Below are 108255 nucleotides of genomic sequence, written 5' to 3'. Positions count from 1 at the left end.
GTCTTAATCCGCCCCTGTATCCAGCAGCCTTCATGCCATCATGATACACTAGGGAAACTTACTCATAGATCCAGGCACCGTGACTCTGGTAATCTTCTTATATTTGTTATCCATAGCCTCCATCCTTCTACAATTATGCTAATAAGCCTAAAGGGCTCCCAGGAGTATTACCAGAGCCCCTCCATGTCCTGGGTTCACAGGCTGCTACACTGTTTCACCCCTGCTCCCTTAGGACTTTTCCCTCACCCCTGCCTGATGTAATCTCAGTGCAGCAGTGAAAGTTTCAGCGCAGTGGGAGGGGGAAGTGCTCCTACGCAGTGTAACATCCTGTGAAGTTACAGCATGGAGGGGCTCTGATAACACCCTCAGGGGCCCTTTGGGCTCATTAGCATAATCATAAAAGTTGATTTTAGAAGGAAGGATGATGGGGGTAACAAATATAACAAGATTACCACAGTCACGGTCCTGGGGTTATGATGATAAATTTTGATGGTAGATTTCCCATACAAAAAGTGTAGAGGTCTTAGAGGACCCTCACTCCTATTATTCCATGTTATTACTCTGTTATGTCTTTATCTCTATATGTCCCCCATGATCTATAAAGCTCTACAGAATATAAACACAACATATAAAGAATTATTATTTTTATATTACTATAATAGTCAAGGGGGGGGGGGGGTCTGGTACGGATTTTACATCAGGATCCAGCAGCCGCTATAAATATATAGATATACAGGCAGTCCCCAGGTTATGTACAAGATCGGTTCCATAGCTTTGTTCTTAAGTTGAATTGGTATGTAAGTCGAAACTGTATATTTTAGAAATGTAGTTCCAGACAAAAAAATTTGACAATTGGAGCATCAAGTATAAAGCTTCATTACAGACGCCTTACAGCTGATCATTGCAGTCTGGGACTATGGTAACATCCAGAGAGCTTCACCAGAGGTCACAGTGGGCAGAGGGGTCCGTCTTTAACTAGGAGTTATCTGTAAGTCGGGTGTCCTTAAGTAGGGGACTGCCTGTATAGTACAGGACGCTACAGTGGGCCGAGGGTTCCGTCTTTAACTAGGCGTCATCTGTAAGTCGGGTGTCCTTAAGTAGGGGACCGCCTGTATAGTACAGGACACTACTACTATAGAACGTCCTAAAAATGAAGAGCGCCTCCACATGGCCAGACCCAGGGCTACATCTATAATAATATAATAATGGTTATTTATATAGCACCGTCATATTCCGTAGCGCTTTACAACTCATGGATGGAGTAGATTTATTGCAGACTGTAAATCAGATTGATAGGGCTTTCTCTGCTGCAGTCTATTGCTGCGCTAAATAATATTGACTCTGTATTCAGGATCTACCCCCAGCAGGTAAGTACATACAGTATGTGCGTGTGTATATACATCCGTATGCGCAGCCTGTACTGTTGCATGTGGGATTATTGTGGGGCTGCGCCTTTAAGAGCCCAGTCCCTTCCTGGTTTGCTGCATACTATCACCATACAGCTTCCCCAGCAAACAAGTCCTGCTCTTACTATCTGTTACAACAGCTTCCTGACCTCTCCCCCATCTCCTTCTCTTCAAGGCCCCAACCAAGGAGACAAATATGATCCATCTCTGCTCAGAAGACAAACTTGAAGCCCCCAGGAGCCTGCAGGATGCCCTGTGAGAGCCATCTGCAGAGCCCCCTCCCAGGTAGGCGCCTGCCATCCCCATATGCATCTGTGCACTGAATTAACACCTTGATGCCAGGATTGCTACCTGCAGGGACAAGCACTGCAGCCTCCTTGTGCTCCCCTCAGGGAATCTCCAGAACAACACATCACATAGGCTTGCTGTCATAGAAAACACAGAGCCTCCCCCTCTTCCCTCCCCTCCCTCAATCCGAATTTGGAGGCAGGAATATGAAAAGTTTCACCAACACTAAGTGATTATCTGCAGGCAGTTGTCTCCAGACCTTAGCTCTGCACAGAATGGATCATCTGGAGACCCTATAGTGCTGAAGACCCCCATAGCTGGAGCCTGGAGGTGAGTGCCCCTCTCTTATTGTATTGTTACATTTGTATCTGTTTGTTTTACAATATTCCAGGATGTTTGTGTTGGGATTGTTACTATGTTGCAACCTGAGATTAGTTTTAACTGCTTCCTGCCCTTGATAATTTTCGGGCTTCTGTGGTTTGGGGGCCTTCCTTATATTCATGTAGCTTAATCTCTAGAGGTAGATAGAGACTAGCTTTCACTTCTTAAAGTGTTTCTTATATGGACACAGTCTATAGGAGAAGCGTCTCCATAAACTGAGCTTGGATGATGTAATATATGTCAGATGGGATCCACATTCTCACTTTACCAAGGAGTAGATTACTATATATCCAAAGCTTAATCCTAGAGGACCCCTTTAAATTACAGAGCACATATATCTCTATGATATAATAATACACCATATGTTCAGGATTAGTCCTAAATAGCTGATATGGGTGAATAGCCTAAAAACTGTGATAGCCAAATAGATATGGAGGGTCATAGTGATGTATTATCTATATCTATCTATCTATCTATCTATCTATCTATCTATCTATCATATTAAGTTTATCTATCTCTATATCGACAGTCTCTATACTTGTATCTATTTCTAGCTTTCTTTCTTCTATCTATCTCATATCTATATCGACATCTATCTTTCTTTCTGCCATCTCCTATCTATATAGCTCATATCAATATATTTTATATCTATCTATAAAGAAGGTTCATAGCAGTACAAGAGACTGACAAAAGTAGAAAATAGGGTGCACAATTCATACAAACGGGCTGCTGTCCTTCCCATGTATACTCCATGGGAGTAGCACTGTATCTATCTATCTATCTATCTATCTATCTATCTATCTATCTATCTCATCTATCTACTGTATGTTGCACCATTGTTTAAAGAGGTATTCCCACCTCCTTTAATATGGGTATATCCTTAATTTAGTGACTAGGGAGGTCTGACTTGATACAGCTAGAGGTGAACCTAGACTCTTTGTTGCCTGAGGCGAGCTATAGAGAAGTGCCCTCTCTGCCCCATCCAATAGTAATATATCAGGTTATTTTTTTTAGTATGTGGATTGTCCATGCAGTGTCTCACAACATCAGATATGAAGAGACATGAGCAGGTCCTGCTTTGTAGCTGATAACTGCGCCCCTTATGCCGCCCCTCATCTTGGTGCAGGTGGTGCTGCTTGAGGCAAGAGGCTCAACTCGCCTCATGGCTGGTGCACCCCTGGATACAGCAGTTGCAGCCCCATCTCTCGTGATGCTGATTTTACTGAGGAAATTCTGACATGTTATACAGTACTATTTAAGTGAATGGGATTTTACATAATGGTGATGATGCGTTTTCTTCCTGCACTGTAATTGTCATGTGATCTTCTGTTTGTCACTTTTCTGCTGCTGTTCTTTTTTTGTGTGTGCAGTTTTATAACCAGCAAGTTTAGGGCAGTAAAAAATCCAAACCTTTTATGGTTGCAGATGTATTTAGGAACTGATGTCACATCACAGGGGGGAAAAAAGAGGTTAAAAATCTCCAATCTGCTTCAGTCTGTAGCGGCCTTCAGTCGCTGTCACATTTTTGTGGCGCTATTAGTTTAACTATTGAGCTCCTGCTGCAGTGCAAATGAATACACTGAGCGGTGTCCAATCTTCTGATCTGCTGTATTCAATGAACGGAAAAAAAACAGCATGTGTGAATCCAACCCTCTTTCTTGGGGAGAGTTTTGGGTGTTGTGTTCATTTCTGTTACATTTTGATTTTGTGTTTCTTTGATGTTTTTAAGTTCTATAGAGAAGGGAATATCAAAAGTAGCAAAAAAGTTCTATGTTCCAAAAGACGAAAAGTGACGTATTATGTAGATGTGTGTAGTATGTTACTAAAAGGAAAACTACCATTTGATTTGATGCATTATGAAGCACACATACATTGAGAATGCTGTAGCTGCACTGATGCAAGATCATATCTTGGTTAATCTCTGAGCTGAGTGGTTTTGCTGATAAAACAGATATTACATTATGATAACGAAGCTCTGTTGCTTCTATGGATGGTTCAGCGCTTCTCCTGGCATGTGAGTTATTCTCTGCAGGAGAGGGTGATGTAATCACTGTGTTTGCTTCATAATGCATCAAACAAATGGTAGGTTTCCTTTAAAGGGAACCTACCACCACGATTCTACCTATAAAGGTAGAACAGGTGGTAGGTGGATGAATGTCACGTGAGGAGAGCCCTTTTTTGGGCTAATCCTCACGCCCCGGATATCTTTTAGTAAACTTTAATCTGTGGGTATGCAAATTTTTTTTAAGCAGCTACTGGGGCGTGGAGTAGCCGGACATGAGGCTACTGTAGCGGCTACTCCAAGCCCCAGTAGTCTCTTTCCTCCGCCTTCGGCGCGCAGCTCCTTGTACCTGCCCGCCCTCGTCCGAATACCCGGCGTTCTGCGCATGCCTCGGAGCTATGGCTGCGCACCCGCAGGCCTGCGTTCTGCGCATCCACAGAACGCCGGGTATTCGGACGAGGGCGCGCAGCTACGAGGAGCTGCGCACCGTAGATGACATGGTAGACAGAGGAAAGAGGCTACTGGGGCGTGGAGTATCCGCGACGGTAGCCTCATGTCCGGCTACTCCACGCCCCAGTAGCCGCTTAAAAAAATTAGCATACCGGCGGATTAAAGTTTACTAAAGGATAGCAGGGACGTGAGGATTAGCCCAAAAAAGGGCTATCCTCACGTCCCATTTATCCACCTACCACCCGATCTACATTTATAGGTAGAATCGGGGTGGTAGGTGCCCTTTTAAAGGTGTCATTAGATGATAGCATTTTCACACTTTGTATTCTGGAACTTCCACTCCTGATGAGGAATAACTATGTCTCTGGTTATTATGTGATTTGTTATCTTCAATGTTTAGCAGTTTTCCTGCCTGTAGTCTCTGAGAGCTGGTCAGGAGAGATGAGAGGACCCAATGGTCAGGTTACCCCTTGCCTGATGATTGGTGTTCCCCTGGCCAATCATAGATAAGGCTATTTGTTAGTGGCACCAATTTGTTCAGCTGTCGTTCAGGCAATATATCTGGGTCAGGAGGCCATACATGACCCCCAAACCAGACCATTGTGTCTACTCATCTCTACTCTTGAGTACAGACCTAGCTGCTGTGACTTGCTGCTTTCCTGCCTCCCTTTATAGAGCCTCATATAATCTGAAACCTCATTGATATTCTGTCTGGTTGCTAGTAAGAAGGAATTCAGCAGAGTAAAAATCAAATCAGCAATGGTGGAGGGAGGCTGATAATAGCCTAAGTAACCTGTCTCTGATCACGTATATTACACAGTTTCTTCTAGTCTGGGTTTAGTGAATAGTAAATGACCACTTACACATTTTCTGTTACTGGAATTTCCAGTTTTTCTTGAAGCCCTATAGGCAAATCAGACTAGAGACCATGGATCATTGGTAATTGACAGTCTACCAAGCGGGAGATCTACAACAAGATTACAATAGAAAATTGCTCTCAAGTAGAAAGCACATGGGACCCCTGAGCCACCTTCCCCCTATGGGAAGTATCCCGTGCCCACTGCTGCCAGGCTCGTGTGCCCATGACTGATACCGGAGTCACTTGTGAGACCATCAGTGGAAAATACTACTATGTAATAAGAGTCATAATTGATATTATCCACTAATAACAACCCATGCCTCTCATCTGGCTAATTAGTTGTTGATGAAATAGTCAGTAATATGTATCTATATGCTGGGGAAATTAGATTGCAAGCTCCAGGGGCTGCTAAAGTGTTATACCCAACATTATAGAAATCCCTAATAGTGTAATTGGTTCTGCCGACATAATAACATAACAGATGTGCTTTCTATTCTTAGGCTTCCTATTATAAATCGGCCATTTATCTGACTGGGGATCACTAAATGACCAAAGTAAAAAAAATGCTTGAAAAGTTTGGACCATAAACCGGACTAGTGGCCTCCAACAAGTGCAGCTGGTCCTGTAAAAAGGGATATTGTCAGGAAAATCATTTAGTCCAATCTGGAGGCAGCGTTTTGTAGTGTGGGAGGAGATGAGCAGATTTTACATAGTTTTCTATCCACAGGTAGTATGTTATAGAGCAGGAGGATCTGAGCAGATTATATATAGTGTCCTATCTGCAGGCAGCATGTTATAGAGCAGGAGTAGCTGAGCAGATTGCATATAGTATCCTATATGTAGGTAGTATGTCATAGAGCAGGAGGAGATGGGCAGATTATACACAATGTCCTATCTGCAGGCAGCATGTTATAGAGCAGGAGTAACTGAGCAGATTGTACATTGTGTCCTGATGGTAGCATGTTATAGAGCAGGAAGAGCTTAGTAGATTGCATATGGTATCCTATCTGTAGGTAGTACATCATAGAGTAGGAGGAGCTTAGCAGATTGCATATAGTATCCTATCTGCAGGCAGCATGTTATAGAGCAGGAAGAGCTTAGTAGATTATACACAATGTCCTATCTGCTATGTTATTCAGCAGGAGGAGCTAAGAAGATCGTAGACCATACTCCATGCTCTATAACATGATGCTTACAGATAGGACAGCATGCTTATCAGGACAGGTTTCCAGCTGGATGTCATAAGTTTCCTCCTGAGACAACTCATACTCACTCCAGGCCTGGGGGGGCTCTCATGCTCTGAGAAATCTTGTAGCACATATCAGTGCATGCCTCCAACACTGTAGCTGGATGTGAGCACATAGAGATCATATTCATTTTTGCCAAGGAATAATTGCTAAAATTATTGGGAACACAATCTCTGTCTTTTTGAGAATTTCTTAGAATGTTCTCCACATCCCGGCTGGCTGTGCACTTCCAAGAATTGTTGGCTAATGGCTCTCTGGATACACCTGCGTGGTCCGATACACTGTAGAGCTGTGGTCCGGATGGAATGGACAAATGATGGGAAGGGATCAGTTGCTGGATATGAGTAACCATTCTGCACCCCCATAAGTTACTCCCCTGACAATAGCCATTGCCAGGCACCTTAGGAGTGGTCTATCTCATACACAATGCTTGGCCAGTCCCACCATAATCCTCAAGCTTATCCAACATTATTCAAACATTCCTCTGTAGAGTCTGCAGATGCAGGTTTCCCTGTGACTAAACAGTTAATGGGATCTTCCAATCTGATTAATGATTCCATAGATAATTCCTTCCAGGTTCCCATTATAGATCAGTCATCCTCCTGCACACCCAGAAGGCCTATCTGAGGAATGCAGCACATTGCCGGCCAAGATCTGAAGACTAGAAATACAAATTTTTTTTTCCCCACATTTTGGCTGCTCGTGTCTTGTGAGGCCCATTGTCTTAAGGAGCAGAAAGACTTTGGAATCAGAATCTTCAGAGGATTATTTGGCTCTGTTGAGAGCGGAGGAAGCCATATTGTGGAATGACTTGTTTACTACTTAGACATATGAATTGGCTTGAATTCCTCCTAAGTCAGGAGGACTAAACCATCATAACAAGTCCCAGATGTTGACCTGTGTCCTGTGTTGAACTGTGGCTCCTTGGGCTCACCAGATACAATTAGTTTTGGGGTTCATCTTCCACCTGGAAATAGACACTAGTTAACTCATAGTTTCATAGTTTCATAGTTTCTACGGTTGAAAAAAGACACTTGTCCATCAAGTTCAACCAAGGAAGGGAAGGGATTTGATGAGGAAGGGATTTAGGGGAAACAATTCTATATAACATAACCATCAATGTTATTTAGGTGTAAAAAGGCATCTAGACCCTTCTTGAAGCTCTCTGCTCTCCCTGCTGTGACCAGCGCCTGAGGCAGGCTATTCCACAGATTGACCGTTCTCATAGTAAAGAAGCCCTGTCGCCTCCGGTGATTAAACCTTGGTTTCTCCAAACGGAGACAGTGCCCCCTCATCTTTTGATTTGATCTAATCTGAAACAACTTACCACCATATTTTTTGTATGGACCATTCATATATTTAAATAAATTAATCATGTCCCCTCGTAGTCGTCTCTTTTCCAGACTAAATAAATCTAGTTGTTTTAATCTTTCCTCATAACTGAGACCCTCCATACCCCTTATCATTTTTGTGGCTCTACGTTGTACCCTCTCCAGCTCCAGGGCCTCCTTTTTATGGACCGGTGCCCAGAACTGGACAGCATATTCCAGGTGTGGCCGAACCAGTGCCTTGTATAGTGGTAATATTACATCCCTATCCCGAGAGTCCAGACCACTTCTGATACATGACATGATCCTACTAGCTTTAGAGGCAGCTGATTGACATTGCATGCTGTTATTCAATTTATGATCTACTAGTACCCCCAGGTCCTTCTCAACAAGGGACTCACCCAGATTTACTCCCCCAAGGACATATTTTGCCTTTGGATTATTGGCCCCCAGGTGCATAACCTTACATTTATCCACATTAAACCTCATTTGCCAAGTGGATGACCAAACATTCAGTTTGTCCAAGTCACCCTGCAGCCTGCAACTCCACATTGGGTTGTCTTCTGGTGAACCTTTAGGGTCCAGTTTCGGGCTAGAGCCAGGTCTCTGATTCTCCTCTGGGCCAATTGGATGCTGCTTATGTATAAGAGATTGAGGGTTCACATTGTCAGGTTCTCTGGACTGTCAGTGAGATTAGGGATCCGTGTACTGGCTTTCACGACCTCCTATAAACCATCAAAACAAGTAACACATGACTTGTATCCAGTGTCAGACTAGGGTTCCTTGGACCGATCCTTCACCAACAGTTAGAGAAACAGACCCTAATAACCCCCACATTCGATTGTCTTCTGTTGGACCTCAAGGTCTGGTTTTGGGTTATAGTGTGAGGCCACTGGAGGATCCTCTGGTTCTTTGGTTGGCCGGTTGGATACATGGACACATCTGTCAGTGTCTATTTCTAATTAATCAGAATAAGTCCAAGATGTTGGACTCCTAGTGTAGGACTCCTAGTGTAGGGTTCCTTGTGACCACTGTTCATTAACACCTAGAGAAAGAGACACTAGACACCTCCACATTGGGTTTTCTGCTACAAGACCAGTTTTGGATTAGAACCAGTGTTGGATCCTCAGGTTATTTGGTTGGCCGGTTGGACACTGTATGCAAGATTCAGTTGGATGCTTCTTGTGTATAAGAGAGTGAGGGTCCCCATTGTCACACCCTGGCCCTTCTTGTACTGTAATTGATATGGGATCCTTCAATTGACTTCCAAGACATTGTTATCACAAAGTATTCATTACCTTTTCTGAAAATTAAAGGGGTTTTCCAGGGTAATGATATTGATGATGGATGGGTCACAAATGTCAGACAATATGGAACCCCCTATTGATCAGCTGATTATGATTCAGGAGTCCAGCTCCATTCCATGTGTAGTGGTGGGCTTTGGAACTCCAGCTCATTACCAAACCACTTGATGAGATCCCTACCCATCTGATAACGATGACCTATCCTATGCCTAGTTCCTGTTAATTTGCATAATTATTTTCCCATGCAGCATTGCCTGAAAAATAAGTCTCCACTAAAACAAAGAAGTTCTCTTGAAGTATTTTGATTCCTTTGACCCCATGACCCTTAAGTGTCCTCTTTCCCCTCTCTGGTGTATATGTATGTAATGCCTGTGTGATGTGTTGTGACATTTTTGGCATCCAAGGGGGGATGTTCCTGCTTTGGCAGAGGCATGTAGGGTCAGTTTTCCCAGGAATGTCACCTTTTGAGTTTTTAAAGAGGTCTTCAAAGAGTAGAGAGGCATCTGGGGGGCTCCTCAGGACGGGTGTGTCTGGAGGCGGCCAGGGGAGTCGCCACTTGTGGGCCTAGGATCTTGGCAGGGAACATGCAGGATCATAAAGTGTTGTAGTAGAAGATCACAGAGCAGCGGAGGAAGTAATCCGAGCTCAGAGAACAATGTGACAATTACCTACTTTACTTTTACTAGATGTACAGTCGGCTTTCTGTGTAGATATTTGTACTCGCAGACTTCTAAAGGGACCACAAAGGCCACTTAACCATTTCCTGCACAGGAGGAGAATACGGTCTCCTGTCCAGATCACAAGCTGCATGAGGCTGTTCCTTCCTTCCTTTGGTCACTATTTTTTATCTTGAATTGTAGCATAATTTATTTACATTACAATTTCATTAAGCACTTCCCCTGATCTATAACATGCTACTTACAGATGGGACACTGTGTACAATCTGCTCAGCTCCTCCTGCTCTATAACATTCTGCCTGCAGATAGGACACCATGTATAATCTGCTCAGCTTCTTTTGCTCTATAACATGCTGCCTGCAGATAGGACACTATGTATAATCTGCTCAGCTCCTCCTGCTCTATAACATGCTGCCTGCAGATAGGACACTATGTATAATCTGCTCAGCTCCTCCTGCTCTATAACATGCTGCCTGCAGATAGGACACTATGTATAATCTGCTCAGCTTCTCCTGCTCTATAACATGCTGCCTGCAGATAGGACACTATGTATAATCTGCTCAGCTCCTCCTGCTCTATAACATGCTGCCTGCAGATAGGACACTATGTATAATCTGCTCAGCTTCTCCTGCTCTATAACATGCTGCCTGCAGATAGGACACTATGTACAATGTACTCAGCTCCTCCTGCTCTATAACATGCTGCCTGCAGGTAGGGCACTATGTACAATCTGCTCAGCTCCTGCTCTATAACATGCTGCCTGCAGATAGGACACTATGTACAATGTGCTCAGTTCCTCCTGCTCTATACCATGCTGCCTGCAGATAGGACACTATGTACAATGTGCTCAGCTCCTCCTGCTCTATGACATGCTGCCTGCAGATAGGACACTATGTACAATGTGCTCAGTTCCTCCTGCTCTATAACATGCTGCCTGCAGATAGGACACTATGTACAATCTGCTCAGCTCCTCCTGCTCTATAACATGCTGCCTGCAGATAGGACACTATGTACAATGTGCTCAGCTCCTCCTGCTCTATAACATGCTGCCTGCAGATAGGACACTATGGGGGACATGTGTCTTTATTTTGACTCTTCTTGTTTTAATTTTTTTTGGTTGCATTTTTGCTACTTAAGAAGTTAACTGGTGGTTGTGTCTTTTGCAATTTTCCTAAATGTATCTTTCCAATGGCAATTGTTTTCTTTGTTTTGCTACTTTTTAGCAATTTATTATATGCAAAATGAAGTACAACTGACCCCATGTAAACAAAAATCCGTCTAATAAAAAAATCACATGTATGTCAATGGCAAATTCAGAAAGATACATAAGACTGCTAAAGTATCTGACTTAGGGTACATTCACACGCGGTATGCCCGCCGTGTGTTGGAGGTGAGGAGGAGGTGGCCCCTCCTCCCTCCATAGAGAATAGCGGCTCACGGCCGCACATCCGCCGGGAGATAGAGCAGGCTCTATCTTTTTGCGGTGTGCGGCCCGGATCGGTGCCACACATGTGTGGCTCCAGATCCCCGCCATGCCGCTATTGCCGTCTATGGGGACGTACATGCGACCGCATGTACGGCCCCGCAGACGGCAGTGTGAATGAGCCCTTAATAAAGAAAACAAATGATACATGAGCCCCTATGTATATGTTTTGGAGTGATGGATATTGGGTTTTCTTCTTCTGAATCACTCGTCATGGTCACTGAGCTCCATATTGAGCCGATCAGGTTGGTATTTATGAGGACTGATCTCTGTGGTTTACATTGACATTATAGTTTAGTGGTAATTTGCTGTTCACACCAGGAAGTTACAAAACAAATATAAAACCTCCTGAAGTCTCATTCCGGGAATATTTGGGTGGCCGGCATTTCCAGTGTGAATAATGTAATCTTTGGCTATAAGTGAGTGACAGTGCTGGGCTTGTCTGGGCTGTCAATGGAGTTTTTAGCATTCTGTGTTTGTCCACTGTTCTCCTCGGATTATGCAACTTATTGATGTCCCTCGATGAAAGACTCGCTGTCTTAATGTGCAGCGTCTGCTGATAACATCTGGTTTTCAGATCTGTCCTCCAGAAATCTCAAAAAGAACATTCCACACTAATTCTAACCAGACTGGGATTGTCCCTTTAAATAGATGTAGATGCCTAGTTAAAGGGATTGTCCCGTTATATATGAAGCGGATCAGTTTAAATGGGGCTTGGGGCATATAAGAACCCCTCAAAGATGCTATCCTGCTTGGAGGATAGTCCACAAAGTTTCCTGGATTTTCTGTCGTTGCCAATGGTGTACATCGTGTTCCAACAATAACGAAGCAATTGCTGTACAAAGCTGAGCTAGTTATTATTACATCCTATTACAGGTATTGAATCAACTTCTTACAAGGAGAAATGAAATCTTGAGGAGGGAACTGCAAGTACAGGGCTCTCTTATTATAGACCCAGAACACTAGCGGTCAGGTCTGTCTTCCCATTGGAAACTGTAGATTGTTGCGGGTATCTGAGCACAAATTTCTAATATAGTCTCAGCTGGTTACCACAGAGAGGTGTCAGGACACACAGGACATCGCAGTGGCTGTGTATGGAGCCGTGTAGTCGCAGACCTGTCAGGGCGCCCATGCTGATTCCTTTATGTGAGGACCAAGAACCATCTTGTCTCATATGTTGCATCGTGTGGATGGACCTGTAGGACCTGTTACTTATCTGAGGATGAGGTGGCACCATGAGAAGATGGCATTCCACAGGCAGGGTGGATACTTGGCTATAATCTGGTGGAAACCTTGGAAGGACCACCCACATACGTACTATACAGACCCATTATGGTGCCTCCTAACAGCAGTGATGTCTTTTGGCCCAAGTTGGGGATCATAAGAAAGAAATCAAGGTGAGGACTTCTAGATCGACAACATCCTACAGTTACAGATTTGAAGCCCAATTCATGGGGCTGCACCTCACAGCTTACAGGACCTTCAGGATCTTCTGCTAACATATTGGTGTTGGATACCACAGAAAGTAGTGGATTATGATATAAGTGGTTTGGGTATTAGCCCGGGCCCAAGCCTTCTAGTGCCCATGGCTGCCCAAACCACATGTCAAATGTTATACTGAAAAGAGAGTTCACGCGTAAAATACTCTACATCTGTTCTGGCTCCCGATAGACATCTACACATGAGCCATTTCAGGACTTTTGATGGTCCTCCAAGGGTCCTGAAACTGCATTTTGAAAGCAGCAAAAGGGATGCATCCTCTATTCTCCAAGAAGCTGATTCTAGTACCCGATATAGGAAGTCATTCCAGACTTGTAGGGGCGATAATACTCATACAGCCCAAGAGTCCATGGCTTAATCCACCCCTGACCACAGGACTGCAGCCTTGATGGTTCAGACTTGTCTCCTGGTCTCCTGATGGTTCATGTCCTACACATAATTAACCATGCGGTATTCCTGTAGCATGGCCCTGTTCAGAATATTTGTGGTCCAGTGAAGTGACAGTGCAGCCAGTCACTGGACTCATGAGCACAAATCTGAGAAAGGTGACTCTTTTTTCTTTTAACCCTGATGCACCCTCATCATGAGAGGGATAGGTCCTCAGGACTGTCTGTAATCTGGTGTTTCGATGTTATTGAAGGTGACAATGGAGCTCATGGCAGGAGCTGTTATCATACACTATACAGTTTGGTCCTCGTTCATCCTCATCAGTCCTGTAAATAACAATAGCACAGGAAGTTAATTAAGCTGTTACCTTGTTATTACCCCGCAGGTGTTATCCAGGTATTTGTACACAGACACCCAGCATATCACCCTGATGTGTCACGCCACCAATTATCGTGATTAACAAGTCCAGGTCCAACAATGGTGGCCTTCATTTAATTGATTAATTAACTACCCACAATTCATAGCTAACCTGGGAGAATTCAGGATGACGGATTAATGGGCGTTCCCCGCAGAGAATTTTCGAAACTCTTCTAGTTGTCCTTTTGGTAACACCGGGCAGGTTGGGACTTGGTCAGGAATTCTGTTTGTTGTAGACAGATCTGGTAGTAATCCAGCCTGGATAGTGACAGGGAGGGATTACCTACATCTGTGATGTCACCTGTCTTATAGATATTACTATAAAGAATGAATCAGAACTAAGGTAAGATTATATGGAATCATAAATGAATTTCAAAATATGTAACATTCATGAAAGATAATTAAATGTCATACAATATGGACTTGTTCCTTTTAAAAATTAGTTTGATAACTAGGTGTTATGAGTTATGGGTGTGTCCTTTTTTGAATTTTGGAAAATTCAGGCTTTCCTTCTCATTAAAGGGGGAAAGAATTGCAAAACCACACTCTAAATTGATGGACTTGTTCAGAATTGGGGTGGAACTAGGGCCGGCGCCAGCACTGGGCGTACCTGGGCAAGTGCCAAGGACCCAGAGCTGCTGGGGGGTCCACAGAAGGCTGTACATAGGGAATCCATGGGGATGAAGTTGGCTGTATTTATTGAGTTCATAGGGTGTTAAGGGGGCTTATATAAAATAACCATGAAGGGGCTCTTTGGTAAGATAAACTAGGAAATATTTTATGACTGGAGACTATTTTAGTTTCTGAATTTTGAATGCTGCCACTCGAGTTCACTGTAAAGGGGCCCACTGAGGCTCTGTCGCCCAGGGGCCTACTGAAATCTGGAGCCGACCCTGGGTGGGACATTAATGGGTTTGTATCGGTTATAAAATGTACGCTATCCTTAAGCTATGTGTGATCACGAGGGGGCCCAGATGTTGTGATCCCCAATTCTGATGATTGCAGGGCTCCCAAGTCTGTACCCGTGGGAGTTCTGGGTTTCGTTTGTCCTTTAAGCCCATGTTGGGGTCAGTGGAATAGGATAAGCTTTCGATATCAGATCAGTGGTGTTCCAACACTTATTCCAAAACCAGGTCTCAAAGGGAGAGCAATTCCATCTTCCATCTTCTTGGTGCCATTTTTGTGAACCTTAGGGTGTAGGTCATGTGATGACCCTTGAGAACCCTCTATTACTATTTTTGGGTGGAAGATATCTCTGTTGTACTTTGTGTGTAAATCCAGTGTCACGGGGATGATGATGTGAAGTATGTGGGTTATGTATTTAGAGAAGTGATGATGGGCCAGAAGAAATGTGTTTCCCAACGTGTTTTTCTGGTTGGCTCACCTGCTTTGCATAGAAGTTACACTGCATACAGTGTTTAGTGTACTCCGGGTCAGTACTCGGCCATTCATTCATCATTCACCAAAGTACTTTCTAAGAAGTGGCAGCAGACCCAATCCCTCAACTATTCCGGTGTTCTACTTCTGTTTTGCGCTGGATGGATTTTTTCCACAGTAGTCCAAGGTGGCATTCTTTCCGCAAATATAGTGCCACCCTTGACTACAGGTTATGTGCAGTATTGCAGTTCAGCTCTATTGAAGTAAGTAACAAGCAATATTAAGGTATGCCGAGATTTTTGTTTTACATAAGCCTCATGATTATCTCTGCTGCATTCATAATATCTCTTCTGCACAATAATGCATTATGATGTCATCTTATGTTTATTATACACTACAGGTGTATGATGTCATTTTATATTTCGTGTGCACAGGGTGACCTTTTTATATATGGTAACCCTCTACAATCTCTGTACTCTAGCATCACCACGTGTACTATGTCTGTACTGTGACGTCACTGTGTGCACCATGTCTGTGTTTTGATGTTGCTGTTTGTATCATATCCACACTATGATGTCGCTGTGTCATTCTGTGACATTATTCTGTATTAACTCTGTACTGTGATGTCACTGTATATTATCCCTGTACTGTGACATCACTGTGTGTATTATCCCTGTACTGTGACATCACTGTGTGGATTATCCCTGTACTGTGACATCACTGTGTGTATTATCTCTGTACTGTGACATCACTGTGTGTAATATCCCTGTACTGTGACATCACTGTGTGTATTACACCTGTACTGTGACATCACTGTGTGTATTACCCCTGTACTGGGACATCACTGTGTGTAATATCCCTGTACTGGGACATCACTGTGTGTAATATCCATGTACTGTGACATCACTGTGTGTATTATCTCTGTACTGTGATGTCACTGTATATTATCCCTGTACTGTGACATCACTGTGTGTATTATCCCTGTACTGTGACATCACTGTATGTATTATCCCTGTAGCGTGACATCACTGTGTATATTATCCCTGTACTGTGACATCACTGTGTGCATTAGTGCACCTGAAAATTTGCTTTGGGCTCGGCAGCTATCTGTTAACCCCTGCTATCAATTTACAAAAAAATGATGATGGTTAATGACATTTAAATTTTGCAGAGTATTTTGGGAAATCGGTGACTATTTCCATTACCCTTTGTCCTGAATCTCGAGCTTTGGGACCTTTAAGCCTTCCATGACTCTGCACATTTTCGTAGTGCTTTGTGTCTGCTGCGATGACAGAAGTGGCAGATCTTTTGTGAGGATGGGAAGACATCGGGATGAGTCACTCACCACTTGTCCTAATCCTGATCCCTCCGCAGTGACTTTTACCTTGTCCCCCTGATTGTTCGGCTGCTTTGACCCTACGAGTCCTCAGATGTTTCCACCACTGCTGGGCTTTTCCACGTCAGAAGATTATAAGATCCAACTGTTCTGTCCTTACTCTGACAAACCTCACCTTAAAAGCTGTGGGGCCCCCTAATATTATAAGAGATTATAATATATATAATATTATACATATATAAAAGAGCCGTCATTAAACAGCCTGAGCATCACCACCTCACAGCACTGGTCACCTTGGAAGAGAAATACCTGCGTTATGTATGTGGCGAGAACATAGTGTCAGCAGGACTTTGAAGAATAATAATAATAATGCATTTGTATTTCAGTAGCTGAAAGTGCACTGCAGGATTGTCCTCACACTGCTGTGCTCCTTGCAGTGAGCTACCATATATACCCTCTGCTTTAAATAAGCGCTGTAGCAGGACTTTGGTTGAATACTATCAATAGTCAGTCAGAGCATAGATAGTGAAGGGACTGTAGAGCAGTTTATTGCAGAGAACCTGGGGTGTCTCCACACTGCTGTGCTCTGTGCTCTTTGCAGTGAACTGTACACCCCCGCTGCTCTAAGTAAGAGCTATAGCAGGACTTTGGTTGAATACAGTCACTCAGAGAATAGTGAAAGGGCTTTGTAGCAGTTTATTGCAGAGAACTTAGAGCACAGCAGTACGAGGACACCTTTCACAGTTCTGCTGCTACTAACAACATACACAAAGGCAGTGGCGTAACTAGGAAAGGCAGGGCCCCATAGCAGATTTCTGCATGGGGCCCCCCTCCCTCTTAAAAATATTTATACATACACAGACGTTTATACAATGACACACACATAACATTCTACATTCACTTTTATGTACTCATTCACACATACATACGTATACACTCATATGCACACATTTAGGTACTCATATATACATTTATACACTAATACATACAGTTTATATGCATCAAAGTTTCATATATACTATTTATATACATACATCACATTCTTTTACATACGGTATATACCCACTGTATATACACATACATGCACTATAGAAATACCATATAGACATACTGAATCTATATACAGCATACACACACACACACATACAGTATATACAGTGTATACATATATAATGCATATACATACAGCATATACACACATACACCATATACATATACTTATTGAAATGCATGTGTCTACATACAGCATATAACCACACATACAGTATATACACAAATACATATGGTATATACAGTATACATACACACACACATACAGTATATTCTGTACAGCATATACATACATAAAGCACATACATACGCACATACAGCACATTGGGACATAGGGACATACAGCACATAGGGACATATAGCACATACAGCACATAGGGACATACAGCACATAGGGACATACAGCACATAGGGACATACAGCACATAGGGACATACAGCACATAGGGACATACAGCACATAGGCACATACAGCACATAGGCACATACAGCACATAGGGACATACAGCACATAGGCACATACAGCACATAGGGACATACAGCACATAGGCACATACAGCACATAGGGACATACAGCACATAGGGACATACAGCACATAGGGACATATAGCACATAGGCACATATAGCACATACAGCACATACATACAGCACATAGGGACATATAGCACATACAGCACATAGGCACATACAGCACATACATACAGCACATAGGCACATATAGCACATACAGCACATACATACAGCACATAGGGACATACAGCACATTGGGACATTGGGACATACAGCACATAGGCACATACGGCACATAGGGACATACAGCACATACGGGACGTACAGCACATTGGGACATAGGGACATACAGCACATAGGGACATAGGGACATACAGCACATAAGGACATACAGCACATAAGGACATACAGCACATAGGCACATATAGCACATACATACAGCACATAGGGACATACAGCACATTGGGACATTGGGACATACAGCACATAGGCACATACAGCACATAGGGACATACAGCACATAGGGACATACAGCACATAGGGACATACAGCACATAGGGACATACAGCACATAGGGACATACAGCACATAGGGACATACAGCACATAGGGACATACAGCACATAGGGACATACAGCACATAGGCACATATAGCACATACAGCACATAGGCACATACAGCACATAGGCACATACATACAGCACATAGGCACATATAGCACATACAGCACATAGGCACATATAGCACATACAGCACATACATACAGCACATACAGCACATAGGCACATACAGCACGTACACACAGCACATAGGGACATACAGCACATACACACAGCACATACAGCACATAGGAACATACAGCATACATACATCAATCTTACATATATAGGGACTTACATTCGGCGGGCGCGGACGGAGTCGGCCGGCCGGGCAACCGTGGAGGAAGTCTACCAGCCAGGCGGCAGTGTAGAGGCTGGGCCGCGGATTGACAAGGCCGGCCTGGAGGCCGCGGAAGCACCGGTACAGCCGGGCGGCCGCCACCGGATTAGGCCCTGCGGCCGCAGGTCTGGCCGGGCAGCCGTAAAGAGACTTGGGCACAGATGTACAAGGTTAGCCAGGCGGCCGCAGAAGGGGTCGGCCATGCGGCCGAAAACAGACTGGGGCAGGCTACCGCGGGGGAACTAGGCTGGTGGGCTGGAGGAGCCGTCAGGGCGGTCGCGCCGAAAGAAGTGGGCGGGCTGAGTGACCACAAGTGCAGAGGCCAAGTCCGGCGGCCTGCAGATAAGGTGGGCAGACAGGGACAGTGGGACGGCACAGGGGTCCGTATGACTGTACAAGGGCGTGTACATCACGTCTTTTCATCCCGGGCCCCTGTGCCGCCGGGCCCCGTAGCAACCGCTACGGCTGCTACGGCTATTGTTACGCCACTGCACAAAGGTAAGATTACACTGATTTCTACAGTATTTGACTCTAAAGGGGTTAAAATAATAATAGGGATCTCAAGATATCTTAGTATCATTTTTTTAAAAAAATATATTGCCAAAATACTCTGGGGCTTGGTACAGAGCTTGTCCACACCTGTTTCTGCCCCACTGGGACTCATAATCTATATATTCTATATGGTCAAATATATAAAAACTGTATACAGTAAAAAATTATTTATTTTATGCATAGCGCCCAATCACAGTACAGCTTTCATTTCATATAATATTCTTGAAAACATTTAAGCTGTGCTCTGGTTGCTATGAACAACAAGGTCAGTTTTTCTCTTAGAGAGTCTGGATTAGGAGAAGACTAGGCCTTGTCCTCCATTCAACCAATCACATTGCCCCTTTCACTTTTCCAGAGCAGGTTGAGAAATAAAAGCTATGCTCTGATTGGTTGCTAGGGGCAACAAGGTCATTTTTATTTTTATAGGCCCAAGTTACTATAAACTGATAATTATTTCTTGAGTTTTATCTAATTACTTCATTTTACTTACAAATCCACAGCTGTGAGAAGTAATAGTTGTATCAGGTGGAATCACAAATGCATAGTACGGACAAATTTTCTGAATAAGCACATAATGTCCCATGTCTTCTAAGCAGGTTTACATGGCATCATATTATGTGATGTGTGCCCCTAAGCAATGTAATTCTGTGCCGCACCAGATCCACATGGGGCGCTATAAAGCTAATTGCTGCTTGGTTGCTATGGGATACTGGGGGGCTTGTATTTCGGCACATAACCCTTGTTTCATCCTCGCTGGAGTCGTATTAGATTTGTGATGCACCTTTCCACCCACGCACCCGGCGATAAAACACTGGCCCATTAGTATTCAGCGAATCTCCCGCACCCGCCAAGCCACAAAGTGCACATTATTCTTTTATTTTCCTCAAGAAATATGCGTTCTCTGCTTTCATAAGAGATTATGGCGTCAGGGGGAAGATGAAGATGTACAGGCCCCCATGCTGTGTGCAGAGGAGATCTGGGGGTGACGCGGGGGAGGGGAGCAGTGATCACAGGATCCCTGGAGGAAATTACAACTTCGACTCATGATGTGTTTGATTAAAAGTTTGTCGAATTTAAATGGTCCCTGGGCTCCCATTTTAACCCTTCCTAGTCAATGAACCAATAGATAAGGCAGTAGTTAACCTGCCTATACCATATTAGTATTCTGAGATGATAGCACAGCAGAAAGTCTAAGCACACAGCTGTTATGTCAGCATTGCATACGCATGCAGTCTATCGCTGTTTCAGGCCAACTATAAACTGACACTGGGGGGTACAGTACAGTGCCACGCTGACACTGGGGGGTACAGTACAGTGCCACGCTGACACTGGGGGGTACAGTACAGTGCCACGCTGACACTGGGGGGTACAGGACAGTGCCACGCTGACACTGGGGGGTACAGGACAGTGCCGCGCTGACACTGGGGGGTACAGGACAGGCCACGCTGACACTGGGGGGTACAGGACAGTGCCACGCTGACACTGGGGGGTACAGGACAGTGCCACGCTGACACTGGGGGGTACAGGACAGTGCCACGCTGACACTGGGGGGTACAGGACAGTGCCACGCTGACACTGGGGGGTACAGGACAGTGCCACGCTGACACTGGGGGGTACAGGACAGTGCCACGCTGACACTGGGGGGTACAGGACAGTGCCACGCTGACACTGGGGGGTACAGGACAGTGCCACGCTGACACTGGGGGGTACAGGACAGTGCCACGCTGACACTGGGGGGTACAGGACAGTGCCACGCTGACACTGGGGGGTACAGGACAGTGCCACGCTGACACTGGGGGGTACAGGACAGTGCCACGCTGACACTGGGGGGTACAGGACAGTGCCACGCTGACACTGGGGGGTACAGGACAGTGCCACGCTGACACTGGGGGGTACAGGACAGTGCCACGCTGACACTGGGGGGTACAGGACAGTGCCACGCTGACACTGGGGGGTACAGGACAGTGCCACGCTGACACTGGGGGGTACAGGACAGTGCCACGCCGACACTGGGGGGTACAGGACAGTGCCACGCCGACACTGGGGGGTACAGGACAGTGCCACGCCGACACTGGGGGGTACAGGACAGTGCCACGCCGACACTGGGGGGTACAGGACAGTGCCACGCCGACACTGGGGGGTACAGGACAGTGCCACGCCGACACTGGGGGGTACAGGACAGTGCCACGCCGACACTGGGGGGTACAGGACAGTGCCACGCCGACACTGGGGGGTACAGGACAGTGCCACGCCGACACTGGGGGGTACAGGACAGTGCCACGCCGACACTGGGGGGTACAGGACAGTGCCACGCCGACACTGGGGGGTACAGGACAGTGCCACGCTGACACTAGGGATACAGGACAGTAGCACAATTGGGGTGCAAGTAACTAACACTTGGGGTACATAATGTCACACTGCACCTGGGGTACAGGGCATGAGACACTGACACTTGGGGGACAGGACAGGGACACGATGACACTTGGGGGTACTGGACAGGGACACGCTGACCCTTGGGGGTACAGGACAGGGACACGCTGACCCTTGGGGGTACAGGACAGGGACACGCTGACCCTTGGGGGTACAGGACAGGGACACGCTGACCCTTGGGGGTACAGGACAGGGACACGCTGACCCTTGGGGGTACAGGACAGGGACACGCTGACCCTTGGGGGTACAGGACAGGGACACGCTGACCCTTGGGGGTACAGGGACACGCTGACCCTTGGGGGACAGGACAGGGACACGCTGACACTTGGGGGACAGGACAGGGACACGCTGACACTTGGGGGACAGGACAGGGACACGCTGACACTTGGGGGACAGGACAGGGACACGCTGACACTTGGGGGACAGGACAGGGACACGCTGACACTTGGGGGACAGGACAGGGACACGCTCACACTTGGGGATAGGACAGGGACACGCTAACACTTGGGGATAGGACAGGGACACGCTCACACTTGGGGCACAGGCAATGTCTCCCTGCATCTGGGGTACAGGGCATGAGACACTCACACTTTGGGTATAGGACTCTCATCAAGTCTTCATCTTGGGTTATTTGCTTTCTGGGCAGGTTATTTGCTGCTGATGTGTGTATATCATACAGGAGTGTACAGGAATCAATTCTTCTATAATTGATTTTCCCACATGTCAGCGTTCAGTGTCAGTCTGCCGGTTGGCCCTGATCCCATGACCCTCTGTGACTTTCTAAGGACCTCCGATGGGCACAGTTGTCTCCTCCTCGGATCCTGATGGGTTAGGTGTCTCCATCCTCAGCCATTCATCCTGATGATTACAGCTTGAACTCTGTGTGATAATCTCAGTAATATCCAGTCCGTGGCTCTCGTTCTGCAATAATCAATATGTAGTAAGTGAAGCATGTCTTGGAATCTTGATGGATTATATTAGACTCTGATGCAATGGGGCATTTATAAAAGCCATAGATCAGCCAAAAGATAATTTATAGATTCACCTGAACTTTCAATTCCCTATAGAGTAATAGCAACAGCGCCACCTCTGGTGGGGTGTCAAATGCAAAGTTAAAATTCCAGTGTAGCACCAAATGATTGACACATTTCTCTATATAAAGATACCCATTTTATTATATTTTTGTGTAATTTTGCTATATTATTTATATATTTTGTTACATTTATTTTTTTTAGCTTTATTGCTAGATGACAGATTTTCACGCCAATTCCTAATATAGTGCTCCAGAAATGTCTTCCTCTCAAGCTGAAGCCAAACCCATTGTGTCTCTGGAAAATACCAAACTTGGAGGAAATTCATGTTCTGATGTGCAAGACGTTGTGTCTCTGGTGTCTGTCATATAATCCCCCGTTTTATCTCCGTCGTCCCCGCACTGTCCTTGTATAGTCATCTGGATTGACTATACTTTATGTTTGGTACCTTGGTTCATCCTCAGGATAGCCCTAATAATAGATATAGGAAACAATGAGGCTCCTTCTACCAGGCAGAAGGATTTTTTTTGTATTATCATGGTCTTGATAGCTGTTCATGAAACAGCACCCCACTAGGTAAGGAGGTGTAATGCTGCCTTAAGGGCAGTTATCAACTTTGTGTTCTCTACTATATTACTATGTAGAAAATTGGTGAGGGTAGCTACCTAGTATACACCATATGACTAATGCAGAGTTCCCATTTCTCCCAAGTATAATCCAATTCTGTTAACATGCTGTCTCCACAAGAGGGAGCTCTCTGTATACCCGGCAGAACTGAAGTATATTTTCTGCTGTATCAAATTCTATCGTTCTGATACTGTCTTCAGAGCTGTGTATACAAGTCCATGGCTTTACTAGTGTATCTAAACCTTTCACATGTGACACATCTTGTATTATTACTGATTATTCTGATGTCATTATCTGTAGACATGTTTTGGCTTGTGTTTGCTCTTCTAACATTGGGGTACTGTTATACATAGTTGCCACTTTCTCATACATAGTAGATTTGCAGCCCCCCCCCTTCTTCTATCCCGCAGGTAAAACCTCCTGTAATCTCAGATTTCCATGCTGCAGCTGATTCATCCCCTGCTTTGTATCCTCTGTACACAAGGTGTCGGTGACGTGGTGTGAATCCGAAAGGGCCAGGGATGTCTTGTGTCGTTGTAGCATCGCAATGTTTCTGCTTGTATTTTCAGAAGGTTTTACTTTTTTTTTTTTCTCATGCCGTAAAATCCAAGCCAGGAAAATGTTCTCCCGGAGGCAGCGGTCTTGTAATGACTTGTAATGAATCACACGGAGAAGTTGTGCCTCCATTCAGATATGTCATTTATTCACTCACTGGCCCGCCTTTGCCAGTCTGCCAATCAACCTGTGCCAGTTTATAAGTACCAACGCAATCCTGCACTAGTTGTGACCATAGACAGATTACATGAGGATATGATGTCCTGTAACTCCGTCGCCCCCCTACACCTCCACCAATGTTCACGAGGCACGGATCACCTAGGCATGACGTAGATCCAAAAGAAATAGCATCCAGCCAGGTCTTCACAGTGCAAAAAGCTTTTTTATTAGGCAATCAAAACATCCTGTGCTTTAAGATCAAAAAATCAACACTTTTCGAGTGCTACAGCACCCTTAATCATGATCAGTCATGACGGCACTTGAAATGTCTTGATTTTTTTTCTCTTAGACCACTGGATGTTTTGATTGCCTGATTAAAAGCCTTTTGAACTATGAACTGAATAGAGTTTCTTTTGGATCTACCAAAAATCAAATGCCTTTAAATAATTGATCATCAGTAAGTCTGACCACGTTTGTAAAAGCAGAAGTTCTGGCGGTTCTTGAATTCAGGTATAGGTTATCACAATGTCGAAAGACATCAGAAATAAGCATACGGCACTACTCTGTTACCATTACTACTCTACTCTTTACCACTATGCTATGCTGACCTTTGACCTACGGTAATATGTATACCAGCTAATGACCATTTCTTATTATGGATAATTAGATAATTTTATCCTATTCCATTTTACAAGATTATGACCTTTTGTGTTAGGGGCCGGTATAGAACCTCTGTGACACTTAGCAGGATAAAAAGTTCTGATCCATCTGCTCCTCTGATGCACAGAATGGAACCCGGACTGTTTGCTTTTCTTTCTGTTGAGCAAACATTTAAGACTTAGTCATAGAAACATTCCTGTAAAAGTATCTGCTCATTAAGAGGGAAATACACATTGTCACGAGACAATCACTAGAGTGGTAGAAGTATTCTGCTCTCAGGCCTGCGGCAGTGTGTGAGGGCGGTATTATATCATTCCTGCTTCTACATTTACTAACAGAATTGTAAAACAAGTAAAGAGAGTGATACCAACAAGTTACTCCCAGCATGCTTCAGGATATCTATTGCCTCCTATGCACAAGAATACAACTAATATAATAATATTGATCCTTATGTACATGACTATAACTATTATAGTACTGCCCCCTATGTACAAGAATATAACTATTATAATACTGCCCCCTATGTACAGGGATATAACTACTATAATACTGCCCCCTTGCTGGGAGGTTGTGTGAGAGCAGAGCTCCTGAAGTCTCCTGATGTCTGGAGCGAGCCCAGGGCGGGGCCACCCTGGGTGGGGAGATTCCCCAAGCAAGGCCCAGGCTTCCAGGCCTACACCGGGAGTGAACTCCCAAAAGCTTTCTACTAGGGATGCAAATCCCAATGTTACTAACAGAGAAGTTTGTGGACAGAATGTTGATTTATTAAAGAAGAAACAAGACAAGGAAGTGAGTACAACAGTGAAAGCAGTGAGTCCCATGTCCAGCCAGCGTGGAGGAGCTCAGGTGATGCAGAGTGTGAGATCAGCAGCAGGTGCACAGCCCCCCACTCCTGCACCCAGGCAGAGGAGAACATCATTGGAAAGACAAACCCTGCAAGAAAATCTGCAGCAGATGGATGTTGTGTCCAGCATGTCCTGTCCAGGCCGCACCAGATCTGCTGTAAAGCCACAGACCAGGCCTGCACAGTGTGCACCAGCCACAGCCACTGCCAGTACAAGCAGCAAGCCTGGGGAGCCAAGGCCAGAGACAGGAGGAGGACTACAGAGACCAGCACGGCAGCTGAAGGAGACCACCCGAGCGCCTGAGCTGCAGATGGCGGAGGAGATCCCGGCACTGGTAAGGAGGATGGGGGAGCTAAGTCACCACAAGCAGATGCTGCAGATGCAGATAGACTGTATGTACAGCCTGAGGACCGCGCACCCTGAGAGCAGCGCCCTGTACAATAGTAAGCTGCAGGCGCTAAGTAAGGAGCTGGCGGTGGTGGTCAGGGACATGGACTGTGTTCTGGAGAGGATGGGACCCCTGGCCGAGTCCTATAAGAACAGGGAGCGCTTTGCCCAGCAGAAGCAGAGCTGTAACCCTGGACCCCGGGCCCCTGCAGCACAAGCTGGACCCGTCCCCCCAGATGCACCCCAAAAAATGTCAGTGCAAGTACTGAAACCTGCAAGCTTTTCTTTCCAGAAGGGACAAACTCAAGAGCAGCCGCAGATCCCCGCAGCAGATATAAATGCTGTAGTACCACAGGTCCCAGCAGAGACTGTGCAGCAGCAGGACAGTGGACTTCCATCCATGCATCATGGTGATGCGGTGACCCAGGAGAACTTTACTGTTGTGGCAGAGACTGGGGACACTGGTGGACATCTTGATGTGTCTGAGGGGTCGGGGGATGGAGGGGACTCAGAGTCTATCTGGGAGGTGCAGCCACCGGAGGATAATGTACAGGTGGATGGGGGGCAGGGGGTACAGGATAATGTGTGTGATTTTCCCCCACTAACATCGAGCCCCCCAGAAGAGTCAGGTCCCTCTAGAGCTGACCCTCCCCCCAATACCCAGAGTGAGACCCGTCAGGAACCTCCCAAAAACGCCTGGAGCCGCGGTGCTCCCTCCTTCACCTCCGGCGCGCACTACTCCGGGCAGGCATTTAAGAGGAGGAACGTGGTGCGCTTTAAGAACAGAGGTGCAAAGGAAGATCTCCCGGATAGGAGGTTTGTGGTGCGGGATCTCCTGTGCCGCCAGATGGGGTTCATGCCTGATGATATCCTGGCGGTCATCAACCTTCCAGACAGACAGGGCTATGATGTCAGCTTTAAGCTCATGTCCAGTCTGGATAGGTTTTGGGATAAATTACCCCGGTTTGGGGACAAGGACGGCTGGAATAAGTTTACATTTGTCCCCATATCCAGACCAGGTACTGTGGTAGTTAATATAATATTCTGGAATGAGTCTGTTCCCCCTCAGGATGTTCTAGTGTGGCTCAGGCGCCATTGTGATCTGCTGTCTGACCTCACTAAGAACAGGGACACTGACGGTATCTGGACTGGAGGGTGGAAGGTGCTGGTAAAACTGCGCCAATATAACAATATCACCCTACACCTCCCCAACTCCTTCTTTATAGGGAGAGAGAAAGGTGTCTGTTTCTACCCAGGGCAACCACGGAAGTGCTTTAGGTGCGGTAGGATTGGTCACGTGGCCAAAATATGTACTGTGGTAAAATGTAACCTGTGTGGGGAGGTCGGCCATCTCAGTGCCACCTGTGAGAAGGTCAAGTGTAATCTATGCGGTGAGATGGGCCACCCACACAAGGATTGCCCAGAAGCCTGGCACAACATCGCCAGGGACTTCTCAGATGATGAGATGGTACAGGAGGCAGACGCCTTAGAGGAGGAGGCCCTGGTGTCGGGCCAAATTCTGACTAGGCGGGAGGTACAACAGGGCTCAGGTGAGACAGTTCCGGCACCGCAGCAGTCAGACAGCGCTCAGGGGAGTGTGGAGGTTGTAACCCAGGAGAAGCCTCAGGCAGCCACCTCTGTAACATCTACTGAATATGAGGAGGTGAAAAAGAATAAAAGGAAGAAAAAAGACAAATCCTCCCGTAAGCCTGAGGAGTACAGTGCAGAGCCTAAGACCAGGAGAAAGTCCATTGGTGATAACGGGGTCATGGTCCTTTCCAACCGGTTTGATGCTCTGTCAGAGTCAGATGGGGATTATGAGCGAGAGCTGGAAAGAATTGATAATGAGTGTGAGGTGGACATAGGGGACCCCCCAACTAAAAAGAAGCCCCCTCCTGAAGATACCGCTGTAGAGTCAGACATGGAGATAGGTGGAAGACAGGGGGACACTGACTCTGACACATGATGATGGGGGTCACTGCTCTGCTTTTTCTCGTTGTGATGGCTGGGTTCTCTCTAAAAGTTGCTTCTAGCAACGTCAACAGCATTAAAGTAAGAAGGACCAGACACGCCGTGTATGACCACCTGAGATATCTTGACGCGGATGTCATCTTCCTGCAGGAGACCCGTCTGACCACCTTGGGGCATCTCCGTGAGGCTGAGCGTGAGTGGCGGTCTGGTCCTTCTTACTGGTCACTGGCTGTGGAGCCGTACGCCGGGGTCGCTATACTGTTTAACACCACAGACGTGACGGTGCACAGGCTGACGGAGGTCGCTATGGGGAGGTGCCTGGTGCTAGAGGTGACCATCCATGGTAGGCGGCTCCGGCTGATTAACATCTATGGCCCACAGACAGTGACAGAGAGAATCCAGCTGTTCAATGAGGTACGGCAGTATCTATTTACCTCTATCCCTGTGATAATGGCGGGCGACTTTAATGTTACCATGACATCAGGTGACAGGTCCTCGGGCAGAGCAGTGGTCAGAGACTCCAAAGTCCTAAAGAGCATTATATCACAGGCCAATCTGTGTGATGTGTTCACCCTGGATGGTAGGACACCTAAATACACCTACTCCTGTGCTGACAGACATAGCAGGATCGATATGGCGTTTGTCAGTCCCTCAGAGAATCTAAGTGGGATGAGCGAGAGAGTCGTCCCATATTCTGACCATCTGGCCTTATTGTTTTCCATGGGAGCCACTAACCGCTCGGATATTGGTCGGGGGTTATGGAGGCTCAATTCCAGCGTCCTGGATGATGTCTATGTCCAGAATTGTATCCACTCCCTTTTTCAGGACCAGCTCCAGAGACAGGACTTTTATGACAACATATCTGACTGGTGGGAGAACGTCAAGGAGGAGATCAGGTCCCTCTTAAGGAGACTGTCAGTGAAGAAGGGTAAGAGCAAGTACAGCCAGTATCTCAAGCTGCGGAGAGAATTGGAGTCACTGTATTCGGCGGGAGGGGGGGACAAACAAAAAATTGACCGACTGAAGTCTGAAATAAAGCAGTATCAGTACAGCCGCTACACGTCCCTGGTAATAGAAAGAGATTACGGAAAACTGGGAGTTCCCGATCCCTATGAAAATTGCCGGGAACGTGTGGCCAAGAAATCGATCACAGGTCTCACTGACTCCCAGGGAAATTTGCAGGAATCTCGGGAGGGTATCCTGGGGGTGGTGAGATCCTACTATGCTGAGTTATTTCAGAAGAAGGTTTTGGATAAAGAGAAAATGGCTCAATTCTTGGAGGCAACTCCAGGCCCTGACACTAGAGATTTGGACTTTTCTCCTTTGACAGCAGGAATAACAGAGGAGGAGGTTAAAGAGGCCATCAATAAATTACATCTGAAGAAGGCACCAGGTCCTGATGGAATAACATGTGAATTCTATAAGAAGTTCAGAGACCTCTTAGCCCCGATCCTTGTGGATGTATTTACCAATTGTCTAGAGAATAACCTGATGCCTCCATCCATGAGAGTGTCCTCCCTTATTCTGCTGTCTAAAGGTAAGGAGCCTAGTGACATCAAGAACTGGAGGCCGATCGCCCTCTTGAATGTCGACAGGAAGATTCTGGCAAAAATTCTATTCTCTAGGTTAGTCTGTTTGTCCCCGGCACTGTTGGCAGGCTCTCAGTACAGCACAGTAAAAGGGCGGAACATCTCTGGAGCAGTCATCTCGATAAGGGAGATGTTTGAGAGATGTAAAGCTCTGAGGTGTGGGAGATATGTTGTAGGTCTGGACCAGGCTAAAGCCTTTGACAGGGTTGATCACGATTATCTATGGGCCACTTTGTCAAAGTACGGTATTCCGGGACAATTTATAGATTGGCTGAGAACTTTATATAGAGAGGCGAAGAGCTTTCCTCTGATCAATGGTTGGCAGGGGGACACTTTTGAAGTAGAGGCCGGGGTACGACAGGGCTGCCCCCTGAGTCCACTGCTGTATGTGTTTGCCATAGACTTGTTTCTGCGATCACTGCAGCGGTGTGATTTTCAGGGGGTGCCTGTTCCCCATTGCTTGCCTTTGAAGGTAGTCGCCTACGCGGATGATGTGACTGTGGTGATATCTGAACCTCGTGAGGTGGAGATGTTGTCTGCAGCCATCAGAAGTTACTCAGAGGCCTCCGGGTCTCTGGTCAACCTTGAGAAGAGTCAAGCTTTCTGGACATTGGATACTGCTCCTGGCTTTGATCTGCCACAGTTCGCCAAGGCCTCCACCCATATTAAGATCCTTGGGATTAAATTTGGGAGGGAAGATAATGCCAAACTAAATTGGGAAGAGAAGTTGGATACCGGAAATACAAAGGTTCAGCGATGGAAGAACTGGAGGCTGACCTATAGAGAAAGGGTTACTCTGATGAAGACTTACCTGGTCCCTGTCTTCCTCTACGTCTCTGTCGTCTTTCCTTTGCCAGAATCTTTCTCCGCTCGGCTCTTTAGCCTGTTCTTCCAGCTTTTATGGGGGAATAGGTTGAACCCAGTAAAAAGAGGGATCACCTACCTGCAGAGGAGAGAGGGTGGACTGGATATGTTAAATCCAAGGGTATTTTTTGACTCCATGTTTCTGAAAGTTAATTTTGGTTGCCTGGACTCAAACAATGGTCTCCTGTGGGTAAGTAGTGTCAGGGACTGGATATTGCCTTTTGCAGAGTCTTGGGTGCGAGGCGGCAGTCTCAAGAGGGGCCGATGGACTCCTGGCTTCCTCCCCCAGTATCTGGAGTATGGTCTCAGGTGTTTGAAAAAGTGGAGAATAGATAAGACATATCTGGAGAATAAGACCAGGAAGGACCTCTATATGAGTGTCTGTAGATCATTCTATACATTACAGCCAGCTCTGAGGGACTGCACAACGGCCACCCTGCAGGAGAGTCTGAGGTTCCTTAATGGACCGAGGCTTCCAGCCAAATTCTTTGATATCGCCTGGTTGTCTCTGCATGGGAAGCTTTTCGTCAAAGGAAATTTAAAATTCCTGAGTCTTTCTGACCGTTTGTGCCCCCTAGGATGTCAACAAGAGGAGACTATGGAGCACTTTACTACCGAGTGCCAGGGAGGGAGGCAGATATGGCAGGAGGTGTCCCGCAGGCTCAGAATACCACGTCTACAGTCTCTCAGATACCCAGATATCATCTATGGGGTAACACCACATATAATGGACATTGACCGGGGGACCATGTACCTCATTATCACCACCATAAAGTATTATCACTGGCACAACAGGACCCGAGTCTCCATCCACAACGAGTCCTTCCAGCACATGACCGCAGTCACACTCATCATGTCTGAGCTCAGTTGGATCCGATCCATAGAGATTGGGAAAAGTGATGGGAATAGAAAGTTATGGAGGAATTTATGTCTATACTGATGCATCATGTAATTCTGTTTATTTCTGACTTTTTTCCCTTAAACCAGTGATGGACATTTAAGTTATTACAAATGTAATTTTGATATATGATTTCTTGTAAATTCTGATAAGAATGTATAATGTATTTTGTTTGTTTTTACTAATAAAAATAGCCCCCTATGTACAGCGATATAACTACTATAATACTGCCCCCTATGTACAGCGATATAACTACTATAATACTGCCCCCTATGTACAAGAATATAACTACTATAATACTGCCCCCTATGTACAAGAATATAACTACTATAATACTGCCCCCTATGTACTAGAATATAACTACTATAATACTGCCCCCTATGTACAGCGATATAACTACTATAATACTGCCCCCTATGTACAAGAATATAACTACTATAATACTTCCCCCTATGTACAAGAATATAACTACTATAATACTGCCCCCTATGTACAAGAATATAACTACTATAATACTGCCCCCTATGTACAAGAATATAACTACTATAATACTGCCCCCCATGTACAAGAATATAACTACTATAATACTGCCCCCTATGTACAGCGATATAACTACTATAATACTGCCCCCTATGTACAAGAATATAACTACTATAATACTTCCCCCTATGTACAAGAATATAACTACTATAATACTGCCCCCTATGTACAAGAATATAACTACTATAATACTGCCCCCTATGTACAAGAATATAACTACTATAATACTGCCCCCATGTACAAGAATATAACTACTATAATACTGCCCCCTATGTACAAGAATATAACTACTATAATACTACCCCCTTTGTACAAGAATATAACTACTATAATACTGCCCCCTATGTACAAGAATATAACTACTATAATACTGCCCCCTATGTACAAGAATATAACTACTATAATACTGCCCCCTATGCACAGGAATATAACTACTATAATACTGCCCCCTATGTTCAAGAATATAACTACTATAATACTGCCCCCTATGTACAAGAATATAACTACTATAATACTGCCCCCTATGTACAAGAATATAACTACTATAATACTACCAGATATATGAGAACATTTCCCCAGCCCTTCTGGCACCTTCATATCTCTGTATCGCACACATAACATAGTGGAATGTACAGTATTAGGAAGGAAATGGTGGCAGTAGATGGAAGTACAATAGTGAGAAGTCATCAGTCATTATGGAAGTAAATTTCCACTATCGGTCTCAGATCTTGCAGTGCCTGGTGCAGTTTCCTTCTGGATATTTTCACACTGATGTCAGTCTGGCTGAGCTGCACTTAAGGATTTACTGCACATTCCCTTATTCCACCTGCGGAGCTCTTCTATCTGTTACGTGTCCTCCCCACGTTCTGTGTCTCTTCATAGGATTTAATTCTTCTATGTCAGGCTCTGGGTTTTCTAGCAGATTTTCTGTTTGATTCATACATAGGTGGCGCTGTTTCTTTAAACAATGTGAAAAAAATACATTTATGTACATTATATAACACTTATTATGCAGGTTTCACTGTTTACCAGTGTGTGGGGTGTGTAGGAACGAACACTTAGCCTGACGGGATGATGAAATGTATTCCTCTCGTATAACATGGCTGTTGTCTTTTTTATATCTCCTCCAAGATGGATAGAGATCTGTTCTGTTCACACTTGTGACCCAGTGCCCCTGCAGCCATGCCCCAGCCATCACACTAGTGACCCAGTGCCCCTGGCAGCCATGCCCCAGCCATCACATTAGAGACCCAGTGCCCCTGCAGCCATACCCCAGCCATCACACTAGTGACCCAGTGCCCCTGCAGCCATGCCCCAGCCATCACACTAGTGACCCAGTGCCCCTGCAGCCATGCCTGTCCCAGCCATCACACTAGTGACCCAGTGCCCCTGCAGCCATGCCTGCCCCAGCCATGACACTAGTGACCCAGTGCTCCTGCAGCCATGCCCCAGCCATCACATTAGAGACCCAGTGCCCCTGCAGCCATACCCCAGCCATCACACTAGTGACCCAGTGCCCCTGCAGCCATGCCCCAGCCATCACACTAGTGACCCAGTGCCCCTGCAGCCATGCCTGTCCCAGCCATCACACTAGTGACCCAGTGCCCCTGCAGCCATGCCTGCCCCAGCCATGACACTAGTGACCCAGTGCTCCTGCAGCCATGCCTGCCCAAGCCATCACACTAGTGACCCAGTGCTCCTGCAGCCATGCCCCAGCCATCACCCTAGAGACCCAGTGCCCCTGCTGCCATGCCCCAGCCATCACACTAGTGACCCAGTGCCCCTGGCAGCCATATCCTAGCCATCACACTAGTGACCCAGTGCCACCAGCAGCCATGCTCCAGCCATCACACTAGTGACCCAGTGCCCCTGCAGCCATACCCCAGCCATCACACTAGTGACCCAGTGCCCCTGCAGCCATGCCCCAGCCATCACACTAGTGACCCAGTGCCCCTGCAGCCATGCCTGTCCCAGCCATCACACTAGTGACCCAGTGCCCCTGCAGCCATGCCTGCCCCAGCCATGACACTAGTGACCCAGTGCTCCTGCAGCCATGCCTGCCCAAGCCATCACACTAGTGACCCAGTGCTCCTGCAGCCATGCCCCAGCCATCACCCTAGAGACCCAGTGCCCCTGCTGCCATGCCCCAGCCATCACACTAGTGACCCAGTGCCCCTGCAGCCATGCCTGCCCCAGCCATCAGACTAGTGACCCAGTTCCCCTTGCAGCCATGCCCCAGCCATCACCCTAGAGACCCAGTGCCCCTGCTGCCATGCCCCAGCCATCACACTAGTGACCCAGTGCCCCTGCTGCCATGCCCCAGCCATCACACTAGTGACCCAGTGCCCCTGGCAGCCATACCCCAGCCATCACACTAGTGACCCAGTGCCCCTGGCAGCCATGCCCCAGCCTTCACACTAGTGACCCAGTGCCCCTGGCAGCCATGCCCCAGCCATCACACTAGTGACCCAGTGCCCCTGCAGCCATGCCCCAGGCATCAGACTAGTGACCCAGTGCCCTTGCTGCCATGCCCCAGCCATCACGCTAGTGACCCAGTGCCCCTGCAGCCATACCCCAGCCATCACGCTAGTGACCCAGTGCCCCTGCAGCCATACCCCAGCCATCACGCTAGTGACCCAGTGCCCCCAGTTTTTAGCAACTTCTCGGATGGATTTTTTTCCGAATTTCTTGCAATCTTTCATAGTTTATACGGTTGAAAAAAAAAACGATGGTTTGTTTCACTTGCATCCAGAGCTCCTTTGACCGCATGTTTTCTACACAGCAAAGTCTTCTAAATGCAAGGATCACACCTCAAATCAACTCCAGGTCTTTTATCTACTTAATTGAAAATGACCTAATGAACAAATCGCCCACACCTGCCCATGGAGCACCCCAAGAATTAACTCTTCAATTGCTTTTTGTCCCTTTGAAAACAGGGTGGCTCCATTTTTTTAGGTGCAGAAACTCCTAAACCCTTCATCCCATGGTAATGTTGATGAAAGTTGAAAGTCTTTATGTCCATGTCCATTATATAACCAGAACTTGAATAAACGGGTAAAAAAAAAAGTTTTGTGTCCAAATATTTATGGACCTAATTGTATCTTTGTGATTTCAGAAAAATGTTTGTCTGTTTTTCTATAACGTGTTATGGATTCCTCTGCCGTGTGTCACACCCCAGAATAATTTGTAGGGATGATGCCAGCCATCATATAGCGTGCCCACACCCCGCAGTAGCCTGGCACCTGTGATACCAGTCTCACCTTGGCGGCTGATGGCTCTGTGTTTGGTTATAGATTATTAGGGAGCGGTCTCTTATTGACCTGTTTTCTGCTGTAGGTGGATAAACGGGTTATACTGCCGAGTGTTTGGGGTTGGAAGAATATCTAATGTGTCTATTAGATAGACGGAGACAACACTTGCTCACAGATCAAACTCCTCCCACACTTAAAGGGGAAGTCTTCTTCTAGTCTACTTAGAAGGAACCTTCCCCCATTCGGAGGTGCCTATGATCAGCCTATAACACATGGTGTTGAACATGTTAGATTGGTCTTATTTGCTCAGGGGCATGACCTTAAGGGCAGGGGTGTGGTCATGCAAATTAGAACTTTTAATTTCCATTCTGTGCAGTTTTATGTTACAGTATATGGTATAGGGATTGATATTACAGAATAGGTTGCTAGATTACATGTATGAGCAGTAAGCGCTCCGCTACCACGGAGGCTATTGTAATAATTGATTTTTGTATATGAGCCAAGGCCCCAGGATGTGCTGCGGATAGGCTTGTGTTTGTCACGGATACTGTAATTATTCTTTGTAATCAGAGACTCGTGGTGAGACTTTCATGTCTGTAATGTTCTGTGGCTGAATCATTCACACATGGAGCACTGATGGGAGGCCGCACATTATACTGTATCCCTATAGCTCCTTATACACAATCCAGTGTCTATAAGGGCTACTATATACAGAATAGGAGTAGTAGTACTGTGCTGTGTGTGTGTATGTGTGTAATATATATATATATATATAATATATATATATATATATATATATATATATATATATATATATGATGGGAGTAGTAGTCCTATGCCCATAGGATAGTGGGAGTAGTACTGTGCTCTATCCATATCTACACGATAGGTGTAGTAGAACTGTACTGTGCCAATATATACAGGATAGGAGTAGTAGTACTGTGCTGCACCCATTTATACAGGACAGGAGTAGTAGTACTTTGCTGTGTACATATATACAGGATAGGAGTAGTAGTACTGTGTTGACCCCCATATATACAGGATAGGAGTAGTAGTACTGTGCTTTGCCCAAATATACAGGATAGGGGTAGTAGTATGGTGCTGTGTCTATATATACAGAACAGGAGTAGTAGTACTTTGTTGTGCCCATATATACAGGACAGGAGTAGTAGTACTGTGCTGTGCCTATAGATACAGGACAGGAGTAGTAGTACTGTGCTCTGCCCATATATACAGGACAGGAGTAGTAGTACTGTGCTCTGCCCATATATACAGGAGTAGTAGTACTGTGCTGTGCCAATATATACAGGATAGGAGTAGTAGTACTGTGCTGTGCCCATATATACAGGACAGAAGTAGTAGTACTGTGCTCTGCCCATATATACAGGAGTAGTAGTACTGTGCTGTGCCCATATATACAGGATAGGAGTAGTAGTACTGTGCTGTACCCATATATACAGGATAGGAGTAGTAGTACTGTGCTGTGCCCATATATACAGGATAGGAGTAGTAGTACTGTGCTGTACCCATATATACAGGATAGGAGTAGTAGTGCTGTGCTGTGCCCCTGTATACAGGATAGGAGTAGTAGTACTGTGCTGTGCCCATATATACAGGATAGGAGTAGTAGTACTTTGCTGTGTACATATATACAGGATAGGAGTAGTAGTACTGTGCTGTGCCCATATATACAGGATAGTAGTGCTGTACATGCAGGGTAGGAGAATACATGAACACATACAGAATGTTATTATATTCACACTCTTGATTAATATCCGGAGACTGAAAACTTGTAAAACCCATAAAATTGTAATGGATCACACAGCTGATGTTTGTTACAATGTATCCAGTCTAAATAAAATGCATGGGCACATAGAATGTTACCTTGTATCAGTGCAGGAAAAAGGTAACGGCCTGATGTGGATACAATTGTAACAAACAGATGTGAAGTTCACTTAATAATTAAGTACTAGATTATTCCCACTCCCTTACAGCAAGCAGATTTATTGAAAACAGTGAGGAATAGGAACACAAAGAAGGACACTACATCTGTACATGTATAAGGAGTCACTCTCTTTGTAAGCTTCTTCTCAGAGGTGACATTTTTGGGTTGCCTCCAGCTCCCTTGGTTGTGCACAGAAGGAGTCAAGTGTCCATGGACCGGAGACGAGATGCTCTCTTCACAGCCTCAGACTTGTGATAGCCGGGCCCAGATAAGAGGGAGAGGGCACCGGCGTGCGTCACAGGGAGGGAAGGAGGGCACTGACAGGATCTCTGCTCCCGAATCATCTCCCCTACCCTAGTACAGCAGGTTATTCGCTGTGCGCTGTCTGATGACTGATAGCTCTTTGGCTCAGAGGACGTCATATCTCTTTTATTATTCTGAAAAGTTCAACGTATTCTGCGTTGTATATAAGCTGTGACATCATCTATTGTCAGTAGTGATGTAATGATGGGTCAGTGTTATCTATATACAGGTCATTGTTCAGGAAGGGGGAGGAGATAAGCTGTGACATCATCTATTGTCAGTAGTGATGTAATGATGGGTCAGTGTTATCTATATAGAGGACATTGTACAGGGAGGGGGAGGAGATAAGCTGTGACATCATCTATTGTCAGTAGTGATGTAATGATGGGTCAGTGTTATTTATATACAGGTCATTGTTCAGGAAGGGGGAGGAGATAAGCTGTGACATCATCTATTGTCAGTAGTGATGTAATGATGGGTCAGTGATATCTATATATAGGTCATTGTACAGGGAGGGGGAGGAGATAAGCTGTGACATCATCTATTGTCAGTAGTGATGTAATGATGTGTCAGTGTTATCTATATATAGGTCATTGTACAGGGAGGGGAGGAGGTAAGCCGTGACATCACCTATTGTCAGTAGTGATGTAATGGTGGGTCAGTGTTATCTATATACAGGTCATTGTACAGGGAGGAGGAGGAGATAAGCTGTGACATCATCTATTGTCAGTAGTGATGTAATGTTGGGTCAGTGTTATCTATATAGAGGTCATTGTACAGGGAGGGGGGAGGAGATAAGCTGTGACATCATCTATTGTCAGTAGTGATGTAATGGTGGGTCAGTGTTATCTATATACAGGTCATTGTACAGGGAGGAGGAGGAGATAAGCTGTGACATCATCTATTGTCAGTAGTTATGTAATGATGGGTCAGTGTTATCTATATAGAGGTCATTGTACAGGGAGGGGGGAGGAGATAAGCTGTGACATCATCTATTGTCAGTAGTGATGTAATGGTGGGTCAGTGTTATCTATATACAGGTCATTGTACAGGGAGGGGAGGAGGTAAGCTGTGACATCATCTATTGTCAGTAGTGATGTAATGATGGGTCAGTGTTATCTATATAGAGGTCATTGTACAGGGGGAGGAGATAAGCTGTGACATCATCTATTCTCAGTAGTGATGTAATGATGGATCTGTCCTCTTTTCTCTCCACAGATCATCTCCATCTATGAATGTGAAGTTTGTCTTTCCTGAGTCACTAATGTCCATTGTTCCGCTCATCCCTACAGAAGGTAACACAATGTCACATGTTTCTTCAAAGCAGCGATCATCCTGCCCCTAAATAATACCGCCACGTATAGAATCCATCACTGCCCTCGCCTGTCCCTGTATATAACCTCCACTCCCAGAGTCTATTATCACCTTATAATTATCCAGTGTTATCATCTCCTCTGTCTCTATTTACTATACAGGATAGGAGGAGGAGGTCATCACAAATTTGCTGTAAACTTTCGCTCCCACACCCAGCGCTCGCCCTCTGCTCTCAAATTTATCAAATTTCCTTTCCAGATCTTCCTAACCCCACACCGGACGCCCAGGGATTTACCGGAGCGCGGGATCATGTCCTATCATTTTAAGTACTCTTGAAGATGTAAGTGACTGCCGCGTCCTTATTACATTATTATTATTATTATTATTTTTGACTTGTTATGTGATACATGTACAGTAATACGGTATTTTTTTAAATCTGTGGGACCGCCTATATTATGCTAAATATTAGGTGCTTTATGGCTGTATTATATCTGCATTGTAATGAAAATTTGAATGTATAATGGATAATGTATATAACGGTATAACGTTGGCAACTTATGTGCACTATATGGTGGTATATGTGCACTATATGGTGGTATTTGTGCACTATATAGTGGTATTTGTGCACTATATAGTGGTATATGTGCACTGTACAGGTATATTATATATACTATTATATATACAGTACATGGTAATGAAGTGATATGTGCTATACTTTGTGTATTTTACCTTAGTATTTGAATATCAGACATTGATAGTTGAGGTCTATATGGCGGTATTACTTATATACAATAAATCACATACTTCAACCCTACAGAAAAGTCTAGTAGTATGATAATAATAGAATTTTACTTTCATCCATTCCCAGCACCCCCGGGTCTGGTAGTGGAGCGTATGCGCTCAGTACTATGCACCACATTAGCGTTTTCCATTGTGACTCATTCCCTTTAAAGCTGTGAGACGTCTCCTACATGAAGCGCACAGCGCTGGGGGATCAGACCGGGTCCTGTATACTCAGGTTTTGTAAGAACTTTTCACTAGAAGATGAAACATTTCATTAAATCTTCTCATTTCTGTATATTAAAGGGATGAGGCGGATAATTACTGAGAATTTTCAGGTTTTTGTGTTCAGCTCCTCGGCAGGTTCTGTACCTGACTGTAATATCTGTAAATACACAGGAATAAAAGAGAAAATCATCTCATTGTTCATCCTTTATATCCCTGGTGCCGGAATAGGCTACAGACATTTGTAGGTCATGTCAATCTTATCTCCGGAAAGAACACAGGTTTCACATTGGATAAACTGCTAAGAAGAGCGAGAATAAAGGAAACCGACTACTGCCCTGGGCTCATAGTAACAACATAATACTGCCCACATGTGTACATGACTATAACTACTACAATATAAATCTATATCTAGTATATCTAGTATAATACTGCCCCCTATGTACAAGAATATAACTACTATAATACTGCCCCCTATGTACAAGAATATAACTACTATAATACTGCCCCCTATGTACAAGAATATAACTACTATAATACTGCCCCCTATGTACAGGAATATAACTACTATAATACTGCCCCCTATGTACAAGAATATAACTACTATAATACTGCCCCCTATGTACAAGAATATAACTACTATAATACTGCCCTCTATGTACAGGAATATAACTACTATAATACTGCCCCTACGTACAGGAATATAATTACTATAATACTGCCCCCTGTGTACAAGAATATAACTACTATAATACTGCCCCCTATGTACAAGAATATAACTACTATAATACTGCCCCCTATGTACAAGAATATAACTACTATAATACTGCCTCCTATGTACAAGAATATAACTATAATACTGCCCCCTATGTACAAGAATATAACTACTATAATACTACCCCCTATGTACAAGAATATAACTACTATAATACTACCCCCTATGTACAAGAATATAACTACTATAATACTGCCCCCTATGTACAAGAATATAACTACTATAATACTGCCCCCTATGTACAGGAATATAACTACTATAATACTGCCCCCTATGTACAAGAATATAACTACTATAATACTGCCCCCTATGTACAAGAATATAACTACTATAATACTGTCCCCTATGTACAAGAATATAACTACTATAATACTGCCCCCTATGTACAAGAATATAACTACTATAATACTGCCCCCTATGTACAAGAATATAACTACTATAATACTGCCCCCTATGTACAAGAATATAACTACTATAATACTGCCCCCTATGTACAAGAATATAACTACTATAATACTGCCCCCTATGTACAAGAATATTACTACTATAATAATGCCCCCTATGTACAAGAATATTACTACTATAATACTGCCCCCTATGCACAAGAATATAACTACTATAATACTGCCCCCTATGTACAAGAATATAACTACTATAATACTGCCCTTTATGTACAGGAATATAACTACTATAATACTGCCCCCTATGTACAAGAATATAACTACTATAATACTGTCTCCTATGTACAAGAATAGAACTACTATAATACTGCCCCCTATGTACAAGACTATAACTACTATAATACTACCCCCTGTGTACAAGAATATAACTACTATAATACTGCCCCCTATGTACAAGACTATAACTACTATAATACTGCCCCCTATGTACCAGAATATAACTACTATAATACTGCCCTCTATGTACAAGAATATAACTACTATAATACTGCCCCCTATGTACAAGAATATAACTACTATAATGCTGCCCCCTATGTACAGGAATATAACTACTATAATACTGCCCCCATGTACAAGAATATAACTACTATAATACTGCCCCCTATGTACAGGAATATAACTACTATAATACTGCCCCCTATGTACAAGAATATAACTACTATAATAGTGCCCCCTATGTACAAGAATATAACTACTATAATACTGCCCCCTATGTACAGGAATATAACTACTATAATACTGCCCCCTATGTACAAGAATATAACTACTATAATACTGCCCCTATGTACAAGAATATAACTACTATAATACTGCCCCCTATGTACAAGAATATAAATACTATAATACTGCCCCCTATGTACAAGAATATAAATACTATAATACTGCCCCCTATGTACAAGAATATAACTACTATAATACTACCCCCTATGTACAAGAATATAACTACTATAATACTGCCCCCTATGTACAGGAATATAACTACTATAATACTGCCCCCTATGTACAGGAATATAACTACTATAATACTGCCCCTATGTACAAGAATATAACTACTATAATACTACCCCCTATGTACAAGAATATAACTACTATAATACTACCCCCTATGTACAAGAATATAACTACTATAATACTGCCCCTATATACAAGAATATAACTACTATAATACTGCCCCCTATGTACAAGAATATAACTACTATAATACTGCCCCCTATGTACAAGAATATAACTACTATAATACTGCCACTTATGTACAAGAATATAACTACTATAATACTGCCCCCTATGTACAGGAATATAACTACTATAATACTGCCCCCTATGTACAAGAATATAACTACTATAATACTGCCCCCTATGTACAAGAATATAAATACTATAATACTGCCCCCTATGTACAAGAATATAAATACTATAATACTGCCCCCTATGTACAGGAATATAAATACTATAATACTGCCCCCTATGTACAAGAATATAACTACTATAATACTGCCACTTATGTACAAGAATATAACTACTATAATACTGCCCCCTATGTACAGGAATATAACTACTATAATACTGCCCCCTATGTACAAGAATATAACTACTATAATACTGCCCCCTATGTACAAGAATATAAATACTATAATACTGCCCCCTATGTACAAGAATATAAATACTATAATACTGCCCCCTATGTACAGGAATATAACTACTATAATACTACCCCCTATGTACAAGACTATAACTACTATAATACTGCCCCCTATGTACAAGAATATAACTACTATAATACTGCCCCCTATGTACAAAAACAGTATGGTAACAGGGTATAGCAGGCTAACTACTAATGTTTTGTATTTACAGCTGTTGGCACAATATGGGGGAGAGGGGCCCTTCAGGAGGGCCAAAGGTGAGACTGTTCCTTTGGGAGCAAATCTTCTGATACAAAAGTTGGCTGCGTATTGCTGCCCATAATCAATGGCTGGCCACTGCTGCCCATAATCTATGGCTGGCCACTGCTGCCCATAATCTATGGCTGGCCACTGCTGCCCCTAATCTATGGCTGGCCACTGCTGCCCATAATCTATGGCTGGCCACTGCTGCCCATAATCTATGGCTGGCCACTGCTGCCCCTAATCTATGGCTGGCCACTGCTGCCCATAATCTATGGCTGGCCACTGCTGCCCATAATCTATGGCTGGCCACTGCTGCCCATAATCTATGGCTGGGCACTGCTGCCCATAATCTATGGCTGGGCACTGCTGCCCCTAATCTATGGCTGGGCACTGCTGCCCACGGCTGTGCTTTGTTAGCTGGTTGGCGCCTCTCCTGGTGGGCATTACATTGGTTTTCCTCTGCTCTGTACACATCCTGTATGCGCTTGCTATGGGTGATTGCCACACAATCTGCTTCCTGTCATACACTGTACATCTGTCATCCACTATCCCTGGACTGTGCGCGGCCTAGTGATGTCATCCAGGGGAAATTAACATAAAGACAAGAAATAATGGGGGAGATTTATCATCAAGTTTCTGAGGTAAAACTGTTTTAGCCCATGGAAACCAATCAGAGCTCAGCTTTCATTTATAAACAGTGGTGGGAAAGTGAAAGCTGAGCTCTGATTGGTGTCCATGGGTAACTAGAGCAGTTCTGCTGTCAGACACCTCTGATAAATCTCCCCCTACAGGTCATAATTGTGAGAGATGGATTATTGTATAGTCCCCCCCCCCATAGCTGATATTGGAGCGGTTGAGGCCACTCCTCTCTCCATCTCCTATTTGCTGCTTTGTATAAGCACACGCCCACTTGTCAGTCATGTGACCTTACAGCTTAGCGGTAAAGGGGTCGTGTCCTCCAGCTGCAGCATAAAAATTTGCTTTGCTTCTCCGCATTGTTGGCGTGATTGCCATCAGTCCAGTGATCTACCATCCGCACGTCCATATATCATATATGTGCCTATACGTGTTCCCGGATCATTCATGGAAGCGATGAAATGTCCAATATTGTCCTATATGGTGGTCACCAAAATCCACCATGACAGCCAACCGGCATGTAGGTGTATACAGTCCTTACTGTGTAGGTTTTCCTTTTTTTTTTAGAGATTTTTGTATTGTAAGGATTCTATATGTCCAAGAAATTCCCTGTACAGAAGGTGAGGTTTGGGAATGTTTATCCTTTTTTAAAGAAAATTTACAACCTGATACCAATTTAGAAGAAAATCTGTGTCAATTTGCATAAAAAAACCCCCACAGAGGTGGGGCTTTTTTTTTTTTTGAAAAGTGGGAGTGGCTTATTGCAATTTTTTTTCCTAATGGGAGTGGCAATCCATGTTTTTTTTTAAAAATTTTTTGTTACTGGAGATTGATGTTTAGGGGTATGTACAGGGTACAGGTATGTAAAAGTTTTTTTTTGGGAATTTTTTAAAAAGAAAAACTTCTAGCTGACTTTGATTCCGGTGTGTGCCACGCACGTGTTGGTGCTCCGGGGTCGTGGCACTGCTGGGTCTACAGTACATGGTATTTTATGTAGTCGTAGCCAGATTTATCGATTTTCCCAGACGATAATTGCTGCGGCTCCATATGGCGTCAGAATCCCGAGCCCGCTGCGTGTTCTCATCCAGGAATAATAATTAGCCGCTTCTTCCAAGTCTGTGACTTATTCTCTCATCTTTAATAATTAGAATTAATTGGGGTTAATTAGGGACCTACATATGGGAGAACGGGGGCATGGTGGCAAAACATAGCACTGATCTGGTTCCAGGGGCAGCAAACTGCTGACTTCTTCACTCCTCTAGCCCACCAGGGAATGTAAAATGACCCCTCGCACATAATATAACCCAATCTACTACCCTAACTAGGGATTGTGAAATAGATGACTTGACTTCCCTAAGACACCAGGGAAACTAAAATAAATAATAGATGCTAGTACCCTAGGACACCAGGGAATGTAAAATTATCCCTCCGACATTACATACATTTCTCTACTACCCTAGACCACCAGGGATTGTAAAATAGATGACTCCACTTTTCTAAGCCACAAAAAGAACTAAAATAATAGCTGTTGGTACCCTAGGCCACCAGGGAATATAAAATGAACTTTTTCTACTATCTTAAACCATAATATATTGTAAAAATCAACACCTTCTTTCAACCTCGGACTACCAGGGATTGCAAAATATGGTAGCCCACTGCACTAGGCCACTAAGAGATCGAACTGCTAATTGTAGAATGAAACCATCCACTATCCTAGACCATGAGGGGATGTACATGAATCCTTCCGCTACTCTACACCACCAGGGATTGTATATTAAACCCTTCTACACAAATACCTTCATGTACCCAAGAATACCAAGGTATGTAACCCACATTTTGTTAGACCATAAGTTAAGCTAAAATAATTAATTGAGTACTCTAGACCACCAGGAACTGTAACATAACAAACTGCTTTACTCTAGAAAACGCTGCCCTCTACTACCCTACACCATAAAGTGATGTAAAATAATCACCCACTACTCCACTCCACTGGGGATCCCCACTTCTCTGTACCAGTAGGGGATCTAAAATTATATCTTCAAGTACCCCCAGACCACCAGGAAATGTTATATAATCCCTGTTACCCTAGATCACCAGAAATTGTAAAATAAAGTACCCCCCACTTTCCTAGACCACCAGGGATTCTAACCTTCTACCAGCTAGTATCCTACAACCCAGAGGGCTAACATGAAACACTCCTGTATTCTAGACCACCAGGGATTGTTTCCTAGACCAATAGGCAATCTAAAATAATTTCATCTAGTATTCTAGACCTCCAGGAACATAAATGCACTCTTCTCCAGAAAACTCTACCAATGCCCTTTACTATCCTAGACCACCAGGGGTGTAATGTAAAACCAACCCCTCTACTACCCTAGACCATCAGGGGTGTAATGTAAAATCAACCCCTCTACTACCCTAGACCATCAGGGGTGTAATGTAAAATCAACCCCTCTACTACTCTAGACCATCATGCAATGTAAAAAGAATCACCCACTACCTCATATCACCAGGGAATGTAAAATGAACGGGTTTGCTGCTCCAGATTCCCAAGGACTGTAACTCCATTTCTCTAGACCATCAGGGAATTTAACATGATGCCCTTTACTACCCTAGACCACCAGGGGTGTAATGTAAAATCAACCCCGTACTACCCTAGACCATCAGGGGTGTAATGTAAAATCAACCCCGTACTACCCTAGACCATCAGGGGTGTAATGTAAAATCAATCCCTCTACTACCCTAGACCACCAGGGGTTGTGTTCCTGTACCCTGACCAGGCTCCCACCACTGCCGGAACCACAGGAAGACCCTTTAATATCCGGACGTGTGTGAGCGGACAGGGATGTAATTCTGAAGGTGATCCAGTAATACTGAGGCTACAAAGGATCCAAGAAGAGATAAATACGTGATGTCATGTTCTTCAGAGTTGGTGGAAAATCTCAGTGATGCGTTTAGTCCCAGGATTTACGGGTTTTGGTCATTTGTTAGGAACCAAGAAGAACCCGGTAGCCCGCCCCTCCAATAATATTTTACCGCCGTCGTTGTCTGTAACTTATCCTGTCTCTTCTCTCTCCAAGTCCTCGGAAGAATTCCGGTTTTCTGGAGACGATGAGGAACTTGTGAATCTGGAAGACGAAGTTTTTAACCCCAACATGACCTCGTTCAAGCATGAGAACGTGGAGGACCTCTACGAGCTTCTGGAGAAGTTGGGCAGGTGAGTCCATTATACTGGAGGCTATGGACTAGCTGTGTATTTTATGGTGCCGCGAGGACCTGCCCGTGGGGTTTGGGATTTTTGCCCCCCACACATCTAGATCCCCCTAATCTGACTTTCATCATAGCGATCCCCTCTAGGATGGTTGTATCACCTCCTTCTCTGGAGGCCACTGATTTATTAGATTTCAGCGCACGCCAGAACCTCTAAATTATGTATAAACTGCTCAATAATTCAGTAACGTAAGGAAAAAAAAGGCAAAAAAGCCGAAAACGTGGAACTAATCGTGTAAAACCAGGCAATGAGCGAAGACGTGCCGGGGAGTAAATGCTCTCGATGCTCCTAATTATGGAATGTTTTGAGGGAAAATACAGACATTTTTGGTAATTGGAAGTAGATGAAAGAGAATATATAGAAAAGCCTCGGCAGGGAATCCCTACACGCACACTCACACTGGGGCACGTTTACCCCGGGCTTTGCCCCAGTTTTCTGTTGGACTTTGCACTTTCTTTTAGGTGTAAACTGTTTGTACAGGTATGTAACAAGCGTCCGGGACCCTTTAGTGGGGCAGCGGCACAGGTTAGGGGGCGTCCGGTGTTCATCCGGACCGTATAACACAAGTCTGACAGAAGTGTGTTGCCCGCCCAATGTTAAAGGTGCACCAAAAAAATAGTGGTGCATTCTACCAGGGGGCACCAGATCCATGATGGATGTGCGGCAGAAATCCTGAAACTGTCGCCCCCTGCGCACTACACAGGTAACTGCATATAGTACACTTAGTACTAGTGCATATTTGATGTTCATCACACACTGCCCTCACAGTACATAATGCTCACACAGTACCACTATATATTTCCTATATAAAAGCGCCATGCAGTGCTCCCATGATATGACCATACAGTGCTCACATAATACCACCATACAGTGCTCACATATTACCACCATACAGTGCTCACATAATACCACCATACAGTGCTCACATAATACCACCATACAGTGCTCACATAATACCACCATACAGTGCTCACATAATACCACCATACAGTGCTCACATAATACCACCATACAGTGCTCACATAATACCACCATACAGTGCTCACATAATACCACCATACAGGGCGCACATAATACCACCATACAGGGCGCACGTAATTCCACCATACAGGGCGCACGTAATACCACCATACAGTGCTCACATATTACCACCATACAGTGCTCACATAATACCACCATACAGTGCTCACATAATACCACCATACAGTGCCCACATAATACCACCATACAGTGCCCACATAATACCACCATACAGTGCTCACATAATACCACCATACAGTGCTCACATAATACCACCATACAGTGCTCACATAATACCACCATACAGTGCTCACATAATACCATCATACACTATCCACATAACACCACCATACGATGCCACCATGCAGTGCTCACATACCACCATACGATGCCACCATGCAGTGCTCACATAATACCATCATACGATGCCACCATACAGTGCTCACATATTACCACCATACAGGCTGCAGGTGAACGGATGGTATTGTGTATGTCGTGTCTATCAGCAAAGATCCGCGGCGCGATGTCCTATAAATGTCCGATAAACAGGATATGTTTATCTCTTCCTATTTTCCTGTATGTTCCCCATCAATCACATGATCAGCGCCAATGTCCGTCCGCCTTCCTGTGCCAGGAAATCAGCCTGTCTCCTAAAACGTGTCCTAACCTATGTATTATGATGTATGGAGCGCACATATACATTTTACATCGTCCATATACATATAGATCATCCCTATACATCATACATATAGATCATCCATATGCAGGATATAATGTATAGCCACTGACTGCTCCTAACCTATGTACTATAATGTATGGAGCGCACATATACATCATACATCATCCATATACATATAGATCATCCATATGCAGGATATAATGTATAGCCACTGACTGCTCCTAACCTATGTACTATGATGTATGGAGCGCACATATACATCATACATCATCCATATACATATAGATCATCCCCATACATCATCCCTATACATCATACATCATCCCTATACATCATACATCATCCCTATGCATCATTCCTATACATCATACATATAGATCATCAATATGCAGGATATAATGTATAGCTACGTTCTGATTTCCCATTCTTCGTGCCGTTGCAGCGGTCACTTCGGAGAGGTGAAAAAATGCAAAGAGAAAAGTACCGGAACGTTCTACGCTGGGAAATTCATCAAGACCCGCAAGTGCAAGGGGAGCCGCCTGGGGCTGGACCGCGACCAGGTGGAGAGGGAGGTGTTCATCCTGCAGCAGCTGGAGCACCCCAATGTCATGAGGCTACACGACGTCTTCGCCTGCAAGGCCGAAATGGTGCTGATCCTGGAGCTGTAAGTACAAGACCGAACCATCCATAGGATCCAGATATGACTTTCGCGGATGTGTCCTGACACTGCTGTGCTCAGAGCTGCTGTGCTCCTGCTGTGCAGGGAGCTGCACCACAGCCCTTCCCCTCTGCTCTGAGTGACTGCTCCTGTATTCAAACAGGTCCTGGTGGCAGTATCAAAACTTCTTGACTCTATAAGAGAGTAAAAGGAAAGATATTCTAGGATTGTAGCTGCTCTGCGTACACTAGGGATGTGTCCTCACACTGCTGTGACCTAAACTCTGCACCTCAACCGCTCCTCTCTGCTCTCAGCTTCTGCTCTTGAATACAACCAGGTTCTGGTAGCATTTGCAAAACTTGTTGCCTTTGTAAAACAGTTAAGGATTAATATTTTTCCAGGATTTTGGATTTTCCAAGTAAATTAAGGCTGTGTCCTCTCACTGCTGTGCTCTAGGCGCTTTGCATTAAGCTGTTCTAGAGGCCTCCCTTTTATTCTCAGTATGTACGGCTCTTGTATCCAACCAGGTTCCTGTAGTGATTGCAAAATTTCATGACTTTGTCAGACAGTGAAGCGTTTGTTTTTCAGGATTGTAGAAGCTTCAAGTGGTGTACTCACACTGCTGTGCTCTCAGCTCTGTGATTGAGCAGCTCCACAGGCCCTATCTGATGGCTTATGAATCCAACCAGGTTCTGGTGGTGATTGCAAACCATGTTGACTCTTTAACAGATTTATATTCCGGATTGTAGCCTGTCCAAGTGCACCGGGTATGTCCTCACACTGCTGTGCTCTTGGCACTGAGTGATTGCACTTGTATCCAACCAGATTCTGGTAGTGATTGTAATCCTTCATAACTTTGTTAAACAGTTAAGGTTTTAATCTAACAAGGATCTCGTGGTGATTTCAAACCATGTTATATCTGTAACGGATTTATATTCCGAATTGCACCTTCTCCAAGTGCACTCGGGTATGTCCTCACACTGCTGTGCACTTGGCATTGAGTGACTGTACTTGTATTGAACCAGGTTCTATTGGGGATTGTAAGCCTTCATAACTTTGTTGAACAGTCAAGGATTTATACTGAAGGATTGTAGCTTCTCTAAGTGAACTGGAGGTGTGTCCTCACACTGCTGTGCTCTTAGCTCTGTGCAGGAAATAACTCCACAGCCCTTCCCTTATGCTCTGAGTAAATGCTGTAGTATTCAACCAAGTTCTAATTTAGATGACTGTATGGCCATAAGGAAGATGTTGAGTCACCGCCATATGGTGCACACGGTGTATAATACAGGGACTGTATAGCATTCAGGGACTGTATTACATGGTGTTTAATGCAGGGACTATATAGCATTCAGGGACTGTATTACATGGTGTATCATACAGGGACTGTATAGCATTCAGGGACTGTATTAGATGGTGTATAATGCAGGGACTATATAGCATTCAGGGACTGTATTACATGGTGTATCATACAGGGACTGTATAGCATTCAGGGACTGTATTACATGGTGTGTAATGCAGGGACTGTATAGCATTCAGGGACTGTATAGCATTCAGGGACTGTATAGCATTCAGGGACTGTATTACATGGTGTATAATGCAGGGACTGTATAGCATTCAGGGACTGTATTACATGGTGTATAATGCAGGGACTGTATAGCATTCAGGGACTGTATTACATGGTGTATAATGCAGGGACTGTATAGCATTCAGCTCTGAGTGCTGGAGATTGTCCCTCATGGGAGTCCCTACAGTGCTGACAGTCTGAGTTTCCTATGAGAGAGACTCATTCTAGGAACTTTTTATGGGACATTTGCCATCGGAAGCCTCCCATAGGGATCACGGGAAGAAGCAGATGTTGTCCTGTTATGGAAAAGAAACACAAAGTCCACAAAGTCTGCAAAATTCCATTACTAAAAACTTGTATTCATTCAGTTCTTTATACTCTGATTCCTTGTTAGTTGATAGTTGGATGATGTTGTTGAGGTTGGATGATGTTTGGTGTTAAAGTCGCAGGGTGGCGCAGCTAGAATCTCCCTGCAGCTTTGTTACATGTGAGCGCTGCTCTCCTGTGAGACTACATCTTCCAGTAGTCAGATCCCATGTATTCATATAGCCATTAGGGGACTTCTTTAACAAAAAGGACAACCCCTTTAAATGCTCTATGTTAAAGGGGGTTTAAGATTCGTTATTGTCCCTGGAGGTATGTGTAACCATACCTTGTGTTTTTGGAAACAGCAGGACTGTGAAATATGGATTTATATTCCAGGATTCTAGCATTGGAGGGTGTCCTCCCACTGCTGTGCTCTGTGTTCTCTGCAGTGTTCAGGTAATGTCTCTGGAGATCTGTGTCATCATACTTTTGTGTTTGTTGTTATTAGCAGCAGAACTGTGAAGAAAACATTTAGATTCTGACACTGTAGTACTGGGCGATGTGTCCTCACCCTGCTGTGCTCTATGTTCTCTGCGCGCGGTGTTAGGTAATGTCCCTGGAGATCTGTGTCTTCATACCTTTTGTGTTTGTTGTTAGTAGCAGCAGGACTGTTTAATATGGATTTATATTCCAGGATTTTAGCACTGGAGGGGGGGGGGGGGGCACCCTCACACTGCAGTGCTCTCTGCAGTCAGTATTGGTTATTGTCCCTGGAGATCTGTATATTGTTAGTACAAGCAGGACTATGAACTATGTTTGTATATTCAATGATTGTAGCTGACCTGGTGCTTTGGGGGGTATCCTCACACTGCTGTGCTCTTGGCTCTCTGAATTGTGACACCTCTTTTCTAAGAAACTGCTGTGGTACTTAGCCATTTTAGCTTTTACTCAACTGTGGCACAGCTCAATGCACAGAGCTAAGGGCACAGCAGTGTGAGGACAAGTTACAGCCCTCTGTGCACCAGTCCTGCTACGCCAGCTGGTCCAAATTTCACAGTCCTGCTTCAACTAACAACACACACAAAACTGCTGACAGTTTCCCTTTAAGAATGGAGAAAATCCAGCGCAGTTCTCCTCCTTCTTAGTATAAGATGCGGAGTATATATCCGCCCGAGGCTGGATGGGAGCGTGTGGAGGCAGTGGACGTCAGACGCCGCATGTGTAGAATATACAATCCCGCTCAGTCCATGGGAGGGCGGCGCTTTCATCACCCACCATTGTGCGGTATTATGTATCTCCATCAGATCAGTGAGTGTGTCCTCAGACTGTGGTGTCAGACAGAAATCTCCGTGCCGTGTCCAAGGGGGACGAGTGCTCCATAGAGCCAGTGCTTTATAAGACTGTGTTCACACTACTACAGATGTAGCAGAGCTGACTACATGAACTCAGGATTGATAGATTGGGCTGAAATTGTAGGGTAGGTAAATACTGGAGTAGGGGTGCTGACTTGGTAGAGGGGGCATAGTATGGTAAGAAAGCATGGCATAGCAGAGCTCATACAGAGGAACTTGGTATAGCAGAGCTCATACAGAGGAACTTGGTATAGCAGAGCTCATACAGGGGAACTTGGTATAGCAGAGCTCATACAGGGGAACTTGGTATAGCAGAGCTCATACAGGGGAACTTGGTATAGCAGAGCTCATACAGGGGAACTAGGTATAGCAGAGCTCATACAGGGGAACTTGGTATAGCAGAGCTCATACAGGGGAACTTGGTATAGCAGAGCTCATACAGGGGAACTTGGTATAGTAGAGCCCATACAGGGGAACTTGGTATAGCATAGCTCATACAGGGGAACTTGGTATAGCAGAGCTCATACAGGGGAACTTGGTATAGCAGAGCTCATACAGGGGAACTTGGTATAGCAGAGCCCATACAGGGGAACTTGGTATAGTAGAGCCCATACAGGGGAACTTGGTATAGTAGAGCCCATACAGGGGAACTTGGTATAGCATAGCTCATACAGGGGAACTTGGTATAGCAGAGCTCATACAGGGGAACTTGGTATAGCAGAGCTCATACAGGGGAACTTGGTATAGCAGAGCACATACAGGGGAACTTGGTATAGCAGAGCTCATACAGGGGAACTTGGTATAGCATAGCTCATACAGGGGAACTTGGTATAGCAGAGCTCATACAGGGGAACTTGGTATAGCAGAGTTGATGCAGCTGGTAAAGCAGAGTTAAATTAGGACTGCTAATGTAGCGGAAGGTGGTATAGCAGAGATGATGCAGGGATCATAGCACAGCAGAGTTGATGCAGCGGATCTTGGTATAACGGAGTTGACATAGCGGATCTTGGTATAGCAGAGTTGATGAAGTTTACTATAGTAGCCTTGATCTGGTATAGTGGAATCTGCGTAACACAGTTGATGCCACTGCTTCAGTTTGGTTGACCAGACTTAATGTAGTAGTGTGGGTTCGGAGAGTAGGCTGGATTAGAAGGGCTGACCAGTGTTGGACGCTTGATTGTGAAGATGGTGCTAACCAGGTGATCATAATACCCTATTAGATAATTCTCTCTCGATAGGCGTACTGTTATCTATTTAATTTCTAAAACATACCAGTATAGTGGCCGGAGAACCATTATTCTGATACAGAGCTCCAAATCCCCTGCATAGAGAGAAACACAATCCTGCATGTCTGCAGCCACCACTAGAGGGAGCTCCTGAGATTACTGTATACTATCTCACTATTGGCTTTAGTGGGAGCTCCCTCTAGTGGCTGTACAAGATGATGCATAATATTAATAAAGACTCTATAATTTGCATATTCCGATGTCTCCGATGTTGTGTATGTCTTCTCCATGGAGCTGTTTACATGTCTCCGTCTTATTACTCTCCAGCTGTGTCTTGTAGCTCATCCCATGTCCAGCTATAAACCGTAATACGGGACAGGTCTGAGTCCGGGGGTAAACACAGGGGGGCGGCTCCATGTTTGTACAGCTGCTTGCGGTTTTGGTCTCCATTAATCATCAACATTGGAAATAATTGCTTTTATTAGAAGAAAAAAACTTGAAAAATGTGCTATTTACATACCGCTCCACGGCCCCGGTGTCATTGTGCTCTCGCTTCTGGCAGATGAAGGGTTACATTACATAAATGCATGAAATGTGACTGTACAGGGCAAGTATTCACCCCCCTCCTGAGGGCTGATAGTTTTGCAAATGCTTTACACTTAAAGGGAACCTGTCAACAGATTTTACCCCATTAAACTAACTGTCCCTCAGGCTGGGGATGAAATGTCCTAGTATTTCTTTTTTTTTCTGTGAAATCTCACCTATTTACCTATAAAAAATCTCCTCCAAAGTCATGTGATAATGAGCAGAGAAGAGTCATGTTTTTCATGAGATGAGTCAACTTTAAAAGGCTTCAGGGGGAGAGTGATTTCAAATGCCCCTATCTTCAGTTCTGTAGCACCTAGCAGCATGCATCTGGTGTTATGTTAAAGATAAGAATCTCATCTTTCAGATCACAGCGGGCTTGTTACTAAATTCTATAGAAGTTAAGAGGGGAATCTAAAATGACTCTACTCATGCAGCCTCTAAACTTGACTCATCTCAGGTAAAGCTTGGCTCATTTTCAAATGACTTTGTGGGAGATTTTTTTTTATATAGATAAATGAAATCTCACATAAGAGGGAGTCCTAGAGAGGACATTTCATTCCCTTCCTGAGGGGCTACTAGTTTAGGGGTGTAAAATCAGGTGGTTGGTTCTTGTGTCCTTTTTTAATGGAATACCCTAACCTTGGGCTGATCCATCTCAACTTTTGGGATGACAAATAAGGGAAAAAGATGTCCCAAACCCCTTCACCTTGTGCTCAAAAATTTTAATATCCCCCCCCCCTTATACCACGCTGTATAATGTCTGCCTTAGTGGCCCCCACTTATGGTATGAGTCAGACTTCCTGTGAGACCCCCCCCCCCAGCATTTGTGTACACATTTAATAAAATACTGAATGGAAAAGCGACCCCCCCCCCCCAAAATAAATAAATAAATAAATAGGGAATGGAAAAACAAAAAAAAAAACCCAAAAATTGAATTTTATTTTTGTTTTTTACTGGACATTAGTGGTAAAACAAAATATGTAGATTCCATAACTGTGGAGTCAGCGCGGTGTCACCCGGGGAAAGCTGGAAAAACAAAACCGATAATAAACTGCCGTGTTTTTTCATTTCCCTGTGAAAAAAAAAACTAAAAACCTTCAAAATAGAAGTTTAAAAAAAATATAATAATAAAATCCTTGAGAATTGCCTGTTCCACCTCTGACCCGTGTGTCCTGCATTGTGTGTACAGGATAAGAGGCGGGGAGCTGTTTGATTTCATCGCGGAGAAGGAAGCGCTGTCCGAGGAGGACGCCATCGTGTTCCTGGAGCAGATACTGAAGGGAGTCGCCTACATGCACTCAAAAAACATTGCACACTTTGACCTAAAGGTAAAAAAAAAAATTCCCCGACTATTGACGTCAATACTTATTTTACTTTCTTTTTCTTACATTCTAATAGATTTTGTGTTTTTAGTTCATTATAAGATCTCTGCATGCTGTCAGTGAATGGGAGCATAATTCTTGTTTTCAAAAATAGAAACGAGTTTAGACCTAGAACTTCAGAGCTGAGGGTTTGCTGCAATGTGTCCACTCTAGACTGTTACAGAGTCTCCTCCATTCCATCTCCTCCATCATCTCCAACTCTTAACACCTGTTACAGCCGTCGCTCCCCTGATTCCGGCAAAGTTGGAATTTTTTCTCTAGCCCCTACCGTTCCCGAGCAATCGTCGTTGTTAGTTTCAGCATTCAGTATGCTAATTTGGCTCTATATTGTCAGGTGGGTGGTGCAAGGCTGCTTGCTCCACCCCTGGACCACCCACTTGTCATCTATGTAGCATATAGGGAGTTGAAACTTTCAGCACTGATTGCACAGGAACGGTAGGGGCTAGAGAAAAAATTCCAACTGCTCCGGAATCAGTGGAGTCTTGTCTATTAAAGGGGTTGGTAGTTAGTGGAGACAAAGAAAGATCCTCTTTATGTAGTCTCCATGGTAATACAGTCCTCACGCAATGATACTTTGTGGCAAAGTGTTAGGACAGGGGGAGAAGCTTGTGCTTCCAAAGAATTGTCTGCATTGGACAACATTGTAGCAAACCCTCAGCTGTGAGAAGGTATTTCCGTCTGTATACACCTGATGGGCACATATACACCTGTATACATTTTATAATTGACCAACTCTGTGTGTGAATAGCGTCTTTGACTGTGATTGGCTGTTAGGGAGAAGTAAGTGAGGGAGGGGGGATGTGCTGATGGGGGAAGTAGTGAAATCTTATGGATGTACGTGGCGTCGCTCCTAATGGCGCTGAATGTGATGTGGTCACCGGAGCGAAGAGGGAAAATCTAATTATTTCCATCTGTCATCGCTCGCTTCCCGTCATCCGCTACAAGGGGTTTCGTTGATAGAAAATCCAATAATTTTGGTCAGCAAAGATTATTTTTCTCTTAAGGGAACAGAGTCACATGATAGACCCACAAGTATTATGTGTTTACACGATCACTGGACACCTATAGTGATGAGACATGGAGAAAGTGTACAGGAAGAACAGCTTGTGTATCACACACAGATCTCCTAATGTAAGGAAGGAGCGCCACCTAGTGGTGACACATACCTCACCGAGAGGAGGAATTATGTAAGCTTTGGTTATACCATAGGACCCCATACTATAGGCCAGCGATGGCGAACCTATGGCACGCGTGCCAGAGAGGGCACGCAGAGCCCTCACTGCTGGCACGCGCCCCATCCTCCCAACCACTGCCAGGTGCGGACAACCACTGTCCACACCTGGTTGTCATGGCTGTTAGCAGTATCGGAGCTGCGCTCCGATAATGCTAACAGCCATGACAGAGCAGGGCGCTGACACTGCCTGCTGTCACTCTGATCACTGCAGCGCACAGGACGGTAAGCATCCCCGCGCTGGCAGCGAAATGATGTCATTACGCTGCCAGCGCTGGGCACCTTACTCCGTGTGCGCTGCAGTGATCAGCCGGAGGAACGAGTCTGAGGTGAGTGTATTTATTTTTTTAATTCGGCGCATCCATCCTGCCCGCTCCCGCACCTCCCATAAAACTCCGCCCGCAACCGGGCCGAAACTCACGGCCCAAACTGCGCCCGCTACAACAAGCCCCCCCCGGCGCGCCCGAACCCCAGCCTGTTATGCCCGCTACCGCAACCCGCCGCCCCCCCCCCCCCCCCGCAAGGACTCCGGCCGCTCTCACTCCCCCCCCCTTCCCCCCGCTCAACTCCGGTCACTGCCCCCCATCACCCCCTCCCCTGAAACTCATGCCTCATAACCACACTGAAACGAACTCCAGATGCTGCACCCCGACCCCCCCCCCCCTGGAACAACAGACACCTGAGCAAGAGTAAGTAGCATATGTATTTTTATCTATGTATTTATGTATATGCATATTATATTATAAATTTATATGTGCATTTATATATACCTGTGTGAGGGCTTATTTTTTGCATAACATATTTTACTTCTCATTTATTATTCCATGTCGTGTACTGGGAAGCTGGATTTTAATACTTTCGCTGTGCGCTCCAAATCATTTGTGTCCTTTATTCTTTGGTTCGGTCCTATCGCAGTGATACCAGATTTGTAGGTTTTATTGTGTTTTAATGCTTTTTCTATCATCAAAACAGTGTACGAAAAAGAAAATAGTTTCGCCATCTTGTGACGCTAATAACTTTAGTGCACGGAGCTGGGGAGATTTGGGTTTTTTTGCTTAATGAGCCGTTGTTTTCATTGCTACCATTTTGAGGACTGCGTGACCTTTTGATAACTTTTTATTACTCTTTTATGTGATGTAAAATGGTGTAAAAGTGGCGTTTCAGTGTGTATAGGACTGCTGTAACCTGTGTAAATTGATTCTAAACTAAACCGTCAGTTTTCTGGTTAAATAGCCGTACTGGCACTTTGCGATAAGTAATAAGGTTTTGGGTTGCAGTTTAGGCACTCGGTCTCTAAAAGGTTCGCCATCACTGACCTAGGGCCTATAGTATAGGCCCTAGGTCAGTGATGGCGAACCTTTTAGAGACCGAGTGCCTAAACTGCAACCCAAAACCTTATTACTTATCGCAAAGTGCCAGTACGGCTATTTAACCAGAAAAATGACGGTTTAGTTTAGAATCAATTTACACAGGTTACAGCAGTCCTATACACACTGAAACGCCACTTTTACACCATTTTACATCACATAAAAGAGTAATAAAAAGTTATCAAAAGGTCACGCAGTCCTCAAAATGGTAGCAATGAAAACAACGGCTCATTAAGCAAAAAAACCCAAATCTCCCCAGCTCCGTGCACTAAAGTTATTAGCGTCACAAGATGGCGAAACTATTTTCTTTTTCGTACACTGTTTTGATGATAGAAAAAGCATTAAAACACAATAAAACCTACAAATCTGGTATCACTGCGATAGGACCGAACCAAAGAATAAAGGACACAAATGATTTGGAGCGCACAGCGAAAGTATTAAAATCCAGCTTCCCAGTACACGACATGGAATAATAAATGAGAAGTAAAATATGTTATGCAAAAAATAAGCCCTCACACAGGTATATATAAATGCACATATAAATTTATAATATAATATGCATATACATAAATACATAGATAAAAATACATATGCTACTTACTCTTGCTCAGGTGTCTGTTGTTCCAGGGGGGGGGGGGTCGGGGTGCAGCATCTGGAGTTCGTTTCAGTGTGGTTATGAGGCATGAGTTTCAGGGGAGGGGGTGATGGGGGGCAGTGACCGGAGTTGAGCGGGGGGAAGGGGGGGGGAGTGAGAGCGGCCGGAGTCCTTGCGGGGGGGGGGGGGGGGGGCGGCGGGTTGCGGTAGCGGGCATAACAGGCTGGGGTTCGGGCGCGCCGGGGGGGGCTTGTTGTAGCGGGCGCAGTTTGGGCCGTGAGTTTCGGCCCGGTTGCGGGCGGAGTTTTATGGGAGGTGCGGGAGCGGGCAGGATGGATGCGCCGAATTAAAAAAATAAATACACTCACCTCAGACTCGTTCCTCCGGCTGATCACTGCAGCGCACACGGAGTAAGGTGCCCAGCGCTGGCAGCGTAATGACATCATTTCGCTGCCAGCGCGGGGATGCTTACCGTCCTGTGCGCTGCAGTGATCAGAGTGACAGCAGGCAGTGTCAGCGCCCTGCTCTGTCATGGCTGTTAGCATTATCGGAGCGCAGCTCCGATACTGCTAACAGCCATGACAACCAGGTGTGGACAGTGGTTGTCCGCACCTGGCAGTGGTTGGGAGGATGGGGCGCGTGCCAGCAGTGAGGGCTCTGCGTGCCCTCTCTGGCACGCGTGCCATAGGTTCGCCATCGCTGCCCTAGGCCCTGGGAATATACTATGGGCCCTGGGAATATACTATAGGTCCTAGGCCCTGGGAATATACTATAGGTCCTAGGCCCTGGGAATATACTATAGGCCCTGGGAATATACTATAGGTCCTAGGCCCTGGGAATATACTATAGGTCCTAGGCCCTGGGAATATACTATAGGCCCTGGGAATATACTATAGGCCCTAGGCCCTGGGAATATACTATAGGCCCTAAGCCCTGGGAATATACTATAGGCCCTGGGAATATACTATAGGCCCTGGGAATATACTATAGGTCCTAGGCCCTGGGAATATATTATAGGTCCTAGGCCCTGGGAATATATTATAGGTCCTAGGCCCTGGGAATATACTATAGGTCCTAGGCCCTGGGAATATACTATAGGTCCTAGGCCCTGGGAATATACTATAGGCCCTGGGAATATACTGGAGGCAGTAAGTCTTGGAAATATACTTTAGGCCCTGGGCTCTGTGAATATTCTATAGGCCCTTAGCCCAGGTATGTACTAGACCCTGTGGATATACTATAGGTCCTAGGTCATTGGTTTAATACTATAGGCCCAAGCTCCAGGTATATTCCATAGGCCCTTGGTCTTATGGAATATATATACTATAGGTATAGACTATAGGCCAACGACAGATTCAAAATCATTCAAAAGAAAAAACCATTCTCACCCTTGCTGTTCTAGTCATACTTACAAAAGCCGCAGGGAAAGTGAGGGGCACGCAGGGAGCCCAGGGGCAACTAGTTGTGCTTCATCCGGCCTCTAATGATGTTCTCCTGCCTCTGCAAGTGTTTTCAAGAGCACCCCCAGACTTCAAAATATGCCCCCCTGTAGATGGATGGACCAGTACTGGATCAAGATATAGAGCTGTATGATACCTTTATGTACAGGGGAGCAGCGCCACCTACTGTTGATTTGTTGTTTTTTTTTTTGTTTTTTTTTTAACTTCTTTTTATTTATTTTTTCATAAACATACATAAAATATTCCAACATAAAAATTTGTACCTTTGATATACTATACGTTCTAGGTCCTTAGTGTGTACTACAAGCCTGGTCATATACAATAGGCCCTGGGCACTGGGAATATATAGACTCAATATATGATTAATATACCATGCGGTATAATGAAGAATGTGTTCAGCTCACCCAAAAAATTCTGGTTCCGTTAACTTGTGCTGTATGGTGCACGAGTCCGATCCGATGCCCACGGACACGACTTGTAGAATATAAAGGAAAATGTCCGGCACATCCGATGACTATCAGGGAATATTGTGCACGGCTCCTCGTTATTCAGCGTACAGCAGGTAGTAACACAACGCGTTTCTCTTATTATACCTCATGTCCAGATATATAGTATTTTTTTTCTTTAGATCTTTGATTTCAATGATTATTGTATGAATTATTGTACGTTTTTCTTCCAGCCTGAAAACATTATGCTGCTAGAGAAGGACGTACCGCACCCGAGGATCAAAATCATTGACTTTGGTTTAGCCCAAAAAATTGAGGAGGGAACAGTATTTAAGAGCCTGTGCGGGACGCCTCAGTATATTGGTAATGTACATGTATGGCTTCTCTTCATATACAGACGGTCCCCTACTTAAGGACACCTGACTTACAGATGACCCCTAGTTAGAGACGGACCCCTCTGCCCCCTGTGACCTCTGGTGGCCTCTCTGGATGTTACTATGGTCCCAGACTGCAATGATCAGCTGTAAGGTGTCTGTAATGAAGCTTTTTTGATGATCCTTGATCCCATCACAATAAAAAATTTTGAAACTTCAATTGTCACTTGGGTAGAAATTTTTTTTTTTTTGTCTGGATCTACAATTAAGATGTACAGCTTCAACTTACATACAAATTCAACTTGAGAACTGCCTGTATTACCTACATATATAATATGATGGTGATCTTGATGCTCCTCGTGGGCGGGTCTTTCAAAATGAATACATTTGGATAGGAGATTCTCTCTCTTTTTAATTATTTTCTGTACAATATTTAATGATATGTTTTTTTGTTTTTTTTTAAACAGCTCCAGAAGTTATAAATTATGAACCTCTAGGACCATCGACTGATATGTGGTAAGTTTGGGGACTTGTATCATCATCAAAGTATAGTCATATAGAGGACACTTTCTCAAATATTTCTTGTAAATGTTAGAATCTTAACTTTTTTATGTAACTTTTTGCATACTCGTTGGAGGGGAGTATTGTGCAAGTTTACTTCTCATCGTGATTGTGTATGTCTCTGTCTTACAGGAGTATTGGAGTTATCACATATATACTGTAAGTATACTGTTATGAAACTTTTAGAAATGTATGCTCCACCCCTTTTTGTTATGGCCACACCCTTAAAACGAACTTTATGCGCAAGCCTTCCTCTTCCTGCACCAAGTTCCTGCAGCCTCTACTTGCTCCAGGTCCCTGCAGTCCTATATTATGTATAATACTCCCCACCCATGAGGACCCCCAGTAGGGGCTTGGTGTGGTAACCCTGCTGTACTTTTTTTCCGACAGACTCAGTGGTTTATCGCCGTTTCAAGGTGAAACCGACCCAGAGACGCTGAGCAACGTGGTGTCCGGTAACTACGAGTTTGATCACCGATATTTTAAGGACACCAGTGACATGGCCAAAGAATTCATTCAGCAGCTGCTAGTGAAAGACCCCAGGTAGGCCTCAGGATAACTTTTCAGATGTTTCCACTCCGCAGGTTCTGTATGGAATTCTCAATTGTCCTTTAGTGTGTGGAGATTAGAATCTGTGATGTTTCCTATTGAGGGCACATTCTCCTCTCTAAGTCTCTTAAAGCAGCAGAAGAACTGACATGTAGTGATGTAAATAAGTCACCTGGTGGTATAGAAAACGTATTCTTATCAGCAGCTTAGTCCCGTTTTCTCTAACTCAGCTCTTCTGTCTATGTTATCCAGATTCACAGGCTCTTACACTGTGCAGGAGCACTTCCCCCTCCCACTATGTGCAGAAACTTCCTCTGCGGCAGTGAGATTACATCAGGCAGAGGAGGTGGGGAGTGTGTGTGAGAGAGAAGGGGAAGGGGTTAACAGTGTAACAGCCTGTGAAGCTACAGAGGCTCTGGTAACACTCTCAGAGCCTTTTTTCTTTTTATCTCAGCATCATTTTATAAGCTGATGTTAGAAGGCAGGAGGCCATGGATAACAAATATATAAGAAGATTACCACAGTCATGGTATCTGGATCTATGAGTAAGTGCATGGCCTTCACTTTACATATCCCTTTTGTTTCTTCAGGGACAGGATGACGGCAGTGGAGTGTCTCATTCACCCCTGGATAAAGGTTTGTATGACACAGGACTGTCACCTGCTGGACAGGAAAGTTACTACAAGTAATTTTGAAAACTAAGGATATCTACCACCAGGATAAAGGATTGTAAACCAAGCACACTGACATACTGGTGTGTGTCCCCTCTGGCAGGCCATCTGCTCTTTTTTAGCTTATTATGCTCTTATTTAAAACAAAAGGTTTTAAACATTATGCAAATGAGCCTGAGGGGCTCCAGGATCAATTAACAGCTATGGAGCCCGGAGCCCCTGTGGCTCATTTGCATAATATTTAAAGCCTCTATTTGTAAAAACCAGAGTATAAAAAGCTAAAAGAAGAGAATATACTGCCAGAGGGGGCACACACCTGTATGTCAGTGTGCTTGGTTTACAATCCTTTATCCTGGTGGTAGATGTAGTAAAAATGTACAGATAATAATTTTTCTGTCTGGCAGAAGTTCCCTCATTTGGCCAGCAGGTGGAGCCATAGCAATGAATTCAAGTCAAAACATATAATATATATGCACTTCTATATACACACACTTACTATACATGTTATTCTGTATGCAGCCACTGACCAGGAAGCAGGCCGCTAACAGGAGCCGCTCGTCCATCAATATAAAGAACTTCAAAAAATTTAACGCACGACGGAAGTGGAAGGTAAGTACAGAGGGGTTGGGTTATGGACGTCTATTTAATATGATGTCCAATATTACACACATTACTAATCGTGATCTCTCCACCTCCCCAGCTCTCGTATAACATGGTCTCGGCCTGTAACAGACTGTGTAGGATGAAGCTGCTGTGTAATCCTGTCCAAGCGGAGGAGGAGCTGGTAAGTGATGACGTGCCGACCTACCTGTGTGGTATAGGTGCTATACCCAATCACATTTACAGGCTTCGCCCCTCCTTAACGTCCAGTGTATGTGCGGTAGGTACAGCGGGGGTCCTTCTCCAGTGGCGGGGTTGGGATATAGTGCACCTCCCACCTGGGCAAGAGAAAGAGGGGCAAAAAGAACCACAGCCATTGGCCCAACCATTGTCCCACCCACAAGCATAGTATATTGCCCCTTCCTGTGGCCAGCCCTCCTATGGATTACCTAATGCAACTCAGCAACATATAATGCCCCCACTTTTATTTATCTCCCCATACTTATAATGCCTGAGCTTTCTGTACTCTTATACCCCTCTCCTCCGGCCTCATATTATGGCCTCTCTCCCTGTCCTCCACCCTTCTCATACTATGGTCTCCTTTCCTCTATCCTCCTCATTTTGTGGACCCCTAACCTCCATCTACCTCATATTGTGTCCCCCTGACCTCCATCTACCTCCTATTGTGTCCCCCTGACCTCCATCCTCCTCATATTGTGGCCCCCTGACCTCCATCCTCCTCATATTGTGGCCCCCTGACCTCCATCCTCCTCATATTGTGGCCTCCTGTTCTCCATCCTCCTCATATTGTGGCCCCCTGACCTCCATCTACCTCCTATTGTGGCCCCCTGACCTCCATCCTCCTCATATTGTGGCCCCCTGACCTCCATCCTCCTCATATTGTGGCCCCCTGACCTCCATCCTCCTCATATTGTGGCCCCCTGACCTCCATCCTCCTCATATTGTAGCCTACTGTCCGGAAGCCCATCATTTTCTTACAGTTTGTCATCCATCCTCCCTCATATTGCTGCCCCTGTCCTCCATCCTCCTTCTTATTGGGGCCCACTGTCCACCACCTCCTCATATTGTGGCCTCCTCCCTTCCTCCCTCCTTGTATTGTGGCCCCATGTCCTCCATTTTCCTTGTATTGTGGCCCCCTGTTGTCCACCCTCCTCATACAGTGACCTCCTGTCCTCCATCCTCCTGTAACAGTGCCCCCCTGTTCTCCATCCCCCTCATATTATGGCCCCTCTCAATCTCCTGTTGCTGGAAACTACAGTCCTGCTTCCTCTTCTGCCCGATGTGAGGAGGTACCTCCACACGTGTCTGCTAAAGAGATGACAAGTATGGAGGTAGCACCTATTCCTGACTTGGGAGGAGGCACCTACACTAGTGATACACCTGTCAGTGGATGCCCCTCACTATTATATTATACTGCATTATATATACTATATTACAGTATATAGGCAATAAAGTGATTGTGTGGTCAAATGTCTAGTGAAACCACAAAATTACATGCAAATATTTTTGAAAAAACACACAAAAAAAATGAAAAACACCTTCTCCAGCTTTAGAAAAATAAATATATAAAACGAAACCTAATGTTATGACGACTCCATAGTAACCTGCATTATCAAGTGAGAACAATCATATTCACCACAGAAAAGACAACTACAACAGATGGTTTTTTTTACTTCTCTTCTCTCTTCCCCCACATAAAAAATGAATAATAAGTGATTAAAAATCGTAAAACATAAAAAAAAAAGTTATACTTTTTGTTTAGTTGTAAATAGTACAAAAAAACTATCTAAATGTAAAAAAAAAAGAAAATAATGACTGTAGAAAAATAAAAACGGCTGTTTTTTTCTCAGAGTTAAAAAAAAATAATGAACAGGGTTTGTTTTCCTCAATATGGCATTATAAAAAAAAACAAAAAAAACCTTGTCTTTGACATGCTTTAGACAACGGGGTGGATCCTGAATCCACATAAAACAATGAAAATCTTTGAATTTGACAGGTTGAAATGCCATGGAATTTTCAAAGATGTTTTCAAGAATTAAAGGGAACCTGTCATCAGAAATTGAGCTATTAAACCACTCCCGGTATGTTGTCACCTTCCAGAACGTGTTTCTTTTGTTGTCCAGTCTGGTGGCATCATCCAGAAAATCAACTTTGACATGAGATTGTATAAACTGGTTGTATAAAGTCAAGGAGGCGGAGATTTTAACCCTACAGTCAAGCTCTCCTTTCCTCAGAAAGTCCCCTTCATTGTAATTGATGCTCCTGCATCCAGATCACTAACCAGATCTCCTGAAGCCCGATGTACAATGTCAATCACAGAGGAGGAGATATGTGGAGCTTCACACCTTGACTTCAGTGTTAAACTCTCCGCCTCCACGACTTTATACAACCAATTGACATCTCACTTCAAAGTTCGTTTTCTACATGATTTCACCGCACTGGACCATGAAAGAAACAAAAACTAAGTGTTATGCTGCCGGACAATATTATGGCAGTGGTCTATTAGGCCAATTGATGATGACAGGTTCCCTTTGGAAACAGAAAACGGGTTTGCTCCTCCCTTAATGAAACATGTGACTGAACCACTCTGCTCCCATGATGCACTGTGCTATGAAAACACATTTTTGTCCGAATGTTTACTCCCCCCTTTTGAGACCATAGGAACTAATTCTAACTGTGACCCTTTCAGAGGCAGTGTGAGAGCGACCAGGAGGACGAGAAGACAAAGCCGGTGGCCCTCCTCCGCAGACGCCTCAGCAGCTGCTCCTGAGCCTGAAGAGTGAAGAGTCCATGAGGATCCAAACCTAAGGAGACGCTCCACCCGCTGGAGACACATTGCTGTTGAAGGAGACCTGGGTGGGCTTCATACATGTTCAGCCTCGGCCGCAGCGCCCCCCGCTGGTCCGCCTGCATGTGGCATGGCTTAACCCTGTGATGCCCAGGGACCTCGCAGTCGCCATCCTGCTGCCGGTCCTGCCTGGATATGCAAATATTACGTTCATTATTAATATTATTATTTTTTTTAGTCGTTACATTATATGAAGCTGCACGTTTATAATGGGGGGGGGGGGAGGGAGGGGTTGACCTTTACCCTTCAGTAATTTAAAGATGTCCTCCAACGATCAGCAAGTGTTGTCCTGACGCCGTCGCCACGTGTGTTGGTTTTTTTTATCCGTTCTGAACAGGTTTTTCTGTTTAAAGGGGTCCTCTGTTTTGTGTGAGAAACTAAAGCTAACGTTCTGTGACTTTGTTGTCTGATTTTTGTAAGATCTCTGTTTGCTGTCAGTGAATATGATCTTTACATATGTAACAATGTGTGAGGTGTGAGAGGCTAAAATCCCTTCATAACCAGGAAGTGGTTGCACAGCTGATGACTTGTTACAGTGTGTTACTCCTTCCCTGTTTACTAAGTGTCTGAATGCTGGGGGGAGTCTTACTAATTGAACCTCCATCACCCTGAGAATGGAGACCCCCCCCCCCCCCCCTGAATCGCCCTATGTGAATGGAGTGGACCCCGCTCTGTACAGAGGGGTGTTGTTCCCCGTTCTCTTGATCGCTGTGATACGACACATCCTCTAACTAACCTGTCCAAAGGGTTTGTTCACAGCCAAGATTGCATTCAATTGTGCCAAACCCTCAGCTGTGAAAAGCATTAGGTCACGACTGCAGACTTAGAACTTTATACAAATACTGATACAATGTATCCAGATAGACAATGTATTTGTGCTGTAGATACACTGTTACAGCACCTCTGCTGTGTGGGCAGGACAGTATCTCTTTAACGTTGCTTCTATTCACCACCAGCAAGCGGAGATCTAGAAAATGGAGGACGTCTAAAACATATGTTTTTATTCAGCAATGTTTCGTTTTCTGTGAATAATGTCGGAGGACCTTTTTTGGGGTGTGTGGTCCTTGAATCATGGTAAAAAGTTATATTTTTGGAACGAGAAGTGTAACCAGTGTCCGTGTAACTCATCCGACTTTTGTATTAAAGAGATGAAATATCCCCCTGTGTGTGTGGAGTGACTACGACTGCCTCTATATTACCCACAATGCCATGGAAAGGCTGTAATATACAGGGCGTGTGACTTGAGTCTCAGCCGTATCCATCTATTGGGTCCATTTATTTTACTGATGTAATATCAAACAACTTTTCAGGCGATTTAACTTTATTTGTTGACCTTCATGTTTCCATGGTAACAGACTACAAGCCAACCTTGTGTAGTCTGAGCCTGCAGCCTTGTATTATTACACTCTCTAGTAGCTTCTGACTGGGTCCTAGAGGGATACAGATCAGCTGTGGAGGATGTTGCTCCCGTGTAACTGGTGATGGTAGTTTTGCCATAAAACTTAAGTATAATACTAAAGAACCCTTCTAAAAATACAGTAAAGAGAACAATATCCCCTTGTGGTGCCCTACTAGTAACATGGATACCTGCTTTGTCCCAATGGTTACTCACTCTAAATTTGTGCTGTTATGGGCCATTTTCTGTATATGGTACAATATCAAATGTTATGAAAAAACATCAAGCTGCACAACTCTGCACACAGCCGATAATTCTGGAGAATGCAGTACCAGAACGGTACCACTAGAGGGAGACATAACACCTGGGGCGTTTGTCAATCAATCACATTTTTGTATGTTTTTATTTTCCTTTCCCATTTACCTCAGTAAGGAAATCCCAGCAAACTAAAAAAAATACACGTTTTAAACGTGAGGTTGACCTTGACAGGTCACATGGCCGCGGCACAGCTTCTGATTGCAGATCTATATCAGTGGAGCTCCTATCAGAGTCTATTGGCCTGTACTGTGAATACTCAGCTCCATTCTAGTTATATCTGGCGACATTTAATGACCCGGCCCGCGCTGTTATAAATGTGTGATATATGTGTTATACACGTGTTTAGCCCAAAACTAGAGTTACTTTACAGAGCAAATACAGAGGATGATACCTCATGGCCAAGACATGTGCCCTGCTGCTCCTTACATAATCTCTATGTGAAGCAGTGGCGTAACTAGGAGAGACAGGGCCCCCTAGCAGGCTACTGCATGGGGCCCCCCTTCCCACTTAAAAAATATACATATTAGTATACTCACACATGCAAGTTACATATACATACACTCATGTGCACAAACAGAATATACACACATACAGTGTATACAGACCCCATATACACATCACTGATACTGCATATATACATCAGAGTATATGTTGTATACATATTATGCTGGACAATGTGCAGTACAATATAGATATAATGGTGCACATCCTCCATTCTTTATTGTGTCCGGGCTGATGATGGGGCCCCCTAACACTGTGCGCCCCATAGCGGCTGCTATGGCTGCTACCTCTGTAGTTACGCCCATGATGTGATGTGTAATAGGAGGTCACCCATCAAGTCTGCTTTGCCTCCTTTGCCACCCATAACTGCTACAGACCATGCGGTGCACGTACATGGGGTAGGGATGGGTGATGTACAGGTGGCTTTGATGTATAGGTTGGGGATATGAGGTCCTGTTCTAGGTACAATGTCAGTGTTTAGGTGGCGTGGAGGGGCCCTGAGGTGAACATCGTGGATGGGTTTATGCTGTGCAGGTATGGGATGGATGGGAGTCTGAGGTGCAGGTCCTGAGGTGCACCACGCAGGTTTACATATGGGTTGAGGTTGAGGATCCACCAATGAGCCACCACCACATCACCCGGGGTTAGCGTCCTACCTCCTGGATTAGATGGTCACTTTAATGACAAGTCCCACCAGGAGCTTCTCTTGTATCTAGATCTCCTCCATTGCACGGACAGGTGGTCTTCTGGAGAATGGTCTTCCCAAAGAAGATATCCAATGTATGAATATGAGAGATGTAGGGTCTCTTCAGAAGAAATAAGATTTCCACATGGAGTTGGAGCTGTGATGGTGACACATGGTGGGTCTATGAATTACCAGCTATTTGTTCTTGGGATGTCCAGGATGACGAGAAGACGAAGCCGGCGGCCCTCCTCCATAGACGTCTTAGCATCTGCTCCTGAGCCTGAAGAGTCCATGAGGATACAAGTCTGCCCGCTGGAGACACATTGCTGTGGAAGGAGACCTGGGTGGGCTTCATATATGTCCACCTTGGACGCAGCCCCCCCTGCCGATTCACCTGCATGTGGCATGGCTTAACCCTGTGCTGCCCAGGGACTGTGCAGACTCCATCCTGCTGCCGATCCTGCCTGAATATGCAAATATTAAGTTCATTATTATTTTTAGAATGGAGACCCCCCCCCGAACCACCTATGTGGGATGTTCTGTTCACAGCCTAGATTACATACAATTGTGCCAAACCCTCAGCTGTGAAAAGCATTAGGTCATGACTGCAGGCTTACAACTTTATACAAATACTGATACAATGTAACAAAGTATCCAAATAGAGAATGTATTTGTGCTGCGGATACACTGTTTCAGCACCTCTGCTGTGTGGAAAGGACGGTATGACTTTAACGTCTCTTCTATTCACCACCAGCAAGCGGAGATCTAGAAAATTGAGGAAGAGTAAAACATAAGTTTTCATTCAGCGATGTTTCGTTTTCTGTGAATAATGTCAGAGGACCCTTTTTAGGGGGTGTGGTCCTTAAATCATGGTAAAAAGTTATATTTTTGGAACAAGAAGTGTAACCAGTGTCCCGTGTAACTCATCCGACTTTTGTATTAAAGAGATGAAATATCCCCCTGTGTGTGTGGAGTGACTATGACTGCCTCCATATTACCCACAATGCCATGGAAGGGCTGTGATATACAGGGCGCCCAACGTGAAGATTTTTAAAGGGGTCGTCCACTTTTAGCAAATAACTTTATTGTTTGCGTAATGAAAAGTTCTACAATATTCCAATATATTTACTGTATCATTTCCTCATTGTTTTCGAGATCTCTGCTTCCTGTCCTTCTGTGTTTACTTTATTTGGACAAAAACTGGTCCCTGGTCATGTGATGTCACACAGGTGCACAGCTCATTATATCCCTGGTCATGTGATGTCACACAGGTGCACGGCTCATTATATCCCTGGTCATGTGATGTTACTTAGGTGCATGGCTCATTACATCACACAGCTCTTATTTTTGTGAAACAACAAGCCGTGCACCTGTGAGACATCACTTGACTGGGGATATATAACGAGCTGTGCACCAGTGGGACATCACATGGCCAGGGATATAACGAGGTTGTGCAAATGTGTGACATCACATGACCAGGGATATATAAAGAGCTGTGCACCTGTGTGACATCACATGATCAGGGATGTATTGAGCCTTGCACCTGTGTGACATCACATGACCAGGGATAGAACGAGCTGTGCACCTGTGTGACATCACATGACCAGGGATAGAACGAGCTGTGCACCTGTGTGACATCACATGACCAGGGATAGAACGAGCTGTACATCTGTGTAACATCACATGACCAGGGATAGAACGAGCCGTGCACATGTGTGCCATCCCATGATCTTGGGATATAATGAGCCGTGGACCTGTGTGACATCACATGATCTTGGGATATAATGAGCCGTGGACCTGTGTGACATCACATGATCTTGGGATATAATGAGCCGTGGACCTGTGTGACATCACATGACCAGAGATATAATGACAGGGTTTGTAATCGGGGGGTACATAGTTTTGTACATAATCACCAGGTAGCTTATTGTTCCTAGAGGGACTCAGATCAGCAATGGGGGCTGTTTCTCCTGTGTAAAGGGGGCTGATAGTTTAGCCATGAAACCAAAATATAATAGCAGAGAACAGTACCCCCTTGCGGTACTCTACTGGTAACATGGATCCCTGTGGTACCCCAATGGTAATGGTAGCTCAGAATTTTAATCTAAATTTTTGTACTGTTATGAACAATAGCAAATGCTTCCAGACAATGCAGTACCAGAACGGTACCACTAGAGGGAGACATAACACCTGGGGCGCTATCAATCGATAAATCACTTTTCTGTATGTTTTTATTTTTCTCATTTACCTCAGTAAGGAAATCCCAGCAAACTTAAAAAAATACACGTTTTAAAGGTGAGGTTGACCTTGACAGGTCACATGGCGGCAGCACAGCCTCTGATTGCAGATCTATATCAGTGGAGCTCCGATCAGAGTCTAAGGGACCATAATGTGGACGCTCATTACAGCTCCATTCTAGTTATATCTGGCGACACAGAGGAGAACTTTCACTTTTACGAGTCCATTTAATGACCCGGCCCGCGCTGTTATACGTTATATGTGTTATACACGTGTTTAGCCCAAAACCAGAGTAACTTTACAGAGCAAATACAAAGGATGATACCTCATGGCCATGACATGTGCCCTGCTCCTTACATAATCTCTATGTGATGTATCACCCATCACGTTTCCCTTACTGGTAACAATGTAGATGTTTAGGTGGTGTGGAGGGGTCCGGAGGGGCACATTGTGGATGGGTTTATGCCTTGAAGTTCAGGTATTGGATGTATTGGGGTCTTGAGGTGCAGGTTAAGGTTGTGCACGTGTCTTCTGGTAGAGGTACATGACTGGTCTAGAGGTACAGGTTGAGATTGGGCACAGGTGCCGGGTTTGGTTAGAAGTGGCTATTGAGGTTCAGGCTGAAGGGCTGGGGTGCAGGTTACTCTCATGATTTGTGATAGCTAGAAGTAATCAGCCCTGACCGTGGGTTCATGTTTTGTGTTCAGCATCTCTTTGTCTCCTGTATTTCTCTGTTTACCCCAAGCATCATCAAATCCATCACTTCTGACAGCGGAGCCACCAGGGAGCCACCACCACATCACCTGGGGTTACCGTCCTACCTCCTGGAGTGGATGGTCACTTTAATGACAAGTCCCACAGGTACTGGTTCCACCACCAGGAGCTTCTCTTCTATCTAGATCTCCTCCATTGCATGGATAGGTGGTCTTCTGGGGAATGGTCTTCCTGGAGAAGATATCCAATGTATTATAGAGTTAGAAATCATGTCAGGATAGGGTCTCCTCAGAAGAGGTGGTCTTTTGGAGAAACCTCACTGTACATGTTATTAGCGTGATGGAGTTGGAGACGTGATGGTGCCTGGTGGTGGGTCTATGAATTACCCATTTGTTCTTGGTCTTGGGATGTGGATGAGGATTGGGGGTATCAGTTGAAGGAAGGACACTGCATCAATATCCTCCTCTCCATGTCCTGCAGGCACCATCACCACAGACAGGAGGCACATCTGAGGTTGTCAGAGTTTACCCAAGAGGAAGTGTATGATTACCATCAGTCCTGTACGTCCAAGAGAGAATTATCATATTGTTTTTGTAACTTGGCTCCAAAGCTAAAAAAAAAAAAAAAATCACATAACAAATAACATATCATATCATACACTGTATACACAAAAACACTTCTATGAAGTGGATTGCAGAAGCTACAACCCCTGAACGTTTCCTCAATTCTTACATCTGTGTGTCCAATTACCTTTACAAGTCATTAGTAAATAGAGAACATCTCTATGTCATTTACTTTCAGTATAACTACAGTTTTGTGAAGGCCTCATAGGTTTAGAGCCATAGATTCACCTTCCAGCAAGACAATGACCCCAAACATATAACCCAAGTTACAATACAAGGGTTTACATCAGATGCGATGACCTAGTCACAGTCCGGACTTAAATCCCATTGTGAATCAGTGGAATGACTGGAAAATTGCTGTTCACTAGTGTTCTCCAAACCAAGGTTTCAGTAGCCAATAGGTTTCGGTGGCCCCTGGGCGACAGCGCCTCAATGGGCCCCTTTGCAGTGAACTCATGTGGTGGCATTAAAAATTGAGAAACTAAAACAGTCTCCTGTTCCCTAAAATATTCCCTAGTTTATCATCCCAAACAGCCTCCTCATGGTTATTTTATATGGATTCCTTATGTACAGCCTTATGTGGGCCCCCCAGGTGCGGCCAGTGCTGGCGCTGTCCTTGCACCAACCAAAGTAACTGAGCTAGAGCCATGCTGCCAAGAAGAATGGGGGAACCTCCCGCCTCTATTTGTGCAAAGCTGTTAGAAACATTCCCCAACAGACATCGGAAAGAAGATGGGCCCAGTAGTGAATTATAATACAGCCCATAGCCATCCAAACCACCCTGCAAATTTTATACTGAGAAGGACCTTCAGCCATAAAAAACCTTGTCCTTGTGTTTGCTCTCTGAAACTCTCACCAGAGAAACGACCAGAGAAAAAGAACTTTCACGTGAAACTTGACAGTCTATTTTTGTTCTTAGAAATGAAGGCCATTCCGTGTGACTGATTGATTAACATTGAAGATTTTCTATAATGGTGTGTACTACTCCCTTCAGAGGAGAACACAAACAGGCTCTGACCAGAGTAGAAAGAGAAGTGGGAGGCCCCGCTGCACAACTAAGCAACAAGACAAGTACATTACAGTCTCTAGTTTGAGAAACCGACCCCTCACAGATCCTTAACTGGCAGCTTCATTAAAACCCCTTCACACTCCGTGGCGGATATATCCGCCACGGAGCTGTGAAGGGTGTATGAAGAGGGCTCACGGGCTGAGCCCTCTTCATACAGAAATGGGCTTTGCTACATATCGCAGCAAAGACCCATCACTAACACCCGCGGTTGGTGCTTGCACCGATCGTGGGTGTTAACCTTTTCTTTGCCGCCGGCACTGGAAGCATGGTGGCGCATGGGCGCCGCCATCTTACCTCCGATCGCCGCTCCCCCGAGCGTCATTAGGGGGCGGTGATCCATTGCCATGGTAGCCTCGGGTCTTCGTTTGGCCCGAGGCTACATGGCTTCTGCATATCCATAACAATGAGCCTGTGGCAATGTATACTGTGCAGAAATGCCATATACTGCAGTACAGTAGTATTGCAGTATATGGTAGGAACGATCAGACCATCTAGGGTTAATGTACCATAGATGGTCTAAGAAATAGTGAAAAAAAAGTTAAAAAAATGTAAAAAAAATAATAAAATATTAAAAGTTCAAATCACCCCCCTTTCCCTAGAACTGATATAAAATATAATAAATAGTACAAATCACAGACACATTCGGTATCACCGCGTCCCAAAATGCCCGATCTATCAAAATATAAAAACGGTTACGGCCGGCGGTGACCTCCGAGATGGGAAATGGCGCCCCAAATGTCTGAAAAGCGACTTTTACACCTTTATACATCACATAAAAATTGTAATAAAAAATTATCAAAATGTTGCACAGTCGTCAAAACGATAGCAATGAAAACGTCGGCTCATTTCGTAAAAAATGACCCCTCCCCCAGCTCCGTGCCCCAAAGTATGAAAAAGTTATTAGCGTCAGAAGATGGCAACATTTTTTTTTCTTTTTTGTACACATTCGTTTAATTTTTGAATAAAACCTGTATAAATTTGGTATCACCGCGATCGCACCAAACCAAAGAATAAAGCTGAGGTGTTATTTGGAGCGCAGAGTGAAAGTCATAAAAACTGAGCCCACAAGAACGCACACACGTTTTTTTTTTATTTTTCCACATTTGGAATTTTTTTCCTGCTTCCCAGTACACGGCATGGAATAATAAATAACATCACGGGAAAGTAAAATTTGTTACTCACAAAATAAGCCCTCACACAGGTCTGCACACAGAAAAATGAAAAAGTTATGGATTTTTGAAGATGGAGAGCGAGAATTGAGCGAAAATACCCTGCGTCCTTAAGGGGTTAAATAGCACCCACCAAACGCCAGTGTCACCCTCTACATAGAAGAGACGACCCCAGGATGCAACCTTCGGAGCAGGGCGGCAAAGAGAAAGCCATATCTGAGACTGACTAATACAGTATTTTTCGGACTATAAGGCGCACCATCAATAAATGCCTGCTAAAACGTCTAGGTTCAATATATAAGACGCACTGGAGTATAAGGCGCACCTGATTATAAGGATGAATGGCCAGCAGGTGGCAGCCCTGTGCACAGTACAAGGCGTGTTGTCTGTAAGTGCGGTTCATATATAAGGCGCACTGGACTATAAGGCGCACCTGATTATAAGGATGAATGGCCAGCAGGTGGCAGCCCTGTGCACAGTACAAGGCGTGTTGTCTGTAAGTACGGTGCATATATAAGGCGCACTGGACTATAAGGCACACCATCAGTAAATGCCTGCTAAAACGTCTAGGTTCATATATAAGGCGCACTGGAGTATAAGGCGCACCTGATAATGATAATATAAGGATGAATGACCAGCAGGTGGCAGACCTGTGCACAGTTCAAGGCAGCTGTTGTCTGTAAGTACGGTTCATATAGAAGCAGCAGCTGGTATCTATCTTTAATGGAGCGGCCCAGTCACCAGATCTCATGCCCATTGAGCTGTTGTGGGCGCAGCTTGACCGTATGGTACGCGAAAAGTGCCCATCAAGCCGATCCAACTTGTGGGAGGAGCTTCTGGAAGCACGGGGTGAAATTATTCCAGATTATCAGCTAGAGGCCAAAGGGCTGCAATGTTATCACTGCAGCAAAAGAGCAAAGGGGAAGGAGAAAAATTATTATTTCAAATTAAAATTTAAAAAATGTCAACCCTTGTCAATGTCTGGACTATATTTTCTATTAATTGTGAAAAATAAAATTATGAGTTTTCTTGGAAAACACTAAATTGTCTTTCCCCAAACTTTGGAGCGGTAATGTATGTATTTGTATTCCAGCAGATACCATAGACATAGATCACATCCCATACATATGATGACGAGAGGCTCCAGGCCAGGAAGGGTTAACCTCGCCCGTGACAAGTGACGCCTCGTGTATCGGTATCTCGCTGCGTTTGTTACACTCACAGTTTTCAGGGTAAATATTTAGTGCTGGACGACCCAAAACAAAGAGAGAAAGAATGTCACCAAAATATTCCAGGTGGAGGAGCGTGGACGTCTTCCAAGAAATCTACTGTGCATGGGGGACATGACACTGGGGTCTCCTGGGCAACAGTCCAGGGGCTGAATGTGACAAGGGGGGCATTGTGGCGCCCAGATGCCCTTCCTCATTTAACAATAAAATATCCTGAATAATTGTATATAGCGCCGCCCTGCTGATTATCATAAATAAATTGTCCTTAAAGGGGCAGGACGGGATTAGTATACCAGGGCTGTATTCTTCATGAAGCAGCGCCACACCTGCCCATAGGTTGTGTCTGGTATTGCAGCTCAACTGCATTCAACTGAATGAGGGAAATTTGCAATACCATTCACAACCTGTGGACCGAGGTGGCGCTGTTCATTGGTAGAAAGATGACTGCTTTTCTGATGTGACAAAATCCTTTTTAAAGGAGACCTCTAGTTAAAGTAGTTAAAGGGGTTCTCCAGTGATATAGATAGATAGATAGATAGAGGCATTCTTGCTGATCGTGGGGGGGGGGGAGGGCTCACTTATGGGACTCACCGAGAACGCATGTGACGGCTGCACCATTCATCTATATGGCACTGACGGAGATAGCCGAGCGCTGTACTCAGCAATCTCCTTCAGCACTATAGAGATGAATGCTCTCCTCATCTTGGGGCACAGCAAAGATACAAGGGAGCCCCATTCTTCTTATCCATGGGGGGTCCCATCAGTGAGACCTTCACCAATCAGCAAGTTATCGGCAACTTGTATGTCACTGCAGAACCCCTTTAAAGGGAGAGACGATTTAACCCCTTTAAACATATTGTGTGTCACCAGCCTTAAAGGGATTTTCCTTTTTTTAATTTAATTGATCAACAAAAAAACTGAGGTTGGTTGCGCAGGGTATAAAGATGGATCCTAAGAGTGGGATCATAAGGATGGGGGGTCTGTCGTACCCCAAATCAATGAGCAGAAGTAGCAGAGTACTGTGCTCCACTATCTGAGCTGGGGGGACCGCAGACCCCTTAATCATCAGGTTATGGGAATACTATGGATCACCCCTTAAAGGACATCCCACTTTCTGATACCACAGTCTGCTCTCTTGCCCTGGGTGTGAGGATCTGAGGGGAATGCTGATCTCTGGATAGTCTATTCACTGCAGCATGCAGAGGTGGGGCTCACTGGTGTAATTAGCCGGGAGGGGTGTGGATGACGGGTGACAGCCAATGGGCGGCAGTGAGGGCTGTGCTCAGGATACACCTGCTGCCGTCCACGCTTCACCATACACAGGTGTTCACACTGCGAGACTCCACTGCACAATGTTCTATGGAGACAGCGCAGCGCTGGAGCATCTACTACTACTACTACCCCCAACGTGCACCCGCCCTGCCCGCCGCATGCACCTCTGATCACCTGCGGATCCATTTTACTATTTAGATTTTTAAATTTTTTTATTACTTATTTTAAGTTTTTTATTTTATTTTTTTTAATACTTGTGATCCCGGAGTCAGGGGAGATGGAGACGACGACCCCCCGGGTGTGTGATATGTTCCTTCGGACGGCGCTGCTCTTCGCTGTGTTGTTTGTCGCAGGCACGGAGACGACGGATTGTGAGTACTATCATCCGATATTTTATACTTTTATGTGACTTTTTTTTTCTCCCCCCAAAAATCTGCAGCTTAGGACACGCTACGCCCCATGTTCTTGTATTCATATGGTGTCCGCATGTGACTTCTAGCAGTCATCCTGATTCCGGCAATGTGGGTCATGATGGGTTAAACATTCTTCTATTCTGATGTTTTTGGGCATTATTGAGTCGTAACCTACCCCAAAATGATATCCCCCCCTATAACAAACTATTTTGTAGAAACAGCGCCACACTAGTCCATAGGCAGCAATTGGTATTACAGCTTGGCTTTATTCAAATGATTGGAAATGAACTGCACTACCAGACACTGCCTGTAGATAAGAGTGGCGCTATTGCTGGCGAAAAAAGGTAAATTCCCTACTTTAATATTATGCTGGATAATCCCTTAAAGTGACGGAGTAATTTTTATATGGTGCCTCGGTAGCCACGCAACATTTTTAATGAGGAACGGTATTGAAAGGTCATCTATTTGCATATTTGGTGACCTTTATTGGTGGATAAAACATTTTAGTCTGTCCTGAGAGCCTGTGTTTTTCACCAATGATGTCATCAGTTCTGATCACTAGTGATGTCATGCATCCTACGTTATATGTGTATAACTCTTTAAATTGGCCTTGATTTGCATTGGCAAAGATGGCGCCAGTTCGGTGATGTCATTACAGACATTTCCCAGTCCTTTAGAAAATTTAGTCAGTTTTGTGGTGAAATTGTAGAAACTGAGCTGCCCTTGATCTAGGAGACGGGGGCAATTGGCCTAGTTGCCCCAGCATCCAAGGGCCTGTAAAGTTGCTGATGTCTATTTGCCATGACGGCTCCTCCATTTCTCGTTATTCTTTGTGAGGCCAAAAAAACCAACATATTTTTTTCATCTTCTAGGGGTCTTCTTAAATTTAAAGGGGTTGTACCAAAATGTGGTTCTTTAAAGTGTACTGGTCCAAAGGCCTGAAAATGTCATCTGGATATAGTAATAATTTGGTGCCCTATAAAAGACTGGTGGTGGGTAGAGCTGAGCGGACCTGACGTTCACGTTTGGTCACATGACCCGGGCATATTTCTGGATTGACACAGCACCACTCCTTTCCTTAAGGTTATGTCTGGTACTGCAGCCTGGCTCCATTGACCGGAATAGGAGAGAGCTGCAATACCATATGCCGCCTGTGGACAAGTGTGGTGCTGTTTGTGGAAGAACCATTATTTATTTTTATATTTTTTTTGACTCTTTAAGCATCAAACTTTCACCTTTTTCCAAGACTACAGACAAGGCCACATCCGTTTACTTAAATGGTTGTGTCCTTGTCCTCCATAGAGTCCATACCCATCATTTGGAAAATTGATACTGGTCCAAATTTCCTTTAAAAATGGTTGTCACAGAATATTTTTTTATATTGAATCTAGCCCAGAGATCTGAAATGATCAGAAATCGGCAGAGATCAGGTTGGAAAATGTTGCCAGCCGTACGTTTTCTCTGCAGTGGCCTCTACAGGAGAGATGTGGTATTACAGGGTTTTTATTTCCATGAATGTCCAATCATGGATCTGCCGAATCCTACAGAACAAGAGCAGTCCTGGCTAACTGAGTCTTCATTGTCCTTGTACAGTAGTGAATATTCTATACCCCATGTTACCTCTAGGAGGCATCCTAGTCCATTGTATCTCCAACGTTCCAGCGGTAGTTGCTCCTCCACCTGAAAAACAAATTGCTACATTAGAAGTGATTAGTCAACATCTTTTATGGCGCATATGTTTACTATACATAAACTGTATGTGCCACGCAGAGAGTGGGCCAAAAGATGTTATTTTTGATGTTTCAATATTTTGCCCAAAACAGCAGGTGGTTATGTTTGCCGGTTCGAGAAGCCGCACAACCTGCCTTTCCAGGAGTCGTTGTGCCATTGTTAACCCCCCGCACGCTGGAGGAATGCAGGGGACTTAGATACGCAGAATGTAGACGTGCTGCTCAGTGTTTTGAGGTTTATTTTGGTTATTATACACAATTTGAGTCCAAAAAGAAAGGTTGGGGGTGTTGGGTACAAGTAAAAAAAATGCACGTTTATTTAAAGGGGAAGTTGATCTTGTGGAACTTGTTACATTGGTATGAGCTTGAAAAGTCACTAGTGGTGGACGTCTGAGCTCAAAGACTAAGCCGATGAGATCTTCTAACATAGGACCTCTCATTCTCAGATTTAACCACTATAATGATGTCTGAGATCTCCATCTGTCCTGAGAAGGACCATATTGATTCCAAGGTTCTCCTACCCTTCTCCTACCACCCTGGGTACTAGACTTCTAACCAACCACCAAGTTAGATATTGCCTTGTAGATATCAAAGGAAAAAGGGCCTCCTGTCATGTAGTGGGCATCCACTTTTGTTGACACATGCATAAAGTGGACCTTCAGAAGTCATTTAATCAGAACTGAACTAGACCCCGCTTCCAGGTAAGGTTGGCTCTGGAAACCTAGGCAAAAATTTTTGAAAAAAAATGAGATCCACAATCTTCGTACAGACAAGACCCTCGTTGACCAATAAAGGGGCTAATCCCTAGGTGTAGTTCTGGAAGAATTTGGACTTCCGCATTGGGGAAGTCATTGGTTCCTGACCCGTCAGGGCCTTCTGACTCTTCTGAGGGTTAGGGAAGGTTTACTTGGCAAACTATCTCCTTCTAGAGTGGACCTTGGTGTTGTGCCATTGAATCTTCTGTGTATTTTAAGCCATAATCATTGGTAGATTAAACATGGTTCACCTGCCGTCATAATGGTTGTTATCTTAGTCTTATCACCAAACCACCGACTGACGTCCATCTGCGCATCCTACGCGCTACGATTGAGATAACATTTGTGATTCCATCAACAGGCTTCGTGATCTGCTGCCCAGTGGAAAGTTCCTGCATAAGACACCTGAGCTCCTGTAGGTCTCTGCATGAGACGCCATATTTATCAGCATTTATCTGTCACCATGTGGTGTCGTGTTCAGCAGATACCTTCTGCTAGAAGTCATGCTTCAGTGATTATCACATCCCATGGACGTTCCACCATTTTTTTTAGCCTTGTCAGATAAAAACCTTAAGTAAACATCTCCAAAATCTCTTAGGCTTTGGGAGGTAGAGTAGGCCGCACTCCTCTACTTCTATCCAACTATTAGTCTTCTGGATGAATGGTTCTCCTCCACTGTTCATCTCTTCATTTAATTTTCCTTTTGTCTTCCAGTTTGTGGTAGCATGGACATCAGAAGTGACATCAGCCAGCTCCGAAAGTTGGAGAACTGTACCATCATTCAAGGTAATCTGCAGATCCTGCTTATGTTTGGAACCAAGCCCGAGGATTTCCGAGGCCTGAGTTTCCCTCGTCTGACCATGATCACTGAGTATCTTCTCCTGTTCCGTGTCTACGGTTTGGAAAGCCTTCAGGAGCTCTTCCCCAACCTTTCAGTGATCCGAGGCACTCATCTGTTCTTCCACTACTCCTTGGTTATTTTTGAGATGCCTCATTTAAGGGACATAGGACTTCACAGCCTCACCAAGATACTACGTGGGGCGGTCCGTATTGAGCGGAACCAGGAACTCTGTTATGTCACCACCATAGACTGGTCACTCTTATCGGACTCTGTAGACAACAACCACATTGTTGGAAACAAACCGTCTGAGGAATGTGCCAATGTGTGTCCCGGGATCCTGGAATCCTCCTGCGTGAAGACAGAAATAGGTGGACCACCAGAGCCACGGTGCTGGACCTCACGGCACTGCCAGAAAGGTCAGAAACCACAATTCTTTTCTAGAATGACTTCTCCAATTTATTGCTTTGAGGGTCAATCTATATGAGTGAGGTCATGTACTAAACCAACGGTTTGCAGTGAGCCCCTTAAAGGGGAGGCAGGGGTATCCCATGTTATGGGATTAGATGCATAACCCCGTCTTTACACAGGTGTAGCAATATCATCTACATGGATAGTATCACACATGACTGGCTTAGATACAGCAATCACAGATGATTGCCTGGGTATACGAGAGCACTGGATATGGTAAACTTACTTATGATACATCAGTTAAGCAGCCGGTGTTGTGTGTTTTGATCCGTTTGGATACACAGATATCACACATCACATGCCTGGACACTCGCACTCAGCAGAGCATGACTGGCTTAGATACATCATCTCAGCAGATGGCATAAGAAACAACAGGTTAGATATATCAATTATAAAGGGCTCGGATATCTAAGCTTTTGTAGACAGTATTGATAAGGTATGCGGTCTGCTAAGATGATGTATCCAAGCCTAACACACAACGGGATTGGATACACTAGCTTGGCATACAGAATTGCATATGATATTCTAGAATACATCAATCTATGACTCTGTATAACAGTTAACTGGCTTAGATACAGCACATAGTCTGAACATACTCTGTATTATAGGCTCAGATAAACCAACTCTGCAGACATTATAGCACATGACGGGCTTGGATACACTATATGAGCTGCAAGTATTATATATGATGGACTTGGACACACCAGTACAGTAGACGGTATCACACATGATGACTTGGATACACTATATAAGCTGCAGGTATCATATATGAAGGGCTCAGATACAGCAGATGGTATCACACATGATGACTTGGATACACTATATGAGCTGCAGGTATCATATATGAAGGGCTCAGATACAGCAGATGGTATCACACATGATGACTTGGATACACTATAGGCTTCAGGTACCATATATGATGGGCTTAGATACACCAGTCCAGTAGACGGTATCACACATGATGACTTGGATACACTATATGAGCTGCAGGTATCATATATGAAGGGCTCAGATACAGCAGATGGTATCACACATGATGACTTGGATACACTATAGGCTTCAGGTACCATATATGATGGGCTTAGATACACCAGTCCAGTAGACGGTATCACACATGATGACTTGGATACACTATATGAGCTGCAGGTATCATATATCACCCATGATAGCCGTGACCTGAGCCGGTGCCTGTGGGCTCCTGTACACGTGCTGCGGGTGCTCCTGCCTGTTTACTGTAAACACTGAGTGACATCTGGGCAGAAAACACTCATTTTTCATCCCCCGAATACCGTGGCCCCAGTCACTGTACAACATTAACCATTTCAGGTATGTGTACACATCGCCGGGGTTTCCAGGTATTTATAGAAGTTGCTGACAGAGCGCTATTTATCGGGTAAACAGCCATGATACATGTTCTTATATAGTTATACCTGTGGTGCCAGACTGTAAAAACATGGCATTTTTTTCCTAAAACAGTGCCACTCCTTTCCACAGGTTATATGTGGTATTGCAGCTCAGCCCCTGGTAATTTAATTCAGCTGAGTTGCAATACCAGTAGCAGCCTGTGGTCGGATGTGGCGCTGTTTCTCAGGGGAAAAGTCAGATTTTTCAAATTCTGGACGATCAATTGCTATTCAATGACGTGAGCATGGTCATGTTTTTTTCTTTTCTGAGTGGAGATGGAGAGATAAACTTCAGAAGAGTAACTTGTCTTGCGTTATCTCTTCTCTGTTGGGGTAACAGACCCGTTGGCACGCTTCCCCAGCACGTCCAGGACTACATTCACATTTACATATCAAACACTGAGAAAATCTTGCCAGGAGGCGAACTGGATGGATGATGACACACTGCTCCAAAACATCCCCTGTAGAAATGATACATGTCATACGTTTCCCAGGGTTCTAATGCTTGATAGCGCTGTTTAAATACTCTGTGCTGCTGGGGTATCCAACATCTTCCATTATCTATTACCCTCCCCAAATCCTAATACTGGTCGTGTCCTGATCTCTTCCCTGCCCTTCACTCCTTTTCTGAAACACTCTGTGCTGCTGGGGTATCATATTTCCTTCATTATAACCTTACACAAGACCTGCGTTTTCCCTTCCACCTCATCGTACTCTCCCAAAATACTCTGTGCTGCTGTTAATAAACCCTCCTTCCCCGATTATTCTCTCCTGAAATCATCTGTGCTGCTGTGAACTTCTCCTCTTTCACTTTATTTTCATTTTTTTATATATAATAATCTGCTGTGTCGCTGCTGTGTCCTCACTCTGTGGGCACACTTTCTTCCTGAAATACTCTGCGCTGCAGGTAAACCTTTCTTATTCTAACATCAATATGTACCTCTCCCTTCCTTCCATCCATCCATCTATCTTCTTTAATATGTTTATATTGTCACGTGTTGACATAGTCACAGGAGCGATCAGTTTTTCAACTTTGCTTAAATATTCTGTGCTGCTGTGAAGATCACATCATCTATAGACCTGTACCAGAACCAGTGTTTTCCAGAGGTCCTGTCCCTGAAATGTCCACGTAAACCTCTTAATGTATATCCTGGGAGACAAGACGTGCAGGTAAATATCAATCTCTCCGGGAACGCTCCCCCCTCCACCTGGAGCTGACTGGATTGTTTTAGCGTTAGGCACGTAATATGGGCAGCTGCGAGCATTCCTCTTATGGCTGACCTTCAGTACTCAGCCTAGCAATAAGGTGGATTAAAGTTTAATCCCAGCAGTCATAGGACGCCGCTCTCCGTCTATAGGTACAGGCTGACCGTGACGTCCATATTTTGAGGATTTGTCTCTGTATTTAGAAATGGATGATGACTGGTGGTACAACAGCGCCTCCCGCCATATACAGGCCTTGACTTGTATAACAATAAAGAATGTGGCTGTATTGTGTTAGTCATTGCTTGGATATCATGGGGGGGGGGGCCAATCAGTAGGACCACCACCACCCTGATAGTTAAAATCTTTGCTGTCCTCTTTGTATTGAGGTAAAATTATATTTTCCCGCCTTAATTCTACTTTACAGTTTGAGGCCTAGCTGGTTAGGACTGGTTGTTAGGGAGTGTGTCCCTAGCAACCAGGCCATTCCTCATCTCGGCCTGCATTGATGATCAGATTTTAGGCAGGTGTAACTTATTTATCTGCAGTTCAGATGGGAAAAATATGTAGATTTGAGGGAAACTAGCCTATAATCATATATGTACAGGGAGCTTCCAAATTCTGTGTGAGAAATGTAGTCCCCCCCCCCCCAAAAAAAAAAAACAGTTCTCGGATAGAAGGACCAAAGACACCAAGCAATTATTGAACGCAACCCCGCTCTTGTCTTTTATTATATATAATGACAATTTTTGTAATGTTCAGATTCGGGTCTTGCTCGGAGTCTATACAATAATTCGAGCCTGAAGCTGAAGACCATAAGGCGGACATCGTATTCACTTGTATTGCAGCTCTGTTCCTATTTGGGTAATAGATCCTTCTGCCTCAGTCTCCATCCACTGTATAGGTTTTGGGTCCCTCACCAATCACATACTCATGTCCTTTCTTATGGATTGGTGGTCATTGAGGAAAGTGCTTGGAGAACCAGTAACAAGACAATCCCTTTAAATAGACTTTTTCCCGCTATGTATCTAATAGATGGGGTCTCCCCTTTAGGAAATTCATGTTTAAGAGGACAAAATCCATAAATCCATTTCTTTTAAGATGAGAAGACTAAGGTTACCCATCCCTAACCTGCTTCTTTTAAGCCTGTAGGGCACTCTCCTTTCCAGGTAAGTATTACTTGTAATCCTTTCCTCAGTATTACTTGACAATATGTGTGTTTTTTTTTTTTTTTTTGTTTTTTTTTATATTATTATTGAAGGCATTGATAAACCCCCCCCCCCCATTTATATGAAATGTTTCCCTCCTAAAAGCTTCTCTCCAATAAATGGAGCAAAGGGTATCCAGAGGTTTGGTGTGATCGAGCCTTGACAAGTTGTACCCAGCAAAGTATAAAACCACAACAAAGTCTTATTGCGTTTGTTTCTTGCACAAGAGACTTTTGGCAGCTGTAACCCTGTACAAAGAGACTGGTTTATTGCTTGTGTTTGGCTTGTAAACAAATTTGGGGACAGGGAGCACCTGGGGGCACAGTAAGGAGCCATTGCCACCTGTGCCCGTTCTTCCGTGTGAATCTATCTCCAGGTATCCGGATCGCCCCTTCCTCCAGGGAGACCGAGGAATGTGCTTATTGCTGCAGTCTTGCCGCGTGGCGCGTTTCGTTTGCTCACCTTGTGTCAATGTTTAAACACCTCCATCTAATTCTTTCATAATGAAATACATGAGATGCTGCCGGCAGCAGAGTGTACCGCCAGCAGCCATGTAGATCTTCCCTCAATGGAGGCGCCTTGTTCTCTAATGTGCCTGGATTAGGTGGCCCTACAGAAGGGTTGACCTTAAGACAAAGAAATGGTGGAAAATGATCATTATGGTAGCAATATCGTGAAATCGTTCAGAATATAATGAGCTGGTATAAAACTAACATTATGTTATGTCACTTGAGAGAAAGCAAATGGATTCCTGAGGTATGAAAATTGAATGGTTAAATGTTCGAGAACTGGATTGGTGCTTACACATTCGCTCAATAGACCAAAGTAGAAAAACTGCATCCGAACATGGCCTCAGTAGGCTCTGGACACGTTCCACAATGCCTCAGAGCACACCGCTTGTCACGCTGTTTAGATGTTGCCGACAGTCCCCATTGAGTTTCATGCTTATAGTTGTGCCCATAAAGTCCATAGTATTTGTTATGATACAATATATAGTTGCATTGTGACTCTTCTTAGGGACAAAATGATGATCCTTGAATGTGATCTTTTGGTCTTTTCTACTTTCAGTGTTCTCCGTATGTAACTGTGGTAAAGACACGGCCTGTACAAGCAGTGGAGAATGCTGCCATGTTGAGTGCTTGGGAGGCTGCAGTTCCCCTGGAGACAGCAGGACCTGTGTGTCATGTCGTAATTTCTTCTTTAATGGTCAATGTTTGCCGTCCTGTCCTCGTAATACCTTTGAGTATGAGGGTTGGAGATGTATCACCAAAGAATACTGTGCCAGCCTGGTCAAAGTCTCTGAGAGCCCCAGGGAGTCCTCCAAGTTTGTCATCTATGAAAACCGCTGTCTTGCCGAGTGCCCAGCGGGATATACCAGGAATGAGAGCAGGTTTGTATCTGTATGAATGAAGTGTAATTCTGGACCATGAAGAACACCCCACCCATGTCTTTAATAAACCCAGATATTTACGTACCAACTAGTTGTCTTCTGTTACAGTATTGTCTGTCACAAGTGTGAAGGCCACTGCCCAAAGGTCTGCAAAGTTGGGACCAAAGCAATCGATTCCATCCAGACTGCTAAAGAGTTGACTGGCTGCACATACATTGAAGGCAACTTGATCTTCAACATCCGTCGAGGAAGTGCGTATCTCTAATGCTACGTGTAAATGTATTGGTTTGAAAAAAACTGGGTGTCCAATGCACACAATCTGTTATCTCTATCATCAAGGAGACCAATGAACTTGGCTTCTTTTCTTTGAAATGGTTTCCACTCCTAAAGTACTTTTTGACTCTTATTCCAGTGAACGTGGCATCTGAACTTCACCAAAGTTTGGGTCGTATTGATACCATCACGGGCTTCCTGAAAATCAAGCATTCCTTTGCTCTGGTGTCCTTGTCCTTCTTCAAAAATTTGAAGCTGATCAGAGGAGATGCCATGGTTGATGGGTAAGAGAAGTGACGGGATTTATGATGCAAAAGTGAAAACGTCTGAGATGCTTTTAAGAAACCTCCTTTGCTGTCTAGATTATAAATAGAGAAGTTTGTAAAATTTTAGATCTCCTTATTGTTTGAGTCATTTTCATTCAGGTTTTCCAACTTCAGGTTTTGCCCCAGTAAATGATGGCTATGGACTTGGATCCCACTAAAATTACTTTTTTTATATATTTTCCAGAAATTACACACTGTATGTCTTGGACAACCAAAACCTACAACAGCTGTGGGATACAAATCATAAAAGCCTCTCAATTCCTACCGGAAAATTATATTTCGCTTTTAATCCCAAGCTTTGTTTGTCGGAGATCTATCAGACTGAAGAACTAACCGGAACAAAGGGAAGACAGAACAAGGCCGACATCAACCCTCGCACAAATGGAGACCGGGCCTCATGTGAGATCATTTATTTTTAATACGTAGTATTTGAAGGTCCTTAATGGCAAAAGCTATTGACGATCCTAAACCAATTTGCTTGTGTTTGTCGTTCCAGGCAAGACCGAAACTCTGATATTTGTTACGAATGTGACGGAGTCTGACCGCATCACCCTAAAATGGCAGCGATATAAGCCGGATAACACAGATCTCCTTAGCTTTGTAGTCCACTACAAAGAATCGTAAGTGGAAACCTATAATGGCATACTTTTCCACAGTCCACAGTTTTTTATTTTTATTTTGGCAACTCTTGTTAGACCACCATTTTCAAGATCTATATAAGAATTGCATGCCATTGATGCATTTAGCACCTTCAGCAGTGATGGTCTCTTTCCCGAAGTTTACCATCAGCCAAAAACTAACCTCTTAAATCATTATGGGAAATCTTACCTTGAGACTTTGGTTCTGCATTTATGATCTTTCCTCCTACCTTTTGGTTTCCGGGATGGTTCTGCCATCTTTGGACCTCCAGGCCATATCCCAGAGTCTTTGTACTCTTTCCATTTGTGTTTGGTTGTATATGTCAATTGTTCTTGTTGTATATATGTCAACTGTATTCATAGGCCCTTATTCACCGAATGCAGGCTGAAGGAATGTCTTTTGGGCACCTGTCAGGCTGGTATATAGGTTGAATTGAAATATTAATCTGTAAACCTTTCACTCCATGTGTTCATTATGTATATACACAGTAATGTCTCATGTGCTTTGTCTTCAGAAATATTCTCCCTTGTATGCCCTTTAGACCCTTCCAGAACATAACGGAGTATCTTGGACAAGATGCCTGTGGTGCCAACAGCTGGAATGTTGCAGATGTAGAGCTGCCCTTAAACACCGAACAAGAACCAAGCGTTACTTTGCAAAATCTAAAGCCTTGGACACAGTATGCAATATATGTCCGGGCCATCACTTTGACTACAGCAGAGGAAGGCGAAAGTTTTGGGGCTCAAAGTGATGTTGTGTATATCCGAACTAAACCGGCAGGTAGGATCCTCTTGAAAATCTTCCTACAGGAAAATCTTCCTACAGTTTAGCATAAACACCACAAGCAAAAATCCTTAACTCTTTAACCATAGTCTTTAGAGCAATTAGAAGGTTCCTAGGGGGAAATTGAAGGAAAGGAGGTGGTGGATAGAGGGATTATAGACTTTCAATCAGTGGCTTTCCATCATATGATGTTGAACATGGATAAAGGAAGGTCCAAAAATTGGTCCCAATTTTTGACAAAGCCTTTCCAAAATTGGTTGGGTTTCAACATGGTTGTCTTGTGTCCACAGCACCAACTGTCCCTCAAGATGTTATGATTATGTCAAACTCTACTTCACATCTTATTGTTCGATGGAAACCTCCAAGACAACGCAATGGGAACATCAGCTACTACCTGGTGCTCTGGCAGCAGATGGTGGAAGATCACGAGCTCTATAGCAACGATTACTGTACTAAAGGTTAGTTTGTCAAACAGTAACCCACCATTTGAAGATTCCCCTGGTTGGTTCTGTAACTTTGGTGTTATAATAATAGTGGAAGATCCATTAAAGTCTACGGAGAACGGAAGGTTAATTGAAAATCTTCCGTTTTTAGTTTCAGTTATGCTAGCGTAGACCATTGAAGACTATGGAGACCATTTTTGTTGCGCAAACATTCCAAGTTTATCTCGGAGCACATATAATGTTTGTTTTGTCTGCGCTCAATGACTTCCAGGATTGTGGTTTCATAAAACAACCATAAAACCAGTCCTGGTGCAAACTTCTCCTGTAGCCGTTGGAATGAAAACCCTCTTTGTTGCCAAAATAAGTTCTGCTTCATCAACAACCATGGATGGCTACATGGAGGGCATTTTCCATTCAGGAGAATTGATTACATTGTTGGGAGGTGTGTAGTTTCATAGTTGTCCCAGCATATACTGTAACAAAATGTTCTCCTGTTCCAGATTGTGCCAGGTATTGCGCCACCCCAGTAATGATGCAATGACCTACTCCAACATAGACTTGGAGTAGAGCCACTTCCCATACAGACTCTCCCAACAGATTTCTAGTTTCCCTATGTCCTACATTGGTAGTTCATCTACAAACGTTAGATGATATTTTAGGCATTTTGGTCCTATAAGTTCTGAACCTGCAATGCACAATAGTCTTTGCCCTGCCCAACCAAAATGTCCTCCTCAATTATAATCCTATTGATTATCTACAGGTTTGAAGCTTCCCACCAGCAGTGCGGACACCAGGTTTGATAACGATGAAGAAGATAGTCTAGATGCTGAAGATAAGTGTTGTCCATGTCACAAAGATGGTGGCCAGCATCAAGACTCAGATGAAGAGTCCTTCCAGAAGAAGTTTGAGAACTTCCTGAGGAACACCATCTTCATACCAAAGTAAGAGCTCAGAATTTGCATTGACCTACCAGATCCTGGGTACCATCTACTTTCACAGAAAGAAAGCTCTTGCAAGGGACAAAGAAGTGTTCGCTATAGTTGTCTTGAAGTGTGCTACAGTGTCCAGTCTTGTCTCAATGAGAATATCCACAAGAACCAAAGATGGTTGGTTCATAAAATACTAAAAAAGGTAGAGGCGCAATGTTAAAGTATACATAACTAAAAATTCAAGGAACTCTATAATCTCCTCCATTATACAGTTGACTGAATCCCTGGGTCTTGAAACACTGAGACTTATTTAAACCTTGGTACATAATATTTCTATACATTGTAAATGTGATCAATCTGTTTCTTGGTTAAATGTATTTCAGTTGGTGGAAGAGTAATGCTATGTCTTCAGTTCTATGAAGATGGTGAGATATCTGATTGTATACTTGTAATAAATGACTCTATTTGTTCATAGGCCTCCATGGAAAGTGACTTTAATCAGCAAGAGTAATCAGAGGTGAGCGAGACAGCTCTTTCTTAAAGTAAAGATATCCCTTTTAACTGTGGCAAGTTCAGTCTACGCAGACCTTATGGCTTGGCCCTATTTTCTTTTTAAAGATCTAAATATAGACTATATGGAGAAAAGTGTTCTATATTCTTCCATTCATAATCCATAGACATTAATTTGGAGTTGAAGCCCCTGGAAGGGTTTCTACAAGATTCTGAAGGGACCCGTTTTATGTAGAAGATGATTTGTGAGGTGTTGGACAATACGTCTTGGCTTTAGTCTCCATGGATGGTCCTAACTGTGTTAGGTGGAGCTGAGGTGTGGGAGCTGAAGTCTCTCTCTCAAAATCCCATCTTTATGGACCTTCCACAAACTGTTGCCCCAAGTTTATTGGTTGAATGCTGCTTTATTACAGTGGTTGCATGTTTGTACTGGAATATAGGGAGTTTACATTGAGCCATTCTTTGAGAGATGTTTTATAAAGGGGAAAGAATTAGACACTTTAATGTTTCCATAAGGGACTTTCAGGGGATAAATGTCTGATCACTGGAGGTTCAACTGATGACATCTATGACCAGGGGCGTAACAACAGTGGTAGTAGCCATAGAAACCGCTATGGGGCCCACAGTGTAAGGGGGCTCCAGCATCCGACCTGACACACTAAAGAGTGGAGGATGTGCATCATTATATCCATATTATGCTGCACTTTGTACATCATAATATGTGTATATGTTGTATGTGTATATGGTGTATGGCATCTGCATATAATGTGTGTTTGTAAATGTCACTGTATGTGTGTGTATATGCTCTATATGAGCAAATGTGTGATTGTAACTTGCATGTTTGAGTATACAAATATGTATAATTTTCAAGTGGGAAGGGGGGGCCCCATGGCGAGGCCTGCTATGGGGCCCTGCCACTCCTAGTTATGCCACTGTCCTTTTATGTCCCAGCCCTCTAATCTGAACTTGAGGTCTCAGTGTGAATACTTTTCTCCATATAGTGGATCATACCTCCTCACTACTCGAAAGGAATATGAATGCAGAGCAAAATCCATAATTTGGACCAAACATTCTCAAACATCACTTAGCGGAACACAAAAAAAGCAGTAGGCTCTATTAAATCCAGAGGAAACAAGTAATCACTCATATGGTCCTACACCTGCAATGGCCTACCTTGTGGTGGACCTATACATTGGGCTAATTCACTGGTCTGCAGCTTAGCCACTGCTAAAATGGTTATCTAGTGGCAGCGCTTCCGCTCTACATCTCTGCTTCTCTGATTGGCTGCAGGTCTATTTGGGTGGCATGGCATGGGTACGCTTCTGGTACGCAGCCTTTCTTCTTTGCATTACGTCTCATCATATTTGAGTGTCCTATAGGATGGTACCCTTTCATTAAAAAATGGTTGACTTGGTGTTGCATTCTTATTAACTGTTTTCTTATTTCGGACAAGACTGGATTCTTGTAGACTGCCTTTGTGGGATTGGAAACCTGGCAAATGTGTAATTTTCATAAACTTGCACATTCAGTTGTGATGGATATACCAGTGGGTGGTTAGTGGGCATCACAATAGACCTCTAGGACTACATTTTGCTGGATTGCACAGGTTGTAGCTAACTTGTGTGAGTTATGTATATCACGCTCCTCCAATATGATAAGATAGTTTTTTACCTTTTGTTGCGATGTTCTGCTCCCGTTCACTAACCTAGGGCGGAGGATGAGGGATAGATGCACTTTTTCTTTTCTTCTGCCACGGATCCGGAGCAGCCCCGGCCGGTGACCGCGTTCGGATGTGCGTGGACGCTGTTCGAAGTTCTCCGGTGTCTGCTTCGGTGACGTCACCACTGGAGCTACGGAAACAAACGAGGAACAAATTTCCTACGCGTTTCGGAGACAAGAACGGTCTCCTTCAGACAAGAACCGTCTCCTCCAGTGGTGACGTCACCGAAGCAGACACCGGAGAACTTCGAACAGCGTCCACGCACATCCGAACACGGTCACCGGCCGGAGCTGCTCCTCCGTGGCAGAAGAAAAGAAAAAGTGCATCTATCCCTCATCCTCCGTCCTAGGTTAGTGAACGGGAGCAGAACATCGCAACAAAAGGTAAAAAACTATCTTATCATATTGGATAACTCACACTCATTTGCATTCTTTATCAATACCATGATTGGAGGTATTTAGTATATCGCAGCACCAATTAGACTCAGTTGCGCCAGTAAGCACTTGTTTCTATATGTATCTAACTTGTGCTTCTCTTTGGTGATGCCTAAGACCTTTGCAGGTTGCTACTGTAATCTGGTACATGAATTTTCTTCTCAAGACCTAAGCGGTGCAAAACCAGTTGCTGGGAATGGGTTGAGGAAGCTTTTTAGTTGCATTCTCCTTTAAACTCAAGTCTTGTAATGATAATAGCATAGAAAAATATATGACAATAGAAAATATGTTAAAGAACTTATTTGCTTTTACATGGTCGGAAGAATCCTTGTCTTAAAATGCATGAGAACTGGAGGTCCACCAAGAAAATCCATAGTACTAAGCATTTACTCTATGTAACCTATGGTCTTCCTAGGGACTTGGGGGAATTGGTGAATTTGAGTTGGGTCTCTCATCCTGTAGATCTCAACCCCATTGATACTGTAAATGAATCTAGAGTCCTAGATGGAAGAGATGAACCTGCTATGCTGTGGCATGATTGTGCTTTATAGTCCTTTTCATCTTCATGCAACTTTGCTTTTTGGTAAAACATTTGGCTTGGAAAAATCCAAGCAAATAATAAATACAATTCCAACGGTTTTCAATACTTGACAGGTCACCCCACCTTCTCAGGTCTCGGAGGAATAGAAGGGATGTATCCGGAATAATTGGAGAAACCCTAGGAAATCTTTCTTTAGCAGAAGGACCTTTGAGTCACACCATCAACAATACCGCTGTGGAGTCCAAACCTTATACCTACAAGGACAAGATCTTCCGTGACAGAATGGTTATATCCAATCTTCGGCACTTCACAGAGTATCGGATTGACATTCATGCCTGTAACCATGCTGCTGATGTAGTTGGATGCAGTGCTGCAACCTTTGTATTTGCTAGAACTATGCCAAACCGTAAGTACTCGCTAATGTTTAGAGCTCTCTTCAAGGCATAAACCATGTAAATCTGATGCGTAAGGTTAAGCCTAAGAGTGGGGGGGTCGTAGAAAATGACCAAACTGTCTTGTGCCACCTCCTTTGTTCTCCAACAATGCATTACCCAATGTAGCAGTTATTTTCCAGGAGTTTAAGAACGGTTTTTCATTTTAATGTCATAAATTGTTCTTTAGCCACTGCTGACAACATTGCCGGGAACATCACCTGGGAGCCCACAGGACATAACACTATCCTAATGAAGTGGGACGAACCAGAGAATCCAAATGGGTTAATCTTAAAGTACGAAATCAAGTACAAGAAGGAACATGAGGTAAGAATTGTCTCCCCCAGCCTTCAAATCAAGACAAGCCTTTATTCATCATTTTCCGGTATGGGGCGCACAGAATTTTTGATCATGAGTCTGCTCAACTTTCAAACCCTTTACCATTTGGCCTTCAAAATGTTACATATTGCTTCGACAGCCAGCTCCTAAAACAAAAAACATCTAAATGATCTTCTGGGACCACAATATGTTTGTCTAAAATGTGTTAACACATTGATGTTTACAAATTTTTTTTCCCCCTACAGGAGGGTCCTTCAACAGTGGTATGTGTCTCCCGTCAGAAATTTCAAAAATACAAAGGTGTCCACCTCACCCTTGTGCAACCCGGAAACTATTCAGCTCGAATCAGAGCCACATCTTTGGCAGGAAATGGATCGTGGACAGAGCCCATTGTCTTCTTCGTGCTTGGTCCAAGTTAGTTAACCTTGACCTACATCTTTTATATCATAGTTGGATATCATAAAATTTAGAAGGTCTCTTACAACATTTTATTCAGGGATTTGTGTATGGGCCAATCCAGTTGTATAAATATGTCTAACGTGAAAAATCATTTGTTTTTGGCAGAAGAAACTCCATCTGAGAACATTTATCTTCTACTTAAAGTGATGCCTATTCTGTTGTTGTTGGTCATCGCCTGTCTGGCTCTGTTCATCTTCTTTTACAATAAGAGAGGGTACGTATTACTTCTTTAAATATTCTTAAACCCAGTTTTAACCAAACCCACCCGCAACCCAACAATTCATTCATTGGACTTGAAGTTGTCGTTGTGTCCTTCACAACAGGAAAGTCAACTAAATCTACTAAGTCTTCTTGATGGATTATATTGGAGTATTTGGAAAAGTGGAGTTTGGAAAAGTTGAATTTTGCTGCATGACGTGAAAAACTTTGAAATTTTTATTTGAAATGTTCACATTTGGGTGAAAAGTTGGTTCCAATAATTGAACAAAAGAGATGGGTAAAATTACAAAAAAGTCTCCTGTAAGACTGGAGGACTATGGGAGGACCATCCAGAGACACTCCCATAGACAGTGTATCCATTCATGCCTCCCAGTAAGATCCAGAGTGTGAGGGAACAGGCTGGTTCCACATCCACATGTAATGATTTGTCAAAAATTAACAGTAAACAGGAAATGTTTTATTTTTGGGATCAGTGCAGTTTTCTGAAAATACCAGAGAGTTGTCTGCCAGATGGAGAGGATAGAAGGTCTATATATATTTTTTTTTCTAGTAGAAACCAGTAAAAACCTGTTGCAGCCGGTGGCTCTTATGTCGGCAGAACCTGCTGATCACAGGTCTGTCTTGCGGATATTAAATACATAGAAAAGGTTCCATCCTGTCATTGATCAAAGGACGGGAAGTTGAGGACAACATTTCCATCTCCAAGAAAACAGATCTACCTCAGACTGTGGAGAAAACAAAAAACTTTTATTGTTTTTTTTTTTCCTGTGGGGATGGGTTTCAAATCCTATAAATTGAAGTGGAAAATATTACATTTTTTTTTTTAAACTGCTTACAGGTTTCTGAACATAATATCGGATGAAATCCTTAAATTGGTTGTTAGGGGTGATAGTTTAGGCTCCTAAGAAATTAAATTGTCTTCTTCCGAGTAAAGAAAATGCATTTACCCTGGTTTGGGTTTCCGTTCCTGCATTCCTCCAGTACCTATGGTTTTGGGGAACTGCACCCGGCCAGAAGTTCTGTGAAGGCAAGGGACCCACTTCAACCAATGAGTGACCTCCTGAGACTATGGGATGTCAATTCTGTTGATTTATGTGAAGCCTCTTATTGGCTGAAGTGTGTTTCAGAACCCCCTCTCCACCATAACTTCCAGGAAAAACGACAAAAACTGTACCTATTGGAGTGAAAGGGAATCGGATATAGCAGCTTTTTTTCCTTGTGCCCAGTCAACTTTAGGAATTTACATAAGTCAAAGAACACATAATAAATTTTGGTATTCCTAAAATCTGGCATTTAGAATTTCCTTGGTGGGCTTTACATTAGGTAGGTATTCAGTCTGTGAAGAATTGATTATATGTTGGCAGCGAATGAATATTGTATGGGGATCAGGACTTGCAGCATCTTGGTCATCTGCCTACCCAAGGGACACGTTTTCAGGTCAAAAAGTTATACCCAAATGTAATAAATAATGAAATAAAGACATTACCATTGTGTAAAATAACTTCTTTTCGGTTTTAATTCCAGAAAGAATGATGGATTCCCCAGTGGAGCGCTGTATGCCTCTGTTAATCCAGAATACTTCAGTGCCTCAGAGAGTGAGTATTCAGATATTTTATTATGATGATTAACACATTACCTAGTCTTAATAAGCTCATTAGCATTAGACTTAAGTCTTCTGAGCCTCCTCATAGTGGTAGGAATGGCTGACCAACCATCCTATATTAGATGTTCAACTAGAAATTATTTGGCAGATGTCTTGACATCAAATTGATGGGGCATGTTAAATATCCCCACTTTTCAGAGAACATGTGCCTCCACCAAAGATGCATGGAATTGGCTAATTTTTCTCTCCATATTAGGGAAAACACATGCCAACTTGGTCTATCTTGGGTGTTTTGGAAGAATAAGCTGATAGCGAATATGTTTGGTCATTCTAAAATATCTTCTTGAGCCTTGAGAACTGTGGCCACTACTTATAAGACTTCTTTTTTTGTTAATTTATACTCAAAATGTCTAAGATGCTGAAAAATCAAAGCCACAGAGTATGGAGAAACTTAAATCTGATGAGCTAAGACTCTGTATAGGTTTTGTGGCCCTTTTGTGTAAAAAGCTAAAATTGAGTCTTGGTAGAACTTTGGCAAGAAATTGGCCCATATTGTAGAAAATAGAACATGGCCAAATTAGAACTATTTTGAAGCTATGTAAGCAAGTTTTATCCCCAGTGAATGTCTGTCTGGTAGACCTCCTCTTCACCCAAGTCTTGAACTATCATTGTGCTACATCTACACATATAATTGTAAGCAGTTTTAGAAAACAATATGAATTTCATCTTAAAAATGTTGCAACATCCAAATTATTACAGTGTACATTCCCGATGAGTGGGAGTTTCCAAGAGAGAAAATTACCGTCCTCAAAGAGCTTGGCCAAGGCTCATTTGGCATGGTGTATGAAGGTGAAGCTAAAGATATTGTGAAAGGAGAACATGTGACTAGAGTGGCTCTGAAGACCGTCAATGAGATGGCCACCATGAGAGAGCGAATAGAGTTTTTGAATGAAGCATCTGTGATGAAAGCCTTCATCTGTCACCATGTGGTACGTGACGTCTTATAGCTGCCACATTCACAATACTCATGCCTGTAGTTCTTAGAATTTAAGTACAAGATTTGTACTTTAGTCACTTTCGTAAGAACATGTCAACAAACACTTAAATATTTTCTGTAAATAGGAGGAAGCTACAAGTCATACATTGCTTCTTGATAAGTAATTTCATGTTCTGATTGGCAGGTCCGTCTACTGGGTGTTGTGTCACAAGGACAACCAGCTTTGGTTATTATGGAGCTCATGACCAGGGGAGATCTAAAGAGTTATCTACGTTCCCTCCGAGCAGATGATGAGGTAGGAGCCTTTAGTCTTGTGGTCTCTCTAGAGGTGGCTTCCTACTTTGGCCATCACCGTAACAGTTTTGTCACAATATCTTTTTCTAAATCTTCTAATACTAAAATGTGACGTTGTCTTACAGAATAAAGTTAATGCCACTCCTCCATCATTAAAGGAGATGATTCAGATGGCGGGTGAAATTGCTGATGGGATGGCATATCTGAATGCTAAAAAATTTGTACATCGAGATTTGGCAGCCCGTAACTGTATGGTATCAGAAGACCTTACTGTAAAGATTGGAGGTATGTTAATGATGCAAGCAAAAGTTGCCCCATACAGGGAGAGCCTCTCTAGAGCAACTCGGGCACAAATTAATGGTTTTTGCACCAACGTTGTTTTGCACCCTTCACTCTTTCTGTGACTCTTGGGACAGTTTTTGTAGCCTCTTGTTTAACAGCGTGGTTCCTCTGTAGAGATCTGTGTAGGGTTCTGCCATCTCATAGCAGAGACAATAGGACCATTATGACTTGATAACATATTCAGTCTTGGTGCAAGACCTCTTGGCATGATTCTTTTGGTGACAATTGTGCTCTTAAACTAGAGGTGCCCAGTCTAATTTGTCTTGAATCGAAAGATGCCAAGACCACAAGACCATGCCACCATGTCTTCTGTTTACCTATGCTGTGATATAGACTTGTTTATTTGTCTCTAAATTTGGGCCATCTTCCCTGACCCATCTCCTACCAGTTTAGCCCAACTTTTCCTGTCCTCCCCTCCCCTCACCATGTCCCAACATATATCTTTGGTTCTGTGTCTCTCAACAATATTATGTCAAGTGTTGTTGGACAGACTATTCGAAGAGGCAACAACATGAAGTCTATTTTCTGTAGGTGTTTTAAGGGTGAAAAACAGAGGATCACTTTTGTCAACACCCTTAGGAGTTGTGCCATGTCAAATCTGAGGTCTCCAACCTCCTTATTATGATAGTACAACATAATGGTTCAGTGTATACTGTAGGAAGCCAACAAATTCTGTTGTTGTAGATTTTGGCATGACCAGAGATATCTATGAAACTGACTACTATCGGAAAGGTGGAAAGTCTCTGCTTCCTGTCCGCTGGATGTCCCCAGAGTCTCTCAAGGATGGAATCTTTACTCCATACTCGGACGTCTGGTATGTTGATTTGGTTTACAAGTCAAGGCCTGGTAATATGGTTTCCAACATTTTATAGTATCATATTTTTACTGGTGACATTTTATTTTCCAAGGTCTTTTGGGGTGGTGCTGTGGGAAATTGCCACCTTAGCAGAGCAACCTTATCAAGGCATGGCCAATGAGCAGGTCCTCCACTATGTCATGGACAATGGTATCCTGGAGAAACCCGAGAATTGTCCCAATAGACTGTAAGTGTGAGGAAGTGAAGTCTTTCCATTCCGTTTTTTCTTTTTTAGAATTTCAAAACTTGGTAATTTGTAGTAATGGTTATGGACAGAATATCCTTGTGGTAGATCCTACAACCAACTTTTCTTGTAGTTTGTTGTGATATATTTTCTTTCCTTTTTATCGGTCTTTATTATGTTTTCAGTCATGAACTCATGCGATGGTGCTGGCAGAAAAATCCCAAAAATCGCCCATCATTCATCCAAATCCTGGAGAGTATTAAAGAGGACTTGCAGCCCAGCTTCCAGCAGCTCTCATTCTTCTATACCACCAACCAAAAACGTAGGGAATCTGCGGAAGTGTCTGACGCAGAAGCAGATCAGGCACAGAAGAACCTTTTGGAAATTTCTCCCCCAATATCTTCATCTACATCTTCTTCATCATCTTCATTCCACAACTTTTCATCTCTGTGCAAAGCACAGAAGGACCATGCGTTACTGGCCATAAACGCCAAAAAGAACCCTAGTGCCAAAAAGAACATTTATCACATGAACGGAAGCGCCAAGCACTGAAAAGTTTGAACTTTTTGAGGGTCTTTATGAAGTCCTTCATGGACTGGTATACAATCCTCTCGGCAGTCTTCCTACTTTCGATGATCAGCTCAAGAACTACTTGATTTAGATCTATCCATTATTTTAGGAAGAGTCGTTGTGATCCTATCTGCCAAATGAAGACTTCACTAGGTGTTTGAAGGGACTCTTTGTAGCTGCAGACTGAAACGTAATGTTTTTGATAGACTTGTTGGTTTTGTCTAATGGACCAAGGTTGCTCTGAAGATGTTTTGATTTTAAACCCATCATATTTTTTTTTTTTTTTTTATGTAAAAGTTGTACTAGATTTTTATTGTGATGTTTCTAGATGCGTAAGGAAGGATGTCAGATGTCCGAGTTGTCCTGAACTTAAGCTCCTTCTGAGTATAGTTGCTTGATGGTGCCACTGAATGACTTTGGCCACTGAGTCTGATCTCCAAACTTCAGTGTTTTTTTTTTTTTTTTGTCCCTCTGAAGTTCTGATTGTCTCTCAGGGATGTCCCATGTCTTATTTATGATTAACGTTTGCACTCCTTTAATTGACTGGGGCAGTTGATGATTTGAGGGTTGTGTTTGTACATGATTTTTATTGAATAAAAAGTTGGGTTTGTCACCCCTCACATATTAACCTGCAGTGTCATCCTCACCCCTTGAATCATTTGTAAACTATTCTAGTGCACTTTAATGACACTCCAGGCCAGTGAAGTAGCAATACACCCATGGGGGCGCCTTGTAGACCATGTTCAAGATGGATGTGGATCGTTCCTTATCTTGTATGGTGCTTACATTTTTATTTTTTAAAAGTTTTTATTAAAATAATCTTTGTTCTCATACTAGGCAGCTTCTATTTAAGGAACTCATTGGGTTCCACAACTAGTAGTATATTCAAGTGCTGGCCATTCCTACCCCAAACGTAAATGGTTTCTCATCTATATTCTAATATATCCTTAGTGTAGGTGGTGAATATCAGCTTGTTGGGGATCCATTATACGGTGTCCGTGCCTGGTATCGCAGCTCTGTCCCACTTGCTTGAATGTGCCTGAGCTGCAACTGGGCCAAGAGGCACTCAAATAAGCAATACCAATCTGATACTGATCACCTGGCTCTACCAAAAAAAAAAAAATGGAAATCCCTTGACTGATTCCCATCTGCTTTGGGAGGGTCAATATCATACGCTGTGTTCTGCCAAGTGGAGGAACATGGAACAAGAATTCCAGGAGAACCATAGAGCCGTTCCCTCACTTTTAGTATATCCGTTTTACGTAGAAGTTTCTTTAATCATTTCCTATATTCTTGAACATGATTGTTTGTTATGTTATATTATCATTATTTTCCGTGCACGAAAAAAAATGAAATGTGACAATTTAAAGGACATTTGCCACCGGGCTACCAAATTCGCCTGAGGGGCTCCATTAAGATCTATGAAGCCTGGAGCCCATCCGGCTCATTTGCATACAGTCTTTCATCCTGGTGGTAGATGTCCTTTTAAGGAATGTAACAGTCTAGCACTGGCTGTGCTTGTGAATGCTCCACCCACTTGTCTCTTTGAGTCTGACTCTTTGATATTCTGAAAACCTATCCCTATCACGTTTTGTGTCATGTGAGATTTCAGGAAATTTCCTCTCCATTGCGGTTATTGTTTTATTAAAATGATTTATGGATTACTGTCTGCATCACTTGTCCAGTGCAATTTTTGATATTTCAAAATAAATCGTTACATGTTTACCTGATATGTTATATTTCATTATAATAATATTTGCATTGCCCATGATTTTAGCAGTTTTCCCATCTGCAGGCTCTGTCTGCATCCTTTTTTTTTTTCCTCCCAGAGCTGGTTGCTGAAGACTAGACTCTACGATGTCTCCCATACACTCTCACAAAGTAGAGGAAACTGCTCCATACATAGATAGATATTGACATGTAGTGATGTCATTAGCACGTCCCCGGCAGGAAGGGGTTATTACGCCCAGCTTCCGACACCGCCTCACAAACGGAGCCAGCAGCAGTGGGTGTCTGCTGTACATCACAGCTGACACTGAACACCAACACCTATGACTGGAGCCATCTACAATTGCAAGTGTTAACCCCTTGTAAGGGTCTACACCCCTGTGCAACTTACCTGGGGATCCAATCCTCTTTGGGGCAGCCAGATGTCTGTTAAGTGCCCCGGGATGGCCTGATGTCCCCGGCAGTTAGACCCCTTCCTAGTCTGACTGTAAACTAAATGCATTAGTATTGTAGTGAGGTGTCTTGGACTTAAACCAGCGATGCTCTGATTGCTGGTACAAGTTTGTATAAAGTAAAATAAAAAAAAAAAAAAAAGGTTTTTAAAACCTTTAAAATAAAGCCCCTAAAATAAGGCATTACCACGCAAACACTTAATAAAGTATACAATACATAAAAAAAACCTCCACATATTTGGTATTGTTGCTTTCGTAAAACAATCTGTATAAACAGAATTCTTATTGGATCCGCACGGTGAACACCTGAAAAAGTTCAGATTTTTTTTTTTTCTTTAATACCCCTAATAAAATATGCAATGTTAAGCTTTCAAAATAAGACCACTAAAAATAACTGTTCCCCCCCAAAAATAAGCCCTTAACCAGATTTGTCATCTGAAAAATAATAAAGTTCTAACTCTGAAAAGATGGAGATGCCAAAATTAACACTGCTCATTTTCATACAATCCTTCATCTTGGTGGTAGATGCCCTTTTAATAAAAAAATAAGCCCCTATTTATCAACATTGAAGAAAAAAAATTATAGCCTGTACAGTTTGACAATGCAAATCCGCGCCGGCTTAAATTCTATGCCCGGCGTGTGCCCATACAGTAGTTACCACCACCACTCAGGAGAAATTGGGTTTAAAACTTAATCAATTGCAAATTTTAAAATTTTCCGCCCAAAATGAATATATTGCCCAAAAATAGGACAATTTGTAGATCGCACCTCCATTTTGTTTTAACCCTTATAAAACACCAAAAGGCTTTTTCAGGGTGAAGTTTCCACAGTAGGATAATTTACGAGTCTTGCTAATATTTAGTCCTCTCACAATCAATTGAAAGCTGAGCAAGTCTCTGTAAATAGGAACAAACAATATCATCCAAATTTCTAAACTAATTTGAAGTAAAATCTCAAAATCCCCTGGGAAAGTCCGTGACACAGGGAAGATTTGAAAAATGGGGCTTTGTCCTTAAGGCCAAAACAGGTCGAGTCCAGAAGGGGTTAAAGCACTTGGGGTGAGATAGAAAATTACTAAAAGCTACAGCAGTCTGACTGTGGCTGAGTATCTCAACTCTGTCCTACATGACCCTTTTGATGCTTATGAGAATAAGAGACACCGATGTGAATAACAGGAACTTGTGGCACTTGTGCAACTACATTGGACCTGTTGCTGCTGGAAGCAAGAAAAAAAGGACCTGTGGGGGGCGTCACAAAGGTAAGCATTTGGGTTTTTTTTTTTTTTTTTTTTTTTGTGATGGGCATACTGGGGGCTGCATGGCTGTATACTGGGGGGAGGAGGTTGAATAGCTAAACAATGGGGAGAGCCAAGACCAATGCATTTCCTACCCTAGGCTTATACACAAATCAATAGGGTTTCCCAGTTTTTTGTGGTATAATTAGGTACCTCGGCTTATATTAGGGTCGGCTTACACTCCTATACGGCAAATCCTAGAAAAAGTCAGAGACTAAGGAAATGAACTTTACATATAGAAAATAAAAAATGTGTGACAAATCTTTAAACTTAGATTTTAATGGGAACCTGTCACCACTGTTTCAAAAAAAAATTAATCTGAGACAGGTTCCCATAGAGCCCTTAAGTCCTAAGGGCTCCTCTTTTTTCAACTTATACCAGTGATGCTCAGAAAAGCTGAAAATTAAGTTTTATTCTCTACCTGGTAACTAGGCAGAGAACCCAGCGAGTCAAGTTGGGCGGGTCACCTCGGCTTGAATCCACGGCCTTCCTCTCTCCACGTCAGCGAGCAAATGCCTCCATCTTTTGTTTCCTACTCCCCCTGGCCGAGTTCCCGTAGTGGCCAGATACCACACAAAATGAATTTTGACATCCAACGCCATACTCTGTGTTGATCATGGACCCATGGTGGATGTTCCTTTAATGTATCCTACCCAACAGCGTGGAGCCCCGCACATTGGTAGGATGCAAGTCCCCCAGGCTGGCTGTTAAAATAATAGTCTTGTTAGGGAACCTGAGAAGAGGGAATGAAGACTGGCTTCCACCCCATCTAACCATTTTCCTCTTGGTCCTCTTGGCCATATTTTTGTCCATGCAGTGCCATATTACACCAAGAGGAGGAGGTTAGCATTGGGGCCCCAAGACTTTGCTTAGGGTCCACTACATGCCAAATCTGCTCCTGTAGGTGGTGGCCCCTAGCTATACAATACCAAAATGTAGCGCCAGAAGAACATCTTGACATCTTGGAGAACTCAACTCAGGCAGCAGAAAGTTCATCCCTGTATCTGTAGTAACACCTTCATAAGACTAGCCTTGATATCAGTTACAAAGGAAACTTTTAGCTATAACTTTAAAGAATCAGATAATCACTATGTCCTAAATCAGCCATAGAGGCGGAACTTCTTCCAGGTCCATCTGGTAATAAGTTACTCGATCCAACTCTTGTTTTTGCCTGTTCCAGGAAGTGATGGTCAAACAAACCCTCCCATGAACCCTCATTACATCATTGTTGTCTCGTTTCCAATGTGTCCTGGTCTAATATTTAGTGTTAAGTAACGGCTTGTTCTTCTCGGTAGACCCTAATAGTCACTTTGCCAGTGTCCATAGTAGAGTTTTTTCCACTGACGTAGCTGTATTCATCCTATAGAACAGCACATATGTGCTCATCTATCTCCCTCCTCTCTATAGGAAGAGGAGAAGAAAGGATCTGTCCAAGATAAAAGGGCGCCATGTTTACCCAGCACTCAGCGCTCATTAGACCTCATCCTGCCGTACGTTACAGAAGCCATTATCTGGCCCCTAGCAACCTGCCCAAGGAACACAAAAACCTCTGTGCTCAATATTGGTTTCCTGGTACCTCAGATCAATAGCAACTATTTATAACCACCTTATTGGTCAAATAAAAAGAAATAAATTATATTGTCTAAAAATAGGTCTGGATATCCAAGCGATCAAATAGTCATTCAGTCAATTCAGATTGGAATTAGATGGCCCTGCAGGGATCAGACATTCTGCCATTTGGCTCTACTTCCGTCTTGGCTGTGCCGATGGGACTGTATGTTCCTCTTCATGTTTTTTGTTCCGTTAATTATCAGACTCAATAAACCAAAAATAGTCGGGTTTGTATCTACAGGTTGACTTGGGCCTTTATCTTCTGACCCGTAGTTATTCGATGACCTAAAATCCCACCAATAACTGGTCTGAAAGGTTTGTTGTTTTATCCTATTGACCCGATAATTGTAGACTTATCTACATTTACATTTCTTTACCACATGGAGTTGGCATACATGTCTGGAAGTTAAGGTCCATCCAATTTTGGTCTGGAGAACCATGGGTCCATCAAATATAATAATGCTGTGTTTCCACCCTCCATCAATAATGGACCTGTGCATCTCCATGTACGATGTTTCATCAATAAAGTCTGATAATTCATATTTGTGAATTGTCCAATAAAAAATAGATGACTCCTCCATAATTACCCCTAAATGATTCATGGAACTTTGAGGGCAACTATTATATTTCTGAAGCCTGAACCCAACGATGGAACCTATTATTCTGGTATGCTGGTGGAGCAACCCAACACTTTATCCATTCACCAGAAGTGAAAGGAAACTGGTAAGAAGTTTGGTAACTATACACTACCACTCAAAAGTTTGACCCAGACAATTTTGTGTTTTCCATGCAAACTAAATTTTTTATATTTCAAATGAGTTGCAACTTGAATACAAAATATAGTCCAGTGATTGATAAGGTTTAAAAATGTTTTCATTTTCATCAGAGAATTCTCCGTTACTGGAGTGATAACATTGCAGTCCTTTGGCCTCTAGCTGGTAATTTGCTAAAGGTAATCTGGCATAATTTCACCCCGTGCTTCCAGAAGCTCCTCCCACAAGTTGGATCGACTTGGTGGGCACTTTTTGCGTACCATACGGTCAAGTTGCACCTACAACAGCTCAATGCTGATGAGATTTGGTGACTGGGCCGCTCCATTAACGATAGATACCAGCTGCTGCTTCCCTAAATAGTTCCTGCATAATTTGGAGGGGTCATTGTCCTGTTGTAGGATGAAATTGGGTCCAATCAAGCCCTGTCCACAGGGTATGGCATGGCGTGCAAAATGTAGTGATAGCCTTCCTTATTAAATCTTACACTTTAACAGTACCAAATCCACTCCAGACCATCACATGACCTCCACCATCACATGACCTCGCCATGCTTGACAGATGGCATCTTTTCTGTTGTTCTGCGTCTCACAAAAGTTCTTCTGTGTAATCCAAACACCTCAAACTTAGATAACACTTTTTTCTTGTTTTCTTTCTCAAATATGGCTTTTTCTTTGCCACTCTGCCCTGAATACAGCATCCTGGGGTCGCCTCTTCATTGTAGGGGTTGACACTGGTGTTTTGGGGTTGCTATCTAATAAAGTTGCCACTTGAGGACCTGTGAGGGGTCGGTCTCTCAAACTTGAGGCTCTAATGTACTTGTCTTGTTGCTTAGTTGTGCTTCGGGGCCTCCCACTCTTCTCTTTGCTCTGGTTAGAGCCTGTTTGTGCTTTCCTCTGAAGGGAGAAGTACACACCGTTTTTCGCATGTACAATTTGTCACATGGAATGACCTTTATTTCTAAAAACAAGAATAGACTGTCGAGTTCCACATGAAAGTTCTTTTTCTGTGGCCATTGTAAGAGTTTCATAGAACAAATAAATGTGATGCTCCAGATTCTCAAGCAGCTCAAGGGAGGGTCAGTTTTATAGCTTCTATAATCAGCCAAACTGTTTTCAGATGTGCTAGCACATCTGAAAATTTGCCTATGTACACTTATGTAGATATTGCATTAAAAACCAGATGTTTGCAATTAAAATACTAATTTACCACATTAACAATGTATAGAGTGTATTTATGATTCATTTAATGTTAGCTTCATTGAAAAAAATGGGCTTTTCTTTCAAAAAATAAGGGAATTTCTAAGTGACCCCAAAGTTTTGAGCGGTAGTGTACATCTACATACTGCTGGAGTCGATATTACTATTCACATCAACATCAGTTCCACCAATGCCAGGTCACCTCCAGCATTATTGACTGGGGTCAAGATGTTCGTCTCTTAGGGCTGCTAATCATGCACACCATCCCCACCTCCCTCTCCCATGCTTGGAGCATGGAAGAGCTAGGTAATGCCACACGAGAGGTGTGAATTCATGCCTCTTGCTTCATGTCCCCTTTCTCAGCATGGGAGAGGGAGGTGCGGGGCCGTGCATAATCAGCTGCCCAAAGCACCGGACATCTTTCCCTGCACTCCGTGCTGTTAATTATAAGTTTCTTTTCTAGGTGATCCTGGAGTGTCAAGCTTATCGATGGACAGCACAGGGATCAAGGGGAAGAGGAGCGGAGGTGAGTATTCGTAGCATTTTTTTGTTTTTTTTTAGTGGTTGATTTCCTTTAAAATTCTCATTCAGTCTAATCTGTAACAGTGTGCCAGAGGCAGACTTGTACAGATCACCAATATAGTCACAATATACAGTAGAATGGACCAGATATATTTTAGTATCTGAGTCAGTTTTCATAAAAAAGTGTTGTTTGAGCTCGCACATGTATTTATTATGTGTTTCACGGTTGCATTTTGTTCATCACTTTTGAAAACTATACACCTAAAGGGGCGTGGTAGTGTTTATTTGCTGTTTGAGACACATTTAGGTCTAGAATCTGATCCAATTGTGTCACACAGTGTAGATTGAAATTGTACCATGAAAAAAAAGGGCAACTGTGAGCACATGCTGAAAAGACTAAATTAATTAACAGCGTGCAACACTATTAAATAATGTGGCACAGAGTGCACATTACTGAGGCAAACTGCGAAAAGCAGATTGCACCAGTTTTCATACATCTGGGCCATTTTATGATCACTTTTTTGTCAGAAATAATGTAATCTCCATTGATCATCATTTGATGTATTTTTTAAAAGGGATGCAGCATTTGGGTACACCTGACTGATTAAGAAAGGTACCCCTTTACTGGTTAAAATGGGTGATCTGTGCCTTTAACATGTGTTCTCACCCCTCCCCTGTTTCTTTCCTCCCCACCTACAGGACGTGGGGGTTTATATGGCTGATCAATCAATGTTATCTTCTTCTTTGAGGCGACACTCAAGCCATCCCTCCC

The 108255-nt window shown here is 43.8% G+C and overlaps 2 protein-coding genes across 6 annotated transcripts; both read left to right on the top strand.

Annotated features, from left to right (window-relative positions):
- Positions 1-1470: 1470 nt before the first annotated feature.
- On the top strand, positions 1471-67548 carry LOC140069391 (death-associated protein kinase 2-like). 4 transcript variants are annotated; one of them, XM_072115055.1, is made up of 16 exons: positions 1471-1691; positions 1938-2024; positions 38766-38842; positions 39120-39201; positions 42954-42999; positions 46702-46838; positions 49034-49255; positions 55475-55613; positions 61000-61129; positions 61608-61656; positions 61834-61860; positions 62092-62244; positions 62841-62886; positions 63441-63530; positions 63622-63705; positions 66232-67548. In XM_072115055.1, the coding sequence occupies exons 5-16, from the start codon at positions 42967-42969 to the stop codon at positions 66310-66312; spliced, it is 1191 nt and encodes a 396-aa protein (XP_071971156.1). In that variant the 5' UTR covers positions 1471-1691; positions 1938-2024; positions 38766-38842; positions 39120-39201; positions 42954-42966; the 3' UTR covers positions 66313-67548. The 4 variants fall into 4 exon arrangements, with proteins under 4 accessions (XP_071971156.1, XP_071971157.1, XP_071971155.1 ...); XM_072115056.1 differs by lacking the exon at positions 1938-2024; XM_072115054.1 differs by having other exon boundaries at positions 1471-2024.
- A 10305-nt stretch (positions 67549-77853) lies between these two features.
- INSRR (insulin receptor related receptor) lies at positions 77854-101616 on the top strand. 2 transcript variants are annotated; one of them, XM_072115052.1, is made up of 22 exons: positions 77854-77975; positions 81217-81759; positions 86694-87015; positions 87124-87266; positions 87428-87572; positions 87799-88013; positions 88111-88234; positions 88795-89033; positions 89327-89494; positions 90240-90420; positions 90884-90925; positions 93727-94019; positions 94235-94371; positions 94629-94797; positions 94948-95056; positions 96586-96656; positions 97424-97653; positions 97846-97956; positions 98081-98240; positions 98982-99111; positions 99206-99340; positions 99523-101616. In XM_072115052.1, exons 1-22 carry the CDS (start codon positions 77882-77884, stop codon positions 99887-99889), a joined length of 4128 nt encoding a protein of 1375 aa, XP_071971153.1. In that variant the 5' UTR covers positions 77854-77881; the 3' UTR covers positions 99890-101616. The 2 variants fall into 2 exon arrangements, with proteins under 2 accessions (XP_071971153.1, XP_071971154.1); XM_072115053.1 differs by lacking the exon at positions 90884-90925.
- Positions 101617-108255: the final 6639 nt, after the last annotated feature.

The sequence above is a fragment of the Engystomops pustulosus genome, chromosome 7 (genome assembly GCF_040894005.1).
Source record: "Engystomops pustulosus chromosome 7, aEngPut4.maternal, whole genome shotgun sequence".
In the NCBI taxonomy this organism is placed as follows: Eukaryota; Metazoa; Chordata; class Amphibia; order Anura; family Leptodactylidae; genus Engystomops; species Engystomops pustulosus.
Note: the sequence above shows the minus strand (reverse complement) of the source record. Positions and strands in the feature narration are given on the sequence as shown.

Bases quoted from the DNA above. Each gene is read 5' to 3' on its own strand.
- LOC140069391 (XM_072115056.1), top strand. From the start codon at position 42,967: ATGGGGGAGAGGGGCCCTTCAGGAGGGCCAAAG. The intron at 61,657-61,833 runs GTAAGTTTGGGG...TCTGTCTTACAG, and splicing joins GGACCATCGACTGATATGTG to GAGTATTGGAGTTATCACAT. The intron at 63,531-63,621 runs GTAAGTACAGAG...CCACCTCCCCAG, and splicing joins ACGCACGACGGAAGTGGAAG to CTCTCGTATAACATGGTCTC.
- INSRR (XM_072115052.1), top strand. From the start codon at position 77,882: ATGGAGACGACGACCCCCCGGGTGTGTGATATGTTCCTTCGGACGGCG. The intron at 88,014-88,110 runs GTGAGATCATTT...TTGTCGTTCCAG, and splicing joins AAATGGAGACCGGGCCTCAT to GCAAGACCGAAACTCTGATA. The intron at 99,341-99,522 runs GTAAGTGTGAGG...TTATGTTTTCAG, and splicing joins GAGAATTGTCCCAATAGACT to TCATGAACTCATGCGATGGT.